This window comes from Zingiber officinale, chromosome 9B (assembly GCF_018446385.1).
Source record: "Zingiber officinale cultivar Zhangliang chromosome 9B, Zo_v1.1, whole genome shotgun sequence".
Lineage (NCBI taxonomy): Eukaryota > Viridiplantae > Streptophyta > Magnoliopsida > Zingiberales > Zingiberaceae > Zingiber > Zingiber officinale.
This window is the reverse complement of record NC_056003.1, coordinates 117,665,488-117,809,666: the sequence shown is the minus strand read 5'-3', so window position 1 is coordinate 117,809,666 and position 144,179 is coordinate 117,665,488. Positions and strand designations below refer to the sequence as shown.

Sequence of the window (144,179 nt, the reverse complement as noted above, 5' to 3'; positions counted from 1 at the left end):
CCTTGATTTTTCATGATTGCCTTGAATTTTTTTCTTTTTCTATGCATATTTCTAAATTGTTTAGATTTCTTACCATTATTGTTGTCAACAATTCTATCCTTAGGTAGAGTTGTTCTAACATAATATGACCTAAAATTTTCTTTAGAATTATCATACTTTCTAATTTCATGATAATAAACACTAAAATCATAATATTTAGGTCTAGCATGCGTTTTATCATGATATAAAGGGATAACATTATTAAATGATACCTTCGAAGCTCTTCCTATGTTTGAGTTTCCTCCCTTGTCTTTTCTTTGACGCTTCTCCTTTGAACATTGCTTTCGATAATGTCTATTTTAGTTGCATGTGAAACACACAATGTATTTCTTGCCCTTTCATATCAAGGTTCCAACTTCCTTTGGCTTCTCCCTCACCTTAGATGCAACTTCATCTTGTTCTTCATCAATTTAGGACACGTACTTATGTAGTGTCTTTTTTTCCTACACTCAAAGCAAATGATATAATTCTTATTTTTAACTATTAAAATTATCATACCTTCATCAGTTGAGCTATCTACTTTCGTATAGGTGATACAATCATCCTCATTGGCTCTAGATGTTGAGAGTTCCTCTTGTTTCGATGTCAATGACCTATGCTCCCCTCAATCCTTGAGGTGGATGCCTCTTCAATATCATCCTCGGATATTGAGCATCTTTCAACCTTTGAATATTCAAATTCTTGATCCAATGAGTTTTCTTCCATGGACTTATCTTCACTTGGCGTTGAGGAGGGATGTTCATGAAACTTTATCAATTTGCTCTATAATTCCTTAGCATCTTGATATATACGTATCTTACACAATATATCATTAGGAATCAAATTAGTCAAAATCTTGGTTACCTTATCGTGAGCCTGGGATTTCTTTATTTACTCCTCGGTCATTTGCTCTTCCAAAGAATTTTCCCCTTTTTGTTTCTATGAGCTTCAAATTCTTCTGATAGAGAAAATTATTACTCTATATTCATCATAAAGTAAATTTTCATTCTTGATTTCCAATGGTTCCAAATAGTGGAGGTACTCTGAGTATCATATCCAAAACTATCTCGAGGATCCATTTCAACCTCGAGCTCTTGTTGGTATTGGAGGGCTTCAAAAATGTAGCTCATTCTTCTTCTTCTAACTTGTACTACTTTCGACGGTTAGTTCAATAAAGAACAATTTTATTCTGATACCACTTGTTAGGACTCATGCGAACTAGAGGGTGGAGGGGGTGAATAGCTTCAATCGCTTTGCATCTCCACTTTGTTCTCATCATTGAATGTGCAATGGAAACTTCAATCAACTTTGACGTCGCATGCACAACACATTGGTTTTACTTGGTATTTGTCTTTTTGATGCAACTAATCCAAGGGTCCACTCCTAGAGATCTTCTTCCACTATGAACTCCCTTCTTCTTGGAAACTTTACGGAGATGGAGAAGCCACTTACAAGTTTACTTACACAAGAACACAACAATAAGAGCAAAAACAAATACAATCGAAAGTGAAAATGATTTTATAATAAAAACTTTGTTTTGCTTGCTATCTTGTTGTTTGGAACTGCCTCCTGTTGACTCGGAAATGCATCAACACCTCACCTTAGAATCTCCAAGAACCAGCACCCAAAATCTCCCTAAGAACCTTCTTTTGTAGCCTTCAAGTTGGGATTGATTTTCGCCTATCAATCCACTAATCTTACTCATTAGTCGCTTGATATGTTGAATCTGACTATTTAAACCTGTAAAACAGCTCTTTCTTGACCTGTTTGACCACCATTAGTCAATTGATGAAAATCATCATTCAACTGATTCCATCAGTTAAGTCTAACAATCGAATTGATTTACTTTTGTTCAATTCTTGTTGGGTTTCAATCAAAGTCTCATATTGAAAGATTTGGTAAAAGATCATGGGGTTAAAAGGATGCATGATATCTCCATTGGCATGAGCCTTTTGGGGAGAGCTCAAGAGCAAAGTCATAAGGGCCTAGGCCCAAAGTGGATAATATCATGACATTGTGGAGATATGTGGACATCCTTCGGGCCCAACAAATGGTATCAGAGCCATGGTCCAGACTAGATGCCAAGTGGGACGGCCTTGAACGAAGTTGAGGGTGGGCCCGGAGTAGGTCGGGTGACCGGATGTTCGTGGGAGGCCTGGAGCAGGTCAGGGTGATCGGATACTTGTGCGGAAGCAAGTAGGTCAGGATGACTAGATACTCGCGGGGAGGCCTGGAGAAGGTCAGGGTGACCGGGTACTTGCGGTGAGGCGAGTAGGTCATGGTGGCCGGATGCTCGCAAGTAGGCCCGGAGTAGGTCAAGGTGACCGAGCGCGGATGCTGGCAGGGAGGCCCGGAGCAGGTCAAGGTGACCGAATACTTGCAAGGGCAAGTAGGTCAGGGTGATTGGATGCTCACGGGGAGGCCCGAAGTAGGTTAGGATGACCGAGTACTTGCGGGGGGACCTGGAGCAGGTCAGGGTGACCGGGTACTTGCGGTGAGGCGAGTAGGTCAGGGTGGCCGGATGCTCGCAGGTAGGCCTGAAGTAGGTCAAGGTGACCGGGCGCGGATGCTTGCAGGGAGGCCCAAAGCAGGTCAGGATGATCGGATGCTTGTGGGGAGACCCAGACTATGAGAGTAATTGTGGTCCTTCGTTTAAGGGGAAGATTGTTGGGTTTCAATCAAAGTTCCACATTGAAAGATTTGGCAAAAGATCATGAGGTTAAAAGGATGCATGATATCTCCATTAACATGAGGCCTTTTGGGGAGAGCCCAAGAGCAAAGTCATGAGGGTCTTGGCCCAAAGTGGACAATATCATGCCATTGTGGAGATATGTGGACATCCTTTGGCACAACAATTCTAATCGTCATCAGTCAATTAATGCAACTTATCAATTAACTGATATCATCAGTTGAGTCGACTTACTTTTATTAGGTTTTTAAAGTCATCAATTGACTGATCAAACCTATCAGTCAATTGATATTTGAGTTTTATAAACATAGATCTCTAAATGAACTTCGTTTCATAATGAAAATCGTCTCGTTCTGATATCCGAGTCAAAAGTTATGACCTTCAAAAGTTTACTCTGTCGGAACTTCATGCATCATCACTAAGTGTCTCGTCACTTGAGATCCACTTAGACTTTGTGTCTCATGTCAATGTCCAGTCATTTATGACCCAGATGGACTTCCCTTTTGCCAATTCCTCATGAATTTTCGATCACCAAATGTTCATTCAACCTTAACCCGTTGGACTTTCCTCTTGTTAACTTCCCTTTGGACTTCTAATTACCAAGTATTTGGTCAATCTTGATCCACTTGGTCTTTTCTTTTGCCAACTCCTCGTTGGACTTTCTATCACTAAGTGTCCGATTAATCTTGATTCACTTGGACTTTTCTCTTGCCCGCTTTACGTTGGACTTCTGATCACCAAGTGTTCAATCAATAGTGACTCCACTTGGACTTTTCTCTTGTCAACTTTCTATTGGACTTACAATCACTAAATGTCCGATCAATCGTGATCTACTTAGACTTTCTTCTTCTTATGTTAACTGTCTATTGGACTACTGGTATTATTAAGTATTCTATCAACCTTAACCTACTTGACGTCTTACTAACATATTGATCAAGTTCGAAACTCAAACTTAAGTCAACTCGAGTTTCGTCAATCTAGTCAACCTTAACCTAAGATCGATTGCACCAATAGATTTACCCTGATAGTAGGTGGAAAATTTCTATAAGACTAAATCGGTCACCTTTAAAATTAGTTGACCTTCAGAATTAGTTGATTCAACGAGATGGTACCTAAATTAATTTTAAACAAAGTTAATTATTTTTGGCCCTCACGAATTTGATCGAGTGTAAAGTACTTAAAGGGTAAATAAGAGTATCAGAATTTAAATCTTCATAGGGACGATTCTGGAGGTCGGCCTATGTGCATAAATTATATTTTAAATTTATACAATAGATTAATTAAAGGGCTGTCGCATCCACCTCTTGGATTTATCAGGTTGAGCCCAAACCCTTGTATTACCTTAAAAAAATTAATTATTCTTATTTATTAATCAATTATTTCAACGTAAATTGTTCTAATTAATAATAAATTTAATTGAAATAATTAATTTATTTTACTGAATTAGAGAGAGCTTAATTAAAATTTCAGGGTTTAATTTGTGTAATTATTAGTAATTTTTAATTTTTAGTGTAGTGGATCTAAATTATTTTTCAATAAGTTGAAAAAAAATTTTGGAGAAGTGAATTAGAAGATTATTGAAAAACAATATAAATTGGAAAGCCTTAGCAGAACCCTAAACGCCCATCCAAATAGTTATCTTTTTTAGAATTATCATTTCGTTAGAAGAAATTTCTATAGTGCACCTAGCTAAAATTCAACTTTTAAATATCTGATTAATTATTAAAAAAATCTAACTGCTGCATCATTGCCCTAAACCGCTCATTTTCGCTCTCTATTCTTCTCTAGGATAAATTTAAAGTATAATTTAGGTATATTTAAAGGTCAACCTTCAAAATATCTGGCTTCGAATTCTGATCCTATTTGTTCTACTAATATCACGTCCGTGGGGCGATTTGTGAATGTTTATTGTTAGAATTTCATATCATTATTTTTTAATTTAAATATCTAAAAAAAAATTAATCGACTAATCCTCAAAAATTATATATATATTTTTTTAATTGACATTATATATCCAGCTTGACCTAATTAATTCTAATGATCATCGACCTAATCATATATAAATTTTCCACTGATCATCAAGGTAAATCAATAAACTCTCACATCTCGCGGTCTATCAACCTAATATTCTTAGGTCAACTGTCCATTAAGAAAAAATTATCTATTAATTCACTGAAGTTGAGATTTAATTCTTAGATTAGATATTTGAGAAACTAAAAAGGCGTAGTATCACTGCACCATTGCCCAGAGAAGAGAATTTCATGTCATTTTTTTTAATTGCACCAGGTATCCAATTTACGTCGATTAATCCTGGAGCAACTAGCTCGGCTCTGCAAAAATCTTTTACCGGTTACCAGGATAAATTGAGAAGTACTTATAGCGAGCAGTCAAGTAGTCGATCAGCCTAGGGTTCTTAGGTCAATCGTCTATTTAAAAAAAAATTATCCATTAATTTGTTAAAATTAAGACTTATGATGAAAGACTTGAAAAACTAAAGAAATACCACCATTGCCCCGGGGTGAGAATTTCATATCATGATTCATGCTCTCCTTTTTTTAGCGATCACTTTCATTCTATAATTTAGTCGTTGCTTATTTAATGAGAAGGATAGAGAAAGAGAAGTTACTTGGGATGAGCTTGGAATTGGGCCTGGGTCTGGGCCTAGGCCTAGGCTTGTTTCTTTGTAATTCCTTTAAATGAAAAGTAACGTTTTTATTGAAGAATATTTTCTTTATCGTAAAGCTCGAAAGTCTTAGGTCATATTTGAGTGAAAATATATTTTATTTTAAAAAATATTGTCAATGAAAATAAGAAAAATATGGAAATGATGTAGTTTCAAATTTAAATAAATATTTATTTGTATTTTTCTTTATTTATTAGAAGAGAAAAATTGAATTCTGGAAAAAAATGAATAATTAGTATTGGTTAAATATGTAAATTTTATGAGTCTCTATTTCTATATTTATTCTATAATTTAATTCTTAAAAAAATTAATTCATAATGTCATTCTTTTAAAAAAAATTTAAGAAATAAAAATTAGTATAAAAAATAGTCACAACATTAACATTCAATTCCAAATCATCCCTCCAAGGTGGCCCCGCTATTTAGAAGGGAAGTATAGCATAGGGGTTTCACTTAGCAACATTAGCAAGAACGGGTTGAAATAATTAGTGGGGCATTCTACACTGAGAATTGATCTAAGCCTGTTGATAGTAACATCCTTATATGAACCAATTGCGCTAGCCCATGGAACCTCTTATTTGTATACATAAAGAGAGAGTGTGTGGGATATGTTATATATCCATCCATGTGCCTCCCGCGAGCACCTAATGTTTTTTTTTTTTAAATAAATACTTCCTTTAGTTTAAATACTAACTTTAAATCCTAAATCACAAGTCCTAAAAAGTTAACCCTAGGTGCTCACATATGGGTGTACAGCATATCACCCTTTATATAGAGGGGTGATATGTTGTACACCATCATGAGCATCTCATGAGCATCTAATGTTAAATTAATTTATTTTTTACATTTTCTTTAACCTAAATAATAAATCCTATACCCTAACCCTAAAAAAATTAACACGGGTACTCACGGATGGATATATATATATATATATATATATATATATATATATATATGCTCACCTTGTAAGCATTAACTATATATATTTTTTATTTTTTAATTATTTTTAGAGCTGGGCTTTAGAATTTATAATTTAGTATATATTTCTGATTCCCCTACAAGTAAATTCGAATAAGTCCTGTGCATTCAGAATTCAACCTATAAAATATTAATCCCTAGTGAGATTTGAATGATCGTATTAGTTAAAAATTCCTAAACAACATACCTAACTTTTATATTCATCAAATACTCTTATCCTTAAAAAAAAAAAATTTAAAAACTTCAATCCAATTCAATATACGAGGATCATCAAATTAGTATTAGGATTTAATAATTATTAAAATAATTTTGTTATAATTATTAGAATATTTTTTAAAATAATTCTATTATTTATTAATTGATTAATTGATCAAATAATTCTTATATATTATATATTGTATTGTCGACAAATATCAATGAACAATCCCTAGTAAAATTTATTATAATTTTCATAATCTTTCTTGTCCTCTTTCTATTTTTCTTCTTTTAGGGTATCAAAGCCAAATCCTTTCGTCGCACTCTCGGAGATGTGCCTTGAGATCGAATTGTTAAAATTCTGGATTTCTTGGAAAGATTCAAACTTTAGTTACTGTAATTTACTTTGTTAATGAAATCTGTTGCCACCTGCTCTCTCTCTCTCTCTTAGCCTCCTCTCTCTTTCTGTTTTTCTCTTTTCTAATAACCCCATCTTCCCTTTTTTCCCTCTCCCACATTACCGTCGAAATCGACTACTACATAACCCCATTGTCGCATCTTCCGCATAACCCCACTATCTAACCTATCTTACTATTCTTTCTTTTCTAAAAAAAAAATCTTTTCATTTTCTTATTCCTTTATTTCTTTTCATTTTCTTATTCCTTTATTTTTGTCTTCTTTTAAAAAAATAATAATAAATAAATAAATCTTTTCTCCCTCTCCGTTTTCTTTTTTCTTTTTTTTTTTCTTACTTTCTTCTCAAAAAAAAAACTTTTCTCCCTCTTTATTTTCTTTTCCTTTTTTTCTATCTTTTCTGGCAAAAAAAAATCTCCCTCTCTCCTTTTCTTTTTTAACTTAATAAAGACTTTATCTTTTTCAATTCCATTTCAAAATAATCCCTTTCACTGTTAGCTGCCCTCATTCTCATGTCTTTCTTTATTTTTTTTTATTTTATTTACGATATCGAATAATTAATAATATTATGGTCAAAGACAAAGTTTAGAATAATGTCAAATCTGTCACATCATTGGACATACTAAAAATTAATGTTCCAAAAGATTTGATTAGTCATATACTCAGAGAAAATATCAAATTTATCTCAAAATTAGACATATTGGTATTTAATGTCCAAGGTTGTTTAACTCAAATTTCATTAATGGTCTTACAGTTTCAAGACAATCAACTATTTTACAAGTCTATTATAAAGTCTTATCATCTATGCCTACTCATGGTAAACCCCAAGAATTTTTATCTACAGAATGATATATTGATACTGGAGCAACACGATGTCACATCAGATTATAATATCCTTATAGACGTAATGTCGTATTATGACTCAGATATAGTTCAAGTAGGCGATGGTTCAGGTTTACAAATTGCTAATCTTGGAAACGCATATACATTCATTTATCTAATTGTACTTTTCACATGCGCAACATCTTTCATGTTCCATCTATTACCAAAAATTTACTTTCCATACATCAATTTTATTTTGATAACAATGTCGTGTTTAAATTTGTTCACAATTATTATCTTATAAAAGATATAGGATCAAATACTATCTTATTTTATGGTGGCAAAAAAAGTGGTCTCTACTATCTTCAAAGTTCTTCTATCAAAGTTTTTGTTGGTGAACACACAAATAAATCAGCTTGGCATGCTCGACTTGGTTATCCTTCTCTTTGCATTGTTCAAACGATTATCAATAAGTATGGTTTACCTACTTCTTTCACCTCCTCTCCATTTCATTCATGTAAGGCATGTATGTAAGCTAAAAGTCATAAGTTACATTTTTATTATTCCCATCATGTTTCTAATTTTCCACTTGAAATAATTCATTCTGATGTTTAGTGTCTTGCACCTATCTTGTTTAACCAAGGTTTCCTATATTATGTTTCTTTCATCGATCATTTTAGTAAATATACTTAGCTATACCCTATAAGAAGGATATCTGATTTATTTGATATATTCTGTCATTTTCAAAAACAAGTTGAATAATATTTTAATCGTAAAATAATCTCTTTTAATTTTGATTGAGGAAGCGAGTATCAAGCTCTCCATCGTCATCTTGTCTCTTGTGTAATTGTTCATCGAATCTCTTTTTCTCATACTCTGGAGCAAAATGGCTCTGCTGAGAGAAAACATAGACATATAGTTGAAACTGCTTTAGCAGTTCTCCATCATGCATCAGTTCCATATAAATTTTGGGATAAAGTTGCTAGCACTGCCGTATATCTCATAAACGGACTTCCTATTCCAATTGCTCAATTATAAGTGTCCTTTTGAAAAATTTTATAATCAAACTCCTAATTACACTTTCCTTCAAATTTTTGATTGCACATGTTATCCGTGGTTACGCCCCTACTCTAAATACAAACTTAACTCTCGTTCACTACAATATATTTTCCTTGGTTATAGAAATTTGTACCATGGTTATCGTTGCTTGAATATACCAATAGGACGAATTTATATTTCACAACATATTACTTTTGATGAGTCTCTATTTCTTTTTTTAGTAGCTTCTTCGATCTCTCCTTCAGATACAGGTGGTACCTTCTTGATGTTGGGATCGTTGACCGGCTAAAAAGGGAGTTGAATAGCCCTGTATAAAAAAAACAAAAACGAACCTTTCTCGGACTTTAAAAGAACACTTGCATAAAAATAAGAAATGAACTGAAAGACAGAGGCACATAGTTTTTACTTGGTTACAACCGGAGAGGTTATTAATCCAAGGAATGGAGTAGCACTAATTTTTCCTTCAGACAGAGAAGCCTCTTTACATCAATGTCAGCATAGAAAATGAGAAGCTAAATGAAAGTTAAGATGTGTACAAGTGTTGATGCAAGAATGCTTGTTGTTCTTTAGCTTCTGGACCAATACTGTATTTATAGCTTTGGTCGGGGTACCTGGAAGGATTTCAGGCGCCTGGAGTGAGATAGAATTCTATCCCCGACACATCGGTCAAAGTCCACGTCAATCATGATAAATTTTGGGTTTCAGGTGCTCGGAAGGGTTCCGAGCGCCCGGAATGGATCCGGGCCCTCTGCTCCGGCTCTGCTCGTCTCGATCTGGGTTTTCCGCTCCGGCTCCGCTCGCTTGGGTGATTTCGGCCATCCGGAATAGGGCTCACCTGAACCCAACTTTCGGCCTTCGAGCAAAATTCCGCTCCGGCTTCTAGTCCCTCGAAAACGTCGCACGCCTCCTTCTCGTTCGTCCCCATACTCTTCCACAGCACCTCCTCCCTCAGACGCATCGAGCCCGTCAGCTCTCTCCCGTGTCGTCTTTCTCACTAGCTACGTCTTTTGCTTGACTTCCCGTGCTCTTAAGCTCCTGCACACTTAGACACAAGGTTAAACACAACAGGATATAACTTAACTTGTTTGATCACATCAAAATAATCTTGGGGTACCAACACTTGATGCCACCTAACATTGTCAAAAGTGATGGCATCCTAGGTCCTATGCCAGAGCTCTTTGATAGCTCTCCTATACCATCAGAATTACCTCAAATTACTGCTTCAATCTCGGAAGTCTCACCAGTTGAAGATAATATGCTCTCCAGTTCTTGATCCTCAGATAATACAAGTTCATCACTAAATCACCATGTCAGCCTACTTCCTCATCTCCATCGACAAGTAATTCAATTGATAATACTCCTCATCACATGCTTCCCTTAAGTGACATCTATGCATATTGTCCACAAATGAGCACTCAACATCCTCTTCCACGAGGTCTAGTGGTCTCTTCAAAATTTGTCGAACCAACTTATTTTTCACAAGCAAACAAAGATCCAAATTGGTATAGTGCAATGGCTACATAATTTAATGCACTTATTCGTAATAGAACATGGAGCATAGTTTCGCGCACTTCCTCTATGAATGTTGTAAGCTCTAAATGGATATTCTGTCTTAAGTATCGAGCTGATGATTCTCTTAAATGACACAAAGCTTGACTTATAGTCAAAGGATTTAGTCAACAGTCAGGTATTGACTTCAATAACACTTTTAACTCAGTCATCAAAATTACATCTGTCGGGCTTTTATTGTCAGTAATTGTTAGTTCTAATTGGCATGTACGCCAATTAGACATTTCAAATGTATTTCTTTATAGTCATTTTGAGGAAACTATATTTATGGAGCAATCACCTAAGTTCATTCATCCATAATTTTCATCTCATGTTTGTTAACTCAAGAAATCCTTATATGGTCTTCGACAAGCTCCTCGTGCATGGTTTTATTGATTATCTAATTAGTTACAAGCTTAAGGATTTTTTGGATCAAAGACTTGCTCGTCTCTATTCCATAAATATAATGATGGATTTATAATATTTTTACTTATTTATGTGGATGACATCCTAATAACTGACAATGATCATAAGAGTATCACAACTTTATTAAGTCTTCTCAATCAAGAATTTCCTACTCGAGATTTGGACAATACTCATTTTTTTTCTTGGTATTGAACTTATTCCATATGAAGAAGACTATCTTCTCTCTAAGAGAAAATACATTACTGGGCTTCTCCAATGAGTCAAAATGGATGGAGCACGTCTAGTTTTTATACTAATTGTTATAAACAACTCATTAACTTTATCCTCTCCTGCTCTGTATAATCCACAGATTTATCGAAGTATTATTGAAGTCTTACAATATGTCACTATCACACGACCTAATATTATCTTTGCAGTAAATCGTGTTTGTCAATTTATGCATGCTCCAATTGAGCAAGATTGGGATAATATAAAAAAGAATACTTCACTATCTCAAAAGTACTATTTTACATGATATTCTTTTATATCATCAATCATCTCGATATTTACATACATATAGTGATGCGGATTGGGCAAGTTCTCCAATCTATAAGTGAATATACAACATTTCTTGGACGAAATCTTATCTCATGGAATTTGAAAAGTAACTTACAGTATCTTGTTCAAACACTGAAGCTGAATATAAAGCTATAGTCAATACAACATCTATGATTATTTGGCTTCAATCAATTTTTTCTAAACTTCATCTTGTATCAAATATTGTACCAAAAATTTAATGCGACAATATTAGAGTAACATATCTTACAACTAATTCAATCTTTCATGTTTGTATAAAACATATGGAAATTAATTTTCATTTTGTTCATGAACGTGTGACAACTCAATAGTTATCATTCTCTTATATTTCTACTGAATATCAAATCACTGATATTTTTACTAAGTCATTATCTAGACAACGTTTCAATAAGCTAGTAAGCAAATTCAATGTCAAAGATCTCCCATTAAATTTATCGGGATAAAAGAGAATCATTCAATATATCAGAATTGACCAGATCAAGTCACTGAATCAAATTAAATTAGTATTAGGATTTAATAATTATTAAAATAATTCTATTAGAATTATTAGAATAATTTTTAGAATAATTTTATTATTTATTAATTGATTAATTGATGAAATACTTTTTATATATTAGATATTTTACTATAACGTAAGATAAATATTAATAAGTAATAAAATTTATTATTACTTTTATATATATATATATATATATATATATATATATCTCACCAACCACCAACTACAACTACCAACTAAGCGATCGACAAGGCAGCCTTAATCAGCATGAAATTGTCACCAACAGCTGACGCAAGTCGCTACGACCATGACTGACACAATAGTGGTCGTGATCGGCACAACTAGCGATCATGATGACCAACCACGGAAGTCGGGCGTGACTCGCCGTTGAGTCATGATTTTTGTTGCCAGGAGCCTAATCATGACCTGATTAATTTTTCACGATCTCCTAGCTACGAAATCATAACCAGAAGGATCAGCTGTGGTAAATCGCAGCTAGGAGGCCGCGACCAACGTCGCAATTTTACAACGTACTCTAAATTGACGATCGTGCCAATCACGGCCGTTAGCTGAAATTTCATGGTCGATCGCAACCACCTTGTCGCCCAGCCATCGGTTCATAATTTTTATTTTATTATTTTATACTCTGCAAAGAAAATAATATTTTAAAAAATAAATACAAAAGTAAAGTGCTCGATCGTTTATACAATTTTTTTTTTCAAAGTTGGTAATTAAATTGCCATCGCAAGTGTGTACATAAACTAGGGACAAAACTGCACAGTCCCTCCTTTAGCAACGAGTGAGAAAAGGGGATAGAGATATTCCGGATGTGAAGAAGTGAAGAGAAGTCAGGGCCCTCCGAGGAATTGTGCCTGTTGGATGTGACCTTCCTCACAGTCCCAAACACTCGCCTACTTACTCTTGATCTCCTCTCTCTCTTCTCTTTTGATGACATAATTCTGAATTATGAATTTTTCTGCTCCCTCTCTCTCTCTGGTACAAATTACTACAAGAAAGCATGCAGCACAGGAGAATGCATGCCTCACCGACTTCTATTCATCCATGTCACGTCCAATCCACAAGGCATGCCGCTCTACTGTGCCACGGCATGTTTACAGGACAACAGCTATAAATACTTAGATTTTAAAAGCGATCTTTTGTGTATCCTGGTCTTGGTTAGGTGATTTGTTTAGGTTATAAATATGACTACTTTAGTTAGATGTGATACCCTTTGTGCTTGTTTGCAATGTAAAACGACTCTTACGAGAGCCGTTTGAAAATCTATCCTCTAATCGCTGGTGTTTTTCTTTTGTTTCTCGTTCCCCTAAGTCGACCTCACTCCTTACTCTTAGCTTGCCGGCCTCCTTCCGAGTCCACTGCTATCCCACAAGCTAATCCCCAATGTGAGTCTGCTGCCTTAAGTGCGTGTGTATATCAAGAGAATTGGGGAATAACAATCATATTCTTAAAAAATATTCTATGAAAATAATTAGTTGATTAACAACTGTTACTGTGGAAGCAGTTGGGACTGGTGTAATCCAGTGTTAGTGTTTGTAATCGACTTATTTTGATATTTATTTGATAATATATTTAATGAAGTTTGATTAAAATTGATCTAGTTAAATGTGAAGTCTAGTTAGGTTAAGGTTGACCAGATGATTAATAAATGGTAAGTAATCATCAAATGACTAACAAATTCAAGTAGGTCAAGATTGATTGGTAAGAGTAAAACACTAGGAGGTAATCCTAGATACCTAAGGGATGTAGCTCTAAGCAATGAGGAAAACTCTAGGGAGAGATAACCCTAAATACCTAGGGGGAGGTAACGAGACCTATAAAAGAAGCCCTCGAGCTCCAAGCCAAACAAAACTTCTATCATCTAATAGTTAATGGTACTTATTTAAAGAATGTTAAAAATCATGCTAGAAATAATTTCTATCATTTTAATGTGATTTATCATAAAAATAGGATGCGTGAAAAATCTAGAAAAAATTATAAATCTTTTCATGCTAGGACTACCTTACCCAAGGATAGGAAGGTAAAAAACGATTTAGGCAAGAAACCAAAATAAATTAGATAGGTGCCTAAAAATAAGAATATTCAAGGAAATAATAGAAAATCTAAATTTGAGAATTTAAGGATAGAAAATTAAATCTTGAGGTCAAGACTTGAAATTAGAGAAGACCCTTAAGAAAATGATAAATGAAGTCTTAGGGTCTAAGAAGCAAAACCTAGGTTTAGGAAAATAAAAGTCATTCAATGGTAAGAGAGGTTTGAGATACAAACCAAAAGTCAAAAAGAATGTGTCCTCATATCATAGAGTTCCATATGGTTATGGATCTAACCCTAAGTCTAGGAGTCAAGCCAAGGTTACAAGAGAGTTTATCCCTAGAGTTGATTTTGAGGAGACTAATGTGACCAAGACTTCTAAGAAACCTAGGAAAGTCATTAGGAAAGCATTAAGGGAAGTTATCCCTAGTGAATATCTAAAATATCCAAGGAGTATCAATAGATTTTAAGTTCCTAAGAGTGTGTTTTCTACACCCTAGATGGGTTTAGAGAGTTTCAACTTAAATTGGAAGGGAAGTTAATGCAACCTTGATAGAGTTAGCACTTTAGAATATTTTCAAGGTATTGTGATACCTTGAAAGTGAAAGGTTTAATTTTTACTTTTAAAATATTAAAGTGTACCAAAATTTGAAGATTTGGACATAATTAAGTTAGCACAAATATGATAGAAGTTAAAAAAATGTCAAGTTAGGATTTTGACATTTTATTAGGAGATAAGGGCAAACTTAGGATTATTTTTGAATTTAGCGATTAGTTAGTTATACTTCGATAGAGAATCTAGGTATTTTTTATGTAAAAATTACCATGATTGTATGCCCTATCACATGACATCATTTCCTTTGCATGCATATTTTCACATATCATGTCATAGATACATCATTTAGATATAATAGATTTTTTTTTTTGAAAATATACATTTAATGTTTGTCATGGTCATTTTCATGCATAAATTTTAATTCCATGTAATTAAAGACAATGACATCTGTTGGTGCAATATCCCTGCGTCAAGGTTGACCGGGTTGACTGAGATTGAGTTGGCTCAAGCTTGAGTCTTGATATTTGGATTTCGATGTTTGACAATGTATGGAGATTGCAGGAGCAATCGTCTGATTGGGGAGATTGTTGAAGCAATTTCCCTCTGATCAAAGTTTGACTAATCTGATGTGAAGAAGAGTCAAGTGGGTCAAAAGGTTGACCGGATACTTGACTGGGAAAGCCCTAACTAGAGGTTAAACATGGAAAAGTTCTGATGAGTGAAGCCAGACAGTTGAAAATCTTGATGAGTGAAGCCAGGTGATAGACCTAGTGAGTGAAGCTAGGCAGTGGGAAAATCCTAGTGAGTAAAGTTAGGTGAAAGCCCTGGTGAGTGAAGCCAGGCAGATGGAAAGTCCAGGTGAGTAAAGCCGGGTAGATGAAAAGTCATAGTGAGTGAAGCTAGGTAGATGAAAAGACCTAGTGAGTGAAGCCAGGCACGTGGAAATCCAGGTGGGTCAAGGTTGATCGGACTGTCACGCCCCGGAGGAGTCCCTGTTCGAAAAAATTTCGGCAGCATCTCCCCTGTACGGCGGATATAATCTGAAACTTTTCTACATCCTCATATACCTCAGCCACATGCGGCTGGAATAAAAACAATAATAAAATACAACCACACAAACATCCACGCAGTTTATATATAAGTAAACAAAACAGTAATACCACGACTCGAAACCAACCCTACTTCACTACACCCATAAAGCTCAAATCCGATTTTTCCTACTCCACTACACTCATAAAACACAAATCCGACAAACTCACCTCTTCTGCCGTCCAGGCAGGTATGTAGTAAAATATATCGAATAAAAATCCATCAACAAATACAATCCATACATTATCCAAGTATCAAAATAAACTAATTCTAAACATAGTCAAATAAGAAGAAAAACTAAAAGGTCAATAAATCCTCGTGGTCGGGACCAGCAACTGGAACTCTCTCCTGACAGCATCAACCTGAAAAAATGACAACAATGGAGGCGGGGTGAGTCCAACACTCAGCAGGTACAGTTGATATGCAAAGTAGGGAAATAACATCTAGCACTAATCATGCGTACAATTTCCTGATATAAAAGGATGAAATGCAACTGAAGTAAACAGGAGAAAAACTGTACTACCCAGGACCTGGGTATAAGGACAAACAGTCCGAGTGGCATAGAAATCCTGTATGCATGTCAAACATAGGCGTCCAAACAATATACAGCATATAAATGCAGCAAGCACAAACACAAGCAATAAATGCATCATGCATATGATGCCAATGATGCGTCCTAGTCACCCCTGACGCCAGTCGATCATCTCACACACAATAGTGAGGCCGAGTGGGTAGGGCTGTGACAACCGTGCACTCTATCGTCACTACTCCTGATGAGTGACCGAGTGGACGGCATACTGTCGGATTACACCTATCCTCCTACCCCAAATCATAAATGGGGAAGCGCAATGCTCTCAACTCCCGGTACACGATGACGGGGAGGAATCCCTACCGGCTAACACGTTGCATCACGCTATCCATGAGCGGACCAACGGAGCCAAACAAAGTCCCTGTTGCAACACACACTGCCTGAATCGACCACTAACCCATGAGTGGTGGTGTGTGCAGATCCATGTAACTGGCGATGTGCTCAACAATAATGGAGCGGACTATCGCACAACATGCAATCATGCAAATGGTGCATGACACTAACCACAAAATATCCTGAGCTAATCCATATATATATAAAAGTGCACCATAGGTCAACGAATCAAATCAAAGGTACACTGAAGGTATAAAACCTAGGTCCTGAGCATGGTGAAACATGGTATATCACTACCCCTATAAGCATGTATCAACAGGTAAGGAATACATGAGATGCAAAACAAGCAATCAACCAATCATGTAACAGGTATCGGGTAGTGATTAACCGAAACAAATAAGAGAACATAATTATTGCTACTTGTTAAATTCACTACTATGCATATCAAAGACATAAAGTCAAAAGTACCCGCCTCCAAATAACAAGATCCAAATCGGTCCAAATCCAACGTCGAGATGCTCGTCTCGCGTCAAAGTCCTGTGATATCAATGTGTATATTTTTATTTAGATACAATCCAAAAAAATGGCTAAATAAAATCCTTAAGGTTAAATTAGGGTAAACCCTAATCAACCTAACCATCCAGTATAATTCATCTACAACAAAATAATCATACCTAACCAATATCAAGTTCAAAAATATGAACTATAATTTATCATATATCAAAATGTACCTAAATCACTCCATAATAAATTATATATATGTAGCAATTTATACCTAAAACAACATGTATCAAGAACGTGCCAACTCAACCACACTCCAAATTAGATCCAAGACTCAAATTCTCTATTAAGGTTAACTCATTACCTCTATTCACAGCCTTGTTACTACTGGTGGAATACGACCCAAGGAGTTCATCGCTGAAACTGGATCATCGGAATCGTGAATCACCCGTAATCAGTATTAACCTAAGTTATACTGACCAGACAAGAATAAAAATATGATACGAATCATATATACCCCATTTCTGTGCCAAAAATCCCTTCCTCTCTAATGATCGGCAGCCAAATCTCTGCCGGCAATGTCACCAAATCTAGCCGCTGGCAGAAACCACAGCCTACTAACGTCAACAGATCGAAGATGGCGGCTTGGATCGGGAAGAGGGCATCGACTCCTTGCTCCTTGCTCTTGTCCGAAACCAAACGCGTGCAGAGGTGGCAGTGGACCGAGGCTAGGGCACGGAAGCACAAAATCTCCAACAATGGTCGGCACTGCTCCGTGCGGTAGCGACCACAAATCGGGATCTAGGGCACGGTCCTTTGCTACTTGAGCACAGCAAGATCGGCAAATGTCACGAGCTTCGGGAGGAAGAAGCTTGGGTTGCCGAAGGGATAGGATCGGGTGGTAGTCAAAGGAGAAGAAACTCCGGGATGCTCGAGACGGCCATCGGTTGAACTTCAAGAGGCGCTTCGACCATCGGCGCTGGAGGAATCGGTGTCGGAGAGGAGAAGAGGAAGAGGGGTGCTAGGGCACAAGAGAAGGAAAGGGAAGAAGGTAGTGGTACCGGCTCGGGGAGGAAGAAGGAGAAGAGAAATGTCGGCTTCTCTTGGTCTCGGCTTTAGGCACGCGGGAGAGGATGGAACCGTCACGGCCGACGGTTAGGGCAGCTCGGTGTCAGGGGCGAGGGAGGAAAAGGCGCGCGTGGGTTCGGCGAGGAAGGGAAAAAAAAAGAATAAAAGGAAAACAAATAAAAGGAAAAGAAAAAAAATAACTTTTCCTCGCTTAAATGGGGTAGCCTAAATAGGCTTTTCCGGACCTCATTTTTATCCCCGTTAACTTGTTCGTACGAGCTCCGAAAAATTCCCGAAAAATTTTCAAAAATTCCGGAAAATTCCCCTTATTAATTTCTGCCCATTTTAGGTATTTTACAGGACAGCTAATGTTGGGAAATCCAAGTAGGTCAAAGGATTGATCGAATACTTGGCATGAGAAAATTCAAATGGGTCAAGGGTGACCAAACATCTGGTCAAGGAAATCCAAGAGCACTCTACACTTTCGCATGAATAATTGGTCAATCGATCGACTGATTTATTAGTTACCTCCAATCGATTAGCTAATCGATCTAGGAGCGCTCTGTTTTCACAAAAGTGCTTCTCAATCGATTAACCGATCAATTACTGACTTTCCAATCGACTAGTCAATTGATTGATACATATTTCATCTACAAATTCAATTTATATTAAGCATAAATCATTTAAGTACCTCATGCCAGAAGAATGTCATGTTCCCTAGACTTTGTGCCTGCAGTTTCCTCATCTCCAGGTCTTCATTTCAAGAATATAATCCTCAACCTCCTTGGACTTCTCTTACCTTGCATCCAGTCTTCTGACCAGCAAGGGATTTTCTTGCCAAGAATCCAGTCCTCAACCTCCTTGGACTTCTGTTACCTTGCATCCTATCTTCTGACCTGCAAAGGCTGCTCTTGCAAACTTGCAACACACATTAAATCCAACGTATTGACCTAAATTTAAATAATTGTCAACACATTGAAACTTCCAAGCCATGATTGCACCAACACAATCATTGAGAAAGCTAATATGCGAGTCATGTGCATTTAGTCCAAAAAATATGATTGGAAATTTATTTTAAAAAATATTTCAAAATTATTTTAAAAAATCTTGGTGAAGTCTATCTTTTGATCAGAGTCATCATTGGTTAGTTGGATAAAAAGTAGAGTGAAACATTAAAGTTTTCAATTATTTTCAATTTTGTATCAATCTTTAAAAATGAGAGGTATTTTCTTAGAAAATTATTTTTTCATGATAATATATGGCATAAGTAATTGTTGGTGCATTTGACACTAATGATTAAACCTGAGTTTTGATGAATGACAAGTGGATTAAAGTTAGATGTGTTGTTGATCTAATCTTGTTACAGAATGCATAGAGTTTACTAGCTTGACGGGTCAAAGGGGCTAGACACAGGCACGAAGTCTAGATGTAGGATTCTGGCAGGAGGTTGAGATGTTTGATTCCCGATGGGTTGAGGTCTAGATGTGTGATTCTGGCAGGAGATCGGGATGTTCAATTCTCGATTGGCGAAGTCCGGATGTGTGATTCCAGCAGGAAAACCTAGTGAGTCAGATTGAACGTCAATGAGGTAACTTGACATTTGATAAATGGAGGTAAGTCACTAGAGGACAGTGACTCAGTGAGGACGTGTCCCGTTTAAGGGGGCAATAGACATCAGGCGAGTTAACTCCATTTGAGAAATTTAAACTGAGACCATGACTAGATTCAGGTCTAGAGAAGAGAATCTAATTAATACTACTTTTATTGTGCCAACTCTGTTTTGTATGTTATTATTTATTTTGGGCTAACAGAACTTTTAGGACAAAAGGAGCACAAGTTGCCTCGAGTGAACAGTACCTGAGGCACCTTCCATGCAACGGAAGACATCTTGAGTTGGGCGATGGATGGCGCCTTCGGGAGCTTAGAAGGCGCCTTCAATTATATAACGCAAAAGACTTCGGTGATGATAAGAAGCTAAAATTACGAGATAATTTTTGGGGTTGAAGGCGCCTTTAGTGCGGAAGATGCCTTCAACACTCAATAAAAGAAGATTTTGCCCAAGGCTTCTACACAACTCAAGTACTACTCTTCTACAAGCCTTTACACATCCATTTGACACTCTGATCGCTCTAACTTTGTACTGCTGCTTTGCTACGACGCTGCTATGCTCAACTACTGCTGAGAAGTCATCCAACACCTAACCTGATCCGATCATCTACAAGTGTTGGGTAACGAAGTTCTTTGTGTACTTAATTATTGCTTAAAAGGAAAGTGTAATTTGTTACACTTTTCCTATTCTCTCTTTTGCACTTGATCCCCTCTTTCGATGGTTCCAAAAGAGGCATTTAGTGGATTACTCGTCGATAGGTCCGCGGGACTTGGGTCTTGGAATAGGAGTTGCCGAAGGCTCCGAACCAAGTAAAAAATTAAACGTATGCCTTTTTACTTGTTTTTTCATTATTCCGCTACCCTCGTATTTAGTTTTAAAAAGTATACAAGACAAGTTTTTTTTAAACCACATGATTCACCACCCTCCCTCTCACGTGTGTCTCGATCCAACAGTAATGTCTACCTAAAGTTTTATGATTTTTAAAATTTTATAGAATTATTTATATATTTTTTAAATTCATTCTGAAATAAATATCAGAAATTTAGTTATGGTAGTTGATTAAGTCAATCGATTACCACACCCCAATCGATTAGGACAATCAATTAGAGTAAATTTTCATGAGCACAGAGGCTCACGAAATCAATCAAGTGATCAATTAAGAGGTACTAATCGATTAGGCAATCGATTAACACACGGTGATCGATTGAATCTCAATTTCAATCGATTAGGAGAGACTATTATCGATTGGTAGCTGAAACCAATAGATTAAGAATGCTAATTTTGGTTGAAATGGTATGATTTCATTCCATTAAGCCACGTTTAGTCGAGTTAATCATCTTTAACCCTCCAAAGTGCTTTGATAAGTATTTGAGGGTATTTTTCTTAATGAAAATAAGAAAAAAAATGATTAAAAGAGACTAATTTAGAGTTAGGGAGAAGGTTTAGTTTCGATGTTAAATTTTAACCTCATAACTTCAATTTTAGGTTTCCTAAAGGTTATGAAACTCCAAATCATTATTGGTGCAATGATAAAAATTTGGTGCATGTTTTGAAGGGAGGTCTTCCTTAAGACATGATTTAGATTTTTTTTTAAGGATATGGAGACAATAAAAGTTGGAAACCTTCATTATTATGAATAAATGCTAAAGGGTGAGCATACAATAAATGCTCAAGGGTGAGCATAGGATATAATGAAATGTATGAGACTTTTATTGAATTTCCTTTAAATGAATTAACTCCTACGGTGAAGAGTTTTTTTATGTGTGTCAAAGGGGAAGAATATATGGGATTTGAGTTAGAAACTCACGTTTATGCTTTGGAATAGGATGAAGAATTGTTGGTGCGGTTAGCACTAACGGCTTAACTCAGGTTTTGATGAATGACAAATCAGGTTAAGTTAGGTTTGTCATTGTCTAACACTATGATCGAGTGTGCAGGCTAAGTCCAAACAGGTCGAGGGGCTGACCGGATGTCTGGCACGAAGTCCAAGCGGATCGACGGGCTGACCGGACACTTGGCGAGAAGTCCAGCTAGGTCGACGGGCTGACCGGATAGCTGGCGAGAAGTCCAAGCGGGTCGACGGGCTGACCGGACGTTTGGCGAGAAGTCCAGACGAGTCGAAGGGCTGACTGGACGTTTGGCAGGTGAGTAAAGGTAAGTCACTGGAAGGGAGTGACTGTGAGGACGCGTTCCCGGGAAGAGAACATTAGGCGTCGATCCGGCTTAAATCCATTTTGGATATCTAAGTCGAGATCGTGACTAGATTCCGATCTCGGAAAGACGGAATCTAAGTCATACTTTTTATGTCAAACTTATAAATTGTGCTAACACTCTGTTTTGCAGGAAATAACTATTTATTTGCCTCGGACTAACCTTGTCTTGCAGGAAAGCTGGTTTCTAGAGAAAGGTGGTTCGGGTGCCCGGGAGGTGAATTTTATTCCGATCGCGCGTCGCCACGTGGAACTCGCTAGTTGGACCTGCCACGTCTCACCAGGGCGCCCGGAGGGGATCCGGGGCGTCCCGAGCTTCATATAAAAGGAGGGTCAGAGGGGAGCTTCAAAAATAACTCAAAGAGAGATCTTCTACTGCTTGCCCTGCTACTCTGCGCTCTTGCGACGCTAACAAAGCTCCAACAACGCGTTTTTTTTCTTTGGTTAATTTTCTTATCGGTATCGCTTTAATTTTCATTAGCATTTCAGCACTTAGTTTGTAATAATTTTTTGAACTGCTAGTGATTGCCTACCGAAAACACCCTTGTGTGCGGGCCTTGGAGTAGGAGTCGACACAGGCTCCAAACCAAGTAAAACTGGTTTGTGTTAGAGTTGTTTTTCTATTTCCGCTGCGCGTAACTCTTTTCGAATGAATTTTGTAATCGATATTCACCCCCCCCCCCCCTTCTATCGAAACATCACGATCCAACAAGAATAATATGGGTTAGTCTAAGGTTAGATTAACTTAAAGATATTGTCAAATATCAAAAAGGGAAAGATAGTTGGGAGATTGTTAGTGCAATCATTCTCAGGTCAAGGTTGACCAATTTAATTAAGCTCGAGTGGGTTCGAGTTTGAGTTTTATGTTTGGACAATATACAGACAATATGTGAGAAGAGGTCAAATAGGTCAAGGCTGATCAGATATTTGACAATATGTGAGTATTTGGCGATATGTAAGATGAGAGTTAAGTAGGTCATAGAAGACTAGATACTTAACTGAAAAGCCCTAACTGGATGTTAGAATAGGTAAACTCCTAACTCGAGAGTTAGGTAAGGGTAAAGTCTTAATTGGAGGTTAGGTAAGGTAAAGTCCTAACTCGAGGGTTAGGCAAAGGGAAATCCAACTGGGTCAAGGAGGACTGTACGTTGGCAAAGGAAAGTTCAAACTGCTGTTAGGCAAAGAAAAGTCCAAGTGGGTTAAAAAGGACCACACATTGGCAAGGAAGAGTTCTAACTGAGGTTAGGCAAGAGAAAAATCCAAGTGAATCAAGGAGGACCACACTTGGTGATAGGAAGCCCAACAAGAAGTCAGCACAAGAGGAAGTCCTAACAGGTCACGGTTGATCGGATGTTGGACAAGAGAATCCTAGACTTGGATCAAGCAAGTTAGGGTTAAGCAATCAATTGGGTCGAGTCTAATCGATTGGGATAATTGATTAAGGTTGTTCCAATTGATTAGGAATCCTTCCTAATCAATTGGGAGCTTCGCGAAGAGAAATCATGAAATCAATGGTTGAATCGATTGACCCAATCGATTCAGATACTATTAATCAATTGGGTCAATCGATTAGACAGTGTTTTGTTGCGAGAAGAAAGAATCAATTGAGGTCTTAATTGATTGGGTTAATCAATTAAGGCCTTTTAACAAGTAAACTTAGAGTTTCAGAATCGATTGGGTAATCGATTAAGACTTTCTAAATCAATTGGGATGATTCACCAATCGATTAGGGTTCGGAAAAAGAGTCATTCTGCAGGTATTCAAACGGTCGGCTAACGTGGCAATCGATTAGGGAAGACATAATTGATTAGAGGCGTTGAGTGAATCCTAGAAAAGAGTTTTTGCGAAGGTTTGAAGGCAACGCTTACACACATTTTGGTCGCCGATTCTTGGGTGTTTGGGAGAATAGTGCTGCTATATTTTCCACCACCAAGAGGTTATTCCAAGCAAGAAGAAAGTAAGCAAAGCAAAGGTTCATGTTGTAAAGTCGTTTTCGATTTCTTTGTAACCTAGTTTACGTCTCTTATTTGCATTTCTTGTATTCGAGCTTGTATGAGATTTATCCACCTCCGGATTATTTCTAAGAAAGAGTATTTTTCATAGTAGAGTGTGTGCACTGTGTGATCCTTGGATTAGTCGCCTCAAGAAAGTGAATACTAGGTAAATCCGAGTGTTAGCGATTGCTTCGAGTTTTCTGCAACAATAAATCATTAACAAAATTATTAGAGTTAATCATTCTCCTTTAGTTCCCGGAAGTGTCCTAACATATTCTTAACTTCTAATATGCAAATTGATTTTGTCAAAGGTCTCTAATACCATTTGTTAGGATCAATGTAGCATCTTGAGTCCGGCTAAAGGGACAGAAATTGAATAGACAATGCCTCAATCAAAATTCTCATGCAAAAACAAAGACAAATATAATGTTAATATTCGAGGGTACTCATATGTGTTTATAATTTGTGTCAAGATTTAAATATGTAGAGAAAAAGATAAATACAAGTAACATACTCTCATTAACATGGAGATATAATATGGTTTAGAGAATTTAGTCCTAATTCATGACCTATGACTCATATGATGCATCAATCCTGAAATATTTTACTAGAACCACACTATCACAAGAGGTACTAAAGAAAACCTCTTACAATCTTGATTTGGGATGTTTACACTAAAATTCTTTTTCAAAATGTAGTGAAATGCATATCTAAGTTAAGAGAGAAAACCAAAAGCTTGATTTGAATTCTTAAACCTTTTCCAAGCTCTTAGAAATCTTTGAGCACTACTAGCACTTGATTAGAGGAGTTTTAGAATGTTTTCATGCGACCTTTAAGCATGAATTTCCCCAAGAGTTCATATTAAAAGACCTCCAATTGCTCTATTTTTTATTTGCCTTCAATCGATTGGAATAGCTAGCTCAAAATCAATTGATCAAGCAAAGGTTACAATTGGACAACTAATGACCATATCAATAGCCAACTGAATTCTCCTTTCGGATGAATATTGGTGTAATCATGGCCCAAGTGGTTTAGTATGATTATGATTTTGATGTTTGAACAAAGAATTTAAGTTGCACCTTGCTTGTTTATTTGATATGTATTTAAGTGTGCAGAGACATGTAGACATACACATGGAGCTTAAAGAGTTTGTGGATCAACGAGATTGAGTAATGATTGAATGATGACTTGGCGTGGCCAAGGCAACATGCTTAGTAGCTTGAACATCCATTAAGATTAGAGAAGAATGGTATGAGAGGATCGCAAGATAAGAAGCACTAAAGTGATGTTGGCTAGATTGGCAGCTCAATGACTCACCTATAGAAATCAAAAAATATTGCATGAGGCAAGGGACTATAGGATGAGGATCATCGACGCAACGAGGATAATAGCCAATGGAGGTAGATTTTGTAGGTGAAAAGCTAAGGATGACCTGTGGAGGAGTCAAGGGCTCATGCGCATCCAAAGGACTCCAAGGGGCAAAATTAATATCCAAAGGTAAGTCTTTAGTTAGATGTGAATGTTGAGCGACTTGTATTCATGGGGACAAAAGATAAAACTCAGCATAAACAAACATGATCTTAGAAGTGATCGTAGTTAAGGTTGTCAATCGATTAGTGATAGATAGTAATTAATTATTGATTATTGATTGAAAAAAATCTAATACCCCAAATGGATTGGATCCATATCCCTAGACATCTTACACGTCTAAGCTTGATTCTAGAAGAGGAATTTAGTTCTAGGTTGAATCTCGGGCCTAACTAAAGGCCTATTCTTTTAGGGAAATGTTATAAATAAAGGTTTGTCACATTCTTAAGAAGAGAATAGCCATCCATTGAATTATGGCAAGTATTCTTAACTTGTGTAGCAAGGAATGTTGTGTTTTCATTTTTAGATGATACTACAATGCTATAAATGGTTCTACTCGTTTTTAGATTGTTCTTGTTGATTTAGCATTACAAGGAATATTGTGCTCCTTCTTTCATGTTGCATAGTTTGAAATTATATATTGTGTATCATTGATGTGGTGAGTGTTAGACTTTAGATTTTGTTGTGTACTAAATTATTAGATTGATGGTATGTATGTATGTGTATGTAAATTTATTGGTGGATCGCATTGTAAGCAACCTACTTTAAATTTGCACTAAGGGTTGAATCACATCACACGAGTTGTCGAAATTTTGTTAATAGTTTTTCTCCTATAATGTGCTTAGAATTGTGTCATTCTTTCGACCGAATCCTACCTTTCCCGAGGGCGGACTAGTCCGGTGTGTCATGTGTGGCGCATCAATTGAAACAAATGATCTTGTCCTTGAAATTCCTCTTAATGTTTTGATAGGCAAGCTCTCTATAAGCTAACTTCTGGTGGTGAAACATAGAAACCCTATCAAATCTTCGATAATAAGGTTTTGCAAATTATTGATGTTTCCCCTGAAAAGGAAGAAACTCCTAGTCCACAACTCTCTTTAGTCTTGGATCCTTGAATGAAGTTTGCCCTAGCACCAATCCCTATTCTCTCTAGCAACTATTCCTACTGTACTATCCTCTTCTTAAAAGATCAATGAGAGCAATCTCAACACCTTTCAATATATCATCTTCTTGTGAGTGCACAATCCATTTCACACAACATGTGAACCTCCTTTTCTATTTTCTTTTATTCTTTTTGATAATTCAAACGTACCAGCGATAGGACGTCCATATAGTCTCCTAAGTATTCATGGTTTAATTTTTAACTACGTTGCACTGTAAAATATTTTTCTCCAATAAAATGATAAACCTAAAATATTAGACTATTGGGTCGTCCTACCATGAGCACTTCTGGATTTATTCAAATGACCATGTAAAATTTGTATGAATGCAAATTGATCATCTCAAAATTAATCATAAAGACGGGATAGATAGTGCTAGATAAAAAAATTAATGACTTGTAATTAGTAGGGTTGAGCAATGAAATAATTTTCAATCATCCTAGTAATTAGCATCATGTAAACCCTAGGGATCTTCATTCATTCATTCATTCATTCATCACCTGAAATAATTGATAGCTGCAAAGTTTGGATGAAGATTAGGACTACTAATGATTAGGATCATAGTGATGATTAATTAATTCCCCTGCAAGCTCGCGATCACATGCTGCTATCCGTGTCTCCTTGGTTTGCATGATCATCAGGATGATCGGCAGGGTTGCAGCTGCCAGAGAAGCTGCCGGCGTCGGGCCAGGGATCGAGCAGCCCGGGAGGAGGAGGAGACAGCGAGGCTCCTCCGTTGCGAGGCCTAGCGGCGGCGAAGTCAGTTCCGCAGTAGGCGAGGGCGGCGGGCGGCGGAGGAGGGGGCGGCGGGGGCGGCATGCCGATGGGGACGTCGACGTTGCAGGCGTAGCGGAGCAGCTCGGCGTTGGCGGCCTCGAGCTCCTTGTGGAGGCGCTGGACCTGGCGCTGGAGGACGGAGATGGCGCCGACGCAGCCGTACACGGGGTCCTTCACCCGGGCCTCCGCCTCGTAGGCCAGCGAGTTCACGGCGTCCTCCCGCTGGTGCGCCGGCAGCTCGTTGAGCAGCTTGGTGACGTTGCTCGCGCCGAAGATCTTGTGCACGTTCGCGAACTTCTGCGGCTCCTCCGGCGGGAAATACGGCGCGAAGATGCAGCCCGGCATGCACTTCCGCCGCAGGAACTTGCAGGCCGCGCATGGCGAACCGGACGACGACGCCATGACCCCTTAAAACCACACACACCATTCACTACATCCTCAACATCAAACTCAAATTACACTACAAGAAAATAGTCATTTTACAAACATCATTAATTATTAGTTTGGTTGCTTTCATGATTATCATAGTATATCTTTAGAAGGTCGTGGCCATCATTATTAGCTAGGGTTACGATTATTTTAACCTGGAACTCAACAAGGTTAGGGAGGAGGAGAAAAGGGAAAGGTACAGAGGAAGCAAAGACCTGGAAATGAACCATCTCTGCGACTGTAGAAGACTGTAAAGTTAGGAGAAGATAGAGAGAGAAGGTATACATACCTCTGTGAGATCTGCTATAGCTCCTTTACCTCAGTCTGAGCTTCCTCTTCCAGCAGAAGCAGCAGTGGCAGCTCTGATCTGTTCTCCCAGAGATAAAACAACTGCAGTAGTCACGAAATTGATAGATAAATAAATAAAAAAGAGAATAATTTTCTCTCTTTTTTGTTGTTTTTGGGAGATTTTGATCAGTTGAAAGTTAAAGAGAGAGAGAGGACCAAATCCTTGACTGGATTGTGGAAGGGTAGCCACTGGTGAAAAGTACTGCACAGCATGAAATAGGGGGGAAAAGAAGCATTATGTGGGAGGGCACGAAAATGGATAGTACGCGGTAAAGTTGAATGTATATATTAATTGTACTTTTTTATCATGCGCAATAGAAATCTGTAATAGAAAAAGATGAAATCTTACAAAGAGTTAGAACTCAATCAAGATATAGCTAGAGATCATCTTTTTCCCTTGGCCTAGCTAGTAGTAGTAGTAGTAGTCTCATAATTAATTTCCTTGGCTAGCTATGGTTGTAGTCTAGCATGGAGTGCCAACATGTGTTTGTAAGGGTGAATCACAATGGGGTGAACTCAAATTTTCACTAGGAAATTGGGTTCATGGGTTACATTGACAAGTTATCTATTGGTTGCTATTTGGAATATCGTTCTAGTTTACTTGTATAAAAATTTGTACAAGCATAGAATTATCCTAGCTACCCATGTGCTCTACTGAAGTTAAATTTGAATTACCATGTGCTCTACTGAAGTTAAATTTGAATTACAAATGATGCTTAACATTATTAATCGAAATTGTCCTTCAAAAGTTAAATTTGGATTGGAAACGATACTTAACATTTTTATTCCAAGTTTAATCGATGTGTTCTTCATAAGTTAAACCATATTACAGAAGTTAATTAAATATCTATTTCAAAAATCGGCTTCCAAGTTAAACATGACGAGGCACTAGGTCTTCTTGGGTATGGGATCATCCACTACTTCCTAGACAAAGTTTTTCAAAGAAATCAGATATTTAACTTCTTATAGTAAACTAGGTTTAACTATAGAGACCTCAATAGAAGTACAATATCGAAACATGAAATCGAAACACAAAATAGATAACAAAAATGATAGTCTAAAATCGATAACATCTTGTGTTTGATTTTTCAAGATATATACAAAAGGATGAGCTAGTCATGATGCGGAAACAAATAACTAGTTATACCTTTTGTAGCTTATAGACCTCTTAATCTTCTGTTGTATTCCTCTCCTTCTCTTGGACGTCGTGTGAGTGACGATCTACCAAGATGAAATCTACCCAAGCTTTCTTCTCCTCCAAGACTCTCGTGCCACCAAGGGATGCCAAAATAGGAAACTTTCTTTCTTTTCTTCTTCTCTTCCAAATAGCCGGCCACCAAGGAAAAGGAACTTCTTGATGTGTCGCCGGCCTTAAGAGAAAGAAACAAGGAGCAAGGGAAGAAGCAAGGGCCGGCCACACAAGGATCAAGAGAGGAGACTAAGGTTATAGTTATCATGAAGGCTCCCTCTTCCTCTCTTTTATAATCCTTGCTCAAGGCAAAAAAGGAAAGTTTTAAAATAAAATTAAAACTTTCTTTTAATCCTTGCTAATGACTAAAAAGGAAAGTTTTAAAACAAAAATTAAAACTTCCTCTTAAACAATACATGGTCGGCCACACAAAAGCAAAAGAGGAAAGATTTAAAACAATTAAAATCTGTCTTTTAAATTTTCTATTGTACATGGCAATAAAGGAAAGTTTTAAAAATTAATCTCTCTCTTTTAAAACATGTAGACAACTACAAAAAAGAAAAAAATAATTAAAACTTCTCTTTTTAAATCATGGTTACAAAAAAGGAAAGTTTTATCAAAAATTAAAATCTCTCTTTTAAACATTATAGATAACTACAAATAAAGAAAGATTTTAACAAAATTAAAATCTCTCTTTAATCTTTTGTAGAAGGTTATAAAAGGAAAGATTTTAAAATTTTAAAACTCTCTTTTAAAATCATAGGGATGGCTATAAAAGGAAATTAAAATTTTTCTTTTAACCATTGTAGATAACTACAAAAAAGGAAAGATTTTAACAAAATAAAATCTCTCTTTTAACCATTGTAGATAACTACAAATAATGAAAGATTTTAACAAAATTTTATTTTAAAACAAAACTTCCTTTTCCTTTACTAGTGGTCGGCCCCTAGCTTGGACACCAAGCTTGGTCGGCCACCTCTTGGCTTCCAAGCCCATGCTTGGCCAGCCCCTTTGCACCAAGCAAGGATGTGGCCGGCCCATTACTTGGGTAAGAAATGGACTTTGTGGATATAAGGTTTATAGAGGCTATAACAGGGACCGAGAGGGGGAATTGGTTTTGGTCTCCCGATGAACTTGAGCTTCCCGTGTTCGCCCCGAACATCCAACTCAAGTTCATCAATAATAACTTATATCACTAAAGAGTTATTATTGCACTACCGCACCAATCCTATATTGCAATATGGGCTCCTTCTTATCATGAGTGTGTTAGTCTCCCTGTGTTAAGATATCGAATGCACACTAATTAAATGAGTTACTGACAACTCAATTAATATTTAGCTCCAAGAGTAGTACCACTCAACCTTATTGTCATGCCGGACTAAGTCTACCTGCAGGGTTTAAATGACAATCCTTATGAGCTCCTCAAGGGGGCATCATCAACCTAGATTACCATGACACAGTTTCCTTCTATAATCAACAACACTCCATATAAATAATATTATTTCCCAACTTATCGGACCTCTTGATTCAACGAGCTAAATCTCACTCATTGATAAATTAAAGAAATAAATACTAAGTATATGTGCTTGTTATTATATCGAGATTAAGAGCACACACTTCCATTATAACAGAGGTCTTGTTCTTTTATACAGTCAGTATAAAAGAACAATCTCAAATGGTCCTGCTCAATACACTCATAGTGTACTAGTGTAATTTTATAGTCAAGATAAACTAATACCAAATTACACTACAATCATTCTAATGGTTTGTCCCATTCCATCTTGGTTGTGAGCAACTATTTATAATTTATAAGGAACTGATAACATGATCTTCTGTGTGACATCACACACCATGTTATCTACAATATAAATTAAATGGACAACTACATTTAACATAAATGTAGATATTTGACCAATATGATTCTTATTTTAAACTAAATATATATACAAAAAAACTAGGCTTTTAGTATATATCCTAACAATCTTCCATTTATACTAAAAGACTATGCTGCCATACATCTGATTCTCATCCCCTCAACATGCCCATCAAAAGCTCTCGCTGGAAAGACCTTAGTGAAAGGATCTGTCAGGTCATCATCTGATGCAATCTTGGCGACAACAACTTCTCTTTATTTTACGATGCCTCATATCGGGTGGTACTTGCACTCAATGTGTTTACTTGCCTTATGAGCTCATGGTTCCTTCGAGTTTGCTACTGCACCATTATTATCACGATAAATTATGATAATTTTGGATAAACCAAGAATCATATCTAAGTCCATCAAGAAGCTTCTGAGTCATACAGCTTCTTTGGATGCCTCAGAGACTGCCACATACTCAGCTTCTATGGTGGAGTCCGAAACGTATTTCTGTTTAACACTCCTCCATGTTATTGCTTCACCTCCCAAAGTAAACACAAAACTCCGAGGTCGACTTACTATTGTCCCTATCAGTCCGAATCCGTGTAACCCACAGGGAGCAAATCATCTGCCTTGTAAATTAGCATATAATCTCTAGTCCTTCTCAAGTACTTTAATATATGCTTTATGGCAGTCTAGTGTCCCGGTCCTGGGTGACTTTGATATCTACTAACCATGTCCACGGTAAAACAGATATCCGGTCTCGTACATAGCATTGCATACATTAGGCTCCTTACAGCCGAAGCATAAGGAACTGTTTTCATGTCCTCTATCTCCTTTGATGTCTTAGGCGACATCTCTTTTAGATAAAGGTACTCAATGCCGAAAAAGTAGAAAACCTTTCTTGGAGTTTTGCATGCTAAAACGAGCTAAAATAGTATTGATGTATGAAGCTTGGGATAAGGACAATATCCTTTTCTTGCGATCCCTTATTACTTTAATCCCAAGAATATGTTCACATTCTCCCAAGTCCTTCATATCAAAACACTTGGACAACCATACCCTTACTTCTGACAACATTTTGACATTGTTGCCAATGAGCAAAATATCATCTAGGTATAGTACAAGAAATACCACCACGTTTTCGTCATGCTTCTTATATACACAAGACTCATCCGAACACTGAATGAATCCATAAGACTGGATAACTTTATTAAACCGGATGTTCCAAGATCTCGAAGCTTACTTTAGTCCATAGACCGATTGAGCTTACATACAAGATGCTCTTTGCCCTTCGCAATGAATTCCTCTGGTTGGTTCATATGGATGTTTTCTTCAAAACTTCCAATAAGGAAAGCTGTCTTGACATCCATTTGCCAATTTTCATAATTCATATAAGCAACAATAGATAAAAGAATCCGGATAGACTTAAGCATGGCTACCGGCGAAAAAGTTTCCTCATAATCGATTCCCTCTTTTTGAGTATACCCTTTTCCAACAAGCCTTGCTTTGAAAGTTTCCACCTTCCTGTCTGTCCCTCCTTTTCTTTTGTAGACTCATTTACATCCAATAGCTTTTACACCATTTGGTGGTTCTACGAGCTCCCAGACTTTGTTAAAATACATAGATTCTATTTCTGAATTCATTGCTCTTTGCCAAGATGATGCATCTTTATCTTGGAGTGCTTCGTCATATATTCAGGGATTAGGTTCATGTTTACCTGGGATCAAGTCCGAAGTCTCTCCCAAAAACATGAATCTTTCAGGTTGCCTAACAACCCTCCCACTATGACGAGACATTGTTTGTAGTTGTGCATCATTTGTGATACGTGTTGCAGTTTCTTGTGATATTTCTGTTGGGGTTGCAAGGTTGCAAACATAGTCCCATATTGAAAACACATGGGAAAGATCATGGGTTTATAAGAGAAAAGATATCTCCATTGGCATGAGGCATTTTGGGTAGAGCCCAAGAGCAAAACCATGAGGGCTTAGGCCTAAAGTGGACAATATCATGTCATTGTGGAGATATCTAAATTTTTTTCGATCCTACAATTGGTATCAGAGCCCAGACCACCAGAATGTTTAACCGTCGACTGTGCACAAGAGCTATGGTCTAATTAAACCATGTGGGTACAATATTGACCTCGAACAAAGAAAGTGGGGGCTCCTATGTTCGGATCAAGATGACCAGACACCAGGCAGAAAGTCCTAGTTGCGACTAGGCAATGAAGTCCTAGTAGGTCGGGTGGACCGAGGGGCAGGAAGACATGGTGGGTCGAGGATCGGACGTGGAAAGCCTATGGTCCTTTGTTTGAGGGGGGGATTGTTGGGGTTGCAAGGTTGCAAACATAGTCCCATATTGAAAATACATGGGAAAGATCATGGGTTTATAAGAGAAAAGATATCTCCATTGGCATGAGGCCTTTTGGGTAGAGCCCAAGAGCAAAACCATGAGAGCTTAGGCCCAAAGTGGACAATATCATGTCATTGTGGAGATATCTAAATTCTTTTCGATCCTACAATTTTATCTTGCACTGTTGGTATTAAAGTATACGTGTCCTTTTTTATTTCTTCTAGAACAATTTCACTCATGGGCTAGTGGTTCATTACATAGTCCTCTTCTAAAAATCGGACATTGGTACTAACAATGACCTTCTGATCTTTAGGACTATAAAATAAACCACTTTTCGTTTCTCTAGAATAACCCACAAACAAGCGAACTTCTGTTCGTAATTCCAACTTATCAGTATCTCCCTTCAGCACATGTGCCGGATTACCCCAAATTCGAATATATTTCAGACAATGCTTACGCTCATTCCACAATTCTATAGGAGTAGAGGGTACTGACTTAGAAAGTACTATGTTCACTGTCGTTTCCAGAGTATATCCCTAAAATGAATTTTGGTAATTCTGAATAACTCATCATTGATCTAACAATTTTCATAAGAGTCTTATTCCTTCTGCCACACCATTCTATTGGGGTGTACCAGGTGCAGACAGTTGGGATTGAATCCCTATCTCTGATAAGTAACTCCTAAACTCTCCTAAGAGGTACTCTCCACCACGATCATATCGTAATGTCTTGATACTTTTACCATAACGTTTCTCCACATCAGCCTTGTACTCTTTGAACTTATCAAAGCACTCAGACTTGCGGCGCATCAAGTAAATGTACTCATATCTCGAATAGTCGTCTATAAAAGAGACGAAATATTCGAAACCGCCTCTTGCATGGATAGTCATAGGTCCACACAAATCAGAATGAACCAATTCCAACACATCTTTGGCTCTATACCCCTTAGCCTTAAAAGGTCTTTTGGTCATTTTTCCTTCCAAGCAAGACTCGCAGGTTGGAAAATTTTCCACCACCAATGAACCTAAAAGTCCATCGACTATTAACCTTTGAATCCTACTCAAGTTAATATGACCTAGCCTTAGATGCCAAAGATATGTTTGGTTCTTTTCTGAAGGTTATTTTCTCTTATTAGAATTAGAAGATGTGTTATTAATTTTCATTTGTTGCATCGTGAGAGTTATTGGATTAAGAGTATACAAATTGTTAACCAACGTACCAGAACAGATAATCTTCCTATTTTTCTTGATAACAACTTTGTTATCAAAAGAGACATAATATCCATCCTTGAATAGTTTAGAAACTGAAATCAAGTTCCTTCTAAAACTTGGTACGTAAAGACAATTTCTCAAAATCAATGTTTTATTCCTATAAACATCTCCCACTGCAACAGTTGCTACTTTTGTAGCAGTGCCTATGTAGACGGTGACTTCCCTTTCATTTAGTCGTCAGGTTTCCTGAAACCTCTGCAATGAATTATAGACATGATTAGTGACTCCCATATCTACATACTAGATACCGATAGATAACACCACTAAATATATTTCAACAATTAATAAATAGAATACACATTTATTGTTCTCAATTTTGCGAGGACAGTCTACTTTTTGTTTCCAATCAAATTGGGACTTTGTGAGTGTATTATCTAATATAATAGCTAGGGGATTGAAAAACATTTGAAATCCTAAAAATCACAAAATATTTGGTTAAGACCTTAAAATAATATTGATTCCTCAATATAATTTACCAACACCTCAAAACACCATGAATTTTGTATGCCACGTTACTGTGGATGTATATAAATTCAAACATTTGTAAGAGGAGGTTTTATTAATTTTATTATCTTGTCAACCTTTCTTTATGACAAATAAAATTAATAGTTGGTCTATCTTCGATCAAATATTTGGTCAAAACTTTAGAATTTAAAATAATATTAATTTTTCAAATAATATAATTTAAATTCACCAACACCTCAAAACCCCGTGAATTTTGTATGTCACGTTAGTGTGGACGTATACAAAATCAAACATTTGTAAGAGGAGGGTTTTATCCATTAATTATCTTGTCAACCTAACTTTATGACAAATAAAATTATCTCAAACATCATGAATTTTGTATGTCATGTTAGTGTGGACGTATACAAATTCAAACATTTGTTAGAGGGGGATTTACCCATTAATCATGTCAACCTAACTTTATGACAAATAAAATTACCTCAAACACCGTGAATTTTGTACGCCATGTTAGTGTGAACATATACAAAATCAAACATTTGTTAGAGGGAGTTTTACCCATTAATTTCATTATCTTGTCATCCTAACTTTATGACAAATTAATAGTTGGTTTTTCTTTGGTCACACAAATGATAGCAGTGACTCCGATGGGGAGGATACTATTAAATGTGGCTAAGTGTATACCATTACTTGATACTTAGTCCATTAAATAGGATTGTGCCCCTTCAATTGGAGAAGATCACACACTCCTAAATAATTTCCTATAACCATCCAGTAAGGAAGTTTGATCTAGTGATCCGCAAACAAACTCATCCGATGTGGAGGAAGACACTTAAGGCCAACGCGCAAGTTTGAATGCATCACTTACAAACCAGTAATGGAGACTGTGGAATTTAATTAATTCCTCTCCCACTTAGTTATTTAGAAACGAGGAATTTTAACATGCACACAAACACAGCACATCGCAGCATAAAAGACAATAAATATGAAAACTAATTTTCCAACTATTATGGCCTCATCCAAAGTTGTCATCCGTGTGCCACCATCCCTAGCAGTCGTCAAACTTAGCCGCCAGCCCTAGGGCTCATATCGTCGCATCCATCGAGCTTCCTTTTCCGCTGCGCCTCTGGTCCTCAAATAGCACCACGCCTCGCAAGGATACGATCCAGGACAAAAATAAAATTTTATATATATCGATCCTATATTCCACAAAGGAATGTATATAAAGTCTAGATCGAACAAAATGTAAAATCCTAAAACTAATACATCTCCTACTGTATTTAATAAATACAATCATGCACATAATTAAAATGCCCTCGACATGTCCGAAGGTCCAATCACACATAATCACAATAGGCCATAATAGTTGGAACCTGCAACCACAGAGTTAATCTATTTGCACATCCTACTATTTACATACCAAAAATATGTATGACATGTGCATAATTAACTGAAAACCAAACACACAGAGGCATAAACCTAGCTCTGATACCAATTGTTGGTTGCTACTCGGAATACTGTTCTAGTTCCCTTATATAAAAATTTATACAAGCATAGAACTATCCTAGCTGTTAGAGTGTATACTAAAAGCCTAACTTTTGGTATAAACATTTATCTAGAAATAAGAATCACATTGGTCAAATATCTACATTTATGATAAATGTAGTTGTTCAATTAATTTATATTGTAGATAACATGGTGTGTGGTGTCACACACAGAGGATCATGTTATCAGTACCTTATAAATTATAAACAGTAGCTCACGACCATAATGGAAAGGAACAAACCATTGGAAGGTCGTAGTGTAATTAGGTATTAGTTTATCTTAACTATATAATTACACTAGTACACTTAGAGTGTATTGAGTAGGACCATTAGAGGTCGTTTCTTTTATACTGACTTTATAAAGAAACAAAGACCTCAGTTATTATGGAAGTGTGTGCTCTTAATCCTAATATAATAACAAGCACATATATTTGATATTTATTTCTTTAATTTATCAATGGGTGAGATTTAGTTCGATGAATCAATAAGCCCGATAAGTTGGGAAATGATATCACTTATAGTGTGTGTTGTTGACTATAGAAGGAAACCGTGTCCTAGTGATCTAGGTTGAGAATGTCCCCAAGAGGAGCTCATAAGGATTGTCATGTTAAACCCCGCAGTGGACTTAGTCCGACATGACGATGAAGTTGAGTGGTACTACTCTTGAGCTAGATATTAATTAAGTGAGTTGTCAGTAACTTACTTAATTAGTGGACATTTGTTATCTTAAACACAGGAGACTAACACACTCATAATAAGAAGGAGCCCAAAATGTAATTTGGGATTGGTGCGTAGTTCAATAATAGTTCTTTAGTGGAATGAATTATTATTGATGAAATTAAGTTGTGTGTTCGGGCGAACACGGATGCTTAATTTCATCGGAGACCAAAACCAATTCCTCCTCTCGGTCCCTATCGTAGCCTCTAGTATATAGAGATTTATACCCACCGCATACCCACCTTCTTACCCATCAAATGGGGCCGGCCAAGCTAGCTTGGAACCCAAGCTAGGGCCGGCCAAGACCAAGTGGATGAGCCATGTAGGTGGTCGGCCAAAGCTTGGGTCCCAAGCTTAGGTGGCTGGCCACTAGAATATTAAAAAGGATTTTTATTAAAATTATTTCTTATGTGGATATCATGATTTTAAAGAGAGTTTAAAAATTAAAAATTTCCTTTTATAACTTTCTACAAAAGATTAAGAGAAGAGATTAATCTCTTTCCTTATTTGTAGTTTAAAAGGATGGTTTTAATTTTTGGTAAAAACTTTCCTTATTTGTAAATCATCTACATGTTTAAAAGAGAGTTTAAAATTTGAAATCTTTCCTTATTTGTTGATTAAAGGAGGATTTTAAATTTTAAGAAAACTTTCCTTTTTAACCATGTTCATGATTTAAAAGAAAGTTTAAAAAATTAATAATTCTCTTTTATTAGTTTCTACAAAAGATTGAGAAAAGATTTGATATCTTTCCTTATTTGTAGATTAAAAGAGATTTTAATTTTTAGAGATAACTTTCTTTTTATCCACATGTTTAAAAGAAAGATTTTAATTTATTAAATTTCCTTTTTAAACCAATCATGAAGGGATTAAATTATTGGAGAAATTTTATAAATTTCTGGAGACAAATTAGAAAGTTTTAATTAATTAAAACTCTCCTTGTTTGTAGCTTGATGGTGGCCGGCCATGTAAATTGAGAAAAGGAAAATTGTTTTTAATTAAATTAATTTTTATTTTTCATGGCAAAAGAATTAAGGAAGTTTTTAATTAAATTTCCTTATTTGCCAAGACCAAGGATTATAAAAGAGAGGGTAGAGGAGGCTTCAAGGGGAACGACTCTATTCTATTTTTCTTTCTCTTTTCCTTGGTGTTGTGGCCGGCCAACCTCTCTTCTTCTCTTCCTCTTGGTGGTGGCCGAACCTTCTCTATTGGCTTGGAGCTCTTTTGGTGGTCGGATACTACTTGAAGAAGAAGAAGAAGAAGAAGAAGGAGACAAAGCTTGTATCCCTTGGAGCTTGGTTGGTGGAAAAAGATCTTCATCTTTTGGAAGCTTTGTGCTTGGCCGAAACTTGAAGAAAGGAGAAGAAGGTGCTTTGGTGGATTCTCATCTCGGAAGATCGTTGCCCACACAACGTCCGAGGTTAGAAGAGGAATACGGTAGAAGATCAAGAGGTTTTTCTACAAGGTATAACTAGTAATTTTTCTTTCCGCATCATGCTAGTTATTTATGGAAATAATACCAAATACAAGAGGCTTACGATTCTAGTATTTTGAATATGTTTTTCGAAGTTGTGTTCTTTTGTTTTATTTTTCCTTGTGATTTGATTGTTTTTTTCGGTTAACCTAAAGTTATTTTAGGAAATTAAATATTAGATTTCTATAAAAGGTTTTGTCTAGTCGGTGGTGGTTGCTCCCATATCCAAGAAGGTCATGTGCCTCGCCAAGTCAGTACTGGGAACTAATTATGGAAATTAATATTTAATGGAATTAATAACTTAAGGTGATTTGGGTCGAACGTGTTAAGTTCCGCAGGAGATCCAAGTCAAAACCTAAAAGAACAAATAGATTAAGTTTTGGATCAAACGTGTTAAGTTCCGCAGGCGATCCAAAATTTAGTTTAAAAGAACACATGGTAGCTAGGAAAAGGTTCAGACCTTTGTACAAAATTTTTGTACAGTGGAACCTCTAGGCTTTCCGAGTAGCAACCAACACTAGCTACCCATGTGCTCTACTGAAGTTAAATTTGGATTGCAAACGATGCTTAACATTATTAATCCAAATTGTCCTTCAGAAGTTAAACTTGGATTGGAAACGATACTTATCATTTTTACTCCAAGTTTAACCGATGTGTTCTTCATAAGTTAAACCATATTACAGAAGTTAATTAAATATCTATTTCAAAGATCGGCTTCCAGGTTAAACATGGCGAGGCACTAAGCCTTCTTGGGTATGAGATCATCCACCACTTCCTAGACAAAGTCTTTCAAAGAAATCAGATATTTAACTTCTTACAATAAACTAGGTTTAACTACAAAGACCTCACTAGAAGCACAATATCGAAACATGAAATCGAAACACAAAAACGACAACCTAAAATCGATAACTTCTTGTGTTTGGTTTTTCAAGATTTATATAAAAGGATAGGCTAGTCATGATGCGGAAACAAATAACTAGTTATACCTTTTGTAACTTATAGACCTCTTGATCTTCTATTGTATTCCTCTCCTTCTCTTGGACGTCGTGTGGGCGACGATCTACCAATCCACCCAAGCTTTCTTCTCCTCCAAGACTCTCGTGTCACCAAGGGATCCCAAAATAGGAAACTTCCTTTATCTTCTTATTCTCTTCCAAATAGCCGGACACCAAGGAAAAGGAACTTCTTGATGTGCCGCCGGCCTTGAGAGAAAGAAACAAGGAGCAAGGAAAGAAGCAAGGGTCGTCCACACAAGGATCAAGAGAGGAGACTAAGGTTATAGTTATCATGAAGGCTCCCTCTTCCTCTCTTTTATAATCCTTGCTCAAGGCAAAAAAGGAAAGTTTTAAAACAAAATTAAAACTTCCTTTTAATCCTTGCTAATGACTAAAAAGGAAAGTTTTAAAACAAAAATTAAAACTTCCTCTTAAACAATACATGGCCGGCCACACAAAAGCAAAAGAGGAAAGATTTAAAACAATTAAAATCTCTCTTTTAAATTTTCTATTGTACATGGCAATAAAGGAAAGTTTTAAAAATTAATCTCTCTCTTTTAAAACATGTAGACAACTACAAAAAAGGAAAGATTAATTAAAACTTCTCTTTTTAACATGGTTACAAAAAAGGAAAGTTTTATCAAAAATTAAAATCTCTCTTTTAAACATTATAGATAACTACAAATAAGGAAAGATTTTAATAAAATTAAAATCTCTCTTTAATCTTTTGTAGAAAGATATAAAAGGAAAGATTTTAAAATTTTAAAACGCTCTTTTAAAATCATGAGGATGGCTATAAAAGGAAATTAAAATCTTTCTTTTAACCATTATAGATAACTATAAAAAAGAAAAGATTTTAACAAAATAAAATCTCTCTTTTAACCATTGTAGATAACTACAAATAATGAAAGATTTTAACAAAATTTTATTTTAAAACAAAACTTCCTTTTCCTTTTCTAGTGGTCGGCCCCTACTTGGGCATCAAGCTTGGCCAACCACCTCTTGGCTTCCAAGCCCATGCTTGGCCGGCCCCTTTGCACCAAACAAGGATATGGCCGGCCATTACTTGGGTAAGAAATGGACTTTATGGATATAAGGCTTTAAAGAGGCTACAATAGGAACCGAGAGGAGGAATTGGTTTTGATCTCCCGATGAGCTTGAGCTTCCCATGTTCGCCCCGAATACCCAACTCAAGTTCATCAATAATAACTCATACCACTAAAGAGTTATTATTGTACTACCGCACCAATCTCATATTACAATATGAGCTCCTTCTTATCATGAGTGTGTTAGTCTCTCTGTGTTTAAGATATCGAATGCCCACTAATTAAATGAGTTACTGACAACTCGCTTAATTAATATTTAGCTCCAAAAGTAGTACCACTCAACCTTATTGTCATGCCGGGCTAAGTCCACCTGCAGAGTTTACATGACAATCCTTATGAGCTCTTCAAGGGGGCATCATCAATCTAGATTACTAGGACACAGTTTCCTTCTATAATCAACAACACACCATATAAATAATATTATTTCCCAACTTATCGGACCTCTTGACTCAACGAGCTAAATCTCACCCGTTGATAAATTAAAGAAATAAATACTAAGTATATGTGCTTGTTATTATATCGAGATTAAGAGCACACACTTCCATTATAACAGAGGTCCTATTCTTTTATGCAGTCAGTATAAAAGAACAACCTCAAATGGTCCTGCTCAATACACTCATAGTGTACTAGTGTAATTTTATAGTCAAGATAAACTAATACCAAATTACACTACAATCATTCTAATGGTTTGTCTCATTCTATCTTGATTGTGAGCAACTATTTATAATTTATAAGGAACTGATAACATGATCTTCTGTATGACACCACATACTATGTTATCTACAATATAAATTAAATGGACAACTACATTTAACATAAATGTAGATATTTGATCAATGTGATTCTTATTTCAAACTAAATATTTATATAAAAAAATTAGGCTTTTAGTATACATCCTAAGACTTAAGACTTGTATATATATGGTCATTATAGTATAGGTTCTCTCTAATATTGTCATGGTTTTTTTTTTATTGATCTCAAAGTGATTGTCTTTTGAATGGTATGGTTCATCTATTATCCCTCTACTTGATTTGATGCTTTGTTTTTGCCACTTCAATTGCTCATCAATAACTTTGGACTTCCAAGTTAAGGTATCTATAGTACCAATGGCGGAGTCAGCCTAGGTGATCTACCCGGGCTGTGGACCACGAGCGCTATGTTAGAGTGTATACTAAAAGCCTAGCTTTTGGTATAAACATTTATCTAGAAATAAGAATCACATTGGTCAAATATCTACATTTATGATAAATGTAGTTGTTCAATTAATTTATATTGTAGATAACATGGTGTGTGGTGTCACACACAGAGGATCATGTTATCAGTACCTTATAAATTATAAACAGTAGCTCACGACCATAATGGAAAGGAACAAACCATTGGAAGGTCGTAGTGTAATTAGGTATTAGTTTATCTTAACTATATAATTACACTAGTACACTTAGAGTGTATTGAGTAGGACCATTAGAGGTCGTTTCTTTTATACTGACTTTATAAAGAAACAAAGACCTCAGTTATTATGGAAGTGTGTGCTCTTAATCCTAATATAATAACAAGCACATATCTTTGATATTTATTTCTTTAATTTATCAATGGGTGAGATTTAGTTCGATGAATCAATAAACCCGATAAGTTGGGAAATGGTATCACTTATAGTGTGTGTTGTTGATTATAGAAGGAAACTGTGTCCTAGAGATACTAGGTTGAGAATGTCCCCAAGAGGAGCTCATAAGGATTGTCATGTTAAACCCTGCAGGTGGACTTAGTCCGACATGACGATAAGGTTGAGTGGTACTACTCTTGGACCTAGATATTAATTAAATGAGTTGGCAGTAACTCACTTAATTAGTGGACATTCGATATCTTAAACACAGGGAGACTAACATGCTCATAATAAGAAGGAGCCCAAAATGTAATTTGGGATTGGTGCGGTAGTTCAATAATAGTTCTTTAGTGGAATGAATTATTATTGATGAAATTAAGTTGTGTGTTCGAAGCGAACATGATTTCATCGGGAGACCAAAACCAATTCCTCCTCTCGGTCCCTATCGTAGCCTCTTGTATATAGAGATTTATACCCACCACATACCCACCTTCTTACCCATCCATTGGGGCCGGCCAAGCTAGCTTGGAACCCAAGCTAGGGCCGGCCAAGACCAAATGGATGAGCCAAGTTGGTGGCCGGCCAAAGCTTGGGTCCCAAGTTTAGGTGGCCGGCCACTAGAATATTAAAAGGGATTTGTATTAAAATTATTTCTTATGTGGATATCATGATTTAAAAGAGAGTTTAAAATTAAAATTTCCTTTTATAACTTTCTACAAAGATTAAGAGAAGAGATTAATCTCTTTCCTTATTTGTAGATTAAAAGGATTGTTTTAATTTTTGGTAAAAACTTTCCTTATTTGTAAATCATCTACATGTTTAAAAGAGAGTTTAAAATTTGAAATCTTTCCTTATTTGTTGATTAAAGGAGGATTTTAAATTTTAAGAAAACTTTCTTTTTAACCATGTTCATGATTTAAAGAAAATTTAAAATTAATAATCCTCTTTTATTAGTTTCTACAAAAGATTGAGAAAAGATTTGATATCTTTCCTTATTTGTAGATTAAAAGAGATTTTAATTTTTAGAGATAACTTTCTTTTTATCCACATGTTTAAAAGAAAGATTTTAATTTATTAAATTTCTTTTTATAAACCAATCATGAAGGGATTAAATTATTGAAGAAATTTTATAAATTTCTGGAGACAAATTAGGAAGTTTTAATTAATTAAAACTCTCCTTGTTTGTAGCTTTGGTGTGGCCGGTCATGTAAATTGAGAAAAGGAAAATTGTTTTAATTAAATAAATTTTTCCTTTTCATGGCAAAAGAATTAAGGAAGTTTTTAATTAAATTTCCTTATTTGCCAAGACCAAGGATTATAAAAGAGGGGGTAGAGAAGGCTTCATGGTGAACAACCTCTATTATTTCTCTCCCTCTTTTCCTTGGTGTTGTGGCCGGCCAACCTCTCTTCCTCTCTTCCTCTTGGTGGTGGCCGAACCTTCTCTATTTGCTTGGAGCTCTTGTGGTGGCCGGATACTACTTGGAGAAGAAGAAGAAGAAGGAGAGAAAGCTTGTATCCCTTGGAGCTTGGTTGGTGGAAAAAGATCTTCATCTTTTGGAAGCTTTGTGCTTGGCCGAAACTTGAAGAAAGGAGAAGAAGGTGCTTTGGTGGATTCTCATCTCGGAAGATCGTTGCCCACACAACGTCCGAGGTTAGAAGAGGAATACGGTAGAAGATCAAGAGGTCTTTCTAAAATGTATAACTAGTATTTTTTCTTTCCGCATCATACTAGTTATTTTTGGAAATAATACCAAATACAAGAGGCTTACGATTCTAGTATTTCGAATATGTTTTTCGAAGTTGTGTTCTTTTGTTTTATTTTTCCTTGTGATTTGATTGTTCTTTTCGGTTAACCTAAAGTTATTTTAGGAAATTAAATATTAGATTTCTATAAAAGGTTTTGTCTAGTCGGTGGTGGTTGCTCCCATATCCAAGAAGGCCATGTGCCTCGCCACGTCAGTACTGGGAACCAATTATGGAAATTAATATTTAATGAAATTAATAACTTAAGGTGATTTGGGTCGAACGTGTTAAGTTCCGCAGGAGATCCAAGTCAAAACCTAAAAGAACAAATAGATTAAGTTTTGATCAAACGTGTTAAGTTCCACAGGCGATCCAAAATTTAATTTAAAAGAACACATGGTAGCTAGGAAAAGGTTCAGACCTTTGTACAAAATTTTTGTACAGTAGAACCTCTAGGCTTTCCGAGTAGCAACCAACACGCTAACGTTGATGTCAATGCCGACACCGACACCCTAGCTAGCCTCCACTTTGTCTTTCATTTTTTCTTTTTTTCTACAGTAAAATTTACTTTTTTCCCTTCTCACCATCGTCGGGCACCCGGGCTACAGCCCGAGTAGGAGTCTACCTGGCTCCACCCTTGTATAGTACACAAATTGTGCACACACTAAAATCACCATAGTTAACTTCCTAAATGGCTCTATTTAAAATATACCTAATTTGATAAAGTATTCATAAAATCTAAGTTTATATTCATCTCACTATTTTTCATCATGTTAAGCTTAAAACCTTTGTGTTTGTCTCCCATGTAAATAAGTTCATCAACATTTAAGCAAATATTGAGAATTTTTTTTACCTTCATCATAAAAAGAGAATGCTTACTTGTGCTTCTATGAAAATGATTTTGATTTTACTATTTTATTCTCTTGGTGCTTATTTGAGATCATATAAAATTTACTGAAGATGATAATATAGTCTTGTGGTTATTCAACATAATTTTTATAGTTTTTCCAATTAGAAATGTCAAGTTATTAGGCTTCTAGTTCAATTAAAACATTGAACAACGCGAGCAACAACAAATTGAAAAAGTATCAATGAAGTTTATTTCAAATTGCTTCGAGTATCCTTTTGTGATGAGTCTTCTTTTTTATATCAAATATCTAAATCTTTCAACCCACTAATCCTGGATTAGACTGTCCGACGTTACATTCTATTCACTAAGTAAATTCAAAAAGTACGATGGTTCCTAATATAGTACCTTAGCTTCGCCTAGATCATTGAATTTGAAATCGTCTTCATTGAATGTAACTCACTTTAAGTGAGCAATACTTTTGCCCTCTTTTCAATTGTCTTCATCTCTTCATATCAATAGATCTTCTAACCAATTTCTTCACCCTCCCACGGATCTTGTGCGATGGTGCTTAGTTTGCATTCGACAACTCCAATAGTCACAATGCACTCCTTCAAATATAGATTCATCTAGTCGCAATAATATGCAAATATGCTTGAACACATTATCATGATGATATGACACATTATCTATAACATGTGGTAAAAGGCGAAATCGCTCGTCCCCAGTGCTCCTGCCGCACCCTATAAGAAGAAGAATAGGGAGAGAGGAAGGAATAAGATGAGAATAATAAAATATATTGTTCATTGATATTTGCCCTAAGGACAATACAATATATATGTTCAAAAGTACTTGGTCAAATAACTAATTAATAAATAACAGAATTATTCTAAGAATAATTTTGAGAATAATTATAACAGAATTATTAGAATAATCCAAATACTAATATGATTTGATTTGGTAATTTGATCCGGTCAATTTGGATAATTCTGTTATATCTCTTTTACCCCCCGACAAACTCAGCGGGAGATCTCTGACGTTGAGTTTGCTTGCTAACTTGTTGAAACGTTGTCTGGATAGTGGCTTAGTAAAGATGTCAGCGATTTGATCTTCAGCAGAAATATAAGAGACGGATAACTGCTGAGTTGCAACACGTTCACGAACAAAATGAAAATCAATTTCCACATGTTTTGTACGAGCATGAAAGATTGGATTTGCTGTAAGATATGTTGCTCCAATATTGTCGCACCAAATTTTTGGTGCAATATTTGATGCAAGATGAAGTTCAGAGAGAAGTGATTGAAGCCAAATAATTTCTGACGTTGTATTTGCTATAGCTTTATATTCTGCCTCGGTGCTTGAACGAGATACCGTAGGTTGCTTTTTCGAATTCCATGAGATAAGATTTCGTCCAAGAAATATTGCATATCCACTAGTAGAGCGTCTATCTTCAGGAGAACTTGCCCAATCCGCATCACTATATGCATGTAAATCTCGAGATGATTGGCGATATAAAAGAAGACCATGTAGAATAGTGCCTTTGAGATAGCGAAGTATTCTTTTTACATTATCCCAATTTTGTTCGGTTGGAGCATGCATGAATTGGCAAGCACGATTTACCGCAAAAGTAATATCAGGACGTGTGATAGTGACATATTGTAAGGCCCCAACAATACTTCGATAAATTTGTGGATCAGATAGAGCAGGAGAGGATGAAGTTGGAGAGTTGTTTATAGCAATTGGCATAGAGACCGGACGCGCTCCATCCATTTTGGCTTTTTGAAGAAGTCCAGTAATGTATTTGCTCTGAGAGAGAAGATAGTCATCCTCATGTGGAATAAGCTCAATACCAAGAAAAAAACGAGCAATACCCAAATCTCTAGTAGGAAATTCTTGATTGAGAAGACTTAATAAAGTTGTGATACCCTTGTGATCATTGCCGGTTATCAGAATGTCATCCACATAAATAAGAAAAAATATCATATTTTCATCATTATATTTGTGAAATAGAGACGAGTCAGTCTTTGATCCAGAAAATCCTTGAGCTTGTAACCAATTAGATAGTCGATGAAACCATGCACGAGGAGCTTGTCGAAGACCATATAAGGATTTCTTGAGTTGGCAAACATGAGATGAAAATTGTGGATGAATGAAACCAGGTGGTTGCTCCATAAATATAGTTTCCTCAAGATGACCATGAAGAAATGCATTAGAAATATCCAATTGTCGTACAGGCCAATTAGAACTAACAGCTATTGATAATAATAGTTTGACAGATGTAATTTTGATGACTGGGCTGAAAGTGTCATTAAAGTCAATACCTGGCTGTTGACTAAATCCTTTAGCTACAAGTCGAGCTTTGTATCTTTCAAGAGAACCATCAGCTCGATGCTTAAGACGGAATACCCATTTAGAGCCCACAACATTCATTGAGGGAGTGCGGGGAACTAGAGTCCATGTTCCATTGCGAAGAAGTGCATCAAATTCTGTAGACATTGCACTACGCCAGTTTGGATCCTTGTTTGCTTGTGTAAAACAGGTTGGTTCAATAGATTTGGAAGAAACCACTAGAGCTCGTGGAAGGGGATATCGAGTTGCATTTGGTGGGCAACGCTCATAAATATCACTAATGGGAAGCATGCGACGAGGAGCATTATCATCTGAATCACTTGTTGATGACGACGAGGAAGTAGGCTGACATGGTGATGTAGATGACGGACTTGCATTATCCGAGAAACCAGAGAGCATATTATCTTCGATCGGCGAGACTTCTATGATTGGAGCAGCAACCGGAGGTGATTCTGATGGTATAGGAGAGTTATTAGAGAGCTCCGGAGCAGGACCTAGAATCCCATCACTTCTGATAATATTAGGTGGTGATCCTGTCCGAACCAGGAGTCAACGGACGCTGGGGATGTGGCGTTCCCTGCTGGATCCTCGAGTGCTCCGGCGAACCTGCAACAAAATCGAGTCGGGGGGGTGTCCCGGCGACGACCCTCCGACGCTCAAGTTAGGCGAAGGAATAAGAGAGTGGCTTAGAAAATGTAGACTTGTGTACCTCCGGTTGAAGAAGTGGAGGCCTTATATAGACCTCTCGAAGGAGCCTGGGCACACCAATCGAAGCAATCACCTGCTTTCGACCATGCCTAGGTGTGGGCCTGTCAGAAGGGCATCCATAAGACCATACTGCTACTGTATCCACCTTTCCGTAACGTGATGGTGGGGCCTTTAATAGTGTCATCTTGTGTACAGTCTAATCATCATGCCTTTGCTGACATACCATGTCCCGAGCCGAGCGAATAGGCCGCTCGGCTAACCACTGTTCCCTCGCCCCGATTCCGGCCGAGCGGACACCTCCGCTCGGTCACTCTGTCCTCGGCCGAGCGGACACCTCCGCTCGGCCACTCGGCTCCGGTTCTCCTGCTTTGGCGTCGGAAACCCAAACCTTTGGCTGGGTAATCTCTGGTTCCGCTCGGACGGGACCCCATCTGTGGGTCCCCCATTTTTACCGCCGAATCACTTGCCTCCCCTTCAAGTCTAGTCGAAGGAGGCAGTGAGTCCGACTGACTGGACTGTATGTCCGAGCGGGTGCTCGTCGCCTTTTGTTTTAAAAGTATTCCACAGGTCGCACGGCGTGTGCGCCGAATTCAGCCGTTCGGCGCTCGCTCAGATGTGACTCATGCGGCCTGCCGTCGTTGCCGCCTGTCCGAATCCCCTCGGGAACGGCGGTAATCCATTCCATTAAGGTTGCGCGTGCGTGGTATGGTGCACATTAAATGCGCCGGATCGCTTAGTGCCACGCGTCGACCATTGCGTGGCAGCAGCGTTACTTATGATGGGACGCCACCGTTTGAAATGGACGGCCCGAGGGCGTCCTTATTTCTCGTGACCTGGATCGGATGGTGGAGGCCGATCAGCCTCGGCCGTATAAAGCCTCGGTCCCCCTCCTCTGTCGCACGTTTGCTCGTGCTTTGTCCTCCAGTCTCTTCTGCTGCTGCGGCCTCCGGTGATCCAGTTCCTGTTTTTCGGCGGCTACCATCTCACCGGTGATCTTTTCCGCCCGTCTCCTTCTCAGTGAGCCTCCTTTCTTCGCTTACTAGGTCTTCCCTACTCATTTTACCTCTCTTTCGTTCTCATTCCTTCGATTTCTTGCTGTCCTTTTGTCTCTTCGAGATGGCGAGCTCTTCCGAACCCGCTACCCATGTTCACAGTCCATGGTATACGAGTATGGAGAGTAGGTTCGATGAGGAGTGCGCCCGGCGCGTTGTTAGGACCTACGGGATCCCGAACGACCATGAAATAGTTGTAGCCGACCCGACCGACCGGCCCCATAACCCGCCGATCGGTACCATTTGTTTTTTTCTGGACCAATTCCAGGGTGGCCTTAGGTTTCCTACCCATCCATTTATTTTAGAAGTTTGTAATTATTTCCGCATCCCGCTTGGCCAACTTGTGCCGAATTCCTTTAGGCTACTGAGCGGGGTGGTCGTCCTCTTTAGGCTGCACAGTATCCCACTTGACCCCAAAATATTCCACTACTTCTTCTACCCCAAACAATCTGAGTTGGGTACTTTTATTTTCCAAAGTAGAATAGGCTTCAAATTTTTTGAGAACATGCCGACCTCCAACAAGCACTGGAAGGAGTTCTTCTTCTATATACGGCTTCCCGATCGGCCAGCCTTCCGAACCAAATGGCAGACCGCTATGCCGACCCAGCTGGAGCTCGGCAAATTCAGAAGCAATCCGGCCTACCTTCATGCGGCAAACTGCTTGTCCGGTCAGCGGTACAAAATCGACCAGTTGCTTCTCAAGGGGGTGTTGTACATTTTTGGATTATCTCCCGTTCGGGCCAATCTCCCCTACCGCATGGGTAAGGACTCTTTACTCCCTTCGCCTTTTTTGTCTAACTGATTTTAATTTCTTCCACTGCAGCTGAAGTCATGTGGCGCTCCAAGGCTACCGATCATCTGAAATTGAAGGCCGTGGAAATTGAGGCGGCTACCAAAAAAGAACTCGCCGAGCGGGGTCTTATCCCCAGCCGCCCGGCAGATGCAGGAGAGGGGGGGACGCAGTCCGCCCCTGAAACAGAAGTTACCCAACCCGCTTCAACGGAGGTTGAGGCGGATCCTGTTTCCTCTGCTCCAGCTGAGCTGGGAGTCCCCCAGGCCGGGGATTCACCACTGGAAGTTCGGCGGAAACGTCGAAGAGACTCCAATCTTCCGCCAACCTCAGAGGGCGAACCGCAGGCGCCGATCGAGATCGCTTCTCCAGATCGCACGCCGTCGCAGATCAGGACCCCCGTGGCCTCGCCCACCGCACAGCCCTCTGGCTCTCCTCCACGGACTCGTCGTCGCTTGCGACGGTTGGGCGAAACTTCAACCATAGGGGAGTCCTCGGGCCATGCGACTGCGGCTGAGGAAGTGCCGGCCGGCCACCCGACCATCAAGACTACCCTTCGATTCCCATCGGAGGAATATTTATTGTCTGTCGATCAGCCGTCAAGCCCCGTTCATGAAATAACCTTGACGGGTCCGCTCGCCAAACTTTTCGAGGACGCCCAGATTCGGGTGACCCTCATGACTCCCAAGCAGCTCGGCGATAACCACATGCAGCAGGCCACTCAGGTAGGTTCATTTTTCTTCCTGTGTCATGCTACTGTTCGGTTCCTGACTTTATTATTTCACTTACAGCATTGGGCGGAGCAAATCGCCACTAGCCATCGGCTGGCCGAGCTGGAGGATCTCATGGAAAAACTCCAAGTCTCGAGGGGTCCATCGGCCGAGCGGGAGAAACAAGCCCGCGAGGCCGAACAGAAGAAGGCCGCCGACCTGGCTACAGAGGTGGCTCGACTTGAAGGCTTGGTGAAGAAGCGCGACGCAGACGTGAAGCGCGCCAGTAGCCGGAAGAAGCGGGCGATCGCTGATCTGGACAAGATGAAAGTTGAAGCCCGAGCCCTAGATCAGCGATCTAAGGAGCTGGAAGCCCAACTAACTGCCGAACGGGATGGGCGCTCAGCTGAACGCACTAAGGCAGAGGTTGACCAGAAAGTTCTCCAAGATTCACTTATTGCCTCTCAGGCGGCGCTCAGAAAATACAAGGAAGGGGAGCCGAGTCGTCTGGCTGCTGCACGTCAAGATTACCTCCGCTCGGAGAGGTTTGGCATGAAGTTTGGCGGCAGCGTCTCTTCAACCTTTGCCGAGGCCGTTAAGGTCACTATGGCCTACTTGAAGAAGGGTGGCCACCTCCCTGCGGGAATGCACATTCCCGCCTCCGATCTGGCGGCCATGACAGACGACATTCCGGACAGTTTCTTCAACTTCGAAGACCCCCGAGTGAAGAGTGTTCCTCGTCTCTATCTTGTTTTTGCGTTTCTTACGCCCAGCGCAACTTTTTGTACTTGCCGTTCGGCATGCTTTCCCTTTAATGCAATTATGTCTTTGCTTGCGTCTCCCTGATTATTATCCATAATATTCTCCTGTTTGCTTAACGTTTATGCTTAGAGTCAGTCATGCTCTAAGTGTTCTCCGTCGCGCGGCCGATCAGCTTAACCCCTTAAACAAAGTCCGAGCGGGAGGGCCTACTCGCTCTGCACGTATCTAGCCTGTGTGAAGTCAACAAACGCCAAGTATCGAAGGACCAACGCCTGAGCGGGCCTAAATGTTTTAATACTTGTGGTTTCCGCGGTTTCTTATTCTCTCGATCTTTAACGACGGAGCTCGTCGGCCTTCCGCTCGGAGGGTTTATAGAGGTCGGCTCGTCTCTCGATCTTTAACGTCGGAGCTCGACGGCGCGGATATTTATCGCCGGTCGGCGCGGCTCTCGATCTTTAACGACGGAGCTCGTCGGCGCGGATATTTATAGTCGGTCGGCGCGGCTGTCGATCTTTAACGACGGAGCTCGTCGGCGCGGATATTTATAGCCGGTCGGCGCGGCTCTCGATCTTTAACGACGAGCCTCGCCGGTCTTCGCCGATTTATAGGCCCCTCGCTTCCTACCGAGGGTTTATAGACGCCGGACCGCCTCGATCCTTAACGACGGAGCTCGTCGTCGCGGATATTAATAGCCGGGCCGGCTCGATCTTTAACGACGGATCTCGTCGGTCGCGGAGGTTTTTAGGCGCCGGCGCGACTCGATCTTTAACGACGGAGCTCGCCGCGCGGATATTTATCGGCGCGGCGCTCGATCTTTAACGACGGAGCTCGCCGGCGTTACGACAGGGCTCGTCGGTCTCCCGCTTTGAGGGTTTATAGACGCCGGACCGCCTCGATCTTTAACGACGAGCTCGTCCGCGGATATTTATAGCGGTCGGCGCAGCCTCGATCTTTAACGACGGAGCTCGTCGGCGCGGATTATCGGCCTGGCTCTCGATCTTTAACGACGGAGCTCGTCGGCCTTCGCCGAGGGTTTATAGACGCCTCGATCTTTAACCACTGAGCTCGCCGGATATTTATAGCCGGCCCGCTCGATCTTTAACGACGAGCTCGCGCTTTTTAAGCCTAATTTGGACAACGCCACGGCCGAACCAAGACAGGTCTTGAATTGAGCCTTTGGCTCAGACAATATACCTCCCAATGAGCAACTGGGGCCTCGGATAACCAACCGTTTGGCTATGAACACGTAATACCTTGGGAATAATTTGTTTCCTGCGATAAAAGGAGTACAACTATTTTGAATTTACACAAAATAGAGCAAAAGCGCACCTCTCACCCAGCTCTATATGGCTGAAGGTGATTTGCACTCCATGGCCGATCCAGCATCCGACCTTCCGCATCCTTGAGGTAATAAGCGCCCGAACGGAGCTTCTCGACCACTTCAAAGGGTCCTGCCCAGGGAGCTTCCAACTTGCCGACATCTCCGACCGGCTTGACTTTCTTCCAAACTAGGTCGCCTACTTGAAAGGCTCTGGGGATCACGCGCCGGTTGTAGTTCTGTTTCATACGTTGCCGGTACGCCATCAGCCGGACGGACGCTTTAGCTCTTTCCTCTTCGACCAAGTCTAGCTCCATGTTCCTCCGTTCGGCGTTATCTTCATCATAATTTTGTACCCGAACGGACTCCACCCCAACTTCAATCGGGATGACTGCTTCGCCTCCATATACCAAGTGAAATGGAGTGACGCTCGTTCCCTCCTTTGGTGTCGTGCGGAGAGCCCATAGGACGCCCGGCAGCTCGTCTACCCAGCTGCCTCCTTCATGGTCGAGCCGAGCCCGTAAAATTCTGAGAATCTCTCGGTTGGTTACCTCGGCTTGACCGTTACTCTGGGGGTATGCCACCGATGTGAAGTGCTGCTCGATGCCATAACTTTCGCACCACTTCCCGAGCAGCTTCCCAGTGAATTGACGTCCGTTGTCGGAGACGAGTCGTCTTGGGATGCCAAAGCGGCAGATGATATTTTGCCATATGAACTTTTTAACCATCTGCTCGGATATCTTTGCAAGTGGCTCAGCTTCTACCCATTTTGAGAAGTAGTCGACCGCCACCAATAAGAACTTCCGCTGCCCGGTAGCCATGGGGAAGGGTCCCACGATGTCCATCCCCCATTGGTCGAACGGGCAGGCCACAGTTGATGCTTTCATCTCATCTGCCGGCCGGTGGGACATGTTGTGATACTTCTGATAGGATAGACAATTTGCCACGGTCCGGGCAGCATCCTTTTGAAGTGTTGGCCAAAAATACCCGGCTAGCAAAATCTTCCTGGTTAACGACCGTCCGCCTGGATGTCCACCGCATGAACCTTGGTGCACTTCTCGAAGGATGTACTCGGCATCTTCCCAGCTGACGCATTTTAGGAGCGGACAGGAGAAGGCCTTCTTGTAGAGTTGATCTCCTACGAGGGTGAACCGACTAGCTCTTCTCTTCAGTAAATGAGCTTCTTCCCGGTCGGATGGGGTAGCTCCCGAGCGCAAAAACTCCACAATAGTTGTCCTCCAGTCGCTCGGGTATGTGATGCCCTCCATCCGATCGACATGTGCTACTAAAGATACTTGTTCGATCGGCTTCTGAGAGCCGACCGGGGATAACGCGCTTGCCAGCTTGGCCAATTCATCCGCCACTTGATTCTCCGCCCGGGGGATCTTCTGAATAATCACCTCCCTAAAGTTGAGCTTAAGTTTTTCAATAGCCTCCACGTAGAGCTTCAGCCGTGTACTATTTATCTCGAAAATCCCCGAGATTTGCTGAGCAGCCAACTGGGAATCTGAATAGAGGACGACCCGGACGGCTCCAACGTGCCGAGCGGCCTGCAATCCAGCAATAAGGGCTTCATATTCTGCTTCATTGTTGGTCGCTCGGTAATCTAGCCGGATGGAGAGTTGTATCCGCTCTCCTTGTGGGGACAGCAAAACTATGCCAATTCCGCTCCCGTGTCTAGTGGACGATCCATCCACGAACACTTTCCACACAGCTTCGGGTTCCGGGTCCTGCACCTCCATCACAAAATCGGCTAAGGCTTGTGCCTTGATAGCCGAGCGGGGTTGATATTGGATATCAAATTCGCTTAGCTCGGTTGTCCATTTGATGAGCCGTCCGGAAGCTTCTGGATTTAAAAGCACTCGTCCCAACGGGCTATTGGTCTTGACGATAATCGTGTGCGCCAGGAAATAAGGACGAAGTCTCCGAGCGGCAAGGATCAGAGCAAAGGCCAACTTCTCGAGTCCGATGTAGCGGGTTTCAACATCTTTCAAGATATGACTAAGGAAATATACAGGTTGCTCCTCACCTCCCGACCGGACTAACGCTGATCCCACAGCCTGCTCGGTCGAGGATAAATAAATGTGCAACGGTTCGCCGACAGCTGGCTTGGCCAGCACAGGTAGGGAGTTTAAGTACATCTTCAGTTCTTCAAAGGCCCGATCGCAGTCTTCATTCCATTGGAATTTTGTAGCTTTGCGGAGGATTTTGAAGAACGGAAGGCTCCGGTCGGCAGTCTTGGAGATGAAGCGTGATAGCGCTGTAATCCGACCGGTCAGCCTCTGTACTTCCCTTATGTTTCTGGGCGGTGGCATGTCCTGAAGAGCCTTCACCTTGCTAGGATTAGCTTCAATACCCCGTTCGGTCACAATATAGCCCAAGAAACGTCCTCCTTTGGCGCCGAACAAACACTTATGAGGATTTAGCTTGACCCCATATTTTCTGAGTGTACGGAAGGTTTCTTCCATATCTTTGCATAAAGTGGCCGCTCGGAAGGATTTGATGAGGATGTCATCTACATAGACCTCCAGGTTGTGTCCGATTTGCTCGCGGAAGACCCTATTCATCAATCTTTGATATGTTGCTCCGGCATTCTTCAGCCCGAACGGCATCACCGTATAGCAATACGTCCCGTCCGGTGTAACAAAGCTAACTTTTTCCTGATCCTCCGGGGCGAGCGGCACTTGATGATAGCCTTGGTAGGCGTCCAGCATACATATAAGCTCGCATCCGACTGTAGAATCTACGAGCTGGTCGATGCGGGGCAGAGGGTAGAAATCCTTCGGGCAAGCTTTGTTCAGATCTCTGAAGTCGATGCACACCCTCCATTTGTTGCCCGGCTTGGAGACGAGCACCACATTTGCTAACCAGCTTGGGAATTGAACCTCCCGTATGTGGCCGGCCTCTAAGAGTCTTTCTACCTCCGCTCGAATGATAATATTCTGCTCGGCGTTGAAATCTCTTCTCCTTTGTTTTACTGGCCGAGCGTCCGGCCGGACGTGAAGCTTATGTTGGGCTATGCTGGGGGAGACACCGGGCAGCTCATGCGTCAACCAGGCGAAGACGTCATGATTCATCTGGAGGCATTTGACCACTTCTTCTTTCTGTTCCTCCTCCAGGTCGGCGGCAATAAAGGTTGTAGCCTCCGATCGGCTCGGATGGATCTGGACCTCCTTTTCATCATAAATTAAAGCAGGAGCCTTCCCCCCTCCCCCGCCCACTTCGATCCGTGGAGCCTTTCGCGCGGCGCTGGATTCGGCTCGGACCATTTCCACATAGCATTTCCGAGCGGCTAACTGATCTCCTCGTACTTCACCGATTTTGTCCTCGACCGGGAATTTGATCTTCTGGTAGAACGTCGACACAGCAGCTCGGAATTCGCTTAACGCCGGTCGCCCCAGTATCACGTTGTAAGATGAAGGGGAGTCGACCACCACCAAGTTTGTTGTCCTCGTTCTCCGGAGCGGTTCTTCCCCTAAGGAGATAGCCAGTCTTACCTGTCCGACCGAAAGAACCTCATTGCCCGTAAACCCGTAGAGGGGGGTTGTCATGGGCAGCAGCTCAGCTTGATCGATTTGTAGTTGATCAAAGGTCTTTCTGAAGATGATGTTGACCGAGCTGCCAGTGTCAATGAAGATACGGTGGATGGTGTAGTTGGCTATCACCGCTTTGATGATAAGGGCATCATCATGCGGCACTTCAACTCCCTCAAGATCCTTGGGCCCGAAACTGATCTCGGGTCCGCTCGCCTTTTCTTGGCTGCAACTCACCTCATGGATTCTGAGCTGCCGGGCGCTTGCCTTTCTTGCCCTGTGTGAATCTCCTCCGGTCGGCCCACCCGCAATAATATTGATTTCTCCCCGGGAGGTGTTGTTTCTGTTCTCCTCTTCCCGAGCGGACTGCCTAGGTCGCTCATTGGACCTTCGAGAGTGATCTTCATGCCTTGGAGGGAAACACTGCTCGGGAGATCTCCTATATGTTCGCCGACCGGACTCTTGATGCCGCTACCATCGGTCGGGTGAAGGCGATTGACGAGGGCCACCCCGTCGTACGGGATGGGTGATTGAAGGCAGGCCCCGACAGTCGCGGGTGTTGTGGGAGTCAGTATTATGGAAAGAGCAAAACATTGGGGTCCATACCCTCTTTTTCTTCATCTTTGACCGCTCGGCCGCTACCTCTTGGACCACCGGGGACTTCGCATGATGTGCCCGGGATGGCTCAACTCTTGGTCCTCTTGGTGGCTGATGGGCAGCGGGCTGCTTCCGTTCGGCTTGGGCCGGACGTTCGGCATGAGTTCCCTTCCGTCGGGCAGCCTCCGCCTCTTCTACATTTATATACTCATTCGTCCGGTGTAGCATGTGGTTTGCGAATGAGCGCGCGGAAGAAGTCCCCTTCCGCGAGGCCTTGCGTGAATGCGTTTACCATTGTCTCTGAGGTGGCTATGGGGATGTCCATCGCTACCTGATTAAATCGCTGTATATACGCCCGGAGAGATTCTCTTGGTTCTTGTTTGATGGTGAACAGGCTGATGCTTGTCCTTTGATAACGTCGGCTGCTCGCAAAGTGATGAAGAAATGCCGTTCGGAACTCCTGGAAACTAGTGATAGAGCCGTCCGGCAACCTCCGAAACCACCTATGTGCAGATTCCGATAGAGTGGTGAGAAATACCCGGCACTTTACGCCATCGGAGTACTGATGCAAGGTGGCGATGCTGTCGAACTTCCCCAAATGATCGTCGGGGTCGGTCGTCCCATTGTAAGCTCCGATCGACGGTGGTGTATAGTATTTTGGTAACGGATCCCGATGTATGGCTTCAGAGAACTGTCGGTGAACCTGCTCGGGCGGTGCGTTCGCTCGGGGAGCTTTGCCCTTCCTATGATCCCTAACGGGAGGCTCATCGGATGAAGATCCTTGCTCCCCGTGAGCGGGCGCGATTTCTGGGGGAGTACGGAAGAGTGCCTGAGGGAACCCTCCTGTTGAAACATATTCCGGGCGGTCTGCTTGCGCCGCCCGGCCTGCTGAAGCCGAGGTTTGCTGTTGCGCTCGCTCAGCCTGTGCTTTCTCCTTTTGCTGCGCCACTATCTTGGCTGCCCTCGCCTCGACTATGGCGTCCAACTCTTCTTGTGAGAGTGCCACGGTATGTAGTCTTCCAGCCTCGTCCATCGTTCCCGTTCGGATGCAGGTGCGTTCCCACAGACGGCGCCAAATTGATCCTGTCCGAACCAGGAGTCAACGGACGCTGGGGATGTGGCGTTCCCTGCTGGATCCTCGAGTGCTCCGGCGAACCTGCAACAAAACCCAGCCGGGGGGTGTCCCGGCGACGGCCCTCCGACGCTCAAGTTAGGCGAAGGAATAAGAGAGTGGCTTAGAAAATGTAGACTTGTGTACCTCCGGTTGAAGAAGTGGAGGCCTTATATAGACCTCTCGAAGGAGCCTGGGCACACCAATCGAAGCAATCAACTGCTTTCGACCATGCCTAGGTGTGGGCCTGTCAGAAGGGCATCCATAAGACCATACTGCTACTGTATCCACCTTTCCGTGACGTGATGGTGGGGCCTTTAATAGTGTCATCTTGTGTACAGTCTAATCATCATGCCTTTGCTGACATACCATGTCCCGAGCCGAGCGAATAGGCCGCTCGGCTAACCACTGTTCCCTCGCCCCGATTCCGGCCGAGCGGACACCTCCGCTCGGTCACTCTGTCCTCGGCCGAGCGGACACCTCCGCTCGGTCACTCTGTCCTCGGCCGAGCGGACACCTCCGCTCGGCCACTCGGCTCCGGTTCTCCTGCTTTGGCGTCGGAAACCCAAACCTTTGGCTGGGTAATCTCTGGTTCCGCTCGGATGGGACCCCATCTGTGGGTCCCCCATTTTTATCGCCGGATCAGGTGGCATTAAGAAGGTGCCACTTGTATCTGGAGGAGAGATTGAAGAAGCTACCGAAAAAGGGAATAAAGACTCATCAAAAGTAACATGTCGTGAAATATAAATTCGTCCTGTTGGTATATGCAAGCAACGATAACCATGGTGCAAATTGCTATAACCAAGAAAAACACATTGTAGTGAACGAGAGTCAAGTTTGTGTTTAGAATAGGGGCGTAACCATGGATAACATGCACAACCAAAAATTCGAAGGAAAGTGTAATCAGGGGTTTGATTATAAAGTTTTTCAAAAGGACATTTATGATTGAGCAATGGTGTAGGAAGTCGATTTATGAGATATACTGCAGTGTTAATAGCTTCATCCCAAAATTTGCCCGGAACTGATGCATGATGAAAAAGAGCTAAGGCAGTTTCAATTATATGTCTATGTTTTCTCTCAACAGAGTCATTTTGTTCTGGAGTGTGAGGACAAGAAACTCGATGAACAATTCCACAAGAGACAAAATGACGATGGAGAGCTTGATATTCGCCTCCCCAATCAGAATGAAAAGAGAGTATTTTACGATTAAAAAATCGTTCAACTTGAATTTGAAAATTACAAAATATATCAAATAAATCAGATTTCCTTCTCATAGGATAAAGCCAAGTATATTTACTGAAATGATCAATGAATGTAACATAATATTGGAAACCTTGATTAGACAAAATAGGTGCAGGGCCCCAAACATCAGAATGGATTATTTCAAGTGGAAAATTAGAAACATGATCAGATAAAGAGAAAGGTAGCTTATGACTTTTAGATTCCATGCAGGCCCTACATGAATAAGATGGAGAGGAGGTAATAGAAGTAGGTAAACCATACCTATTGATGATTGACTGAACAATACGAAGGGAAGGATGACCAAGTCGAGCATGCCAAGCTGGTTTATTTGTGCGTTCACCAACAAAAGCTTTGATTGAAGAACTCTGAAGACAATAGAGGCCATTTTTTATTCTCCCATAAAACACAATAGCATTTGTTCCTCTATCCTTTATAAGATAATGATTATGATGAAATTCAAAAATGACATTGTTATCAAGACAAAACTGGCGTGTAGAAAGTAAATTTTTAGTGATAGATGGAACATGAAGGACATTGCGCATGTGAAAAGTTCGATTAGATAAATGAACATATGTGTTTCCAAGATTAGCAATTTGCAAACCTGAACCATCGCCTACTTGCACCGTATCTGAGCCATAATATGGCATTACGTCTGTAAGGATATTATAATCTGATGTGACATGATGAGTTGCTCCAGTGTCAATATACCAATCAGTAGATGAGAACTCTGGGTTTTTACCACAAGTAGGCACAGACGAAAGAACTTTAGGATATACTTGTGAAATAGATGGTTGTCTTGAGGCTATAGGACCACCAATGAAATTTGAATCAAATGGACTAGGACATTGAATACCAAAATGTCCAATTCCAAGACAAATTTGACATTTTACCCTAGATCAATCAAGTCTTTTAGGGCATATATTTCCAGTATGACCAACGATATGACAAATTTGACATCGGTCTGGACTTTGCTTTTGTCCTCTTTGATGTCGTCGAATATTTGACATCTAAAGTAAAAAATAACTTGTCCGGTGGTAGTGGAAAAAAAAATAGAGATTAAGGAAGAGGAAAGAGAAGCAAAGGGGTTGGCAGCGGAAGAAAATAAGTATTTTTCGTTTGTTCTGAAAAATAGAGAAGAATAAGAAAATTAAAACACGTAGGAGAAAATAAGAGGCTTGAGGGAAAAATTTAAAATTCGCCGTTTATACGATCTCCGCCTCAAGAAATTGAGGGAAGATAAAAAAGAGAGAGAGAGATATGGCTCTGATACCATATAAGAAGAAGAATAGGGAGAGAGGAAGGAATAAGATGAGAATAATAAAATCTATTGTTTATTGATATTTGCCCTAAGGACAATACAATATATAATGTTCAAAAGTACTTGGTCAAATAACTAATTAATAAATAACAGAATTATTCTAAGAATAATTCTGAGAATAATTATAACAGAATTATTAGAATAATCCAAATACTAATATGATTTGATTTGGTAATTTGATCCGGTCAATTTGGATAATTCTGTTATATCTCTTTTACACCCGACCCAAGGTCATCACGAGGGAGGTAAATCACAGCATCCTGAGCGAGCATGTGGTAGGTGGGGTGAGTTACACAGGGACCAAGGATTTATGACATTATCTATAACATGGAGAAGGCATGAGGTGCTTTAATTAGTTCAAATAACCATGACCTTTTCGACTATCGCACGAGGATGTTTAGTGTTGCAAACTACACTTGAACATTCTACCCATCATTCTTATGAGAAAGAGTCATATTGATGCAAGAATACTAGAATAAATTTTTAGACATCATAATTTTTAATTTAGGTGTCAGAACATGATGATCTACTTGTCAAATCAAAATTTATTTAAATATTTATATTTATTATCGGGTGGAATCCACAATGAACTATTTTCATATAAAAAAATTATCATTTAGGATTTTTTAAGAGACTGAATGTTTTTATTAGTATTTTTAATAATTTTAGATTTTTAGAGTCAATAGTATTTTTATCTTTTTTTTCTTCGAATTTTGAGTTTATTTAAATATATGTTTAATTATTTTAAGATAATTTTACTGATTATTAATATTTCCTCTGGAAATAATAAATTTATTTTTTTATTACCTGATATTCTTCTATCGAATCAAAGATTCAATAATTTATATTACGTCACACCTACAACATGCACCGTCTTAGGGAGCAAACATTCATCTGCCCTATTCCCTGAACCCTACTGTAATCATGGAGCAGTAGGAGCCCACTATATGAATTTCAAGCAAGGCAGGAATGCCCCCACCCACATGGCCAATCCATAGGTCCTTCATGTCTGAGCTGACAGCAGCTTTGCCAACGCTGGTCCATCTCTTCCATGGATTCTCGCACCTTCATGCCATTGGATTTCAGCTGCCGATCAGCACTTGCCATTGCTTGGTCTAGTCAAAAAGCTGCATGGGTTGTGTTTCACCTCCCCAATTACATGTTTTACTGTTTGTTTCAGAATTTGTAACATCAACAGAAACAGCAATGAGTATGGGTGTGGAATGAGAACAGCAACTAGTCAGATTGCATCAAGTAGATTGTGACTGGATGGCTTTCATGACCCTGTTGCATGTTTTTCTAGATTTGATGAAGAACATATTGAGTCTCACTAAGGACATGAAATTCTCATTACATATAGTTTCGGAGCCATCAATGTCTAATTTTACAGGGTCTATAGGTGGATCCACCATCTCCTAAAGTTGGCCTTACGAGTATGATGAGAGGTGCATGATCAAGTGAATTTCAGATTGAGAGTTCCTATGAGATTCGATCCCTGACTATTATATTCCCTGGGAGTGCCTACAGGGTCTACAAGTTTATTAAAACGGTGATACGGTCAGGTATACTTTGTGAATCAATTTTGAAGAAGAAAATTATTTTTAAAAGTAAGTGTGATATTTGATAAATACAAAAGTTAGATGTGCTTTTCAAGTGTTATTGAAAGGTAAACTTGTAAACACCCAAAGCTAGATTGAAAGATATTGGCACTAATACCTAAGTGGTGGTTGGCTTTCCCTAATTTGCCAAGTATCCCTAGTTTTTATTTTAAATTTGATATTTCATTATTTGTTTTATTTATTTTGATGATTTGGAATTCTCCGATCTCCATTCATAAATATAGATATTTTAAATATATATCCGATTACTAGAGCCGGACGTGTGGCGTGTAGGTGAGTTGGTAGTTGGTGAAAGCGTTACCGATGCATATTATTAAGGAAAAGCTTACAATAATCAAAGATCATTATCTTATTATTAAAACAAAATCATGTAATCTTCTCAACTGATAAAATCCTTATTTAGTGTCCAACTCATCAAATCCTATTATTTAAGTATCCTTGACCATATCTTCTTCACCTGTACTTCGTTCAATTGGTTTGAGTGCAACGCAAGAAAAAACAAAGTCGTTGTTGAATATCGAAAAATCTTAGTGTTCCTTTTAATATTTTATCATATATATATCTAAAAAAAAAATATCCTACCTCAACTTATCATAAGCGGTGGTGTACGACATCCAACATGTATAATCTGACACGATTAAAACTCATTTTTTTAATCTTTTATCTATATGCAACTCTTTTTTCTCTTCTACACATAAGATGATGTTGATTTGCAGAAACTAGCACCTATATTGTACTGATTTCTACAAATCATTACCAATAACAAATGAAATCAGCACCAATGTTAGTGCTAGTTTGTTGAAACTAGCACCAATATTGGTGTTGATATGTTGAAATCAGTACCACATTAGTATTGATTTATAGAAATCAACACCAATAACAAATGAAACTAGCACCAACATTGGTTTGTTGACACCAGCATCAATGTTGGTGTTCATTTATTGGTACTGGTTTATAGAAATTAGCACCGTGTTGGTGTTAGTTTTTTCAAACTAACACCAATAACAAATAAAATTAGCACCAACGTTGATGCTAATTTGTTGAAATCGGCACCAACTGTGGTGCTGATTTGTACCAGCTCCAACGTTGGAGTTGGTTATAAACCAGCACCAATATTATTACTAGTTTGTACAAACAGCATCAACGTTAGTGTTAATTTGTACAAACCAGCTCCAACATGTTAGTGCCTTTGGAGTTGGTCTTTAAAGACCAGCTTTATCTTAGTGTTAGTTTGTAAAAATAAGCATCATCTTACATGTAGGAGACAAAAGAGGGTGATATCTTACATGAAGGGAAGAAGAGAGTTACATGTAGATGAAATGTATTAAAAATTTTAGATTTTGACAGTCTTAAATGGTCATATTAGATGTCGTCCTTGGTTGCTCACATAAGAATATACAAAGTAAAATTTCTCTCTCCCTATATATATATATAATAATAATAATAAATATGATCCTATAAAAATTTTTCAACGATCATCCGGATAAATCTAAAAATATAAGTGACGGGCGACTCTAACATCTAAGATTTTTCATTTCATGAAAGAAAAATATTTTACAATATACTATAGTTAAGAATTAAATCATAAATGTTTAAACACTGCATGAATACCTATACCCTACCATTGCGTTGTAGCCCGGGGCATCCATAGGGGCATATATGAATCTTGCGGCTAGTAGCAAACATGATTCATTCTCTTCTCTATAAATACCAAGGCAGTGTCTCTTCATTGATTCATCCAGCTTTCTTAAGTTCAAGCACTAGCAGTGATAGCTAAAACTAAGTTGCTATCTCTGAGTCCATGGCTACCATAGATGCCTCCGGAAAGGCGGCCGACGGACCCGCGACTATCCTCGCGATCGGAACAGCCAACCCTTCCAATGTGGTCGACCAGATGCAGTATCCTGAGTACTACTTCCGTATCACAAATTCTCAATACAAGACAGACTTGATGCATAAGTTTCAGCGCGTTTGTGAGTTTTCATATATGGGGTTTAGGGTAAATTTGGGGTTTTGCATGTGGTAAATTTGTGTGATTTGGTGGTGCATGTAGGTGAGAAGTCGATGATCGGGAAGCGGCACATGTGCCTAACGGAGGAGATACTGAAGGAGAACCCCGAGCTGTGCGCGTACATGGCGCCGTCGTTCGACGTGAGGCAGAAGATTGTGTTGGCCGAGGTGCCGCGGCTGGCGGCGGAGGCGGCGGACAAGGCCATAAAGGAGTGGGGGCAGCCGGCCTCCGACATCACTCACCTCGTCTTCAGCTCGTCCGCGGGAGTCGACCTCCTAGGTGTCGACTGCCGCCTGCTGCAGCTGCTCGGCCTGTCACCGCGGGTGCGCCGCGTGATGCTCTACAACATCGGCTGCCACGCCGGCGGGACGGCGCTGCGGGTGGCCAAGGACCTGGCTGAGAACAACAAGGGTGCGCGCGTGATGGTGGTGTGCTCCGAGCTCAACGTCATGTTCTTCCGTGGGCCCGACGACCACCACTTCGAGAACCTTATCGCACAAGCCCTCTTCGGCGATGGCGCTGCGGTGGTCATTGTCGGTGCGGACCCAAAGGAGGCAGAGAGGCCGATCTATGAACTGGCCTCGGCAGCTCAGGTGATGCTGCCGGAGAGCGAGGAGATGGTTGCGGGGCACCTGAGGGAGATCGGGTTGACATTCCACTTAGGGAGCAAACTGCCGGCTGTAGTTGGGGCAAACATCCAACGGTGCTTGGAGGTGTCTTTCGCGCCAATGGGGGTTTCAAACTGGAACGACCTGTTCTGGATTGTGCACCCAGGCGGGAGAGCCATTGTGGACCAAGTGGAAATGAGTGCTGGGTTGGGGGCAGGGAAGCTAGCTGCGACTAGGCATGTGCTGAGGGAGTATGGCAACATGCAGAGTGCTTCGGTGCTATTTATCATGGATGAGATGAGGAAGCGGTCGGCAGCGGAGGGATGCACCACCACCGGTCAGGGATGTGAGTGGGGGGTCCTCTTCGGCTTCGGCCCCGGCCTCACTGTCGAGACGGTCGTCCTCCACGCCCTCCCCATCTAAATAATTAGTAGACGTATGTGAAACAAAATAATGCATTACAATATCTCCCATAAACTATAAGTGTGTATTTGCAAGACTCAGTTTTATCTAAATCGACACTCGTTATATAAATTATTTCAATCTTGTATTGCTGAGATTGTTGGATGTCTTGAAATTACAATATCTATGCTAGAATACAGAAAGAACATACATCTTAAAGGAAAATCTCACCCTTAAGAGGTCGTCTAAAATACTTGGTATGATTTGCAAATATCTGACATGAAGGCTAATTGGATCATGGATCATGAAGACAACTTCGATAAAGACCATGTAGCATCTCTGATAGCGTGAGAAAAAATTTCTCTCATCCCCTAATCATTTGGCGATAGGCTATAAACTGATCCTATAATTTTTCTCCCTTCACATCCTGAGGATAAACTGTGAAGGACGTCTGAAATAAATATAATTATCGTTTGCTACAATGTAGCATCTCTGATATGAGTATTCCATCCCAATCCTGCATAACCTTTGTTACCCACAGCTCGAAGAGGTTCCAAAAGACCTTTTCTGCTATTCCCTAAAGCTTCTCCCTATGAAGGGGATGAATAAAAAGAAACCAAATAGATTAGCAGAATTGTGTTGAGCATTAATTTCATATCTAGATAAACAAACTACAAAATATTCAGTAGATTTATGTAGATGCTGAAACTGGATGTCATTTGCATAAACAGCATCAGGAAATCTGCATTGAAGAAGTTGGGTATGCGCATAGAAATGCATGCAGCCCTTCATACTATCAAGTTATTTTCCAATTATACAGGAGAAACTAGCCACAAAGCAATGGTAGAACAGTTTCATACTATGAGCTAGCATTTTAACTAGTTGATATAGCTGTCCACCAAGGTATATTTTAAAGAGGAAGCAAAAGATGTTGAATACTGCATAACTCGTGAGCTATGCAGATGAATATAGAATTCATGTATAACAAAATGCCATTAGTTTATGGATAATGTTAATCAACTATTTAAGACAAGCTAGATATGATGCCATTAGTTTATGGATAATGTTAATCAACTATTTTGGGCAAGCTACATAAATCATATCCCTTCACTTAACTCTTGCCAAGTTGTATCACTAGTAAAACGTTGTAAATCACATTTAATTATATAAACTGAGGGTAAGGAAGAACAAAAAATTATTAGATTTTAGCACTGCTGAGGTAAGAAAGCACAAAAAAAAATATCAGATCTATTAGATTTAAGATTACATTATAGTGATTCTTATGGTAATAGAGCATAGTGACTGATACCATAATGTTGTTCTACGCAAGATCAAGAAACCACAAATGAACAACGTCTACCACTTAATTCACGAAACAACGAAAGAAATTATGCGGCACCTATAATTGTCAACCAAGTATCAACATTATGTTTTTAATATAATCACCAAATGATGGGCACCTATATATTTAATTTCAGATTACAAAGTGTCTTCATTTAACAATTTTCATCTTGGTTTATGTAGATTATATGAGAAAATAAGAAAGGAACCATATAGCAACTAAATGTTCATTTCACACTGAATATAAATCTTAGCTTGACATTCAGAACTATGGTACAGCAAAAATTCTTTGCACGTATTCTACATATATGGTTAAAAAGTCAAAATATCAAACTCACATCAGTCCATCCCATGCTTTTCAGAATTCTTCTGGCATAACTTCCACTTCCAAACGATGACTTTATGGCTTCTGCTGCAGCATCTTCTGGATCAGCATGTTGTGACGATGAGGTTGGTTCATGAAACGATCTGTTCTCAGCTTCCTTTTGTCCAGGACCAACACTGAAATCACCATGTAACATCCTTCTTGCAGCAGCTCGATCTTTATAAGTTACATTTTTGTGCTGGATTTAGAGGCACAAGTATAAATCAAGTATACATTATAAGCAGATTGGTATTACAGATATCCAAATAGAAGACCCTTACAACTTCCATAAAAGTTAATCAAGCTTATTTTGTAATTGGAAACTACAATATTTATATCCTACATAAAGAATCTTAGTTTATCAAATATATTCAACCTGTCTTCTGACTATGAAGCCAGAAATCATTTATATTCAACTGATCTAAGAATCATTAAAATGAGCAATAATCTCTAATATCACAAAGCACAACTTAGTACATTTTCATTAGAGGAAGGAAATAATCCTAAAGAAAGAGTACCCTCACCTACCCTTTCCCTCCATTTTCTTGTGCAAAAAATTGAAGGAAACAAGTGAACATTTTCCCTAGTTTTGATTACTTTGGTGCTTCCAAATCGGACAGAATGCTCAAATTCCATGACAATGTTGCCAATTTTATCCCCCCCCCCCCCCCCCCCCCCACAAATATATAATAATAATAAAAATAAAATGACCTTTTCATTTAAATGTTTTTTAGTTTTATTTAAAATTTTCACAAAATAAATTTTACAAATTCAAATTTCTAGCCCACTTTATCTTCTTCCAAGGTGGAAAAGATTTCTCTCTTAATGAGGAATGGTTTTTCTTATTCTTTTCTTATTTCTCTAGTCTCATTCTCTCCCTCACATTACACTCTCATAGGAATCATGGCCTTAATGTTTATGTTTCAAATTGAAATCTTGAAATATTTATCATCTTCCAAGAAATTTCTATACCACTTGATTCACAGGAACAGAGCCTCAAACCAATAGAGTTGTTTCTACATAGATTGATAAAAAAAAATATAAAGTACTTATCTAGAAGATTTAATGCATTTCCCACCCTCCAACATAGTAAAATAATATCCCTGGTTATGTAGATTCAGCATCTACCTTGAGAATAAAATCAAGTATATGTTTTATATAATAATAGACATACAAGGTTAACACAGAATACATTTACCTTCTCTGGCGTGTTTGGAAAATTGTCAAGCTTAGAAGACCAGATATCACAAACTTCATCTGTATGATTAGGTTGACAATTGGGATATGATAATGTGTCTGATATACCATTCTGCAAATTGTCATAAAGATCTGGGAAACCCCAATCTTTAGTGGGGTTGGAAGAATCATATGATGATAAAGAAGTCAAGTATCTTCTGTTTGGACTCCTCAATCGGTAAACTTTTCCTGAAACAGAAACCAACAAATCAAAAAGTCCATACTCTGTACAAATTCTATAAACACTCTGTAAGAAGGAAGCTAATCATAATCACTAAGAGGAATATAGGTGAATAAATCAGACAGATGTTTCCAGATTGAATCAACAATTTAGCATACATGGAATGGTCAACGACAGAAACATAGCCTAAAAAGACTTAAAGATACAGACCTGAACTAACACGCACCAAATCTAAATGAACCTCACGAACTGGGGTAGTTTTTAAAGCACCTCCAGCAGGCACAGAAGGATGAAGCCTATTGGAACATCTTGCAGTTCTTCCAATCAGTTTGTACACTGGATTGTTTTTCTTTGCTGGCTCGTTGATGATTTCCCAATCCCATAGATCAATAACTGGAAAAGATGGTTGATGCTCATCACCGGATCTAACAACTTGACCATACTGAGCTTGCCAGTTCTCCTCCTCCCATGAAGTATCTACATTTTAATAGAAATAAAAAGAATCTCATTATCTGGCACTAGGATGAGGAGAGAATCAAAGAAGAGATAGTTTAAGAAATTGAATTCTATAATACTAATGAGAAAAATCAGTTATCATGTGTGATCTCAATTTTCCAAACTAATTTAAGTATGGTGAAGTTGTTAAAGAGTAACCTAAAATTACCAAAGAATTGTTTGGAAAGTGGTCCAGGTGTCCGCCTAGGCAGTTTAGACATGTGACAGCGTCACCTACCCTATATGTGGTCCTCTATAAGCAACCATTCTAAAATGCAATCCAACAAGACCACATATGCAGGTTAACTGAATAAAGTGAGCACATATGCAGTTTAAAGAACCAAAGGAACCATATTTGATTTTGTTTTAACTAAATCTTGTATATCTTATACAAAACCCTAGCTTATCCCTCTCGAGTGATCCCTCCCTCATGCCTCATGCAAAACCCTCAAGCTGTAACAACCCGATTTGATGAGCTCAGGGTGTCAACATTAGGGAACATAGGTCAAATAAGATGTGGTTCTTGGCGGGCTTCTAGGATGCAGAGGCAGAGATGAACCAAAGCACGCTGAGACTGAAAGTAACTTGCCTTAAATGGATTCTATACTTTCAATATTTCAATAGCAAGATGACATTTCATAGAATTGACTACGGTGTTTGTAAGAATTCCATACTAATTTTGTTTAGTGTGGAGCAATTCCTGAATGGGTGACCTCTTGAGAAGTTCCTCGGTTTGAACTCAAACTTAATCATGGGACAGAATCAAGAGGCCAATAGTATCAACAAAGCAGACAATACCTCGATGAGCATATGTGCTACATGAGCCTCCTCTCTTGTGGGAACAGGCTGCTGAACAGAAGATGAAGGTTGCTCACTGTGATTTATCCATCTTCCTTCAACTGTTGTGATTTCTTCTGTTTAACGGATCCCTATCTTTTCCATCTTCTCTTCTCGATTTCTCTATTCAAATGTTTAAGAGTTTTTCCCTTCAAAATCAGTTGCAGAAATAGTTGTCGGATGCTGAAGTTTTCTTATCCTCTCTAAGATTTTTTTTTTCTTCTTCTCTCTCTACTTCACATATCCACTAAACATTTCAGCTGTTTTCCTTTAAAATAGGTGTTGAAATAATTGTTCTGGACTTCTGGGGTAAAAAATTTTCTCCTCTCCAAGGTAAGGTCTCCATCTCCTCTTCTCAATTTTCATTCTCTTCAACAACAATTTAAAATAGCTAGTGAATGTTGTAGAAAACCTCATCACTGTAACTTTTCTACAAATTTACTTATCTTTTGCAGGATTGATTTAAATATTCCTATTCCCATATCTCGAATTCGCTTCATGTGATGTTCTAATCTTCTTTAGCTTATCCCTTATTACTTGTGAATTTGTTTTGATTAATATATTTTGTTGGACACGTATATTAATCATTTTAACCTTTTAATATTGATTTAAATATTTTTAAAATATTTTTTAATGTCAACGTCCAATGCTCTTGTGTACTGCATATCCACTGGTATGCAGCAGGTCAACCGGCAACTACTTGAAAATGTATTTAAAACCTAGATAGGACAAAATTTCCTTCCACATACTCCAAGGATCAAAACTTGCCATGCAGCACAAAGGAAGAGTCAAAATCATGGTTAAATTTTCTAAGCACAAGTTGATCTAGTTGATGTTGATTTTATATGGTGCAACTATCCACTTGAATTTCTCTGTCCTCCAATAAAGTATATATGATCTTCACCGTGTAACATCTAAAGTGATATCAAGTAACTTCTAGATAAAGTTGCAGTAACATGGACTGAAACAGTATAATGCATACCCACAGTATGCAAAGAAGTTGATGAGGAAGTAGGATGGGCATCTAGATTGGAATAACCAGACAAATATAGATCAATAAGAGTATCTTCCAGCCTGCATGAAATTATTTGTGTAAGTTGAACACCACATCTAAATCAGGGAATTTGAAGAAAATTTCATTTTTTATATTAAATAAGTTAAGAAAGCATACCATTCAGATGGTGGATTCTGAATCCCATCAGCAGATGCATTTTCGTCTATCCTAACTGAGAAAGAAAGAAGTCAAATACATTCATATTTTCAATCAAAGGAGATGGCATGCATACATTATACTACAAAAGATGAACCAGGTTAATTCAAAAATGAAAGGCCAAAACTACCATGTTGAATTTAACTTCATATGTAACATCATGTAAGATGTGGCTTTCATCATGGCAACAGAATATGGAGCATCAGAACAGACAAATAAGAAATTGACAAAACTAGCATAAGGGGATTGTGCAGGAAGAACAAGCATCCAGACTATTAGTGGGATGGAAAGTTTTACACACTGTAAAATCTGAAGCTGAACTAAATTATCATACATCTCATGCAGAACTGAGATGAAATTTCCAATCACAAAGCTAAACCCAAATCCAAAAAGTAACAACAAAATTCAAAATTTTACCATTTATAAACTATGACATTAGGATAGAACATACATGTCTCATCATCACTAGCCTCATGGAAAGAAGCACAAGTTGCACCGTCAACGGCTTCAGATACCTCGCCTTTCTTCAGTAAAATACAAAAAAAAAAAAAAAAGACTCAGAATTGCATATTAATACTGGTAAAACATCCATTGTTGCTGCTCACCAAGCAAAAGCTACCAAAGACAGTTATATGGATGCATGACTTTCTTTTTAGATAAAATGGTAAAGTGCTATCAAGATAAGAATATTTCTAAAATTCACCTCATTATATGATAATGGCACATATCTTCCATCTTCAAATGTGTAATAATGACCATCTCTACTGCTGTAATACCAACCAGCACTGGGATCATGGTAGAACCCACTACTGCAAATAAACAGGTGAATCGATACTCAAATTTAGCACAGGAATGAAATTAAGTTAGCTAATAAATCTCCAAATATGATAGCAAAGTCAAATACAAGAATTATGGTGTAGAACAATAGAGATAGTCCAGAGGATTAGTGCTCTAATACAAAATCAACAGGAACCCAAAGCATATCTAATGGAGAACCAAAGAAAAGGGAAGAGGGGCGAGGGAAGAGAATGATCATTTTAAGGGGATCATCCTTCAAATGCAAAAAGCTATTCATTTCAATTTTTTAAACAGAGAAGAGGTTCATACTCATAGGGTGATTATTTATAGACATTGAAGAAGGTATTGTCAATAGTAAAAAAACTCATTCCAAAAATATAAAGTAGTAAATAATTGTGGATAAAATAAAGAGAATAATTAATTCAGAGAAGATAAATGAGAACAATTCTGAATTGCATAGGTAATGGGGGCATTTGAATCCATTCTTTTCTTTTAGACTGCGTGAGAAACCTTGATACAATTTTCCTAATGGGCCTTTTATCGAAATGCAGAACTCGCCAGCAGAAAATGAAGTTATCCAAGTCAAAGCATCTATTAACAATTTCGTTGACAATTTTGCTGGGCCTCAAGTAACTCCAACTGAATTTTGCTTCAAGGATGGTCACGATAGCAGATTCACAAAAACCATTATAGTAAGTACTAGAACGAGAAGATATTTTTTATATTGCCTATCAAATGAAAAATACCAAAAAGGAGACAATGAAGATAACGAGGAATTAGGTGGAATCTATATGAAAAGCCGGCAAGCAAAACTATGTAGGAATCAAGATCGGATATATTGCTCTTCCGTCAGAGGGAAACCCTAGATTACTAAACGGGCAAGAGAAGAAAAGGAAAAGCCGTACCTGGCGTGGTAGTAGAGCTTGGAATTGTCATCCCATACGAAGGAGGAAGAACTGTAGCTTTCCTGCTCACTCTCGGTTTCTTCGGAGCCACCGCCACTGTCGACCAGCTCCGTTCCGGCCATATTGTTTCCGTCTTCTCCAAGCTGTTTCGAGGGTTCTGCGCCAAAATGTAGGGTAAATTTCAATTTTATTACGGGGGGCAAAACGGATATCGAATGGGCCGGGTCAGGTTCGCGACGGCCCGTAACGGCCTGATCTTGTGATAAACCAATAAATTAAAAAAATAATATATATATATATATATATATATATATATATATATATATATATATATATAATTAATATATATTGTTATAACATTTAAATATTTTTTATTTTTTATTTTTTTTAATATGTGGGTCAATATGCCATGATGAAATCATAGTCACCTCTCTGTCAATACCAGTGACAATTCATTTGACATTCGTCTGACTCGGAGTTCGGACAGGATTAGTATTAATGCGAGAGAAAGTGTTCATATTTATGTAGTGATGTATTTTAACAGAAACAACACAATATTATTAATGTTATTTAAAATTGAAATGTTTATATTGTAAAATATTCATAAGATAAAAAAATATATTAAGATATTATTATTTTTTAAAAAAAAAATGATATTCTTGTCCGATACAAAACACTAGAAGATAAATTTCTTTCACTTTGACGGATCAACAGTAACAGTCGATTGTTTGTCTAATCTTAATCTGCTTTCCCAAAAAGCTCAGTTTGTCAGAACCACCACGTTAGCTGTTGGCACGACGATACGCACTGGGGGCAGAGCCACCGGACACGATGGGGGCTACGCTTCAGAGCTAGTGCTCCATGAATCGTCATGCACGATGCGTACCCTTTGGAATTGGGATCGAGCTAGACCGAGCGCCCGGAGGACTTTCTTTTTCACTATAAGGCGCCGAACAAAACGAATGATGCGGGAGGAAGAAGACAAGCACGGCGCCAATGTCCAAAGAAACGAACAACTCCAAAACGCAACTGCAGGCCATTGGATTTGGCAGCAGCTTCGCTGGGTGTCTTCTCCTAACGCTGCTCGCTGCTTGTCCTCTTCGCTCGGTGGCCGCGGCGCCAGCGGCCAACCGCACGCAGCGCCAGATGGCCAGCAGGCCTCCCCCCGTCAAGACAATCCAGGCAGCCAGCCATTTTCATCTTTCTTCAGATTGAGAGCTAGCTAGCTAGAGAGGTTTTTGGCATCATTTTTGTTTGTGAAATGCTGTGAATTAATGAATGCAGATTGATGGCGGTGATCTTATAGACTGCGTTCCATCTCATCTGCAACCGGCATTTGATCACCCGAAGCTTCGGGGCCAGAAACCACTGGTAGCTAGTAGTGTGTGAGATTGATCTCGATCTGTCAATTATATATGAAAAATTGTGATGGTGATTGTGGACAATTGCAGGATCCTCCTGAGAGACTAGCTGGAGGCTTCAACGTGAGCAGCACAGTAAACGAAGTGAGCCTGATCGCCTTTGGCTTTGAGTCGTGCCCTCCCGGCACGGTGCCGATAAGGAGGACGACGCAGGAAGACATTCTGAGAGCCAGCAGCATTCGACAATTCGGGAAGAAGCCGGTGCGCCGGGACTCCACCGGCAGTGACCATGAGGTCCTCCTCTATCTTCACTGATCACATTCTCTTGGAATATTCAATAAGGTGCACCAAGTTCCCGCAAAGGATCGGATCACATTGGATCTATTATATTTTGTAGCACGCTGTTGGTTATGTCATGGGGAATCGGTACTACGGCGCAAAGGCTAGCCTCAGCGTTTGGGCACCGGCGGTAACGTCGGTATCGGAGTTCAGCTTGTCGCAGATATGGCTAATCTCTGGCTCCTTTGGCGATGATCTCAACACCATTGAAGCTGGCTGGCAGGTATAGGCTCAATGGCCCTTGTGTCTGATCATTGGCTAAAGGTTATAGTTACTGATCTATCTGCTGTTCCTCAGGTGAATCCTCAGCTGCATGGAGATGGCAGGCCCAGGTTCTTCACATACTGGACTGTAAGTGACATGAAATTGACAAAAACAACCGACAAAGTAGCAAGCGATCGACGACATTTACACACTGACTAATGATCTCTTTGTCATGTAGAGTGATGCTTACCAACAGACAGGTTGCTACAACCTCTTGTGCTCCGGCTTTGTCCAAACAAGCAATAAGATTGCCTTAGGGGCAGCGATCTCGCCGACTTCAGCATTGAATGGTGTCCAATTCGACATTGATCTTCTTATATGGAAGGTAAAAACCACCTTACTAAATGGTTTACTTTGCTTGAGGGTTATAGGAATGGTGTTCAATTCGACATTGATCTTGTTATATGGAAAGGTAAGGGCCACCTTATGAAACGGTTTTCCTTGAGGGTTATAGGTATGGTGTCCAATTCGACATTCATCTTCTTATATGGAAAGTTAAAAGACACCTTACGAAATGGTTCTGCTCGATATAGTATAGTAACAAAAGGTGGAATCCGTCACACCGTCCAATTCAACATTGATCTTCTTATATGGAAGGTAAAAGTCACCTTATGAAATGGTTTTCCTTGAGGGTTATAGGTATGGTGTCCAATTCGACATTCATCTTCTTGTATGGAAAGGTAAAAGTCACCTTAAGAAATGGTTTTGCTCGATATAGTATAGTAGCAAAAGGTGTAATCCGCCACCCCACACGGTCCAATTCAACATTGATCTTCTTATATGGAAGGTAAAAGCCACCTTACCAAATGGTTTACTTTGCTTGAGGGTTATAGGGACATTGATCTTCTTATATGGAAAGGTAAAAGCCACCTTATGAAATGGTTTTGCTTGAGGGTTATAGGAATGGTGCCCAATTCAACATTGATCTTTGTATGTGGATGGTAAAAGCCACCTTACGAAATGGTTTTGCTTGAGGGTTATAGGAATGATGTCCAATTCGACATTGATCTTCTTATATGGAAGGTAAAAGTCACCGACTACATGTAATCCTTTTACGAAATGGTTACGCTTGAGGGTTGCGGTAAGTGTGTTGAGGAATTGCACTGATTGAGAGGAATATAGAAATAGGAAGAGGAACTCTACCGAGAAAGGTTGTGCACAAACTCATAGAATCTCAATTGACCTAACTAGTAGCATGTTTATCTTTAGTATCAGTTATATTGATACATGGTTATCTTTATTGTATATAGGACCCGAAACATGGGCATTGGTGGCTTGAACTTGGGTCAAGTCTAGTGGTGGGATATTGGCCAGCATTTTTGTTTAGTCACCTAGCCGAGCATGCAAATATGGTGCAATTTGGAGGAGAGACGGTGAACACTCGGTCGTTGGGTTTGCACACATCAACGCAAATGGGGAGTGGTCATTTTGCCGAAGAAGGATTCCGAAGAGCCTCTTACTTTCGCAACTTGCAACTAGTGGATTGGGACAACAACTTGATCCCCTTGTCGAACCTCCGCCTCTTGGCCGACCATCCAAATTGTTATAGTATTCGAGGAGGGGCGAACGGAGCATGGGGAAGCTATTTCTACTATGGAGGACCAGGAGGAAACATGAGATGTCGTTAAGCGAATGTCTATGTATTTTTGGAGTGCTTCTATAGATGCAAGGGAAGCATTTGTTTTTATTACACTTTAACACTTTAATCTTATATTAATTAGTAGAATAATGTAATTAGTCTTCTATGGAGTTATTACAAATGCCACTTATTGTAGAAAAAAAGGGCATTGTATGTTTTTATATGAATCGATCAGACCATATTGAATATATTGTACGGAGTCTTACCCTACATTTCGTGACTAAACCTTATCAAAGATGTCAAAAATAAATAGCAAATTCTCAGTGCCGTGAATAAATATTCTTTATTAATTCTCAGTGCCAATTCTTAGGATACAGTCCATGAACTCTCGGCAACAAAAATGAGACCTTTCAAACTCAAAATTATGGTGTACAATTTGAGAAATAGAATCATAATCTACTAGTTAACTTTGTTTGGGGGACTAAAAGAATCACATCTGTGGTCTTGTCTGGACAACGAAGATCTCCCCATCCTTGACGACACCTTCAATGTCCTGCGGCGATCCATAGAGCTCCTCAATGGCATGACCTGCCTGTGCGATACTCGAAAGCAGTGAATTTCGAAAGTTCTTATCCATTACTAATGGATCAGCTACATAGTCCAGTATCACTTTCTCTTCCTCATCCATCGGCACACTGAATTAAGACATAAATAGATCTTTAACAATGTAATTAGAAGCTAATCGAGTTGACGAATTAGCTGACCTGTCATAGAGACCAGCTCCTGCATAACCTTCTAAGTCTTCTCCATTAGAATCAGATCTGAAGATAATTGAACTTCTGATGAAGAGACCAGTTGGCTTGCTTGGGTAACCAAGGACCTGAAATCGAAAAGGCCTAATGAGATTCCGTTGCATTCAGATTCATAGTCTAATTTGGTTTATTCTTAATTGTTGCTGTAATTTTCGATGTTAACTAGATCTTGTACATGAATCTTATTTTTGAGTACATATGGTTTGCTAGAACTATTTAGGATTCATGATTAAGAAAATATTCCATCAAAACAAACAAACAAACCTTCGGAGAGTTGAGATTGTTCTTCTTACAGACGAAGCTCAATGCGCGACCTGGATAGGCTCCGACAAGAGTTTCTCCGAGTCCCTTGACTACCTTCAGTAGAAAACATGTCTTAGTTTATACTTCGAGAAGCCGGAGTGATTTGAATGCATACCTCTGCGTAAATTTCAGACGAGTCGCCGGATGACGGGTTTGTAGTATGGATGACAAATGCATAATCAGCACTAATGACTTGCTGAACCAAGACAGCCATACACAACAAATCATGATCCAACTTCACTTTCCTTGTGCTGAAATATGCCCTTTCATTCCATTTTGAAGCCCAAACCTTAGTTACAAAGAAGAAGGTTCAGTGATTATTTCGGAATTGTTCGCGCTAAAAGAACTATATCTGAATGAAGCAATGTTATCATCTCTTCAAAATCAAGCCAGGAATCTTCTTACTCTTTTTATTGCCATCCAAGCAAGCTCCCACCGATGCTCGCCTTCATCACCGGGCCATGGCATTCCTGATGCCAGCATTTTCTCCTTTAGCTCTTGTACCTGGAGTAGAGTTATCCAATTGATGCATTCTGGATTATCAAGCCAGTAGTGATGCAGGGTAGAAACAGTAAAATGAGGTTGAATAAGAGGAAGTTCCAAATTCTAAACACAATTAACAGTAGCGAGATCAGCTGATATGATCATGAGCAGCAATACTATCGACCGATAAATCCAGTCCACCTATTGGGCTTTGTTTACCCCCAAAATAAGAATCACAGTACTTTCTTAAATGAAGATATAGTAGAAGATCGAGTCCAATGACAATGTAGGAAGATACATATAACCGATCTCACTTGGTTGTTGTATCACTAAAGCTATGATATTTCATGTTCATTAGTCCCATAGGGACAAATGTAGTAGTATATCTTTTTTTTAACATCTTGAGCTTGCCTATACAACTCTTTGCAACTATACAAATTTTAGGAAGTATACTGATTAAACGTACCAATTCAATAGGAGCTTCTAGTTGCAAGATCGTCTCCCTTATGTCGATAAGCACATCAAATTCTCCTCCAACTAACTTATCTTTCAAGAACTGTAGCTTACTGACAATTTCCTGCAGTTATGAATCAACAAATTGAAGATGAGAAAAAGAAAAGAGAGGAGAAAAACAATGCTCATATGAACTATGGTACCTTGTTTGCATCATTTGAAAGAACTTTTTCAAAGACTCCGAATGGAAGAGCAACCGATGTGGGGATCCCCACCCAAGAAGGCACCTTTCCTTTTAGAAATGCTATGTTTCTAGATTTAGCTCCAACCTAAAAGGATGAAATACTCTTACAGTTTGTTAAACGAATAAAATTTAATGTACTTAATACTGATTATAAGATTCAACTTAATAACTTCGTATATGAAAAAAAAACAGAATTGACTTGATAGAACTTTTGGTTTGACACAAACCATTTCACTAGTAAATTCTTCTGCTGATATGGCATATTTGCCACTGAAGTGTTTCTTAACCAATGTTACCGACGACGATGATTGTTCATCTGTACTCATATCTTCAAGCTCACTCTTCTCCATCTCACTGAAAGATAAGATATTGCAATTTACATCAGAAATAAGACTAATCATGTCGGAGGAGATAAGTGTCTCTATAAAAGCTTACCTATATACGATGTCACCAGATGTGGGCTTTAGACCAAAGAGCTTTCCTTCATTACGTTGTAACTCAGAGAAGATATCGGCATCAAAGCATGTAGCAAAGCATACCTGCATTGTGATAATGAAGAACAATGAAGGTAGATTCAGAATGTTCTACCAAAGTGTTAGCATGAAATCAGAGGACCTTGCTATTTCTAGCTCGCACGGAGACATGAGACAAAACATCAGGCATATCAGGTGTCAAAACAGCAACTGTGCCATCAGGTATTTCCTCCTCTCCCTTCACACTTTTCGCAACCAAAATTGTTGGTCGTGTATAAGATTTATTCTGAACTGCAAGCAATGCATCTACAACTTCAACATATCCAGCAACTTCAACAGGGCTTATGACCTGCCAACTGTTTCAGTCATCAAACAATTAGGTAGTTGAAGTATGTGATACTAATTAGCAGTTTATGTTGAAGTATATGATCATTAGACTATGATTGGACTAATGGTATCAAAATGAGCCTAGAGGGCTAGGCAAGGCTCGGGCCCGGCCAACATGTTTTTGTGTTGTGCCGGGCACAACACGGGCAGTCGCGGCCAATGACAGCACCAAAATGCGCTATCTAAAATTGCAAGCAGAAAGTTTTTGAGAAAACCTTCCCAAATGTGCCTCTGTCCGAAGAATAGGATCAAATCGATTAACAAGTGTAGATAAAGAAGCTGCTGAACCAGCTCGAATAATTTCTTCTGTAAATATGCTTACCTGTAGAGACAAGTCCTTGTTAATGTGAACTTCAACTTCAATGAATATTCCTATGAATCCCTATGCAATTACATACCGCCCATTGATCAACACCAAGAAATGATCCAAGATATTCAGCTGAAGGTTGCAAAATTTGATGGTAATATTCTGCCTTGCTCGATAGAGAAAGTCGGGTTCTGTCAAGAAATGACTTTGAAAATAGTGCCCATTGATTGTCCTTTTGCTTTGTCAATTCCATTGCATGGTTCCATCCCTTCAAAAGCAATACAAGAATAGAGTGAATCAATGTTGGGTCATTTGAAAAAATATATATATATATTTGTGATTGATAAAAAAAGCTCATTTTCTTATAAATAAGAATAAATTGAAACTTGATTGACTAGTACGTAATATATCTACAAGCAACAACAACTCAAGATGATATAAAAGGAAAATGAAATCATGAAAGAGATTATTAGCTCGAGTCAGTCGGTTAGAGCTTTGCCCAATTAATAGGTAGAAGCATGGTTTGCAAAATCACGATCTAGATTATAGGATTGTACGATCTTACAATCCGGAAACACTTGATCTGGGATCGAGTTTTGTAGTGGAATCAGAGTAGGATCGATGGGATTGGTACGACTCTATGATCCTAAGATTCTACATTTTGAGAGGTTATAACTTTTGACTCGGGTTGAACCACGGGACGTACAATATATTAAATTGAAACTTATTCAGAGATCTAGATTTATTATTAGTAACTGTCCAATTCTAGGCTTAAAAATATCGTTTGAAGCAGTTTTGGAGGCTCCGAATAATTTTTGTCATTGTATTAGGGTTATTTTCCTCTTTTGCATTGTTAGGGTTTGGAGACTATTTAAAAGTTTAGTTGATATTCTACGGTTTTGATTATCACGAATATTTTCTTTCATTCTTTTCTCCAAAATTACAAGTTTTGGATGTCTTATTTCTTGGTATTCTATTGAATCAATAGGTCTTTAAATGATTGTTTATGGTATTCATGTTCGAATCAAAAGAATCAATATTCGATCCTGACCGATCCGATCTTATCTATCCGATCTTGACCCCCAAATTGATCCATTCTACAAATTATGGTCAGCAGTACATGCCTTATTTGAGTCCGACAACCTTGATTCATCCTCCCATTAAGAAGCCTAAACTGTGAAAGCAATTGAGGAGGGTATTGGCATTGCCCTTCCTCATGCGCATTGAAGTAATGTCAAATGACATTGCCAGAAACAATGTCGAACGACACTGCTGGAAACTGTTTTGTTCGACATTGTTCCACCTACTAACCACACCTATGCCCCCGTTGGAATTGTCTTTTCATCCCTTGGTGATGCCCCTTCAGTCCTGTAAAAGAGATCCAATTCTTTTATTCCAAATCACTTAATCTTATGTTTTCTTTTTTGTTCTTTATCCTCTATAAGAGTTCTAAGGTGAATGCTCGCCAAGTATCAAAATTTAGAGTGCCAAGTATCAAAATTTAGAGTGCCAAGTATCAAAATTTAGAGTGCTTCTATTTCGAGACGAAGATCAAACTCATACCTTCAAACATAATGGAACCATACATAGAAGACACAGTAGATAATAGTCCAAAATTAAAGAATTAGATTGCAGAAAAAGTGACCAATAACATCTTTCTTCATTATCAATCTATGTTTTTACCAATTACTTAATCATTTCAGATTAGCTACATGAATCTTAACCCTCTATTGAGCTCGAAAACTGATAATACAAAGTTCAAAATATTATGATCTTTTCGAGAAGAATATAATATATTTGCATACATCTAGCATTCACTACAGAAAATATAAATGTTGATCAGTGAAGATGCAAATAAAAAAGAGAGTACTTTAAATTCGATAGTTAATCACCTTCAAGCAATATATGAGATCTTCATTATCATCTGTAGACAATGCGAGATTCTCAAGAATCAGGGAAATGAGGTAAATAATTTTCTGGCATTGGAGACATGACTATCAGTATCAAGTTATCAAAACAAAATTTTGCATGAAAAAAAAAACCAAAGCATGAAAAAGGAAAAGTATTTGAAGACCTGTGGCCCAGCATTTTTTAGTTCTTCATAACTTCTCTCGATAACTGTCCTGACAGTAGAATCAAGGGCAATATCCAAAAAGATAAGATCCTTCATGCGCTCGTGGGCATTGAGAAGCAATGGTCTCAGTTGAACTCGTGCCTCCAGCAACCCCTGAAAGGGCCTCTAGAATCAGTATACACTATTCAAGGAAAAAAAAGAGGCATGTAGAATGTATGTAAATGGTTTCGTCTACAGGTGCGAGGAGTTTGCTACTTTGTGAAAGTAGATGAGACATTGATGCCTCAAAAATGGCTCGAAAACAATAGCAATAGAGCCTTAAATAGCAACTTTCTGAAATCAACTACATGAATCTTAACTTTTTATGTAAGTTTATAGGACAAATAATATGTAGAACCTTTTGAATCATTTATAATTGCATTAACAAAATTGTTTTTGGTCTCCCTTAGGTTTCATAAATTTGAAAATAATTGTTTCAATTTGTCTAACTATATAATAATTTGGTTCTTGAGAGTTTTGTAAACACCTAAATTTCTCTCCACTTCTCTGTTGTTTTTGTAAGCCATCTAAATAGAGTTGGAACGCGGCTTCAATTGCTAAACCTTTCAATGAACTATCCCTGCTATTTTTTGTGCCAAGATTCTGAACAAATTCATGAACAAGAAAGTGTTTGAGGATTGATGTGGAACTTGATGAAAAATACTGATAAAATAATCGTCATATGATGTGTTACAAAAGGACAGAAAAATAACTCCTTGCAAGGCGCTACTTACCTCAATCAAAGGCTCCACCACCTTATCTTCAACATGTTTTAGAATGAATTCCATTAGACCCTGTTCGATCGAATTCAGAACATTGATATCGAATAAGTAATAGTCTTTAGTGATTGTCCAGAAAAAGGAAAAAAAAACAGAATTTAATTACAGAAAATCCAGACGGTAAGCCCCTTATAGGATTTTTCTCAACACCAACCATAAAGCCTTGGCCCTGAATGGTAGAATTTAAGTTAGTGAAGCATCAAGAATAAGAAATTTCTAAAGCAAAAGTAAGCTACCTCAGCCTTGTAACCCATACAAGTTGTGATAGCAGACTCAAGATCTGCACCAGAGTGAACTGCCTATACAGAATCAAAGTTAAGTTAGAAGATGACGAGAAGATAGTTAAAAAAGGGAGATATAAAGTATTAGTATGATTTTCCAAATTATTCTTAAATATTAGAATCAAACAAACATTATATGCGACTTCCTTTTATCCTAATAGAAATTTTCAAGTTACAGTCTTATAAGGTGAAGTTATTTACAATATAATTGTAAACACATGTTTAATACTTGGACTGCAACATACTTTCCATCAGAAAAAAGTACTTAAAGCAGAAAAGAATGTACCTTCAGAGTCCTCATGTAGTTTCCAAGATCACGTAAAAGACCCTCCTTCTGGTTATCCCTGAAACTTGGTTCAGAATGAATAGCATGGTCATAGCTCAGTAACCGTTCCTTAGTTATTCCATTTTTATTCAAAGTGCCCCAGTAAACACTGATATCAAGATCACTTTTAATATAATCAATAAGTGCCTGGAAAATAGAAGGAGTCAGCTTCCTCTTCCTGTAAAACAATCTAAGCTTAGGAATTATCGTTAACAAGTACCTGACATATCACTACATCATCAGGGCTAGTGTTGTTATGTAACTTCTGATGCCATTCCTCCACCATTCCTCCCTCACAGGCATTGTTTCTCTAGAATGAAAATAATGACATGTAATTCATGTAATAAAAGTATGAAAAGAAAGTATGAGTTAGATTTAGCTAACTATACCTGGATAACTAATATTTCATCTCGGATGCGTTGGCCAAAATCACCTTCACCACCCCGACCAATACAAGACATGATCATCCGCAAGATCTCTCTATATTGGGGAGAGTCTTTGTAAATGTTCTGAAGAAGATCTGTTAGCCTGTCTTGAGCTTGACTAATCTCACTGCAAATGACAAATTGTAGTCCAATTCATATCAAAGTATTGGTCATGTCCAACATTTTCTTTACTAGACTTAGAAATACAAGCATGAGATATTTTCTTTGGTTAGATCTTTATGAGATGTCAAGAGATCCATATGCAACACACAAAAAGTATAAAATAGAATGAGAGCCTAGGTAACAAATATCTAGGATGACTTCTAGTATGGTTAGATCTTTCAAGTTTTTATATTAGGTGTTCTGAAAATTGTATAGAGTGAGATGATCTTTTTTCCTAGTAGCATAATTCACCTCAACTGTCTCTCTCAATATTAAGTGACCTAGGATATGCTCTTCACATCAACTCCACATGGAGGCTTAAAAGGTTCTTGATCTCAAAAACTTGAACATGGAAAATCTTTCTAGGCTCTAGTTGTACAGAACCTTACTTTCAAAATGGCCACCAAAAATTATAGGACCAGATTGTCATTAGTCTTACACTTGGAGATGCATATAGTGGGCATGATTTCAAGTATTGACTAGTATCGATTGACATGGCTAAAATGTGTTGTTCCAACTTATATCAATACTAGGTTAACACTGTAAATGTCAATATATTATCATTGATAGTACAAACAAAGACAGGTCTTTTTGGCTGATATAGTGCAAACCAACCAAGACAGGAAGGTTCTCTTCCTATGGCTCATCCTTTGATTTCGTCTACTGGTCATAGAGAGGAGATAAAACATGATAAAAAAAAAGAGGGAGGGAAGCACCTAGTAGAAGAAAGGATGATGCATATATACCATACCTATACCTTAGTTTGTTATAGTTCTAATTGTGTCAATTCAAGTTCAACTCTAAGTAGTTTAGACGATGTCTTTATAGACATCTGAAGAAACCAATTTTAATAATAGTTGTCCTAACAACATTACTTAATATGTGTACAAGAATTATGGGATTAATTTTCACTAGGATGCTACAAGAATCAAAGCTTTCATCTGATGCATGACTTTCATTTTGATATTAATAAGGTATAAGCATTAGTTGAAATGTTTGCCATTCTTTTATAACTTGGTGCTCTACAATTTTAATTTGATTGACTCTAATTGTTTTAGGCTTATATTTAGCAGCAAAAGAAGAAAAATGAAAGAGGATTATAGATTAAATCTCAAGTTGATCTCACCACATTTTGAAGCATGCCAAAGTGTATCAAGTTTCTACATAGCATAGGACCAAAATTATACTATTTCAATTGTATGCCAAAAATCCAATTTGAAGTAACACTTTAGAAGTTGATGGCAGACTCACAATTTCTGTGCTATAAGTATCAGTATGACGGCCACATGATCCACTAAAGTTTTCTTTTAGCACTGAAGACGGATTGGCAATGCAATATTGAGAGTTTTATCAAGCTACTTCCTCCATGTACACACTAAAGTATCAGTATATTTTGAGCAACTGGTGTTGTGTTTCCTGACTTCCTTCAATATTCCTTCAAGTAATTCTAATATTGTTGTTATATGGAGGTAGACATCAAATTGAACCTTCTCATTTCGGTTGACATATAATATGCTAACATCTGCTTACGAATTAGAACCTAAGGCAAGCCTTGTATGTTCTTCTTGTGCCTCTATCTAAATCAAGATTTTTTACTTGGTTGGTTATTCAGATCAACTTAATACTAAACACATCCTGATCGTATGGAGTTCTCTAATATGATCCAATATTATTCATGTCAATATCTGTGAATTAACTCTTTTCATGAGTGAGTGAATAATCCTAGAAAAAAGGAAAGATTAATGGATCCATATCAATCCTAGAGTTTGTAAAATTCTGAAGTTCCCTGATCACCTATTAGATTTGATTTTGGTAAAAGTAAGGTACAAGGATGGTGACCACTTTTCATGGATAGTGCTCTGAATCTTATGACAACAAATTTAGAGGTACCACATCAATGACTGAAGTTACTGAATGGGTTTCTATATATTTTGTTTTGTGAAATCTTAGGCATCACTCTAATAGGTTTACACATCCAAGATTGGAAAGATGAATAAGCAACAATTTGTTTTCAGTATGGGAGGATATATACCGTGGCTTGACATTGTAGTTCTTGTTCCAAATGAGCTGTCGCATTGCCATAAATCTCAGCCAAACAAGAATACCTGCAAACCCTAGTAACCCAACATCTCTAGCTTCCTCTGTGAGATCAGCAGCAATATTAAATCTGTAGAACGACAAATTAGCCAGTTTAGTCAACAAACATCAGAAAACTTTTTCTACCTTCATAAGATGTATTTGGGGGAAAATGATGCCATGAGAGTCAATTAGACCAACAGTTTATGTCTTCCATATACAATAGTAAAAAGAAATTCAGAAAGTGAGTTAAAACTACATACAATTTCAACGATATAAGGAATGTTCAGGAAATAGACAGACTGACAGAACACTGATAATCATCCAAGAGTTTGCATGATATGAACAGCTAATGTAGGATAGTTGGAGTTCAAAAAAACAAAAAATAGCTAGTTTGGGCAAATTAAAACTTAGATATCATTGAATTAGCAAGTTATTTTACTCTAAGAGGAGAGATATCATCGAAATTGCAACTAGTGAAGATAAAAAATGTTCCAAATACGCGTGATCTAGGTTCTGATCATCTTCTATAAGAGGGAGTAATGCTAGAATGGGTGAGGCATGTGGAGAATATGTTTAAAAGTAAGTTTAATTTAGAAAAGGTGGAGGATGGAAAAAGTATGGAGATGAAACAAAATTAAGGTTTTAAGTCGAGATGGAGAATGCTTGATCAGTGGAAATTAGGATTTTAATGACGGTAATGGGAAAGGAGGTTGTGTTGTCATATTAAAGTTGCAATCTCCTAAAGTGGATTGAAGAACAAAAACCATACCCCAGGAATGTCCAGTCCAATACCAAGTAAAATGTCCAATTTGGTACTAAACCTATGGCATATATAGTTAACAACTCCAATAAACCCAATAACTCTGATGAAGATCAATCAAACTATTTCATTAAGAAGCTTTGAGATAGAAAGGTTTTATCAAACAATTAAACTCTTCGATGAAATTTCAGATTGAATATATGCAAAAAGTAAAGACAAAATGGTAAAGTTATATATGCAATAGTTTCAACCATTTATTTTAACATATTTTGAGGGTTCTTAAACTTTATTTTGAAGGGAAAATTGTCGGGAATGTAAAATTGATGTTTCTATGTTCTGAAAGACTGTATAACTAACTTCCTTAGATCATCAGATTGTTCGACAAGAAGCCAGTGGTGGAAATCTATTGGTAGTGACATAAAATATCAGAGTATACCTGTGCATAAGAGATCTCTGGGCTTCAGCCTCAAGGTCTATAATCCTGTCAAGCAATGATTTTGCTGTGCCTTTTCCATCACCAACTACCTTTAATTTGAATGAATACAAATTCAAAACTACAAAAAAAAACAGCATTCCAGGTTTTACCAGCTTTGATCAAGAGAAATGACAAGGAAATACCTCGCTACTCTCAACACTTCTAATATCCAACTCGAAGTAAAAATCAAAACCATGATTCTTTATCCATTTGTCATCAGATCGAAGAACAAATGGCATTCCAATATGGTCATCCCCATCAATCTCTACTTGAATGGCCTGTTGATGAAATACATTGTGATAAATGACCATCTAATTTATTAGAACATTCCTAGATTAACTTCTGGAAACAAAAAAAAAAAGTCTCAATAATAGTGTATCTTCTAGATCAATTAGAACATCATTGTAGAATCCAAGAACTTATGCACCAATATAAACATTTTCATGCAGGAAAGTTGTCCCATATTCCAAATTGAAAGACTGATCATGCCTACCTGATAAAACTGATCTTCTATGAGAGCCTTGGTAAAAGGGGTTTCACAAGACTTTTCTAGCAATACTGAATCTGAAGGCATTGCACTTGAAGGGGGTATCTGGATAATAGCAACATCTCGTTAGTGTATAATATATATCACAAGAAACAATTTCATCTCTAATTCTCAGGCACATTGAACTTCAGGTTAAAAATTCACCATCCACTCTCCTGCTTTCCTTGATAGTCCCCAGTGAAGAATAAGTGGTTCACTATGATCTGTAGCCAAATAAACTTTTTTCCTGCCAAGAGATTCAATTGCTAGTACCTTCAAACAACAATATATATCTTAAGTAAAATTAACTTAGTATAACAAATATAAAAAGGAAATTTTTGGAACGTAGATCGAACCCGAAGATCCATATTGTCCAGCTTATATACTTTCTGATTTAGAACTAATTCACCCTCCTGCTCCTGTATAGACTTACACCAGAGTTCTAACACTGTTGGAACCTTGGATATTTGAGTGGTCTTTTCCTTTAGAATTTCTGCAACATTTTTATTCAAAATTTCTGTTATGCCCATTTTGTTCCGATGAATTCTTTCATTTCTGGAATAATTTTCTGCCTCTAGTTGCTGTGAAGATTTTTTTGATGTATCCCTCTTCAAGAGATTTTCTCGTAGTTGATCCAGAGAAGTTCCTTTATCCAACTCAAGTTGAAGCTCTCGTCTTGCTTCCTCAAACTCGATCTATTCATGATAACTTAACATAATAAAAAATATAAAAATGCATATTGTGATTTGTGATAGACAAAGGTAAAACACCATAATTTCTGAAGTCCTTTAGCACTTTGTGCTAGGTGTGGATAGAATTACCCATCAATCTTAAAGTACATTAGATGGGTGACATGTATGAACAAGGGCCAATCCAAATGCTGTAAGCTTAACCAACAATCTGATCAACTTGGTAAACGCATGGCTATCATGGCACCTAGGATCACGTAGCAAGTGGCCACTAGGCTGGTGCTCAGTTTGAGGAGAAAATGCCACATAAAAGAGGGACCGAGGGAGCATTGGATTTGCTACAATGAATGACAAAGCTTTTAAAGACAGTTAATTGCCACCTCAAACAAGCTCTCCTCTCTCTGCCCTAACCCTTATCGACCCAAATAGCTCCATCATGTCCACTAGTCTTTCTTCATATCAACCTTTGATACAAAAGACAATCCCATACCCATTTATCTTGGACAAATTGTTTACAACTCTATCAAGCCACATATACTTTGATTGATCATATGAAAATAAAACTGAACTAAACTGGATACTCTACCAACCTGGACGAACTTTCATACACTTAGCTTTCTCTAGCCAACTTTTGCAACCAAGATTTGTTATAGACTCCAGAATTAGAACACTTCTATACATGTTCTAGCATTAGATGACTTCTATATGTAACGACATACATACAAAAGTTAAGTTTAGGCACAATAAAAAAATAGTTTGGATGATATAGTAAAAAACACTTGCCTTTTCTTGCTCAGGTGTATATGTCTGCCTACCCTTTCTATCCCACCTAAGATAGGCTTGAACCTGAACAAGGTCTGCTGGTACTGCAACATTTTGATTTATAGAGATTGGAACATGTTGAATTAGATAGTCTTGTTCCAACAATTGAACTCGGAAATTTTGACCATTATTTTTTATCCTAACAAAACAAATGCATAGCATAAGTATGAATTTTAGTAAAGACAAGGACAATAACAAGAAGGCATTAGCTCTCAACTGTTTTAATCACAAAAAATAGAACCCACCATTTGTTTGCTGTCTCATCAAGTATGAGAAACTCAACAAATTGGACTTCAGGATCCTCAATCTCTAGTTTCAGTGAAGAGATAGAACCCAACTATAGATAAGCAAGTAGAAAAGTGAATCGTCTGGATGTTTGTTTGAATCAGTAACTTACAACTGATGATCTACAATGTAATTATCATACTTTTGTGAAACCTGTCCTAAGAGCTTCATTATTGTATAATTGTGTTCTTTCCGGATGACAAGAAGGAAGTGACCAATCACTGAGAAAATGCTATAAATATTCAGTGGTGCATGGAAAGCCATAATAAGACAAAGATCTATCTCAGGAAACAAAGAAAATCCCAACAAAGGATCTCTCCTTACTTTCTTCCCTGATGAATTACACCCCAATGTAGCACCAAGGAACCATTCGTATTGCTTACTTTAAATTCAATTTGTATAGGAGAACTTGATGTGCAATCATGAACAGTGACCTGTGCATATTATGCACAAAAGCATCAACACGAGTAAACAAATTCAAAGTATTACTCATCAAGGAAGAACGAGTACCTCCAATTCAGAATGCGTGTCCAGCTTGAAATTTTTTGCAAGCTGCTCAAAGCATGAACATATCAGAAAATAGACACTCCAGTGCTTAAATGGAGAAATGTACACAGGGTTTCGAATTAAGATTGGTAGAAGATGTAGGTTTGGTAATCATAAGAAAATAAATTAGGCAGACCTTTCCTGAGTTGTAAGTAATTAGAGACTAGCCATGTATACAACAATGAGACTACTTTATCGCTAAGGGTATTTTAAGGGATAAAGGATGATACTTTTTTGCTAATTCTAAAGGTATTGTAGTAAAACAAACATTCTATAAGGTATACAAAATGGTTTTCATTGTCATTATGTCTAAGAAAAAAATGTAAAAAATTGAAAGACATACTATCAAGTATTTTCCATTGCTAGAATTAGGATTATTAACCAGTTTAATTTTTTTTATTTATCTATCAGAAATTAGGATAATATAAATAGTAGAGGCCACACTGAGGCAAAAATGAAATTAGAAGCACAAAATGAGATACACACTAAAATTTAATATATATTCCATTAGATTTTTTTTTATAACATTAGCTATCAAACCGCTAATTAGAAGATAAGAAAGAAAACTAGATATTCTAAACCAAATTATTATTTGAAATTTTGACATGTTGGAGGTTGAGTCAACTCGAGGGTCGACTATAAACTGTATATTCATAGGATGTTTTTGTTCAGGCTTTAGTTAACTTTGACTGGGTTCTAGTTGACTAGAAGAATTTTTTTTGTTCAATTGGTCTGATCACTAGTTGTGCAATGGTTATTTGTCCACAATCAATCACCTGAAGCTTCTTCCAATTGATTGGAGGTGTTTGAACATTATCTGTTATAGCTTGTTGTTCTGTATATGCTTTGGGAGTTGTTTGGCTTGAATTAATGTGTGTGAATTCTCTAGTGATTCTTGTTCGATTTGGTGCTCAAGTTAAACAATGTCCAGGGCTTGGAAAACAAAAGAAAGGTTATTCTCTATGAGCTCTTGGTAAATCTTCTCTTCTTTACTTATTTGCATATATCTTTGTACTAGAAGAAATACTTGTATGAGAACTTTAATTAGTGAATTTTATGAGTCATTTACTTGATGAATATAATTATTCTCAGTTGGGTTCATTTGATCTAATTTCCACCATTTCATTAGAAAATTTTCTATAGGTTGGAAGTATCAAAGGCTCTGAGCCTTGTGATTATCAGCATCAAAAAGAAAAGAGGGAACTTTGGCATTAGCAAATGAATTTGGGTGAGAGCAGTATAAAACTAGCAGCAAATGTAATACATGGCAACAACAGCAGAGTTAAGCTATTTCTATATCATCAAAAGAACAGACAAATTCACCTCGAATGCACTATTTAGGAAGAGGTGAGGGAAGGAGAGAGAAGGGTAAATAAAAGGAAGGGGAACTTTAAACCTTGTTTAGTAGGAGTGAGCTAAAGGAAAGGAAAGGTAAGGATTGGTGAACTTTAACTTTCCTTACCGATGAAAAGGAAGATTTTCTTATACCCCAATTTGGGGTGTAAGGAAGGCGAAGGGAACCCAAAATATTTATTGTTCCAATCTTATCATTGTTTAAAATATTAATTCCCAATTTATCCCTATTCCAATTTACGCTCTTTTATTGTGTGTTTTTGACAGAAGTGTTGCTCTCTTTGTGTTTCTCCTTTCTTCTCAAGACACAAGCTGCTCCTTCTCTTCTTGCTGCTACCGATTGTGTCTTCCTCTTCTCACAGCCACTTCTCGTGTAGCCACGCAGGTAAGGTGTATTTCCACCCATATTCCTTTTGGATTTTTGGCGTTCCAATTGTTAAGTTGTGGCTTCTATTGATTCACTCTATTTTGATTAATGTCGTTTGGTGTTCTTAGTTTAATTAGGGGCTAATTTTTTATCTGATCTTGTGAGTTTGTTAGAATTTGAGGTTGTGTTCTGTAATTGGGTTTGTTGAGTCAAGGTTTGTGTTGTGTGTTTACACATTCATGTTGACTTGTGTGTTGAATTATAGATGTGAATTGTCTTGTTGTAAATTAAGCTAACGGAACCAAAGGGGTGAACTAGGAGCCACCAGCAAGCAATCCTCCCTTACTATTTTTTTAAGGCCAATTGTCATACTATCATTGTCCCGTGAAATGACTATTTCATTTCGTTTCCCTATCTGACCACCCAGAAAGAGCAAGAAGAAGACATTAGATAGAGATGCCACTCTCTCTTTCATTTTTTTTTTGGGAAAAAGTAATAGGAAAAATATTAGCTCATCAATATTCACTTATCACATTCTCCCATCTTCTTGTCAATTATTTTTCTTATTTAGTAAACATTATTTGCCTAATTGTTTCTCATTTAATTATTTTATTTTACTTATAATTTATTTTTTTCATTTATTTGATTATAGATGGGTGATCAAAACAATAAATGTAATAATTTTATTAAGTTGCATCATATGCATCAACTCGCATCGGCCCAAGTTGTTTGTTTTGTTGCGGCTTGGTATGCATGAAATAGGCACAAATAAAATAGTGAAATTTTTCGTGTTGTACGGTCAAAAGGGGAACATGTACTAAATGAATAATGACAAAAGTACTAACTAATGATCAATATCGTAGTATAATTAGAATGGGTCCTTCTACATTTGTGGGATTGTGTAATCTTTTAGTCAAAGAAGGTGGTTTACGACCTACAACAAGGATCTCCGTGAAAGAATAAGTAACAACAAGGATTTCTTAGGTCATAATGTTACAAATTATGAACTTAGCTTCTTTTTCTATCGATCGGGAGAAACAGTGAGTCATCATTTCCATAATGTTTTAAGAGCTATAATAGAGTTGGAGGATAAATTTCTCAAACAACCAGATGGATCACAAGTTCCTTAGAAATCTTCAATAGCAATCAATTCTACCTATTTTTTAAGGTGAAAATAGTATTCTTATCTTTTGACTAGTATATATTCATGTCTATAATTATTAATAATTTAGATATGGTTTATATTAGGATTGTGTTGCAGCAATAGATGGAATGTATATTCGTGTTAAAGTTTCTCCCTATAATGCGCCAAAGGTTCACGGTAGAAAGGATTTTCAACACAAAATGTTTTAGCAACATACATATTTGATCTGAAATTCACTTATGTCTTAACCGAGTGAGAAGGGGCATCATCCGACTCAAGAATAATAAAAAATGCATTAATCAAACAGGAGTGTCTTAAAATTCCAGAAGGTAAATCAAATAACATATATTGTGATTAGGCTTTCCTTGCTTACAATTTAATAACACATAATTTTTTTTTAGGAAAATACTATCTTGTTGATGTTGGATTCATGTTGAAAAGCGGTCTTATTATACCATATCGAGAAGAATGTTATCATTTGAAAGAATATAGCCGTAATCCACAAAGAAATGCTTGGGAGTTATTTAATGTTTGACATTCTTCTTTGTGCAATACAATTGAAAGAACTTTTGGAGTCCTTAAGAAGAGATCTCCTATTATAGGAAGTTCAATGGAGCTAAATTATGGTGTTGAACCCCCAAAAGAAATTATTCTCTATTGTTGTATTTTACATAATTACTTGATTAATGTTGATCCAGATGAGGGATTGTTTGTCAAGGTTGATGTTAAACTTAGTAATAATAGTGAACATCAAGAGGAAAATCATAGTAATTGAGATGACCATGAAAATGCAAGAAGGGGAGAATTGGTTAGGGATTCCATAGTTGTAACTATGTGGCTAGATTATAATACATGATATTTATGTTTATTTGTTTATTTTGTAGTTTTGGACAAAGTCTCTTGTAATTGGATGATGGTGAGTATTGACATTTTAATTTATTATGTTACTTGAATTTTATGCCATATGGTTGTTATATGATTATTTGATTGAATTGTTACTATATTTTTATTTTTAAGGATGCTACAAAAGGACTTGTAAAGTGAAAATGCAAGTGCAAGCAAGGTGAATAATCAATGTGTTTGGAATAAAGTAATGGATGATGCTCTTATTGATGCATATTTATTTGAACAAACATAATATAGGCAATAGGGTTGGTGGAACCTTATTGCACATGCATTTGAAAATATTATGAATGAAATGAAAGAAAAATTTATCGGCAAACCTATCGATAAGGACAAGATTCAGAATTGCATGAAACATATTAAAAGATATTGGTTTTCATGTTATGATCTATTCAAGATTGGTATGAGTGGTTTTGCATAGGATCCCACCACAGAAATATTCATTGCTGAACCTAAATTTTGGCAACAACTAATTGAGATGCATTTCATGATATGCATTTGAAAACTATATTGGATTTTCTCTTGTGATATTATTTATGAATGAATGTTTGATGCAATTTTATTGAAACTTGTAGATAAAAACTAGAAGCTATCAAATGCAAAAGCAAGCATATTCAAAATTATGAGACGTTAGTTCAATTATATGGGAAAGATAGGGCTACGAGACAACATGTTGAAATTGTATTAGAAATGCGAAAGAAAAGAGCAAGCATGGAAGTGGAGAATAATGTTAGTGGAAATCATTTTGAAACTATTGTTGAAGTTGAATTTATGATATCTCAATAGGAAATCTATTTGGATAATATAGATGTAGTAAATAAGGATGTCCAAATTCCAACTCCTGGTTCTGAACCAACTAAATCTCAAGCTAACTCTTTTGTTGGAGCATTATCCAAGAACAAGAGGGCAAAGAAAGGTAAAGTTAACGATGATGATATAAGCAATGCAATTGAACAAGTAGCTCAAGATATTATGAGTTCAACATATGAAATCGGTAAGTCAAATGAACTTCCTATTTTTGAGAATGAAGTTTGGAATTTGTTGAGTCAATTAGGTATTGAGCAACATAAAATTCCTACGTGCTATTTGTATCTTGTTCAATGCCCGAAGATGTTGAGAGCTTTACTTGAATGTACGTCCTTGTGAATATCACAAAATCTTGTTATTCCAAATGATGATGGAGACAATCCATTGCATGATTAGTTTGTTATTTGTTATGTGATATATAATTGGATGATTATATTTGGATGCTATGTATTATTCATTTGGATACTATGTACTTCGATGATTTTGGATGTTTATTAGACTATTATTATTTAATATAAGACTTGTTACTTGATGATTGGATATACTTTATTCGTATTATAGTGGAATGGATATATTTGTTATGGGAACTAATTCAGAGTGTGACCTCGTATCTAAGTTCAATGAATATTATTGATGAGGGGAATAGTCAACAACAATTTTCTAATTGTATTTTCAAATTATAGTTCTCTCCTATGGAGTTACAAAATGGTTTAACACACTAGTAGATTTTTTTTTCTCCCAAATAGATGATGAATTGATGTTAGAGCTTTGATAACTTATAGGATTCTTGAATATTATTAGGTATAATAGAAGTAATATGAAGTGGTCTAGATGCCGTGAAATTATTCATTTAAAATCAGGAAAAATAAAATTTATTAATTGAATAAAGTAATATTTTTCCCAAATAAAGAAATAAATTGATGATTTATTAATTAAATGGCAGTATAAAAGAATTAATTTTTAATCAAAAGTAACCAATTTAAATGGTAATATAATAAAAAAAATTCTGAATTAAAAAATTATCTAATTTATATTTATAAAATAAATATTAATATTAAAAAAATAAATCAATGTCTAATTTAATAAGTGAATGTATTTTTATAACTTTATATATTTAATCTTCATTCATCTTTCTTTTCTTCAAATAGAGTAATACGTGCTATGTTAATGAACCTTCCCTCCTTCTCAAACAAAAGAAATATAAATAATTTACTTTCCCTTCCTTTGTCTTCTTTCCCCTTTCGTTAATGAACCTTCCCTTTACCAACAAACTCCACGGTCAATACAGGACAAGGGCTGAAGAAGATTACCCTTAGATTACATTATGAACTTTAACTACAAGAGCTCTGATACTTATATTCAACTGCCTGATTGACAAAGTTTGATTATTTTTCCTAAACTTTAACTATTTTGTCAAGGCATTCATGCACAAAGTTTTCAATAGAAGCATATTTTAAATTTTTAGAAAGATTATATGAATTATTATTAGTTTGAATTTAAATTTTATGTTAACATATATTTTTTTGTTAGAACATGTAGTTACAATTATTTCTTCAGAGATGAGAATTATTTCTAATTCTCAAAAGCATGTTTTCAGCTCATTAAAGTGTGTTTTTTTTTTCTAATTCTTTTTTAAGATTAAAGATTTATCATTGGAAGGCATTTTAATTTCAAACATGTTGATGATCTAGCTAGACTCCAAAATGTGCATTTAATTTACCAAAAATAGAATTAATTAGTCTAAATAGACAAGCTATTCATGAAATGGCATGAATCACTGAAAATAACTAAATTATTTTTTATTTAAAAATGAATAAACATTAAATTAATTTTATTTTGCTTCCTTTTTATCTTTTAAAAAATAATTTATTAAAAAGATAAAGAGTTTTATGGAATTGACTAATAAAAAATAATATTCTTTAAAATTTTATAAATGGATAAAATTAATAAATATAATACTATCAAGTTATTTAGAGAAATATATAAGAAAAAAATAGTTTCCTTTTTTAAAAAATAGATAATTATCAAATATATCTAAATTGATAGTTTTATTTTTAAAAAATAATTAAATTATTTTAATTTATTAACTAATTTTAAAATCCAATCTATTGAGTATATATATATATATATATATATATATACATATATTTATTATATCTTTTTAATTTAATATGTATTTTAATTTACGTGCCATGTTAGACACGACTCGATTTGTCATGGGCTAACTATTTCAAACAAATTTTTTAAAAAAAAAATAAAAAAAAAAATTAAATCAAAATTAATTTCTAATATTTTTTTAAAAAAATCTATATCTAACTAAACCTAATTCGGACCAATCAAGTCAATAAAACAATTATTTGTTGACTCAATTCAACAGGTTCAATTCGTAATCGACTCATATTTAGATAGATCGATACAAGTTGGATCCTCAATTAATTAACGAACAACCGTCGGTTCAACTACCGATTTGATTTGCCAATTCATTCATTATTTTTATTTTTTTAGGTTCTGTAATTATAATTTTTTATTTAATGTATTTATAATATTTTAATTTTATTAATGATGTGTTTCAATTTTAATTAATTAATTTTATTTTTTATATATTTATTTTAAATTATAAAGTATTGTTCTAATTTACTATTTAAATTAATTTTTTATTTATTTATCTTGAAATTTTTGATGTCGGTTTAACTTTTTATTAAAGTTAATCTTATAATTTATTAATCTTAAATTATTTAATGTGAATTCGGAAAGGGTCAACGGCCCGATTCCTACAGTTGTTTTTTATATTATAAATTTATAATTTTAAAATATTTTTTTTTAAATTATAATAATTTTAAACCACGAACCGACATTGAATTGTGAATGGAATCATAAAACAACAATACTTATTTTCGAAGGTTCAAAAACATAAATCATAAACGTTTTAAACTGTTATGAATCATCGAATCTATAATTTTAAAACCGTCCAACCGACGATTGTAATATATAAGATTTATCTAAAGTTTGTCAAATAAAAAATCTCAAGATAAAGTTTGAAGTTTTTGATTCAAGAGTTGGTTTGATTTTTTAAATCTATTTTATTCTCAGTGAAATCATAATTAATGATAATATCATATTATAAAATATTTTTAAAATAAATTATTTTATAAAATATTTAATTATAATGTTTTATTCCATAAATAGTAAGTAGTAATTAAAATGATAATTCTTTTTAAAAATAAATATATCCAATAAGTTAAAAAAAATATAGACTATAATTAAATAAAAATTTATTAGTTGATTAAATATTAAATAAAAATTATAAACTAAATTAAATTAAAAAACATAAATTTATTAATTTATTAATTAAAAATTATAAATAAATTAAATTAAAGGTCATAATTGATTAAAATATTAAATAAAAATTATATAGATATAAAAAATAAAGATATATAATTTGTAATGTATGACTAAAAAAATTGTTATCTAAGATAAAGAAAATAGTAAAATTTTATAAAAAAATAATTTACAGGGGAAAAAAACACTTATAAAAGTGAAAATAATGGGTTATAATTTTACGTGCTTATCTCTAAACTTTTCTTTGAGATTTTTTTTTATAATTCTATTTGCGATTAACATGTATATTAAGAATTATTTTTTTTAAAAAAAAACCTCATTAACATATTTAATTTGTCCTAACATTACTTAGTTCAAATCTTCTGTCCCCAATATATCTCTGTATTTTACTATCGTCCCACCTAATATTGGCAACCTCCGACCATCGCCCCGATCAACACTATAATCCTTAGGGAAAATGAACCCAAGGGAGTCGCCACAGACTTTCCTCTCTCGTGATCTGAGCCCCTGCTCAAATTCGGCCAGATTTTGACGTCGATCGTATTGATGACTATCCCCTTGGGTTCACCTTCTCTAAAAATTATAGTGTTAATCGGAGTGACGGCCGAAAGTCTGGCCGTCGGCGGTAAACTGGGACGACATGTGGGACACGAAGACAGATAGATTTAGGAATGGGAGATTTGAACTAAACATTGCTATGTTGTCCGTACACTTCACAACAACCCCAGAATTTGGCCGAGACTGAGCAGTATACAAAACAAATGCACTCCAAAAGCAATAAAAAGCAGAACTGACCTTTGAAGAAGAAAGGCCCGCCGCTACGCCGCGAGGGTTGCAGAAGACCGCCCTCATGCTCGCCTTCACCGCTCTTCTTCCCTTCTTCTTCCCTACGCAGAGAGGAGTGGCACACGTACTCTTCCCCAGGAACGAGCTCCCGATCGGCGCCTTCCGAAACGCGACGTCGCGAGGGCGGAACAGAGCTCGGCGAGGCGATGCGTGCCCAACACCATTGCCATTGCCGCTGCTCATGTTGATGCCCAAAATACCCCCGAAAGGGAAAAAAAAATGAAGAAGTTGAAGCAAACCGCAATGAAACTTCCTCGATCCCTCGCTGCGGTTTCGAGCCGAGGGAGGATGGTAATTGGATTGGGATGGCGGAGGCGATGGGAGGAGAGGAGAAGGGAAGAGAGGGGGAATGAGGGGAAAGGGGCGATGGGAGGAGCGAGGAGGCGAAGCGGAGAAGGAGGAGGAGTGGAGGGGAGGCAAAGGAGGAAGGGGAAAGCTCTACATTTCAGCACGAGCAAGCTTGACAACAACCCCAGAATTTGACCGAGACTGAGCAGCATACAAAATAAATGCACTCCAAAAGCAATAAAAAGCAGAACTGACCTTTGAAGAAGAAAGGCCCGCCGCTACGCCGCGAGGGTTGCAGAAGACCGCCCTCATGCTCGCCTTCACCGCCCTTCTTCCCTTCTTCTTCCCTACGCAGAGAGGAGTCGCACTCGTACTCTTCCCCAGGAACGCGCTCCCGATCGGCGCCTTCCGAAACGCGACGTCGCGAGGGCGGAACAGAGCTCGGCGAGGCGATGCGTGCCCAACACCATTGCCATTGCCGCTGCTCATGTTGATGCCCAAAATACCCCCGAAAGGGAAAAAAACCAAGAAGAAGTTGAAGCAAACCGCAATGAAACTTCCTCGATTCCTCGCTGCGGTTTCGAGCCGAGGGAGGATGGTTGGATTGGGATGGCGGAGGCGATGGGAGGAGAGGAGAAGGGAAGAGAGGGGGAATGAGCGGAAAGGGGCGATGGGAGGAGCGAGGAGGCGAAGCGGAGGAGGAGGAGTGGAGTTGAGGCAAAGGAGGAAGGGAAAGCTCTACATTTCAGCACGAGCAAGCACGTGAGTGGGATTCGGCACGCGTGGGAGGAGTCCAGTTTGTTTGTTTTTAGACAACTGCAACTACCGCGAACCGCCGGTCGAACCGTTGGACCTATTCAACTTCTTCGTACGGAGAAAGTAACTCGTGAGCCAAACCTAGGCACTAGCCGAGTTAAATTATATAATATTCAAGTTTATTTGATAAAATATTTGAATTAAATTAAATCAAATTTAAAATGAATTAAATCATTAAAATGATTGATAAAACTTCACTTAACTTAGTTTTTTTTAATCAACTTGAGTTTGATTTATTTATTTGATTATTTTGAAAATTTATAATTTTAAGTTATTTAATTGCTATTAAATTTGGTAATATAAATTTATTTGTTCATTCTAAAAAAATTATTTAATTATCATGTTATTTAGATGTCAAAAGTTTTATTAATATATGAACATGAAACATAAACTTTCTTCCTAAATATTGTTTATGAATATAATTTATAAATTTTATTTATAAATATTATTTATAAATAATTTACAATTCATATTTATTATAATAAAAGATAATAGTCCTCACCCAGACCTTTTCCAAACTATCATATGAAGAGAAGTAAATACAAATCTTATTTATTAGAGTAAAAAGTGATAATTTTCAGCACAAACATTGCTAGATACATTTAGAATAAAGATAATTCATAAAAAATTTCACCAGTGGTCATTTACATGGGGTCAAATGTGGGAGCTAACATAATTCCTATTTATGAACATTAATCAATTAGACATATACTAATCAAATTTATTTATTTAATTAATTTTTTTATTGAATAAATATAAATAAATTTATATTAAATTGAACTCCTAATTTGTTCACGGAAATTGTCTAAGAGAAAGTTTGATTTTGTAATTCAAATAATTTTTAAATTATAAAAATAGTTAAATTTGCATTAATTTTTTTTTAAGATTATTTTATTTTTTATTTTAATTAAGAGGTATAGGAGGTTATCTTATCTAGAAGTCGAATAGACGGAATTAGGATCTCTCAACCATTCTTGAGATCCTAGCAAAAAAAGGAACTTTAATATTTTTAAAATAAATATTATTAGAAATATTTAATTTTATTAGTTATAATAAAAAATAGAATTTGCCACCCTAGCCGCCCAGCACGATCGACCCTACCACAAATAAATATTTGTCTAAGTTGGGCAAGAATTGCTTCCAATTGGTCACTACAGGCTTTGTCGAAATTTTTTAAGCCACCTTGCCTAGATTCAATATATTGCCAATGATTATTTATATAATTGGAAGCAGTGACCAATTAAACCATGTAACAATAACTTTATTTTATATCAAATCTCACTTTTTTTATTATTAGTAAAATTTTAAAAATAAAAAATATTTTATATTAACTAATTTAGAAACAAGTAATAAATTATTGTAGTACTATTAATATACATTTTAATTACAATTTTTTTTTTAAAAAAATATCAATCATTTTTAATTTCGAGAAAGGAAAGTCTCGATACAACGATAAAATTATCGTATGACCTAGAAGAAATAGGTTATAATAAACTCTTTCTCAGAATCTTATATTGACGGGAGCTTTGTGAACTAAACTACTTTTTTATCAATTTTAACTTCGATAAATTATTAATAAAACTTATTTAGCTAAAAATATTTAGTTAGAAAATATCGATGGTGAATTATTAAAAAAAATTTGAAAGAAAAATAAAATTTAAGGAAGAATTAATACTACAATATTAAATGTACTTTTGATTTTAAAAAATATTTTTATAAAATAATATGAATTAAGTATAATCAATACATATTTTTAATTTATTAATAAAATTTAATTTTGATTAATAAATTAAAGTTTTATCAGTAAAAAATTTAAAATTATCAATTAAATTTTTATTTAAAAAATAAAAATAAAAAACGAATTTAATTTTAATAGTAAAAAAATTAAAATTATCACTTACTGAATGAAAATAAATCTCGGTTAAAATTTATTTTAACCATGATTTTAAATATTTAATATCCAAACTCATATGTTTTTAAATTAATATTCATATTTAATGGTCTATGCCTCGAGCCGACCTGGACGGAATGCTGAGGATGTGGTGTTTCGGCTAACTGTGAGTAGACTTCGCTCCGACCTATAACACAATTCACATCAATGTCGAGCTAAGAAAAGGATCCCCGGTGTTGATCCTACCCAAGTCAATCATCGTCGGAGCAACCAGAAAAATAAACAGAAACAACAATAGTGGATTGCGTATATCTCTGCCGGCGAAACCGATGTTGCTGCTATTTCTGTGTCATAATGTGTCTGTGTCATAATGTGTCTGTGTCAACTATTTCTGTAGCACAAGAGCTTTAACATGTCGACTGCATTATTATTACACAGCAAGGTTTACAAACCAGTTTCGGAATATGATTCAATCCCAAACCAAAATAACGTGTTATGCAAATAGAAGTAAAATGAGAAAAAGTAAATCGTTTGAATAAAATAATGATTTAATAATACATTTTATTATTTTATTATTCTACTTATACAATTTCTAAGCAAACCTAATACAATTTTACCGATCCAAGACAACAATCTATTAGTTTTTTTTTTTTTTTTTATCTAGCACTTGGTATCCAACCCTTCCGGTTGCCTATGCTCACAATAGAGCAGCCCGACATGTCAAGTTTGTCATCCCACAAGAAAAAAATGCTCATGGCTGAGAATCGAATCATGAATGCTCGAAGACGACATGGGGCTGTTACTCTTGTAACATAAGCGTGCAGTTGCACTAAGAGGTATTTTGAATATTTTACTACGGAAGTGCACTCCTTAAGAAGGAATGAAATTTGGCATGCTCATGGGGAAATTCTCAACTTTGGGTGCGCCCTTTGAGAAATGTCTCATTATTGAGTTAAAGTGGAACCAAAGCCTAACTTCACTCTTATCCCCCACCTCTCATTGTCACTTGTCTACAACACTCACTTTTATTCTTGTATGTCAAAATTAGATCTATAGGATCATAGAATTCAAGTTCTTTGTCAGATGGGCAAATAATGGTAATAACTATCTAAAGCTTACGCTTCAGTTCCAATTCAAAACATAGGGCAATTTCAATATGAGATGATTTTCCTCAAAAAGAATAGAACCCGGTTTCAAATAATAGGTAAAGTTCAAATAGTATAGAGACATTGAAAACAATTAACATAATGCCTCAACCAATATTCAAAGTACAAAAGAAAAAGACAACCAGAAAACCTTTAGATTCATGTAGTCCCAACTTAAAATATGTCGCCCATCTTTAGCAAACTTTATGTCTGACGTAGAAGCAGCAATCTCAGTGAAGGACTTAGACCCAAAAGTTTCACGATCTTGAAAATTGCAGTAGAAAACATGTTATGGAAAAGTGTGATAGCGCCTAAACCTGTGTAGTTTTAAGAGAAGCATGTTAAAAAAGTATGCATGGGGAGTTAGAACCAGGAGCACTCAATTTCCCCTCATTTTTAGATCATTTTAATTGGATTTCTATATTGTGGACTTTGCTTATTAGTCATTTATAAAGTAACAGTGATATTTGCAGGATCCATTTTTACTATAAGCAGAAGTGAGCTCCATTTGACAAGGGAAGGACAAATGGAAAACTAAATGAAAGTTTGATGACTAAAATTTTATATTCACCGTATGTTTGCATCATCCTGAAAAGAAATATAATGGCACGAAATAATAAAATAATATAGGAAACTCACAGTTTTGCATTCTGATCACATAGTGCTGATTGTCTCATATCTACTAGTCGTATGAAACCTCTTGACCTGCTGTAAGCTAAGAGATTGCAGCATGCTGGATGAAACTCAGCTGAAGTTATTACCTCTGATTGGAGATTTTATCATAGATGAAGAAAAAGTGAGTAACATATCTTCAAATATAAAATCTTCAAATAGAAAAGTGAATTTGACTCATTTTTTAGATAGAACTCTGAATATGCTGCATAGCTGATTAGTCATCAAATATATCATACATAAGGAGTAAATATTCATGTCACTCAATACATATTACTCATGGTTTGTCCTTAACACTTAATCATACAGGAATAACAGGAATCTTAGCACATAAAGAACTTATAGCTCTTCAGATTGGTTTGTTTTTACCTTTGTCCCCAAAGTAATTCTCACACTATCACTTAGAAGCTTAGTTTTCAATCTGTTAGTCTCATTCTTACTTATTCATTTTTCATTTATTAATTCATGAACAGAAATAAAATAAGATAATTACAAATTTATAAAATTTAATACAAAAATTATTTCTACTTAATTAACTAAACAAAACCTTAGAATTTTCATATTAACTCAAAACATGTTGGTCAAAATATCAAATCAAATGAAATTTAATTTGTTTTTTTTTGTCAAATGTGGAACACTTAAAGTAGACATTTTGAACCAATATTCAACAAAGTGTTTAGGTCTAATTTTGTAGACATTTTGAACCAATATTCAACAAAGTTTTTAGGTCTAATTTTGTAGACATTTTGAACCAATATTCGACAAAGTTTTTAGGTCTAATTTTCTACTTGGATTAGACTTAGGAAATAAACAATACCTCAAATTATGCAAACTCAACTCATACCAAGTCTAACATATCCAGTAAGGGTTTAGAAACTGTCTAAAAAAAAAAAGAAAAAAAGCTCTACCACTGCTAATTGCCAATGGAGAGGACAAGAAAAATCTCACTGCAATTGCTTCTGGAAAATAAAAGCCATTTCCCTAATCTGCCATACCGTCCTTTTGCATGCGTCTAAAGGCATCCTCACGGCTCTATAATGTCAAAATCTCCCACAGAGCCCTCAAATAGAGTTTTTCAACAAAGTTTTTAGGTCTAATTTTGTAGACATTTTGAACCAATATTCGACAAAGCTTTTAGGTCTAATTTTCTACATGGATTAGACTAAGGAAATGAACAATACCTCAAAACAAGTATGTTTGCTGTCTACAAAACATGTCTAATTTGAAAGGATAAAATGATATATCTTATCACATTGTAGCAGTTAAAAATTAATTGTTACATATTGTTACAAGAGTCGAGTAGCGCACATGTTTGAGGGTGTTCATGGCCATGAATGACCTCCCTAATGCTGAGAGTAGTCCTATAAAGTTCCTCTCCGATTTCATAACATCCCCCTTGTAGCATAAACTTTGCTCTTGTTTCCAACAAAATTGTTCTCATATCGACAATATTGCGATAAAGAATTGAGTCTGGGTCGGTTGACGTTTGAAAGCCAAGGATATGAAAGCACATATTTCTTTTTTGAACATTTGAAACTGCAGTCACAAAAGAATCTTCTATAGCTTCTAATGCTTCAGTTGCTGCGCGAAGAAGCTCTAGGGAAGCATTACAATGAGACAACACTTTGAAAGTGAATAATGCTAAGGGCAACGCAAAAGATCTAATGAAGCACAAGAGACGACGTGGTGGAAGATCGACAGCACCACGATCCACACCAAATCTGAATAGCAAGAAGCAAGCTGCCCATATATGGTTAGCATGTTGAAGCAGATTGCCTTCATCCTCAATTGCTTTTATGATCATAACAGCATTTGTATCATTGCTTCCTTTGCGGGCGTAGAGTTTAACGATCTTGTGGAAACAAATATAACCCTTCTTCGTGGTACTTCTCGCTATCGAAAGCCGTAATAGATCAGTTGCAGCTTCATCTTCTAACATGCTAACATCTGATTCTCCGACCGCCGTGCAAGGAATAGCCCGACGACATATATTCCAGAAATTCATGTGTCTATGCTTCACAGGCAATGTTGATGCAGCAATTCGCAACATAGAGATCGGAATCATGGAAGGTGCAAACCAGTTGCTCATCTCAACCATCCTTGTGGCTAATCTACTTGGCTTATTTACATCATCCAATATGTTGAAGCATAAATCAAGAAGCTGGACTAGAACAGGGTTATGTTTCAATACCAAATCTTCCTTCTTGTTCCATACTCGTTCTCGATATGGCATCTGAGTTATCGAAACTAGAAGCGCACGTGGATCCATTGACAGCTCCGACAAGAGTGCCCTAACAATCGATAGGCCAAGCGGATTTCGACCGAGATTCTCTTCGATGATCCTCAAAGCATTGACATCTTCTATAGTGAGCTTAGTATTCTTTCCCTTCATTAGCATCATTGCCTCTGCAGAAGATAAGTAAGAAAGATTCAAGGGCTTGAGGTTGAATACTTGAGGAAGACAAGAAGAGATGAGAATGTGAGTGTCGCTGCCAAAGCGAGGTAAGAATTTGATTATGTTTCTTCCATCCCACCAATCCTTCTCGCTCTCCAAGTTATCGATCACTAAAAGGAAAGGGATGCCCCTCATAAGCTCCTTTTGCACCTTTGCGATTGCATCTTCCTCCATCTCCTCAAAGCTTCTTGGTCCATTCCTCTGTGAACAAGTCTCCATTCCCATGACAACATCAACACCCAACAATGGCAACAAATTCAAGTAGTTTTGTCGAAGATATTTCGACTCACCGCCAACCCATAACACCATCTTGTAGCTTTGAGAGATCTGGTATGCAAACTCAAGCAAGAGCTCTGTTTTTCCAATGCCCGTTGGGCCATGAACACAAGCAACACCTTTACTGAATGATGACGGTCGGCTTCTATATCTCCCAGGCCAATTGTCATGCATCTCTAGCTCCTCATCGGATTCTTTCCACAACGGATTCTTACCTTTGCTACCTTTCACTATTCTATTACTGCTTTTGGATGTCAAATTTGTGTGCTTCTTGCAAGTTTCTGGTGTCTCGATCTCAATGCATCGTTCTAGATTTGACTCTATGTCTCCGAACAAGATCATTTTGAGTTTAGTGAGCTCGGCTTTTCTACCAACGAAATTAGGATTTCGTGGAAAAGGGAGATTTTTGCCGGCCATCTCCCTCCACCTCTGTACCTTCTCCACAATGCTTCTCCTGCCCAATACAACTCCGAGCAAGGAGACAATATCGAAAATTATGTCCCTGAAGTTGCTTGAATTCACTTCTAGCTTCACCGGAGACCTTGAAATTCCATTCACCACAGCCCTCCACTCTTCCTCGATGCCACCGTAAGGAGTCCATAGCTGACCTCCGTGTTTCTCCCAAACTTCGCCTCTCCTTTCAATTATGTCTCTCGCAAAGCAGTCTTGTTGAATAAGTTCAAAAAATATAGGAATCAACCTTTTGCACTCCAGAAACCACCGCATCTCCTCCACACTGTAGGGATTCGAGAGCGACTTCTCCGTGACAATGATGAGGCCAACGGCAGCAGCCTCCATGGCAGCCCGGGCGACGCCGTGCGCGAGGGCGTCGCGGCACCCGCGCCGGTCGGAGGCGAAGCAGCGGACGCCTTGTGTCTCTAACTCTGCCTGGAGCCATTTCACGAAGCGGCGGAGGAGGGGTCGGCGGCCGGCGAAACCGATGTACACGTCGCAGCTCTTCACTCTCGGGGACGGGGAGAAAGTGCTCGATGGGGTCTGGTTCGAGGAGCCACCTTCGGCATGTATCACGGGCGGCGGCGGCGGCGATGGCGACGGTAAGGTCTGGGACGCAGATTGGAAGGTGCACGAGGAGCAGGAAGATGCCATGTAACCAACGCAGGATTTAGGGTTTTAGCGATAGTAAAAAGAAGAAAAATAGTATAAATAAAATGAAGAAAAAAAATTAATGAAATAAAAATAGGAAAAAATAAAATAAATTTTTCATGATTTAATTATTAGTTAATAATTGATTTACAAATTAATTTTTATTTATTTAATAATTATCTACTAAATTTTTATTGACAATCTTATTAAACTTTATAATAAAATTTAAAAACTAAAAAAATAAAATGATTAAAAAATTAATGAAGATAAAAATAGGAAAAAATAATATAAATAAAATAAATTTTTAATAATTTAATTATTAGTTAATAATTGATTTATAAATTAATTTTTATTTATTTAATAACTATCTACTAAATTTTTATCCACAATCTTATAAAATTTTTAAAACTAAAAAAAATAAAATGATCAAAATTTCATAAATTTTTTAAAATAATATTTTAAATTTTTTATTGGTTATAATAAAAATAAATATTGACTATTGAAATATTATTTTATATTTTTTATAATTACTGATTAATTATTTTTGTTAATAGTTTTATCAAATCCTATCATATTTTTTAGTTAAAATAAAATTAACACGGTGAGGAAATTTTGTAAGTTACGAATTGGTTTAATTGATAGTTTAGATGTATTAATGCAACATTATTTGCTAGTTTCCCATCATATAATTAGAAATGACACCATCTTCTTATCCTATTCTATTGGGGCAAGAATTAAATTAATTCTACTAATACGGGCGATGACGATGACGACAACGAGATCTGGGACGCAGATTGGAAGGCAGACAAGGAGCAGAAAGATGCCATGGCCATGCTTCGTTGGAACGAATGTAGAACCAGCGTCAAAAAAGGAAATGCTGAGATTTAGAGTTTTAGCTTGCGAAGAGGAAGACGGCAGTAAGAAGGTTGTGTGATTGAGAGAAAGAAGAAAATAAAAAATAGTAAAAAGAAGAAAAATAGTATAAATAAAATGAAGGAAAAAATTAATGAAGATAAAAATAGGGAAAAATCAATATAAATAAAATAAAATTTTCATACGAATTAATTTATATTTATTTAATAATTATCTATTAAATTTTTATTGACTATCTTATTAAACTTTATCATAAAATTTTAAAAAATAAAAATAATAAAATGATCAAAATTTCATAATTTTTTAAAATAATATTTTAAAATTTTTATTGGTTATAATAAAAATAAATATTGACTATTGAAATATTATTTTATATTTATTATAATTACTGATTAATTATTTTTGTTAATAGTTTTATCAAATCCTATCATATTTTTTTTAGTTAAAATAAAATTAACAGGAAATTTTGTAGGTTACGAATTGGTTTAATTGATAGTTTAGATGTATCGATGCAACATTGTTGGTCAGATTCCTATAGTATAATTAGAAATGACATCATCTTTTGATCCTATTCTACTGTTTAAATAGGGATGAGAATTCGATTAATTCAGACAGCGACGTCGACAACGACATCAAGGTCTGGGACGTAGATTGGAAGGCGGACGAGGAGCAGGGAGATGCCATGACCATGCTTGAACGAACATCGAACCAGCGTCGAAAAAGGACATCGAACCAGCGTCGAAAAAGGAAATACAGGATTTTCCATGAGATTTAGGATTTTAGCTGACGAAAAGGAAGACGGCGATGACAAGGATGTGCGATTGAGAGAAAGAAGAAAATAAAAAATAGTAAAAAGGAATAAAAATTGTATAAATAAAATGAAGAAAAAAAATTAATGAAGATAAAAATAGGAATAAAATAATATAAATAAAATAAAATTTTCATACTTTAATTATTAGTTAATAATTGATTTACAAATTAATTTTTATTTATTTAATAATTATTTACTAAATTTTTATCAACAATCTTATTAAACTTTATTATAAAATTTTAAAAACTAAAAAAAATAAAATGATCAAAATTTCATAATTTTTTTTAAATAATATTTTAAATTTTTTATTGGTTATAATAAAAATAAATATTGACTATTGAAATATTATTTTATATTTATTATAATTACTTATTAATTATTTTTGTTAATAGTTTTATCAAATCCTATCATATTTTTTAGTTAAAATAAAATTAACACGGTGAGGAAATTTTCCTATTCTACTGGTTAGGGGTGAGAATTCAATTAATTCGATTAATTTAATATTAATTTTATATAAATTTTTTTATTGTTATTTTTAAATAAATTTAGTTAATTCAGTGTTAACCGAAATAACTGATTCGATTAATTTGGTTTTAGTAAAATTTTAATTTGATTCGGTTAGCCAATACTAAATCAGTTTTTGATTATTCGGTTAATTTATATACCGAATTAATCGAATACTCATCCCTATGGCCAAATTAGTTTCTCCTCCTGTGTCGTCTGTCTGTCTATCTATCTACGAGATGGTCTGGTAGCGAGGAGAAGAAGAAACAGTTTCGGAATGCAATCATCTCTTTACATAAGGATGTTGTTAGTGATACAATCTCATTAAATTTCGAGCTTAAATAAATGAATCTAACATTTTTGCTACAATACTAATGTAGATTTCACTTTACACATACATAGGCGACACCTAAAGCAAAGCTGGTGTGTGCAACAATGGGGATATGGAACATGTCCTTCGCATTCAAGTTTACTCCCTCGAAAAATAACAAGAATAAAGATTCTGGTAATGTTGTTGGTTTAACAAACATATAGTAAACACAAAATAGTCCGACTAGATATTGTTGCTTGGTGTTCTTGATAGAATTTTCTCCTCGAATCACAATCAAATGGTGCCAAGAAACAAAACCCAACAAAATTGTAATTTAAGATGTTAGTATAGTCTCCAACACTATGGAAGCACAGGAAAAGGAACAAAACTAAAATGAAACAATGTGTAAACTCCATTGCACTGAAACAAGATAGAGCGATGATAATTTCTCTAGCCAAAAGTAAATTGAACATGGCACTATAAAGATTTACAGTTTACATAATTGTCGTGTAACTGAACGCTTGAATCTTAGATAATATCAAAAGTAAGTGAAGAACAACGTAAAGAAGTATACGGAAATGAAATAGAATACAGAAAGTAACGGAAAAAGTGATGCCACCTAAGATAACACTAGCACCACTTAGCACATAATCATGTATAAATTATTCAAGGTGAGGGGGCCGCTGGGCGGCGGGACCCGCCTTTGCAACATGTATAAATTATTCAATAATAATTTGAGATGAACAAAGATTTTTAAGGTTAGTTTGAGCCTTTTTGAGGAGGTGCACATGATTTTAAGGTTAGAATGAAAACATTCAAAAGTTATTACTGAAAGGATCATAAGCGTGGCTTTGCAGAACAAAACAAGTGTATTTGAGTGAGGTACTATCGTCATGGTGTTCCAACTAGATTGTGAAATGCTTGCAGTTCTTATGACAACTACCCGCATACAAAGAGATGAACGATAGAAATTTTTTGATCTTAATGTGAAGCTATAGTTCTCAGCTATACCAATATAATTTGAGCATTTAACTTCGATTAAACAATCATTAATGATTACAAATGTATGATCCTGAATTAATCCATTTTTCCAAAATGTAAATAAAGTTATAAAATACAGATCTCATGATTGTATTTGCATTTAATGAAGACTAGAATGAGGATTGGAAGACAATGAATAGGTAAATGATAACTGAAGTTAAGGAAAGTATCATTATTCAAAAAATTTATTCAAGAACCTGGAGGCATCAAAACTGAAACTATATCCAAAGCAAGTATGTCTGCGGTGTACAAAACATGTCTGATCTGAAAGGATAAAATGATATATCTTATCACATTGTAGCAGTTAAAAATTAATTGTTACATATTGTAACAAGAGTCGAGTAGCACACATGTTTGAGGGTGTTCATGGCGATGAATGACCTCCCTAATGTTGAGAGTAGTCCGATAAAGTTGCTCTCCGATTTTATGACATCCCCCTTGTAGCATAAATTTTGCTCTTGTTTCCAACAAAATTTTTCTCATATCGACAATATTGCGATAAAGAATTGAGTCTGGGTCAGTTGACGTTTGAAAGCCAAGGATATGAAAGCACATATTTCTTTTTTGAACATTTGAAATTATAGTTACAAAAGTATTCGGTTAATTCGGTCCATAAATTAATCGAATTAATCGAAAATTGATTTAGTGTTGACTTATCAAATCAAATCAAAATTTTACTAAAACTGAATTAACCGAATCAGTTATTTTATTTAATACCGAATTAACTAAATTTATTTAAAATAACAATAAAAAAATTATATAAAATTAATATCAAATCAACCGAATACTCATCCTTTATTAGCTTCAATTCTAATGCTCCAGTTGATGCGCAAAGAAGTTCTAGGGAAGAATTACAGTGAGACAACACTTTGAAAAAGTGAATAATGCTAAGGGCAACGCAAAAATCTAATGAAGCACAAGAGACGACGTGGTGGAAGATCGACAACACCACGATCCACACCAAATCTGACTAGCAAGAAGCAAGCTGCCCATATATGGTTAGCATGTTAAAGTAGATTGCCTTCATCCTCAATTGCTTTTATGATCATAACAACATTTGTATCATTGCTTCCTTTGCGGGCGTAGTGTTTAACGATCTTGTGGAAACAAATATAACCCTTTTTCGTGGTACTTCTCACTATCGAAAGCTGTAATAGATCAGTTGTGGCTTCATCTTCTAACACACTAACATATGATTCTCCGATCGTCGTGCAAGGAATAGCCCGACGACATATATTCCAGAAATTCATGTCTATGCTTCACAGGCAATGTTGATGCAGCAATTCGCAACATAGAGATCGGAATCATGGAAGGTGCAAACCAGTTGTTCATCTCAACCATCCTTGTGGCTAATCTACCAGGGTTATTTACATCTTCCAATATGTTGAAGCATAAATCAAGAAGCTGAACTAGAACAGGATTATGTTTCAATACCAAATCTTCCTTCTTGTTCCACACTCGTTCTCGATATGACATTTGAGTTATCGAAACTAGAAGCGCATGTGGATCCATTGATAGCTCCGATAAGAGTGCCCGAACAATCGATAGGCCAAGCGGATTTCGACCGAGATTCTCTTCGATGATCCTCAAAGCATTGACATCTTCTATTGTGAGCTTAGTATTCTTTCCCTTCATTAGCATCATTGTCTCTGCAGAAGATGAGTAAGAAAGATTAAGGACTTGAGGTTGAATACTTGAGGAAGACAAGAAGAGATGGGAATGTGAGTGTCATTGCCAAAGCGAGGTAAGAATTTGGTTATGTTTCTTCCAATCCACCAATCCTTCTCACTCTCTAAATTATCGATCACTAAAAGTTTCTTGGTCCATTCCTCTGTGAACAAGTCTCCATTCCCATGACAACATCAACACCCAACAATGGCAACAAATTCAAGTAGTTTTGTCAAAGATATTTCAACTCACCGCCAACCCATAACACCATCTTGTAGCTTTGAGAGACCTGGTATGCAAACTCAAGCCAGAGCTCTGTTTTTCCAATGCCCGTTGGGCCATGAACACAAGCAACACCTTTACTGAATGATGACGGTCGGCTTCTATATCTCCCAGGCCAATTCTCATGCATCTCTAACTCCTCATCGGATTCTTTCCACAACGGATTCTTACCTTTGCTACCTTTCACTATTCTATTGCTCTTTTGGATGTCAAATTTGTGTGCTTCTTGCAAGTTTTTAGTGTCTCGATCTCAATGCATTGTTCTAGATTTGACTCTATGTCTCCAAACAAGATCATTTTGAGTTTAGTGAGCTCGGCTTTTCTACCAACGAAATTAGGATTTCGTGAAAAAGGGAGATTTTTTCCGATCATCTCCCTCCACCTCTGTACCTTCTCCACAATGCTTCTCCTGCCCAATACTACTCAAGCAAGGAGACAATATCGAAAATTATGTCCCTGAAGTTAGCTTGAATTCACTTCTAGCTTTACCGGAGACCTTGAAATTCCATTCACCACCATAGATGACCTCCATGTCACCTTTCAATTATAAATAAAATAAAATTTTCATACTTTAATGATTAGTTAATAATTGATTTACAAATTAATTTTTATTTATTTAATGATTATCTACTAAATTTTTATGACAATCTTATTAAAATTTATCATAAAATTTTAAAAACAAAAATAAAAGAAAATGATCAAAATTTCATAATTTTTTTCAAATAATATTTTAAAATTTTTATTTGTTAAAATAAAAATAAATATTGACTATTGAAATATTATTTTATATTTATTATAATTACTGATTAATTATTTTTGTTAATAGTTTTATCAAATCCTATTATATTTTTTAGTTGAAATAAAATTAACACAGGAAATTTTGCAGGTTACAAATTGGCTTAATTGATAGTTTATGTATCGATTGAACATTATTTGCCAGATTCCCATCGGTATAATTAGAAATTGCACCATCTTCTGATCCTATTCTACTGGTCAAATAGGGGTGAGAATTCAGTTAATTCGATTAATTTGATATTAATTTTGTATAAATTCTTTTTATTGTTATTTTTAAATAAATTTAGTTGATTCAGTATTAATCGAAATAACCGATTCAATTAATTTGATTTTAGTAGAATTTTAATTTGATTAAATTAGTCAATACTAAATCAATTTTCGATTAATTCGGTTAATTTATATACTGAATTAACCGAATGCATATCCCTATGGCCAAATTGTCTGAATTAATAGATTGATTTATTCCAAATAGCCGGCGGAAAATTTTTATGGGGCTGAATCTGTCGTCTCCATAACTAGTTGAAAGTTGAATACTTTAGTGTCAACTAGAAAAGAGAATAATTATAAAAAATTAAACCAAACTAAAAATAATAATAGTATTTTGGTCATTACACTAATATAATTATTTTGTAAGGTCAAAATGAATATGATGGTATTTATGATCATTGTCACGAAATTTGGTTACCTTACCGTGTCAATGTGGATAGGGTCATAAAGTATGAACTGATAAGTGTGCATCAGGGAGGAGTCGTTGCTACGCGTGCTGATTGTTCACGAGACAATTTTGGGTGAAAATTTACTGAGCAAATATAATTGCTAATTTCTTCTGCAGAAGAGAACTTATAATAATCAAGCCCCTTTTTGTGTTGGCTTAATCTCTAGCCCTTCTTGAACATTTAAATTTTGCACAAAGGTTTCTTTTCTTCCTTGATGCTTAGTTTACCTAGAGAATATATGGAGTCAAGTTGCATGTTTTTGTATCACTTACCATCCAAAGACTTGTTTTTTCCCTCCAAATTTCTTAAATTTTATTTCCTAATCTACTCTGAGCTGGGTTGCTTAACTGTGAGCTTGTGGCTTGCTCACAAGCTGATCGATCAAGCACTTAGTCATGCGCTTGCGGCTAACTTGCAAATCAGTCAGGCGCTTCACTATGAGCTTGCAATTTGCTCATGAGTCAGTCGACTGTCTAGACATGAACTCGGTCGTACGTGACTTGCTTGCAAGTTTATGCAAGCTCATCAGCTATTGGTGAGTTCAGCTCTGCCTACAAGCACACACGTTGTAGTCAAACATTAGTCGTGACTCATGAGTAAGGAGGAATTAATTCTTTTTCTCATCCACAATCTACTTTAGATTTAAATTCATCCTTCTATTATGATACATTGGAATTTGGATGTCGTAGCTAAGTACTCCTTGGATGCCTATGGACGAACTCTCCTCATAGTCAGAATTGTCCTTCCCAAAGTTAACATATAGTTAGAGAGCGTCGGTATTATATAATACCGCGGTCCCTTCGATATTAAATAAGATTTTGAGAGAGAAAAATAAAAAAAATATGGAAAAACAGTAGAATTGATCAGGAGATGATAAGGTGGAATTAGCATTCCTCATTTCTGAATTATCACCTTTTTTTATAGTTCTTACCAATTGCAACGGTAGCTAACCACCATTATTAACTTTTCATTGAGCAACGACCTCTTCTTTATAAAGATCTACTTCATCCGGAATGGTTAACATTTGCCAATTGTCATTGATTGTATTTATTGCTCATTTCTTTACTTCGCCCTTTTATCCCGAGCATCATCTTTCGGCTCTGAGCTCAATTCCCAAGCACTGAACTTTGAAGCCAAACACTTATTGTTGGTGCATGCAATCGACTTCTAATTAAGATTGATCATGTTCGAGCTAACTCGTATTGAGTTTTGATGTTTGAGCAATATGATAAGATATCATAGCAATATGATAAGCATGTGTGAACAATATGGAAGCTGGTTAAGTAAGACGTCAAGTTGGTCAATGTGAACTGGATACTTAACGGTGGAAAAGTTCAACTAGGAGCTAACAAGAGAGAAATCTAAGTGAATCATGGTTGACCGAATACTTAGTGATCGAAAATCTAAGTGAGTCACAATTGATTAGACACTTGACTGTAAAAGAAAAGTTCAAGCGACTCATGATTGATCGGACATTTAGTGATTAAAAGTTCAACAGAGAATTAATATGAGACCAGAAGTCTAAGTGGATAATGGAAGACCAAACACTTCGTATGAGAAAAGAAATTTAAGTAGATCATAGAGCACCGGACACTTGACAATGAGGAAAAACTTAACAAGTTATGATTGATCAGATGTTAGGCATGAGATGAGTTCCATAATTCATGATATATAATGATCAAATAACATAGTGGTCAAATAACTAACGATATATTTCATACATACTAAGAATCAATCTCATAATTTATTGCAACAATAATTAGGTACTATATCCCTCTATGAGAGCTAACATAATTCCTATTTATGAACATTAACAAATTAGATATATATTAATTAAATTTATTTATTTAATTAATTTTTCTTTATTGAATAAATATAAATAAGTTCATATTAAATTGAACTCTTAATTTGTTCACAAAAATCATATTTACCGTCCTATGAGATTTTATAATTCAAATAATTTTTTAATTTATAAAATAGTTAAATTTGCTTTAATTTCTTTTAAAGATTGATTTTTTTTAAAAATAAAGAGTTATATGAGGGAAGGGAAAGCACAACATTTTAGCATGAGCAGGCACGTGAGTGGGATTAGGCGGAGGGGATCAGGTTTGTTTTTATGACAACTGTAACTACTATGAACCACCGGTTGAACCGATTGGACCGATTCAACTGCTTCACGGAGAAACATAGAAAGGTTGATTTTATAGTTTAAATAATTAAAAAAAAAAGTTATATTATACATTTGGACTATGTTTAGTAGAATGTAATTTGTCTTATTATATAATTAGAATTATAATACAAGACAGATTATTTTATTTGATTTAATTGTAAACTTGTAATGTAATATAATGTGGATTATAAAAGATAATGAAATTTTATAATTTGAATTATAATTCAGACAATTTAAATTTGAATTTAAAATTTTCTTTTAAATTTTATAATTTAAAAGAAAGTTTATAATAAAGTTTGATTTTATAATTCAGACAATTTTTTTAAAATAAAGAAAAATAACAATGTGCATTTAAGTTTACAAATAATTTTTTTAACTTATAAAAAATAGAATTAATTACTTTGGTTAGCCAAGTTCAATATACATTAAATTAAATTTATTTGGCATCATTTTTATCTTTTTAAAAGACTCTTTTTATTGTTTAAAAAATAAAGTGTGTAATGAAATTGGTGACTAATACTTATTTAATTTTATATGGAAATATTTTTGAACTTGTTTAAAGAATGATAGATTTCAAGTGATCAAGTTATTTAGAGAAATAAATAAGAACAGTTAAATTAAATTTGATATTTTTAAAATTAATTTTATCTTTTTAAAGTTAAAAATAATAATAAATCTATTTGAAATACGTATTCTAAACTGTTTTGGTCACTCAAATTATTCCATTAATCAATTTAATTACTTTACTAATTGCTTATGAATTATTATTATTATTTTTGTGTATTATTATTAAGAAAAGAAATCTAGATTAATAAGAGTACAATTTCCATTGGCAATAATCTATAAATAATTTCTTGATAATGCTAATATCAATAATAATAGTACCGACAAAATGAAACACAGCAACACAACACAAATTTGAAAAAGAAAATAAATAAAATAATCCAATCCACAAACTTCACAAAATCCAACTCAAGTGAAATGAATATCTTCATGTTGTGTTCTTCAATTTGCTTATTTAGTTGCTTCATGATAGGTTTTATGCACATCACACTGCATTTGCAAAAATATGCAAAGTTAATTCACATCTAGAGTTGTGTCCTTCTTTATGTTATGGTGCAGGACCTTTTCATATCATATATACAATGTGTATGCTTAATGGAGATCGATGCATAATCCTTCAAGCAACAATGCTGTAACCGGAGCATCACAGCCGGCATACCAAACAAGCATCTTTAGAACTTTACATTACACGCGTTGCAAACGAATTTAAACCATCATCATCGACGGCCCAATGCAGCGTAACTTCACTCTGTGTTGGTTAGTTCGGTTTAACTTCATCTGAGTGATTGAGATACCTCAGACACTTAACTCTTTGTGGCTACCTCTATGCATAGTACATATACAAGCTGCATTTTGTTGCACAAGCTATTAAATTTGTAGTAGGGTGCCATGCCATATGCATCAGTTTTGAATCAAAATCGCAAGGAAACTCCTGACTGTTATCATGGTTTGGATTCTCATGATCTGCAATGAGAATAATTATGATAAATAGTCGAATGAATAAAGCTATTTGGAAAGATATAGTATGCAATAACCTCGCCAGTGGAATCCCCGAGCAAAGCTGCTCAACAATCCAGTGTGTTTTTGGTGTGCTCTAGTATGTGATGTTCTGGATGAACCACAATAAATGAACTGATTTGGTAAGTTCGGAAGTCATTATGACAAGCCTAAAGTAATATACATAAAGAACTAGTAGAGAAAACATCAACTACGACTTCTTCAATCGCACATGACAACCTGACCCATTATGTTGCTTCAGTTGATGCAGTTTTAAGTGGGTGGTAAAACAGAATTCACCTGTTTGGGATTTTGCTGGCTTCCAATATACTTCCATCAATAGGGCCGCTGTCGTGACTGAACACTTTGAAAGTATTGCTGACAGCAAAGTAGAGGAATAAGAGACACTTTAAACCCATATATGTAGTTGATTGGAATGGTACAGGTTATATGATGAAACACACCTGTATGTCCCACTGGCAAAGTGAGACCCATCCCTGCTCAGACAGCAGTCGAATTTATCAAAAATGAAATCACCATTGTACAGATCTGATAACTACAAAATTCATAAACATATGTCAATCACACAGGTTAATGCTTTGAAAGCAAGAGGGTTGCCAAATATAAGTTATTAGATGAGCATTTGTTTGATAGAATATATTTAGCTTTATCTGAAATGATTAAAGTGCATATTGTAGACTATCATCTGATCCCTCCTTTTTAGCATGCAAGAAGATACTGGATCAGTAAAGGCTAGTTTGTCCCACCATCAAGCGATGTGTCCTAAGCTAATACTTGCATAATACGCTATATCCTCTGCTCCCTGTATTAACCAATTCACTTTGTGGGATAGCGCACATACTCTAGTGTAAAATAAAGCTAAGTAGCAATCAAGCATCAAACCGAGAAGTTTGACAGGACAGGAGTCAGATACAATAAATGATGAAATGTTTGTGGCTGATCAATTGTTCAGAATTGAATCTATCTGCATTCTGCACCAATTTCCAAATCCGAGATGAACCGCCTTTCCAAAGATAATAGTGTTTGTACTATCTACTATAGATATCACTAGGAAAGCAGCAATCCAATAAAACCATATGATTTTCAAATTGTTAAAAGTTCCAAATTTTAGCAAATTAACAAACAGGTACACTGACTCCAATAAGGTATTGCATGAATGAGTTTAAAAATCAAATAAAATGATACCTCTTACGGTTTTGACAGAAGCTCTACAGATTACCATTACATGCTCGCTACATTTAAATGTAAAAATAGAACCATTAAATTCAGAACAGGAGCAAGTACTAAACTAGTTACCTTGGGACGAAGATACTCATGTATCTTAAAAGTAAGAACAGGAGAGGTTTCCATGCGCAAGTCCCACAACTGCAGTTGAAGAAGTAACAAGCATGAAATATGCTAGACCTCAAAGCTATTTTTTTTTTGCAAAAAAATAAAGTAAAATAAAATAAAAATAACAAAGTAGGATTCCAAGTTTAATTTATAATGTGTCTATGTGTCAACTATTTTTGTAGCACAGTAGCTTTAAAATGCCAACTGCATTATTATTACACAGCAAGGTTTACAAACCAGTTTCGGAATATGATTCAATCTCAAACCAAAATAGCTTGTTATGAAAATAGAAGTAAAATGAGAAAGTAAATCGTTTGAATAAAATAATGATTTAATAATACATTTTATTATTTTATTATTCTACTTCTACAATTTCTAAGCAAACCTAATACAATTTTGCCAATCCAAGATAACAATCTATTGGTTTTTTTAGCTAGCACTAGGTATCCAACCCTTCCGGCTAACTAATCCCAAGGATAACCGACCTGCCCCACGGAAGTTTCCCATAGGCCATTAGATAAATCCGGAAGTGCTCACAACATAGCAGCCCAACATGCCAAGGTTGTTATCCCATGAGAGGAAAATGCTCATGGCTGGGAATCGAACCGTGGATGCTTGAAGACTGCATGGGACCGCTACACCATGGGTCGGGGCAGATAACAATCTATTGTTTGGTCTAGATAGGATGGCCCACATTGTCTTCATTATTTGTACAATACCATGATTTTTCTGTTAGGGGATTGTCTCTTGTTTCTTGCAAGATTGCTATTCGAGGCACACAATTCCTTGAGAAGGCCAATTGGGGCACACGGTTTATCTTATGACAAAGGGCGATCTCGAAGTTGAAAAATTCTCAATGAGAATTCCAAGTTTCATTTCTTCATAAAGGACCCACTTTGCCTCACCTCTCTCTTTCAGATTATCAAAATAGCTTGATGTTATGAATTGTGAACTTTTTTTTCTAATTTTTCTAAAAGCTGAAACTTCATCATTTGATCAAATAAGGGTACTATTGAATTCATGAGAGCATAATCTATTTTAAAAAGTTCTTGAGTTGAAATGAATTCTTTTAGGCTGTCAAGGAGGTTTGGTTCAAATCTCCTTGAAGGTGTTTCTGTCCATGAAATAGAGTTAAGGGCGTGTACATATTTCAAGGCATTGATTCAAAATATAATCTTTCCTTTGCATTCTGACATGTTTGGTCCATCAAGGTGGTTGGGGTTCACCTTGATAGTTGTCTATGAGATACCGAAATAAGAGCATGGACATGTTACTAGACTACATTGATTCCAACTGTAATTTTAACTGCATTCTAGCATATTTAAGTCCACCAAGGTGTTTTAGGTTAAAACCAACTTGATAACTTTCATGGGCGTGTTCCTAAAATAGCAAGTAGCAACAGCAGTGACTCCAATTGCAGTCTTAGTTTTGCATTCTCATATATTTAAGTGCATCAAGGAAATTGGGGCAACCCACTTTGATGACTCTTGTAACATAAGCGTGCAGTTGCACTAAGAGGTATTTTGAATATTTTACTACGGAAGTGCACTCCTTAAGAAGGAATGAAATTTGGCATGCTCATGGGGAAATTTTCAACTTTGGGTGCGCCCTTTGAGAAATGTCTCATTATTGAGTTAAGTGGAATCAAAGCCTAGCTTCACTCTTATCCCCACCTCTCATTGTCACTTGTCTACAACACTTACTCTTATTCTTGTATGTCAAAATTAGATCTATAGGATCATAGAATTCAAGTTCTTTGTCAGATGGGTAAATAATGGTAATAACTATCTAAAGCTTACGCTTCAGTTCCAATTCAAAACATAGGGCAATTTCAATATGAGATGATTTTCCTCAAAAAGAATAGAGACCGGTTTCAAATAATAGGTAAAGTTCAAATAGTATAGAGACATTGAAAACAATTAACCTAATGCCTCAACCAATATTCCAAAGTACAAAAGAAAAAGACAACTAGAAAACCTTTAAATTCATGTAGTCCCGACTTAAAATATGTCGCCCATCTTTAGCAAACTTTATGTCTGAGATAGAAGCAGCAATCTCAGTGAAGAAGGACTTAGACCCAAAAGTTTCACGATCTTGAAAACTGCAGTAGAAAACATGTTATGGAAAACCATGATAGCGCCTAAACCTGTGTAGTTTTAAGAGAAGCATGCTAAAAAAGTATGCATGGGGAGTTAGAAGCAGGGGCACTCAATTTCTCCCCATTTTTAGATCATTTTAATTGCATTTCTATATTGTGGACTTTGCTTATTAGTCATTTATAAAGTAACAGTAATATTTGCAGGATCCATTTTTACTATCAGCACAAGTGAGCTCCATTTGACAAGGGAAGGACAAATGGAAAACTAAATGAAAGTTTGATGACTAAAATTTTATATTCACCACATGTTTGCATCATCCTGAAAAGAAATATAATGGCACAAAATAATAAAATAATATCGGAAACTCACAGTTTTGCATTCTGATCACATAGGGCTGATTGTCTCATATCTACTAGTCGTATGAAACCTCTTGAGCTGCTGTAAGCTAAGAGATTACAGCATGCTGGATGAAACTCAGCTGAAGTTATTACCTCTGATTGGAGATTTTATCATAGATGAAGAAAGAGTGAGTAACATATCTTCAAATATAAAATCTTCAGATAGAAAAGTGAATTTGACTCATTTTTTAATAGAACTCTGAATATACTGCATAGCTGATTAGTCATCAAATATATCATGCATAAGGAATAGATATTCATGTCACTCAATACATATTACTCAAACCCCTATGTCCTTAACACTTACACTTAATCATGCAGGAATAACAGGAATCTTAGCACATAAAGAACTTATAGCTCTTCAGATTGGTTTGTTTTTACCTTTGTCCGCAAAGTAATTCTCACACTATCACTTAGAAGCTTAGTTTTCAATCTGTTAGTCTCATTCTTACTTATTCATTGTTCATTTATTAATTCATGAACAGAAATAAGATAAGATAATTACAAATTTATAAAATTTAATACAAAAAAACATTTCTTCTTAATTAACTAAACAAAACCTTAGAATTTTCATATTAACTCAAAACATCACTCTGTTGGTCAAAATATCAAATCAAATGAAATTTAATTTGTTTTTTTTTTGTCAAATGAGGAACATTTAAAGTAGACATTTTGAACCAATATTCAACAAAGTTTTTAGGGCTAATTTTCTACTTGGATTATACTTAGGAATGAACAATACCTCAAATTATGCAAACTCGACTCATACCAAGTCTAACATATCCAATAAGGGTTTAGAAACTGTGTTTAAAAAAAAGGAAAGAAAAAGCTCTACCACTGCCAATTGCCGATGGAGAGGACAAGAAAAATCTCATTGCAATTGCTCCTGGGAAATAAAAGTCATTTCCCTAATCTCCCATACCTTTTGCATGCGTCTAAAGGCATCCTCACAGCTCTAGAATGTCAAAATCTCCCACAAAGCCCTCAAATAGAGTTTTAAGTCAAAGGATGTCCATACCTAGTTTGTGCCCAGATTTGTGCATGCCTATGCGCTGTAATTAAGGCCATTATCTGGGCTGCATCCAGATGCATGCATACGTGTGTTTAGTTTGAGCATGTGGCTCATCTTGCAGAGAACCTAAGAAGTCTTCTCCTAGGTGACATCCTGCTCCACGAACCCACTCAATATCCAAGGTGATCTCTATAATTAACTCCTATCAGCTTGCTTTACCACTGCACCTGTTAAAGTCATTTGATATATGTCCTCTTGTGGAATCTGTGTAGCTAATTTACTTAATGGAGCCACTTAGCCATAGAGAAATACCTTGAATCCCACTACCATAAGATAATTGGTAGATTGGTTATTTTGCTTATTCGAGGGCCTTAAGTGTTATTGTTCCATTAGTGGTGGCAAAAGGCGAATACGCTCGCCCCCAACGTCCTCGCCAATCCGTCTCAGAGCCAACACAACGGAGGTAAATCACGGGTGGCTATTAGCCTTTGGAATAGTGACTAGCACATAAGGGAGGTATTTACCGTTACTGTTCCATTAGTGCACTCTATACATGTTGGTCACCTCATACGACTTAAGAATATCTGCAAATGACCTGTTGACTTATGTATGATAATCTCTATTGGTGATGGTCTAGCTGTTGCATGAAGCAGTGTGCCACATTATAAATAGTGGGACCACTTTCTGAATCCATGTAAGCCACCTCGAGTTTCCACATCACAATTATATTAGTGGAGCTACTGGCCCTTACCAATATACTCTCCTAGACATGGGTGAGTGCTATATACTTCGTGATATGAAATACTTATGTTTATATTCTTCTACACCATATATTTGTTATGGGATGACGATTGGCATCTGGTGATATGAAGTATTTCACTTTTCCATTTAGGCATTCTCGTGTTATTTGTACAAACTTCCATTAAACAACTAGACTTTTGTTATGAATATCTAATTTCATTAATTTATATTAATTAGTTAAAGTTGCTCTATAACTTATGTCATTCGCCTTTCAAGTTACTTTCTTGTTTTGCTCATTAACACTTAAAATTCGTAAAATAAATACCAATGGTTGCAAATGTAATTGGTTGCTGAGTTTGATGACTCACTTATTCTCAAGTTTCTAGGTTAGCTTGGAACTTTTTCTACTTAGGTGGCATTTTAGGTATACTTGTCTACCTTAATATGTAAATTATGACAAAGTACTTGGTTGTGGATGGCACATCCACTATTTATAAGTATGTAAGATGTTTGCTAGTTAGATGTTTATCAGTGAAAGGAATATGGAGTGAGTTTTTATGAGAATGATGTTGATGCAACACAACATTATGGTTAAATTTAGAGTTTATAAAGTTTTGGAGTATTTAATTTTTATAAGTTTGTTTGATTTTTAAAGATTGTTTTTAAATTTCAGATTGTGTTATGATTTTTAGAGATAAGTTAGGCAAGCTTTTAGATGAATTGGTTTATGAGTTTATAACATTCTACATTCTTCGATTTATGAACTTTGTGAAATTTGTGAAATTTGTTCTCTAGGTACAATTTAGTATTAGAGCTGAATTCCTTATTTGTGTTCACCTTTCTCTCGCATCTAACAACCAATTCCCTCTTGAGCAAAATTTCTCCTCTAATGTTGAGCCTGAGCAATCTCATCATCGATCTAGTTGATGACCATGTGTCAATTTCTTTGGCAATTATTGTGTATATGCAGCAAAAAAAAGTTAATAAAGCAATTATAATAATATTCATGCCAGGATTAACACACCAATAACAAACCAAAAATACAAAGTCGAAGCTACATTATGAACTAACTTTAACTAGGTTCAGGTTTCATCGAGAAAGGAACATGGATGCAATTTATGTTGCGTAGTTTTTCTATACGATTTGAGTAGATAAAATTTACCAAAACTAGCAACTTCTAGCTTATAAAGCATAAGTTACAAGATAAGTCACCTACGAGATCCTCAATGTCCACAGGCCTCAAATCAATGATGTTGAAGCATTGGTTACTAACTTCGAGGTTCCATATATTTATTCTGAGGTCATCAGCAGATAAGAATGTCTCCAAATCACTGTATAAGATGGTGACTTAAATCAGATTTGATGACCACAATACGATGGTCATGTATGTCGCAAAGAAATGCTTTATGTATTTGCTGCTAATGTTAAAAAATAATAATAAACATTTTTAAATGACAAGGAAAATTTACGTCCGCATGAAAAAAACAGAATGCAACAACATTTGTTTGACCAGAAGTACAAAATGTGAGAACTCAAAATAGGGTCTATGAAAAGAGAAGACAGTGCATAAAGCTATTACCAATTAATTGATAAAGAATTAATGTTGTAGTCATGAGCATGGGAGTACACCCGACGACACCTCGAGGAAGCAAAATCTTCAATATCAAATGTCTGATAAATGAGACATCAGTTAAATTAATTCTTGAGCACCATTCTTAACAATGACATCAAAAACAATAAACGAGCAATGACCAAAAAATATCTCTAAGGTAGAATGGAATTTTGTGCATGTGACCCTACAAGCAACTTCGTACTTCTGAAAAATTATTTTTCATCCAATTGACTCACATCACAACTTCACATTTTGCATTCAACTATTTTAAGTTATATAGTGTATCTGGAGAAGTTCATCAACACCCAGAATATCAAATAAACTGTGTCATATAACAGATTCATCAATATCTTGGCTTAAAACATTTAGGTAATTTTGATCATGTCAATTTACCTACCACATTAGAGCTTTCCTTGAATGTAGATGTATTTCGTGGCCTTTTAGCATTCCATTCTAATTGGTAACCTTTTGGAATAGATGGTTTTCTTTGGTCATTCAAGAAACTTCTCTCTGATAGAAGAGCATTTTCTGAGGCTACATGCACATTTGAATCCATTTCATTGATCTTCTTAACTTTATGGTCTGAGACCTGTTTAACAAATATGCAAACATTACAAATAGCACAAAGCTTTAGCAGTAACTCCAGCAATATTCAATATTAAAGAGTGACTAGCGCTGATTGTAGGGTGATAATATGTACGTTTAGGAATATTAGCTCATACAGAAACCCCCTTACCTTCCATAGCTTAATTGTTCTGTCATTTGTAGAAAGAACGAACAGAGAACTATTGGGGTTGGCACACCATCTTATTTTGTTGATCTTCTCTCCAATTTCCAAACTCTTCAGGTAATCAAACTAAGGATGCAATACATTAGACTTGAATGCATAACTAATTCATACAAAAGCACATTACTGAGTAGATAATTTATGTAATTGAAAATTAGTAAAAAAAAAAACCACCTCAATTTCATGACTTTGGAACTCTGTCTTATAGCAATAGAGAGGAGGCGAGGTAACAATATAGTCTGTATGCTCTAGCACTTTTCTAGGATGTGACTGATGGAACATGTAAAATGATTAGTGACGCAATAATGAATACAATTATATGATACAATTTTATCATGTTGCTAGAATCTCCACATTTATGCATCCAAAGGCAAATGGATGAATCTTCTAAAGCAAGAAAGTTACATCTTTCCTGTCTTTCTTTTGAAACAAAACAATACGACCCCCTTGATCTCCAATTGCAAGGTAGTCACCTCTACTCTCAAATTCTACTGCCGATATCATGTCAACTACAAATGAGACAACAATAGCAATGTCAAATGGTAGAGTAAGAAGCACTCGAAAACCTATGACACATGTTCATATAAAGTTTATTAATTGAATTTTTAGACCTACATGTTCTTATATTTAGTCAATTGGAAAGAAAATAGTTAACATATCACGAACCACAAATGGGTAAGCAATTATCCATTCAATTGGAAGAACTTTGTTGTGGGAAATCTGTTGATTTAGATATGATAGACGTACCTGTCGTCATTGAGTCCTCTTTGGATATCAAGTATCGACACACCCTTTCAAGTAACTTTATCTCTCCAAATAAGAGAATTAAGGTCCGCTAATAATTGAACTCATTCTCTTTAAGACAATATTGACCTATCTACGTGTTTATAATTTGTTGACAATCATCAACCAAGATATAACTACCTTCAACTCAAAATAGTAACACTCAAATTTCAAATCCTTGACGATTCCAAAGCCTTCAAACTCTTAGAGGGGAGGGAAGGGATGGGGAGGAGAGCTAAGAGTAGAAGTCACAACTTGACAACATGAGCATTGAATATTTAAACAACAGGAGAGAGAATCTATTTATATGGGTGAAGCCGAGACCCTAAAATGTAATTTTTCCATTAGTCAAACCCTTTTCTAAAAAAATAATTAATTACCACTATGCCTTTTAGTTGTCACAGCTCAAATTTGGATCTCTTGAATTCGTCGTATGTGTCTGTTGTTCAGCTCCTCCTATGACTCCACTTCCAATGGGCCATCATTGTTGTTCCTTGTTTGGGACACAAGCACACGAATGTGAAGGCATGGCACAAGCACTGAGGTGTCATGTGGACGTTGTCACTTCAAGGGATACAATTTGTTGTGGTGACGCAAAAGTGGAATGCAAAAAGCAAAGTTGTGTGTGGCATTCAGCTCCAAGCATTGTCACAAGTGCGAGAAAAGAAGGATTAAATAATACAGAGTTAGTTTAGGATTTAATTAAATTTGTCTTTCGATTTGTAGCCAAATTTTGACCTTCCGATGGCAGCCCAATTCTGGATTTATTGATCCCATTTTTTCATTCAATTGTGCAATTCCATGAGAATTGACACTTCCATGTACTTGAGTTAGCGCTTAGTGTTCATGTATTCACACACCCATGTACCATGAAGGATGAAAGGAAAATAGAAAGGATGAAAGGAAACTTGGCTGAGAAAGGTCTAGGCACATGAAGGATTTCATTCTACTGTAGTGAAAGCTCAACGAATAGCAGGTCACAGGAGGTGTTTTGGGAGTATCAGTGATGTGGAAACACTTGTTAAATGCATAACTTTCCATCCCTATTTGCATTATGCTCCAATAAAAATATCCTGGATGGATGTACAAACCATCTCCCCTTCTTTTCGACGACTTCTCATTCTAATTGACATGGTGAGAGTCCAGCAGTTCCAACAAGGGATGGACTGTTGAGAAACTTCCAACCAGGGGATTGTTCCCAACGCATAGTACTTTTGAGAAACTTATTGGGGCAGGCTCAATTCCACCTTGTTCATGAAATTATCAGTAGTCCTATGACATTCCCCATATGAAGGCTTTACAGATCATGTAAAGGCAAGGTCTTGAAACATCTGAACATCTTTTCTGCACTTTTCCTAGAGGTCAATGAGGCTGGAAGATTATTGCTTGGTGCTTTGACCTCACCTCGTAGACAGACGATCAGAAAAATCCTCAATATCTTTTGTCAGGCATGGCTTTCAGTTACCAGGAATGACAAAAGAAATTCCATCAGTTTTGGGCAACGAAGACGCAACTCTCCCTTATTTGCGCCATTGTCATTAGTTCTGCTTTGGCATTCTCGGATCTCGACAGCTATCTGCAAAGCGCAGTTCTTGATAAAATTGAATGATTGATCCAATAACCTGGTTTCTAAATTGCTTGTTTGAGCTGTAAAACTCCAGCTTTATCCAAAATCAACATGCAGCTTGCTGCCTTTTCTTTGCTTTCCTCTAAAACAAAAACTGCAGAATCAACATCAAGTATCACGATTGCCCTCATTTTTCCCGAGTCTTACACTAACAAGCTAAGGAATTGAATCCGGAAACTAGGGAGTCCGATCATTTTAAGCTAAAAATGAAGAATCGAAGAGGAAAGCAAAATAAGAAAGGAAAAAATTGAAGAGAACGAAAGAAAGAGGAGAAGGGGATGAAGAGGACTGACTCTCGTCGACCTTCTCGCCAGGCTGCCTCTCTCCGAGCACCTGAGAGAACTTCCACTCCAACGCCCTCGCCGACGAAGCCATGGCCCTTACCAACGCCCTCGAAGCCGCGAGCGAGCTGAGGAGCTGCGAGCGTGCGGTGAAGGAGCGCTACTGTGTAACGAACCCAACCAGGAGAGAACAAAACTCGAAGGGCCCTTATCCCTATTATTTTTATTATTATTATTAAATGTTTTGTAAAAAAGAGAAATTTGAAGTTTCAATATAAAACAATTTTAAATAATTGTAATAAATTATTTTATATTATTCTGATTTTAATAAGAAATAGTTTAATAATATTTAATAAATTTTATCAAATTCAAATACTTATAATTAATATTTATGATTAAAATTATTTCAAATATGTTTTACTAATTTTAACTAAGACTGTCATAATATTGAATATTTTAAATATAAACAAATAAAATGAGCACCTGTAATCAAAATAAAAGTGTTCTTTTAATTTATTTTTTAAAACTCTTTATAATTTTTTTAATATATATTCAATAGTCAGAGTTTAATTTATTGATAAAAGAAACTCTTTTATTATGAATCACATGAATCTTGTGGTAGACAAACCAGCTTGTGATTAGGGCGAACATTAGGGGAGAAGGAGAAGGTCTCGGGCGTCTGTTCAACTGACAAATTCTTTAAATATTTAATCAGACATTTAAAATTTTAATTTTAACATAATGTAATAATTTTTTTTTATGACGGGATGATAAATCTAAGAATGTTTGTCATTTGAATGAATTTTTATGAGATTTTTCTAATTTATCGATGATCATATCGATAAAAAATTTTAATAGGACATTACTTTTAAGATTAATTATTTCAAAAAATTTAGTAACTTGATTATTAAAAAAACATAATAGAAGGTCAAGTTTCTTTTCCTCCTTATCAGAGTTGGCCCAAAATATTTGTGATAACTATTTGTTTTTTAATAATTTAGATATCTAATTTTTTGAATTGCTGAATTATTTTTAATGATGATGGGATAAATTTTCAGGACAAAGGATCTCATCTCAGTAATCTATCTAAATGTCTACATTCGTAGGTTTGCCAACCTATGAAAAAAAATCTCGATCGCGAGAAAACTTAATCGCTGCATCCAGGAGTCTATGAGGATCATTTTACAATCTCACTTATGTACCAATTGATGTAGCACAACTCAAAAATAAAGATGCGCTGAAAAGGAAAATTATTGATTGTAAAAATTATATTAACTTCAAAATATTTGTCTATTACATGATATTCTAATCTTTTTTATATTCTTTATAAAATAATAGATTTTTAAATAAAATTTTAATCTTTTATAAAAATTTAAAAGACTTTTAAAAATACATTTTTTTAATTCTAATTAATTATAAAATTTAACCACATAAATAACTTTTAATAAAATTTAATTCTCGACTACCACCTCTTTTTAAATTAGAGATATCATTGTGAGCTCGTGGTCTACTGGTACTCGCAAGATCACAATCTGCTCGCGAGTTCATGACACGATGTCATGAGCTCGTGGTTGTGCAATTACTTCGTTTGTCATTTACCTCCTCCGTGTTAGTCCTGAAACGGGTTGGCAGGGATGCTGAGGACGAGCGTATTCACCTTTTACCATCGTGGTTGTGCAATCACTTAGCCATGAGCTTAAAATGGTTAGTCTAGCCTCTTAACCATGAGCTCGCAGCCAGACAATTGTTAGATCAGGCTGAACGTTGGCCAAGCTTTCTCTTTCTTTCTTAAGAAGGTTAAAGTCAGACGGATCAATCCATCAAAAATTCATCATTTGACAAGGCGAGAGAGACTCACCTGCCATCTTGATGAGCTAGAAAATGTCTAATCCACTCAACTAAAGTGAATTGTGTTGGTATGAAAAGTACTAACTAATTAAATTTATATTTTTATATTCATAAAGATTCAAAGTTAGGAATTATTATGATTTACCGAGCTTAACTAAGTGGGTAGAAAAATCCTAATTAAGGCTATATAAAAAAATCCTGATCAAATAGATTGGGTAAAAAGTTTTGGTCGAGTGGATTAGATAAAGAAGTCCTCGTCAAGTGGATTGGATAGAAGTCTTAGCAGATTGAGGATATTGGACAGAAGTATTAGGAGTCAAGGACATTGGGTGGGAAGTCTTGGGGTCACGGACACTGGGCAAAAGTCTAGGTAGATCAAGGATTGAACATCTAACGAATGTCTTGAAGGTTCAATTTGAATGCTAAGTAAAAGTGCAAACAGGTTAAAAAGGACCAAATGTTTGGTAATAGATAAACTCTCTCGAGAGAAATAGGTAAAAACGTATTTTCCATTGAGGGAACAATAGATATTGGTTTGATCTAGGATTTTAATGAAATCTGAAAGTTAGGACCAGACAATCCCGAAACTGTCTAATTTTTTTTTTACTTATGTTTTATATTATGTTTATTTTGTTAACTTTATGATACACGAAATAAAAGTTGGGCACCCGGAATGGATCTAGGAGTCTAGAGACCCGGATACTAGAAAGGATACAAATGCCCAGAATTGCCCGAATCCAGTCACAAGAATAAATGAGTTGACACACTCTAATTAGCTGGTATACGTCCGACTCTAGGTGTCTGGAAGGGATCTTGGAGCTCGGGAATAGATAGAAGCGACTTAGATAAAGATTCGTCGAGGTCAGTAGTCTAGATGTCCATAATGGATCCAGGTGCCCAGAGTTGGATAAGTCAGCTAGCGACGAAGGTGGATCAGATAAGTCTTGGTGGAGACGTCTGAAGCTGGTCTCAGCGTCTGGAAGAGATTATAAAAGAAGGATTTGACCAACAACTAGAAACACATATTTGATATAACTTTCATACTTGTGTGCTGCTTCGAAACCTACTCTATGATGTCGAAACAATGCTGCGACAATCAACGTTCAAATTACTATATTCTTTATTTATTGGTATATTTTTATTTACATGTACTTTATATTTAATCATCTTAAAGAGTACAGACCTTGGATTAATAGTAACTATGAATCACGTAAAAAACTAAAGATGTTGACCTTATATATATATTTTTATTTCTTTATTTCCACTATCTATTCTTATGTTTAATAAAAAAATAATGAGTACGATTCACCTCCTCTATTATTATTTTTATTCTCCCTATTATATATTAGACGGTCAACTCATACAAAATTTAAAAAATCATACCATTCATTGAATTTGATTATTTTATAAATAAATATTATTTAAAAAATCTTCAATACTAATTCTTAATTTCATATTTATCCATACAGCATATTAACCAAACCCATTGATAAAAAAAAATCATAATTTACCATATATATATATATATATATATATAATTTAATTAATTTATTTTTTAATCAATCCGAGTCCAGTCGTAGACGGTCCTTTTATATAACTCAATTTTATTATTATTTTCTTAATCAATCCGAGTCTGGTCGTAATCCACATGGACAGACACATTTAAGCCCGTTTTAAAATGCATTACTTGCAAGCTAACGACCTGCTCTCCAGCTCATGACGTCATGACACAGCGTCATGAGCTCGTGGTCGACTGGTGAGGGCTCTCCGTCGGCCCAAGTTTTTTTCTTTCTCTTTCTTTCCCAGTCAAATCTTTATCCGTAGATTTGCCTCCGAGTCTTCACTCGCAGGCCCACACTCCACCGCCGAGAATTATTTCAACCTCAGATTGCTTCTTCCGTCCGTCTCTCTCACGCGCTTCGCTGCTCCAACTGCCCTCGCTGTTACGCAATTCGTCATCAATGGGCGATGCAACAGAGCAATCAATGCTCGCCTTCCAATCCAATCGGTTTCCGCACGTCTCTTTTGACTTTCGATCCGCTGCCCTCTTTTCATCTCTTCTGTTTTTTTCTTGATTGGTCAGCTAAATAAACATTCCTTTCTCATTCCGATAAATCGACGATCGGTCGGCTTGACTGATCCTACGCCACCGGCGCCTGCTCCGATCCGATCGGCGATGGCTTTTTTCAGGAAAGGAAGCAAGAAAGGAGCCTCCTTTTTGCTCCTGGCGCTGCTGCTGATGTCGTGTTCCGCCTTCTTCGCCCCGTCGCTCGCCGACCCTAGAATCGCCCAAGCGGCGCTCATATGCACCAACCACACCGCCTCCGCCGCAGCCAGATCCCCCTTCATCGCCAACTTCCTCTCCGCCATGGACGCCGTCACCCCGCAGATCTCCGCCCGACAGTACGCCAGGGTCGTCGTCACCGGCGGAACCGATCCCCCCAACGCCTCCTCGGTCTACGCCTTCGGCCAGTGCTTGAGGGACCTCTCCAAGTCCGACTGCGACCTCTGCTTCGCCACCTGCAAGACACAGATCCTCAGGTGCCTTCCCTTCCAGAAAACCACCCGAGGTGGCCGCAATTTCTTGGACGGTTGCTATCTCAGGTGAATCAAATAAAAAACAAAACTTTTCCTTATCACCTTCTAGCAATATTGAAAGCTTCAATAACTGATTATAACTGATTTTGATGAAGTTTAAATAATTTTGACCAAGTTATTAGAATATTCAAGATTTAGAATTTAGAATTCAAAAATTTAGGGCTTAGGGTTTAAGATATAAGATTTACCTATAATTGTGTAGTAGCTATTTAATAGCTTTTACAATTGTGTAGCAACTACTTAGTAACTTTTACATAGTGATTTTGATAAAGTTTAAACAACTTTAATCAAGTTGATAAATATTTTAATATAATAGTGCTCAAGATTTAAGATTTAGGGTTCGAGATCTTAGAGTTTAAGATTTAAGGTTTAAAGTTTAGCTATAACTGAGTTGCTACTTAGTAGTTTCTACAACAGTTTAGCAATTATTTAGTAGTTTCTATAACTATTTTACAACTGTTCTAAAATGATTTTGACCAACTTAAAGCAATTTTAATAAAGTTTAAGCAATTTTGACCAAGTTGGTAAAGAGTGTTTTTGATAATAATTTTGATTAAAATGAAATAATCAATTTTTTACGTTTTGGTAGCTGCCACACATTCTAGCTGCTACAACAATGTTAAAAGTAAAGATATTCTCTAAAATGGGCCCTCTTTTGACTTTTTTTTTAAATGAATGTCCATCTGATGATTTGATAAATCTAGGGCATCCTTTATGTATGACCGATGTACGTGAGAGAGTGAGGTGAATCACATGATTTAAAAAAAAAACGGTTTCTTTTTCGATTTTATAAAAATGAGTACGCAACAGAAAAATAACTAAGAAATCGAAAGACAGAATACAATTATTTTTTACTTGGTTCAAAGTCTTTGGCGACTCCTATTCTAAGACTCAGGTCCTTCGGGCCTTTCCGATGGGTAATTCAGTAATCAATCATTTCTTTACAAAAATAAGTTGGTAACAAGACTACCAACTTTAGAATATGATATGCAGAAAGGAAACAAGAGTAATAAAGAAAACAACTACACGTTACCCAAGTCTAGGCTCATTTGAGCACGTAGCGACATCATGTTGTTCTTGCGTCGTTGAAGCTCGAATGCGGCAGAGTAGTAGTGTACGATCAAGCTGAATGGTCGAGGAAACACGTAAACAAGTTGTATTCTTGAAGCTGCTCGTGACCTTCTTTTAAAGCTCATTGGAGGGGCCTCCAACGTCTCTGAGGCGCCTCCTTTGAGGCTTATCAGATCCGCACAACGTCCATAGCTTATCCGCGCAAAGTCCGTAGCTTATTCGCGCGAGGGCGCCTCCAACGCGCTTTGAGGCGCCTCCAACAGATGCACGAGGGTGCATCCAACCGACTCTAGAGTGCCTCTCCTCAGTATAAACTTTATCTCCTTGAGGGTGCCTCCAACCTATCCATGGTGCCTCCATTCGAGCTCCAAGGCGCCTCGCCGTAGCTCTGAGGCACCTCGGACACTATTCAACTGAGTCTATTTTTGCACTTAATCCTGCAAAAAAGAGTTAATCCACAAAACAAAATATACCCTGTAAAAGAGAATTAGTACAGTTATAATAAAATGATTATTAGTTAGATCATGTCTTCCGAAGACCGGATCTAGTGATAGTCTCAGCTTAGACTTCCAAAATGGATCTAAGCTAGACCAGTGCCTACAATCCGACTGCGACTCGTCCTCACTGGATCACTCTCCTCCAATGACTTACCTCACTTACCATTTGCAGTCTCTTGACTTGTCTCTTGACCCACTAGGTCTTCCTGTCAAAATCGCACATCCAGACTTCAGCTCAGGTCCAGGAAACCCAACTGGACTTCTTACTAGAATCGCACATCTGGACTTCGTGACAATTATCGGGTTCTCGGACCTGACTGGGCTTCAGTCCAGTGTCAGGTCCTCTAGACCCATCAATTCTTGCACACTCGGTACAAAGGTTAGACAAACATAACATCTAACTTTAATCCATTTATCATTTATCAAAATCTGAGTTTGACCATTGGTTCTTTGCCCTTAGTTGTTCATACCATTATTGGTTATAATATTTATAGAAGATTATAATCTCAAACTCTAACCTTAGATATGTTGGGCCCTGGGATTGTGAGCTATGAGTTGTTTAGTGTCATGCCTAATTATGGCTTGTTCCAGTTGTCTGAGAAAGCCCAATCTCTCCTGGAGCAAGACTATATAGGCATATCCTATTAATCCAAAGTAGGGTCGATATCAGCGATATCACCACATTGACTTCTTCATTATATACTTTTTCTACCGCCATGGAATCAGACATTGCTTTCTTACTACAGGTATGACGACTACCAATTCTTCGGAGAGGCACAGAGCCAATATGATAGAGTTGTCTGCAGTGAGCAAGAGTACACAGGGAATGCTACTTCTTTCTCTGCAAATGCAAGAAAATTGATCAGGAACCTGACTGATGAGGCTCCAAGGAACAATGGCTTTCTTGTTGGCTCTGTTGAAGGAGGCAATTCTACTGTGTATGGACTGGGGCAATGTTGGGAGTTTGTGAACAGGACCTCATGCCAGACATGCTTGCTTGCCGCTAGAATGGCAATTCATTCATGCATACCTAGGCAGGAAGGAAGGGTGCTGAACTCTGGGTGTTACTTGAGGTATGCCACCACTCGGTTTTACGACAATTCGACAAATGATGCTGCTGAAGGAGGTATGTAGAGTTTCTGGATATGCCAGTCTGAGCATACCTTACCTTGTTTCACTGATTTCACTTATGCCTTATTCTGCTAATGCAAACATGCTAGGAAAGCTTTCATGCATCAATACTTGAAGTAATAAGATTCGATATGGATACTAATGTTTCGCATGTTTGAAGCATAACTTTGTCTATCCAATTTATCATAAGTTTTTCTTGTATCGTCAACAAGATGCAATACTCCTGTTGAAAGTAGTTGTTTTTACTCGCATGGTTTTCTCAACAAACATCCATGAAGCTTCTTTGAATGATGTTTCTCATTCAACTGATTTAGAGATTAGGTCCAAATATCACTTCGTAGATATTCTGTAACAGAGGACATGAGGATCAGATAAAATAAGAGTAAAACTTATATGAATTCATCTTGATACAATTGAAGTAAAGAATATGAGTAAAATAACTTGTAATTCAACTATCTAATTAGGTCCACAGGAAGGTTTGAGGAGTTAAGGGTCTGTTCCTTTGGTGGTGAAATTGTCACCTTATCTTCAGATCACCGCAAAGCACTTGAGGTCCATCTTGACACATCTAATGTATTGGATTCACCACAGAGCCTTAATCTGTGCTTCTAGTTATCGTTATGTCTAAAATATCAGCTACCGTCACAAACCTTTAGGTCTGAATTCACTATTCCTCACTAAAATGTGATGTGTGCTAGCTTTATGTTTGTCTTGACTACATTCTCTTACAATTCTACTGGACTTCAGGTGGCAGACACATTGCCGTGATCCTGGCTGTTCTTTCGTCAGTTTTGGCATCGGTGATGATTTTATCAGCAGTTATATTCATCCTTAGGGGAAAGATTATAAAGAGGAGGAAAGGTAAAGTAATTCAACAGTTCAAATTCATGAAACTTTAATGTGACAAACTTTTGTTGCACAGAAAGGAAGCAGTTGGGAGCTTTAGCACCTACTGTAAGAAAATCTAATCTCAACTTCAAATACGAGACACTCGAAAAGGCCACCAACTTTTTTAGCAACGACAATAAACTGGGTCAAGGAGGCTCTGGATCAGTGTTCAAGGTAAATTTCGATGCCATACCTTGCATAGGTTTAGTGTTCTGAGCCAGTTACCGACACCATATGCTCGACCATAGGGAGTTCTACCAGATGGGAGGCGTGTTGCTGTAAAGAGACTATATTACAATACAAGGCAATGGGTCGATCACTTCTTCAACGAAGTCAATTTGATAAGCGGAATCGAACACAAGAATCTCGTCAAGCTATTGGGTTGCAGTATCACTGGTCCTGAGAGCCTTCTTGTATATGAATATGTACCAAACAAGAGCCTTGATCATTACCTTTCTGGTTCTATTCGATATCTCATTTGCCTTTAATTTTCAATAATCTCACCATAAATTTGTGACCTCAAAATGTTTTCCTCATAGATGATGCAAATGCCAGGCTGCTTAGCTGGAGCATACGATACAACATCATCCTGGGGACTGCAGAAGGTTTGACTTATCTTCATCAAGAGTCGCAACTACGAATCATTCATAGAGATATTAAGCTGAGCAATATACTGCTCGATGAAGAGTATGCTGCTAAAATCGCTGATTTTGGACTTGTTAGACTTTTCCCAGAGGACAAAACTCACATTAGCACCGGAGTAGTTGGAACTTTGTGAGTTAACTGGTTCAGATTGAATCAATAGAATGGTTCCGATGTACCTTGCATTTTGTACTGTATTATTTACGTTCGGTATTCACTTTGTGAATGCACTTCTTACCATTGCTTGTAGAGGCTACATGGCTCCAGAGTATGTTGTTCAAGGCAAGTTGACTGAGAAAGTCGATGTTTTCAGTTTTGGAGTTCTTTTGGTCGAGATCATGACCGGAAGAAAGACTAGTTTCCAATCGCAGGATACTGTCTCGGCTTTGCAAATGGTAATGGTCCCTTTCTCAATCAATCCTCAGCTTGTTGTTCATATAGAAGTTCAAAAAACTAGAACAACTAAACTCGTATGTCTACTCAGGTTTGGAGTCTCTACACTTCAGATAGATTGCTGGAAGCTATGGATCCTATTTTACAAGGCAATTTTCCGACAGAGAAGGCGTCTCGAGCGCTTCAAATTGGGCTCCTTTGTGCTCAAGCATCTGCTGAGCTAAGACCGATGATGTCGTTGGTCGTTAAAATGCTCAAGGATGATTCCCCTATCCCTTCCCCAACCCAACCACCATTTCTCAGCTCCAGCATTCGGAGAGGACTGGCGGCTCAAATGAAAGTTAATTCCAGGAATGCAACTTCCACTCAATCTTCAGAGAACAGCACAACAATGACTGTAATCGAGCCAAGGTAAAAGGATTGAAACACTATTTCACTCTATGTAGGTTGTGATTGAATCGAGAGTATAGGCTGTGAATTTACATTTAGACAGACCGATTTGAAACAAATTTTGGCCTGGATCTTTAGGTTAGAAATTGTATTTAGCATAAATAATGAAAGGCCATTGTTTCTTCCACCTTTGAAAGATTTATCCAAAAACTTCTCTGAGCTGATATATTCAGGTAATGGAAAGAAGTACTTTACCTTGTCTATTGAATCTCCTCTCAAAGTCTCTACTGAACGATGGATCCTTCCTCAGCTCGCTGAATGGAGTTATCTGCCCTGAATCCACAGGCTGGACATGTAAGAACCAAAACTGATTACTAGAGTTTGATAGTAAATTTGTGAAGAATGTTTCAGTGATCAATGTTCTTATTCTCCTAGTATAAAATATTACATGCGAAAAGTGAATACATTATTCATGCCCTCAAGGTTATGGTGTGATAGTAAGTGGTGGGACAGCCTCTCTAGACAATGAGAATTCGAATCTCATCTATGACACATTACATTTGAGGAGTTCAAATTACTTGTGATGTTGAGCTATTTTTTAAAATACACATGTGCTTCCTTAGCCTGATGATTGATAAAATTTTTTTTATAGAATTATATTAGTTACCTCTAAAATTAATCAGATGGTAAGAATTAGATATGTGGATTATAAAAAAATGAATATATTTTTCACCATCAATTCATAATTTTTATATATAAATATTAATGATGTAAATACATATAGACTTGTAAATATTGAAAGAAGATAAAATTCTTATTGCCCCGCTCAATGCAGCGAGCCAGCGACCACGTCAAATAATAATAATAATAATAATAATAATAATAATAAATTCTTAATTTTATATTTCATTTGCGGACAGCACGGATATTAAACTAATTCTGCCGCCGTGATTAATCTTAGCCGTTCAAATGTGAGCAGTTAGGATGGATGGCACCTGAATCGTACGGTCGGAAGCCGCCCTTCACGTAGCTAGGGCGCAAAGGAAGCCGTCTTATATATTGTTGATCGTCCGCCCCTTCCATGGCGAATAGTTAGGAAGCAGAGCATCCATGGCGGAGAAGCCTCGCGTGGTGATCATTGGGGCGGGCTTGGCCGGGCTCACCGCCGCCCGCTGCCTTCACGCCGCCTCCGCCGGTGACTTCTTCGACCTCTGCGTCGTCGAGGCAGGCCATCGCATCGGCGGCCGCGTGCTCACCTCCGAGTTCGCCGGCGACCGCATCGAGATGGGCGCCACTTGGATCCACGGCATCGATGGGAGTCCGATCCACGCTGTCGCCGCCGACATCGGCGCTCTCGCCGGCAGCTCTAGCGTCCCTTGGGAGCGAATGGACGGGTTCCCTTCCGATCCGCTCACCGTCGCGGAGGGAGGCACTGTCGTCGACCCGCTTCTCGTTGTCGACCCAATCACCTCGCTTTACTGCGGCCTCATGGACTCCGCCCGCGACGGCGATGCTCCCGTCGAACCGAAGCGCCCTGGCGTGGGGCCGTTCCTCCGCCGCGGCCTCCAAGAGTACAGCGTCTCCAGGGGAGAAAAAGGGGCGGATGTAGGCGGCGGCTGGAGCCTGGAGGATATGGAGGAGGCCGTGTTCGCCTTGCACGAATTCGCCCAGCGGGTCTGCACCTCTGCCGATGACCTGAGCGACCTCGATCTGGCGGCGGAGGGCGAGTACAGGGACTACCCGGGGGATCATGTCACTATCGCCAACGGCTACTCTCGGATCATCGAACACTTGGCCAGCGCGCTGCCCCCGGCCACGATTCTCCTCGGCAGGCGCGTCCGGCGGATCGAGTGGCGCCTCGGCGGCGATGACGGCGGCCCGGTGAAGCTCCATTTTGACGGCGGCGAGAACCTGACCATGACGGCGGACCACGTCATTGTGACGGTCTCGCTGGGAGTTCTGAAGGCCGGGCTGGGGAAAGAGGGCGGCGGCGAGACGAGCGGTTTGGAGTTCTCCCCGGCTCTCCCCGAGCGCAAGCGGGAGGCGATCAGGCGGCTAGGGTTCGGCGTGGTGAACAAGCTGTTCATGGAGATGGGCGGCACCGACGAGACGCGGTTCCCCTTCCTCCAGATGGCGTTCGCCCCGCCGACGAAGGAGGCGAAAAGGGCCGTCCCGGCGTGGATGAGGAAAACGGGGTCGATCTGCCCCATCTATCGCGGCTCGCGGGTACTGCTGGCCTGGTTCGCCGGAACCGAGGCGCTGGAACTGGAGGCTCTCACGGACGAGCAAATCATCTCCGGGGTGAGCGCCACGCTGGACGCGTTCCTTCCACCGACCGCGGCGGCGGCGAGGGTGCAAAGGGTTAAACGGAGTGGGTGGGGGCGCGACCCGCTGTTCCTTGGGTCGTACAGCTACGTGGCGGTAGGATCGAGCTCGGACGACCTGGACGCGATGGCGGAGCCGCTGGCCGGAGCTAGGGTTTCGGCCGGGGTTCCGACTCCGCAGATACTGTTCGCCGGGGAGGCGACGCACAAAACCCACTACTCGACCACTCATGGAGCGTATCTCAGTGGGGTCCGCGAGGCTACGAGGCTCCTGCGACAGTACGTGCCAAAGCTATGCCCTAGCGCCGCAGCCACTTAGAAAAACAAAAGCCTATTCCATTTGCATTTAGATGTTCATTTTCTGATCGCGTTACCTTTGAACAAAATTTCGATCGATCAGAATTTTTATTCGTTTATTTTTCTAAATAATTTATTGGGTTAATTTGATTATGATTTTAAAAAATATTCAATTAAATTGAATAAATTGAAATTAAAAAAAATTGAATCGAAAAATTTACATGTTAAAAAAATTACAATAAATCAGTTTATCTGGTTAATATTGATTGAATTAATCGATATTTATTTGATTTTTGATAAACTTGATTTTAATAGTGTCCTAATCTCATTGCACTATTTGGCTAATAGTCAGATGTCTATCATTCTTTACACATTATTCAACTATCCAAGGTTAGTAGTCATTGTGATGAGAACAGAATGTACTGGGAGTGAACGAATCGCCTTTTACCATCACGTAAAAGGTAGATTTGGATTTGGGGTGTTGCCCCTCGATCATGCGAGCAGAGCATGTATGCAAGGTATGCATGACGAATTACAACGGGGCATGTGGGATGTCCAAGTACAAGTCGTATAGGAGATAGACTTAGTGATCATACTAGTAGGACACAAGCAAGCATAAAAAAGATGTGGTAGTGTGGAGAGCTGTTCAACCACAAGTCATGCAAGAGACAAATTTAAATTGTGATGACAAATGCAAGGATAGAATGTTCGATCTAAGCATTTTGCCAAGTATATTTGTAGGAAATACTAACAATGACATACGGTGGGCGCATGTAATATTTCATAGCGGATGGCTCAACCAAGGGTTGTTTATGCCTAAGTTCATAGTGTTGGACTTGAGTCAGGCATATGGTGTGTATATTAATACTTGATATTGTGTCAAAGGAACAGAATGATGTGACCATGCACATGCAGTCAGAAGCATGGTGTCAAAGTAACAAAATGAAGTGGCCATGCACATGATGTGCATGGTGACATTTGGAAGCAAGGCGTCAAAGTAGTAAAATGATATATGTGATTATGCACATGATATATATACTAACATTTGGTATGGTACCAAATCAACCCCACGCACATAGCGTATAGGCTGATATTTGAAGCAACAACGTGACAGGGAAAGCACGAAGTGTGCAAACTGACATTTGACATGGTGTCGAATAGCAGAATGGTAGGGTAAAGCATAATGTATACTTGCTGCTGACATTTGGCATGGGATGAATGCAGTAAAGTGTTATGGACAAATATTTTTTACCAGTAAAGTGTTATGGACAGCCATCGTGTAACTGTCAAGACAATCGCCATCTATGCATTATAAATAGATAAGGTTGGGCATCGACAAAAAGGAGGGGAGAGTAATGAAGAATCTATGAGTAATGTTCCACTTTGTAATTCTTTATTTTTGTCAATAATAAAGGTTGAAAATTTTCCTGCACTTCACTTCGTGTATTGTTTGTTTGAAACTCTCGTTGGGCATTTCTCTTGTACTTTGTGCGAGGCTAGTCGACAAAAGCATGCTCACGACTAGTTAATTAGTGGCTAGTTCACAGTCACGAACTCGCAGCTAGTCCACTACCGTGAGGTCGCAGCTAATTATTGTCTGCTCCATGGTCACGAGTTTGTAGTTCGTCCATGGCCGTGAGCTCGCAGCTAGTCTGAGTAGTCTAAGAGATAAAGAGAATATTGTTGGTTGTCAGGCGATAAAAAGAAGAGCGAGGGCATATGGCAGGCAATGGTACCATCGCATCGATTGGCGGCTCCCGAGAGATGAGAGCAATTTATTGCATTCATCGGGGAACCAACTTTGATTGAGTTAGGATAAAATATTTGTTTTCATACTTTGCCTTTATCTGTCAGTCTTACAGACCGATATCATATTTTATTCCAATCCATCTTAATTTATTTAGATCAAGTATTTAAATTTTCTAATCTTGGATAGATGGTGGAATTCTCATATTCCACCAACTAAATAAATTTAGAAAACGAGATGATTCTTGACATGGTACCCAGTATTATTAAGAATCATATTCCACCCACTAACTAAATTTAGAAAGCGAGATGATTCTTGACACGATACCCAGTATATTACTAATTGTTCAAATATAGTAGACATGCACGGCATGAGTTTTGAATTTAATTATTTGGAAAAAAAATACTCAGTCACTTGTCACTGTATCATATCTTAGGGACTTCTCTGCTGGTTGATGACTTATTTGGTGTATGTGTATAAATTTTTTCTTCAAATGTGGCCTATAACTAAATGATATTGGACTGCTTGTCACAAGTCCTTCCTAATTTACTTTGATGATCAAAATTTTTTTACAAGATTAAAACGGTCACCCTAGCAATCATTGTACCTCTCACATATGTGGAGGTGTCTTCATGTGTGAGAGGCACCATGTGCAAACAAGGCACCTCCGCATGTGAGAGGCGCTCATGATCGTCATGTGAGTGTGCAGACGCCTGAATGTATGTGAATGTTGGGGACTTGATGTTCGAATCACTTCCGAGCACCGTACATTCACACACCTAATCAGGCACGTATAGTGGTGAGAAAACTAAAGTTAATAGCCGTAACCAAACTACGGAAGTCACTCGTAGTTAAGTGGCGTTGCTCAGAATTTCTCAGAAACTTTAACAAGAAGGTGGCAATCCAATTAGGTCGTCAGGTAAACGACCAAGCCTAGAAGGGCTCAGAAGCCAACTGAGCCTGCACTGGGTGCCAGACCCAGCCATCACGGGTCGCCTGTGATGGTCCAACCACCTAGTTTGAAGAATGTCGATACATGGAATTTGACATGATCCCAAAACAATAACTTTGGCGTTTACTCAACTTTCACAAATTGTGAAGACCAGCAACAAGCGTTCACCATCTCCAGAAAACACTTGCACAACATGAAAAACACATTATTACTTTTTAGTAGCATCTTAATAGGAATCTACAAGAAAACAAGTATAGGACTTTTCTTTCAATTCCAATTACTTTCAGAAAGCTCTGAGCAACAGTGGTCTGCCCCTGTATCATCAGTAAACACCAAATTACTTCAATATTTTTCCATGATCATAAATGACAGGCAGACGAACAAATACGGAAACACCATTAAGTTTGTATCTAAAGAAAATGATCATGGCTGCCTTAGTAAAGGATACACTAACTTTCCGTGGAAATATTTTTATTGGTACTTTTGATCAGTAATGCAAAAAAAAAACATGAGGATTTAAAGAGAAATAGTTAGTCAAAGAGTTAGTTCATATCTTGTAGCAAAGAAAGAAAAAAAAATCTAGTATTAGAAACAAGATGATGGAGTGACTCGGACTCCAGCAAAGATTTCCTCAAGATTAGAAAGGGAGGATTGAAGGTGCC

At 37.2% G+C, this 144,179-nt stretch overlaps 10 protein-coding genes and 1 long non-coding RNA gene across 14 annotated transcripts in view; 4 read left to right on the top strand and 7 right to left on the bottom strand.

The window, feature by feature from the left end:
- Window positions 1-17,018: 17,018 nt before the first annotated feature.
- On the bottom strand, window positions 17,019-18,190 carry LOC122025312. The gene is made up of 3 exons (XR_006123663.1): window positions 17,541-18,190; window positions 17,388-17,446; window positions 17,019-17,059 (listed from the first exon to the last, which is right to left on the bottom strand). It is a non-coding gene; the product is annotated as an uncharacterized LOC122025312 (long non-coding RNA).
- An 8,699-nt stretch (window positions 18,191-26,889) lies between these two features.
- LOC122022449 (LOB domain-containing protein 25-like) lies at window positions 26,890-28,161 on the bottom strand. 2 transcript variants are annotated; one of them, XM_042580461.1, is made up of 3 exons: window positions 28,143-28,161; window positions 27,928-28,005; window positions 26,890-27,616 (listed from the first exon to the last, which is right to left on the bottom strand). In XM_042580461.1, exon 3 carries the CDS (start codon window positions 27,609-27,611, stop codon window positions 27,030-27,032), a length of 582 nt encoding a protein of 193 aa, XP_042436395.1. In that variant the 5' UTR covers window positions 27,612-27,616; window positions 27,928-28,005; window positions 28,143-28,161; the 3' UTR covers window positions 26,890-27,029. The 2 variants fall into 2 exon arrangements, with proteins under 2 accessions (XP_042436395.1, XP_042436397.1); XM_042580463.1 differs by lacking the exon at window positions 28,143-28,161 and having other exon boundaries at window positions 27,928-28,093.
- A 35,841-nt stretch (window positions 28,162-64,002) lies between these two features.
- Window positions 64,003-65,388, top strand: LOC122024688 (phenylpropanoylacetyl-CoA synthase-like). Its single transcript, XM_042583359.1, has 2 exons — window positions 64,003-64,223; window positions 64,304-65,388. The coding sequence occupies exons 1-2, from the start codon at window positions 64,052-64,054 to the stop codon at window positions 65,290-65,292; spliced, it is 1,161 nt and encodes a 386-aa protein (XP_042439293.1). The 5' UTR covers window positions 64,003-64,051; the 3' UTR covers window positions 65,293-65,388.
- Window positions 65,374-72,806, bottom strand: LOC122024686 (SUPPRESSOR OF ABI3-5-like). Its single transcript, XM_042583358.1, has 9 exons — window positions 72,639-72,806; window positions 71,639-71,744; window positions 71,387-71,459; window positions 70,897-70,951; window positions 70,708-70,799; window positions 68,604-68,870; window positions 68,175-68,401; window positions 66,951-67,175; window positions 65,374-65,861 (listed from the first exon to the last, which is right to left on the bottom strand). The coding sequence occupies exons 1-9, from the start codon at window positions 72,758-72,760 to the stop codon at window positions 65,748-65,750; spliced, it is 1,281 nt and encodes a 426-aa protein (XP_042439292.1). The 5' UTR covers window positions 72,761-72,806; the 3' UTR covers window positions 65,374-65,747.
- Window positions 72,807-73,427: 621 nt separating this feature from the next.
- Window positions 73,428-76,451, top strand: LOC122024576. Its single transcript, XM_042583231.1, has 7 exons — window positions 73,428-73,820; window positions 73,923-74,009; window positions 74,090-74,293; window positions 74,397-74,561; window positions 74,636-74,689; window positions 74,781-74,927; window positions 75,853-76,451. Exons 1-7 carry the CDS (start codon window positions 73,635-73,637, stop codon window positions 76,228-76,230), a joined length of 1,221 nt encoding a protein of 406 aa, XP_042439165.1. The 5' UTR covers window positions 73,428-73,634; the 3' UTR covers window positions 76,231-76,451.
- Window positions 76,452-76,510: 59 nt separating this feature from the next.
- Window positions 76,511-99,123, bottom strand: LOC122024575 (alpha-glucan water dikinase 1, chloroplastic-like). The gene is made up of 32 exons (XM_042583230.1): window positions 98,619-99,123; window positions 89,875-89,916; window positions 89,689-89,798; window positions 89,507-89,585; window positions 89,325-89,416; window positions 89,041-89,218; window positions 87,925-88,263; window positions 87,734-87,841; window positions 87,536-87,634; window positions 87,186-87,320; window positions 87,004-87,092; window positions 85,761-85,895; window positions 83,531-83,693; window positions 83,362-83,451; window positions 83,103-83,288; window positions 82,772-82,834; window positions 82,642-82,704; window positions 82,491-82,550; window positions 81,718-81,870; window positions 81,536-81,619; window positions 79,735-79,911; window positions 79,552-79,658; window positions 79,092-79,305; window positions 78,912-79,015; window positions 78,704-78,830; window positions 78,436-78,561; window positions 78,246-78,356; window positions 77,702-77,800; window positions 77,412-77,585; window positions 77,258-77,350; window positions 76,946-77,061; window positions 76,511-76,876 (listed from the first exon to the last, which is right to left on the bottom strand). Exons 1-32 carry the CDS (start codon window positions 98,850-98,852, stop codon window positions 76,672-76,674), a joined length of 4,155 nt encoding a protein of 1,384 aa, XP_042439164.1. The 5' UTR covers window positions 98,853-99,123; the 3' UTR covers window positions 76,511-76,671.
- A 3,632-nt stretch (window positions 99,124-102,755) lies between these two features.
- Window positions 102,756-107,331, bottom strand: LOC122024877. Its single transcript, XM_042583596.1, has 3 exons — window positions 104,790-107,331; window positions 103,449-103,572; window positions 102,756-103,126 (listed from the first exon to the last, which is right to left on the bottom strand). Coding segments are annotated over exons 1-2 (2,532 nt in total). The 5' UTR covers window positions 107,320-107,331; the 3' UTR covers window positions 102,756-103,126; window positions 103,449-103,570.
- Window positions 107,332-117,443: 10,112 nt separating this feature from the next.
- On the bottom strand, window positions 117,444-128,932 carry LOC122022560 (serine/threonine protein phosphatase 2A 55 kDa regulatory subunit B beta isoform-like). Of its 3 annotated transcripts, none has more exons than XM_042580590.1 (15): window positions 128,752-128,889; window positions 126,796-128,552; window positions 126,454-126,557; window positions 126,223-126,318; window positions 125,998-126,117; window positions 125,659-125,850; window positions 125,229-125,320; window positions 124,862-124,980; window positions 121,868-121,991; window positions 121,377-121,500; window positions 119,364-119,432; window positions 118,511-118,602; window positions 118,347-118,424; window positions 118,085-118,158; window positions 117,444-118,013 (listed from the first exon to the last, which is right to left on the bottom strand). In XM_042580590.1, the coding sequence occupies exons 2-15, from the start codon at window positions 126,803-126,805 to the stop codon at window positions 117,874-117,876; spliced, it is 1,434 nt and encodes a 477-aa protein (XP_042436524.1). In that variant the 5' UTR covers window positions 126,806-128,552; window positions 128,752-128,889; the 3' UTR covers window positions 117,444-117,873. The 3 variants fall into 3 exon arrangements, with proteins under 3 accessions (XP_042436524.1, XP_042436525.1, XP_042436523.1); XM_042580591.1 differs by having other exon boundaries at window positions 127,212-128,552; XM_042580589.1 differs by lacking the exon at window positions 126,796-128,552 and having other exon boundaries at window positions 128,752-128,932.
- Window positions 128,933-132,439: 3,507 nt separating this feature from the next.
- Window positions 132,440-138,465, top strand: LOC122023545 (cysteine-rich receptor-like protein kinase 3). Its single transcript, XM_042581692.1, has 8 exons — window positions 132,440-133,191; window positions 135,500-135,879; window positions 136,632-136,745; window positions 136,807-136,946; window positions 137,021-137,231; window positions 137,312-137,546; window positions 137,665-137,809; window positions 137,899-138,465. The coding sequence occupies exons 1-8, from the start codon at window positions 132,764-132,766 to the stop codon at window positions 138,220-138,222; spliced, it is 1,977 nt and encodes a 658-aa protein (XP_042437626.1). The 5' UTR covers window positions 132,440-132,763; the 3' UTR covers window positions 138,223-138,465.
- Window positions 138,466-139,281: 816 nt separating this feature from the next.
- Window positions 139,282-140,954, top strand: LOC122022300 (polyamine oxidase 1-like). The gene has a single exon (XM_042580259.1). The coding sequence runs from the start codon at window positions 139,308-139,310 to the stop codon at window positions 140,838-140,840; it is 1,533 nt and encodes a 510-aa protein (XP_042436193.1). The 5' UTR covers window positions 139,282-139,307; the 3' UTR covers window positions 140,841-140,954.
- A 2,660-nt stretch (window positions 140,955-143,614) lies between these two features.
- Window positions 143,615-144,179, bottom strand: part of LOC122025030 — a 3,891-nt gene continuing 3,326 nt past the window's right edge. Inside the window, exon 2 of the mRNA XM_042583787.1 lies at window positions 143,615-143,831. The gene's annotated coding sequence lies outside the window, so the exon portion shown is untranslated. The remainder of the gene's footprint in view (window positions 143,832-144,179) is intronic.

Excerpts from the sequence above, each read along its gene's own strand:
- LOC122022449 (XM_042580461.1), bottom strand. The coding sequence starts at position 27,611 with ATGGCGTCGTCGTCCGGTTCGCCATGCGCGGCCTGCAAGTTCCTGCGG.
- LOC122024575 (XM_042583230.1), bottom strand. The coding sequence starts at position 98,852 with ATGAGCAGCGGCAATGGCAATGGTGTTGGGCACGCATCGCCTCGCCGA. Across the intron at positions 79,659-79,734 it reads TTGGTGTTGATCAATGGGCG|GTAAGCATATTTACAGAAGA; the intron begins GTATGTAATTGC and ends TTGTCTCTACAG. Across the intron at positions 77,062-77,257 it reads ACAATCTCAACTCTCCGAAG|GTCCTTGGTTACCCAAGCAA; the intron begins GTTTGTTTGTTT and ends TTTCGATTTCAG.
- LOC122024688 (XM_042583359.1), top strand. The coding sequence starts at position 64,052 with ATGGCTACCATAGATGCCTCCGGAAAGGCGGCCGACGGACCCGCGACT. Across the intron at positions 64,224-64,303 it reads GCATAAGTTTCAGCGCGTTT|GTGAGAAGTCGATGATCGGG; the intron begins GTGAGTTTTCAT and ends TGGTGCATGTAG.
- LOC122024686 (XM_042583358.1), bottom strand. The coding sequence starts at position 72,760 with ATGGCCGGAACGGAGCTGGTCGACAGTGGCGGTGGCTCCGAAGAAACC. Across the intron at positions 71,460-71,638 it reads TGCCATTATCATATAATGAG|AAAGGCGAGGTATCTGAAGC; the intron begins GTGAATTTTAGA and ends ATTTTACTGAAG. Across the intron at positions 70,952-71,386 it reads GGCTAGTGATGATGAGACAT|TTAGGATAGACGAAAATGCA; the intron begins GTATGTTCTATC and ends TTTCTTTCTCAG.
- LOC122023545 (XM_042581692.1), top strand. The coding sequence starts at position 132,764 with ATGGCTTTTTTCAGGAAAGGAAGCAAGAAAGGAGCCTCCTTTTTGCTC. Across the intron at positions 137,232-137,311 it reads CCTTGATCATTACCTTTCTG|ATGATGCAAATGCCAGGCTG; the intron begins GTTCTATTCGAT and ends TTTTCCTCATAG. Across the intron at positions 137,547-137,664 it reads ACCGGAGTAGTTGGAACTTT|AGGCTACATGGCTCCAGAGT; the intron begins GTGAGTTAACTG and ends CATTGCTTGTAG.
- LOC122022300 (XM_042580259.1), top strand. The coding sequence starts at position 139,308 with ATGGCGGAGAAGCCTCGCGTGGTGATCATTGGGGCGGGCTTGGCCGGG.
- LOC122022560 (XM_042580589.1), bottom strand. The coding sequence starts at position 128,833 with ATGGCTTCGTCGGCGAGGGCGTTGGAGTGGAAGTTCTCTCAGGTGCTC. Across the intron at positions 118,425-118,510 it reads TTTGCCAGTGGGACATACAG|CAATACTTTCAAAGTGTTCA; the intron begins GTGTGTTTCATC and ends CTTTGCTGTCAG. Across the intron at positions 118,159-118,346 it reads GCCAGCAAAATCCCAAACAG|AACATCACATACTAGAGCAC; the intron begins GTGAATTCTGTT and ends TGGTTCATCCAG.
- LOC122024877 (XM_042583596.1), bottom strand. The coding sequence starts at position 107,319 with ATGGCATCTTCCTGCTCCTCGTGCACCTTCCAATCTGCGTCCCAGACC.
- LOC122024576 (XM_042583231.1), top strand. The coding sequence starts at position 73,635 with ATGTCCAAAGAAACGAACAACTCCAAAACGCAACTGCAGGCCATTGGA. Across the intron at positions 73,821-73,922 it reads CCCCCGTCAAGACAATCCAG|ATTGATGGCGGTGATCTTAT; the intron begins GCAGCCAGCCAT and ends TAATGAATGCAG. Across the intron at positions 74,690-74,780 it reads GGTTCTTCACATACTGGACT|AGTGATGCTTACCAACAGAC; the intron begins GTAAGTGACATG and ends TTTGTCATGTAG.